This window comes from Polypterus senegalus, chromosome 12, assembly GCF_016835505.1.
Source record: "Polypterus senegalus isolate Bchr_013 chromosome 12, ASM1683550v1, whole genome shotgun sequence".
Lineage (NCBI taxonomy): Eukaryota > Metazoa > Chordata > Cladistia > Polypteriformes > Polypteridae > Polypterus > Polypterus senegalus.
In genome coordinates this window covers 27,018,122-27,162,300 of record NC_053165.1, presented here as the reverse complement: position 1 = coordinate 27,162,300, position 144,179 = coordinate 27,018,122, and positions in this window count along the sequence as shown.

Sequence of the window (144,179 nt, the reverse complement as noted above, 5' to 3'; positions counted from 1 at the left end):
TCAACTCCAGACATTTCAGGTCATCCAAGATTTGAATAATGACTTATGCATGCTCGAGTCCCTGGTATTTTAGACTTTACTGGTAGAACTTCATTTACAATTGGGGGCTTTATTTTTGATTTGGTATAAGATCGGTTATAATTCCTGGTTTATGAACATGGCTTGTTTCTTGATGCACGTTTATTCTTCTGGCCCTTGTACATTAGATCTGTTTTGCAGAACAGAGGCCAAGTAGAGCAGCCGTAATGTTTCACACAAGCTTTGTCAGGGCTTAGTCATGCTTATGGATTACAAGGTAAAGCCTAATCCAACCTCATGCATGTTCTCTCTCCCTGATGAACTCAATGTCTTCTGTGTCTTCTTTGGTTACAGTAACAAGCAGCCCAATGTTCAGTTCCCTGCAGCAACACAAAATTTATCCTTCCTTGTGTCTGAGTGTGGTGTTGGGTTATTGAGTATGTTAGGCATCTGGCCTGGATGGAAGTTTAAGGTGTGCAGTGACCAATTATCTGACATCTTCCATATCTCGCTGACAGAATCTGTACTGTGCCTGCTTGCTTCAAAAGGAGAACAACTACCCTCGTGCCAAAATAAAGAAGTGTGGATGGCCTGAATGACTACAGAAAGGTGGCACTCACTGCTTTGATGGAGAAATACATTGAGATATGGGAATTGGGACAAAATAAACAGGATTTTCCAGATAATTTGGATCATCTCTAGTTTTCCTATCGTCACAACTGGTCCATAAAGGATGCCATATCCCTTTCACTTCATACCATCTTGGCACATCTGGAAAATATGGACAACAGCTAAGTGTTGAAAAGTTTTGTACCCCCAAAACTCCTTAATTTAAAACTTGTAACCAGATTAAGGGCTTTCAAACCAAATGACCTTAGCATGTGTGGCTATGGTAGGATCACATCCTCCATGCTGACCCTCAACACAGCACGAGTCCTCTTCTTGAAATCCTTGCTTCCATCTGACTGTGTGGCCAGATACCCCTCCCACCCATTCAGTACATTTGTCAATGATACCACCACTCTAGGCCAATGATGGAACAGCTTACAGAGCACAAATCGGACTTTTGGCATGGCAGTGCCAGGACAACAGTCTTTCCTTTAATGTCACCAAAACCAAGGATTTGTTCATAGACTTCTGGTAGCTGGAAGCAGACCACACTGACCTCTTCATTGCAGTTTAGATGCACTCTGCTTTAGAGTGGCGTGCAATCCAGTGTTGATTCCTGCCTCGGTGCCATTTGTTTGCTAAATATGCTCTGGACCTGCACAGATCTTGAATATGTTTGGACCTCTGAAATGCAGTTCAGGTTTTGCAAAATAGAAAAAAAAAAACAAATGAAATCACTTGTTGGAATAGTTAAAACTGCATTTCTTCCTTTCATAGTTTATTTCAATCAGATGGATGAACCTTTCGGTTTCTTTCCCGCACAGTTTTGCCTTCCGGAGACTTCCTCACATTTCAAGGTAGCGGCTGTGTAGCCAGCAGCAGGCTGCAAGGACCTCTGAAATATTGATTGCACTTCCTCCATGAGGCTGACACACAATAATGGATCATTTCATCCCCGGTTTGTTTGTTGGTGTGCATTCAGGCAGATTTGTTACTCAGAGCTTTTGGGGCAGCTTAGTGCATCATTAGGAGGAAGAGCAGGCGATTGGCTCCCTGTCCAGTAACCCCTGGAGCCCCCAACTAGGAACGTGTCTCAGCTTATACAACTCGAGGGTGAGTTACTTCTCTATAGTTTATTGCAAAATGGCAATAATGGAATCCCATGTATCAATACTACATACATCTCAAAGAGATGCCCATTTTGATCAGTTCTTCCACTATCTTTTAGGTGCTTTTATTTAATATCAGTGGTCTCCAGTGGTACAAATGATTTCTTTTGCGGTGTTTTTCTCTGATTTTGTGGTCCAAGAATGTGTGATTTTTGGCATTTGGGCATTTTTTAGAGGTGACTGGACTGTAAATGTGCCCAAAGAATTTTAATGAAGTTTGAGTTTCAGCAGCCTTGGCATTTCACCACTTGAAGTGGACTTGTTGACTTGCTTTAAGAGATTCTGCAGTCCCCAGGGTTTGGGAGTCTCGGTGGGTTTTTGGGGGCTAAATTAGTATATGAAATATATGAATCAATCAGTCTTTAAGATTTTTTTCTATATACCTTGAGAACAGCTGGACTTGGCAAGTCAAACTATAGTTACAGATGTTAACGTCCCTACATGCAGATCTTCAACCAACAGTAAATAAAACGAAAGTGATCGATGAATAATAAACGGATTGTAAAATGAGTGAAATAAACATAAATCCTCACTCACAACCCTTTCTTGAGTCCATGACTATTACATACATATACATGGACAAAAAAATACCAAACCCCACGCCATCCCTTGTTTAACTGTAATATACAATCAACTATATAATAAAACGCTAAGGTCTGCATGTAAATCCAGTCCCTCAGAGCAATCCGATTGGTTGATGAAGTATGAGTGTGAGATGCATGAGGAGGAGTAAAGGCGCAACCAGAGAGAGTCGCCTTCAAAGACGGAAAGAACAAAACCAGACAGGATCAGAAAAAGGCAACTCAAAAATAATGACAAGAGTCAGAGAAGCAGGCTGTATGGGAAATCACACGAGAGGTTCAGACACACAACTACATATACGTATTTAAATGATTCTATTACCTGTCTTCTTTGGCAGATATTGTGGCTAGTTGATTATGAAGGAATATCAAATAACAAGTGTGAACACCAGGGGTCGCTGTTGCCCTGTTAGACCCAACAGACAGACGACACCAGGTAAAAGCACTAAGAAGTATTCTTTTACTTATTTATCTTTCTTTAAAGTGCCTTTTAAGCACTACAGCCACCATAAACAAATAAAGAAATAATAAATCAATACAATAACCACAATACTCCAATTCTCCTTCCAGCAGCTCTGTCACACTCCCTCCCTGCTCTGGCTCCCCGCTGAGTTCCCATCCGTCCTTTAATGATGTTTTATGTTCTATATAAATTTAAATTTCTGAGTCGTGTAATAGATTTGAATAAATTAGATTTGAGGCTTTGATTACAGTGAGATTTGAGTACATCGTGAGAGCATAGTGAACTTCTTGTGTCACAGTTGTAGGGGCTTGAGTGCCAGGAAGAATAGGCAATAAAACAATAAGCTCATATATTAAATAAATATAGTAAGAGTGGCAAGAGAATGACCAAATACACAGTGCAGAACAGAACTGTATAGACATACAGAGTTTATTAAACAGTAGAAGAAAATGATGGCTGTACTGAAGTAACTTACAGTAGAATTCCATATAAGCCAGGGCAAGTAAGAAGAGGTTGCCAAGAGTGTTCCAGTGGGTGGGAATTGTGTGAAGAGGCTAACCGTTTGGTCATCATCAGGTGGAATAGATAATGTCAAGCTGTGGAAGGTTACCCCCAATGGTTTCAGAAGCCGTTTGGTGTTGAAGACAAATAGCAGGCTCAGTAATGTTGTCTCACAGAAATAAGGATTTATCTGTAATTGTACATGCAGAAGTGTGGTACTCAGACAGAACGTGCTGTATGCCTAATGTCAGATTTAAATACAAATTACCAGAGTGTTTCTCTACCCGGGCCCACCATCGTGAGTTCACATCATACGATGACATGATAAAGTTCAGTTACACGTGGCCCTTTTTAGCGAAAGGCAAGCAAAATCAATTCTTGTTGAGTTGTCCCACCTCACATTATAAAGCATGAAACTTTACACAGCTGTCTGCCAGATAGCTCGAGCTTCTTATCTATTATCAGTTGTCAAAGGTCAATGCTTCTCCTGCTGTCTGCTAGAGCAATCGCTTTACAGAGATATGTAAATTAACAATTTAAGATTGACACTGAAATTAAGATCATGCTTTGAAATAATGGAACAGTGGACAGTTTTTTAGAGGAGTCTGCGATCCTGGCAAGTCAGTATAACCAGACTACATCGTGGTCCATCTGGTCAGGATGGAGTGCAGCAGCTGATGGTGTTTTGGTGAAAAGATGGGTGAGTGTTAATGTGACTGTACATAAATTATAAAGAAAGGTCTAGCTAAAGTTAAAAATGATCTGTTATTATAGATCTGTCTATCTAGGAGTGATTCCTGTAATGCCTCTTCTGGGTATACTTTGGATCCCATTGTCCTTGACCTGAATTAAGACGGTTTTAAAAAATGTTGCGTGAATGTTTTAACTTAATTTCTTTTCCCATCAGGCTCTGAATTCCCATGCAGCACCTTTCAATTGTTTTTCTCCTTTTAAAAAAATAAAAGGATCACTTAACACACTCCAACAGCTATGGTATCTCCACCCAGCAGTTTAAAAAACATCCTATTTGCTTTCTGTCTCCCTTTTTTCTGACATGCAGATCACCACAGCTGTCAGCAGCTTCACAACCTACTTCTGACATCTGGACCCGCGCAGACCGCTCTGGAGAGAACGAGTCTGTGTAACTCCAGAGCAAGCAGGTGTGACCGGCCTGACTTGCCCCTGCTTGACAGGTCCTCTGTGTCCCTCACATTCCAGTCCATCTATGATTCAGCAGTTTCTGCACAGCTTGAGGAGAAAAACAAAAGCCTGAACAAAGACAGCAGGTCAACAGATTTCAGATGTCAATTGGCGTGTGAGTGCCGATTCATTTAGGATCAAGTGCATCTGACTGTAAGTGACAGCGACTGCGAGAGTTAATAAGCTCCTAAACTATTGACTTCAGCACTAATAGCAAATTGGGATGTTTGTATAGTGCTCTCAGCAGTATGTCTGTACCTCAGGATTGTTCACTTTAGAAAATAAATAATATAATAAAATGCTCAAAATTAAGATAAAACAACTACTTTATAAAGAATCATATTGGCCAAATGTACATAATAAGAACAAAAAAATAAGTGAACGGATCTGATGAGAGGATGATCTATTCATCAATAGTGCCTTTCCTATATATAAATCTGTTATATAGTGCATTTCCTATGTATCTATTGTGGACCACCAGGGGGCACATCGCCAATCAAACCCGACACAGACAGATGTGGGACACAAGTTCAGGGTACACATTTTTATACTTTATTTTTCCCCTTGGGAAATGTTTTCCCCCGTTTCCCACCTGTACAAATCACTTGCCGAGGTGGGCTGGTGCCCTGCCCAGGGTTTGTTTCCTGCCTTGAGCCCTGTGTTGGCTGCAGCAGACCCCCGTGACCCTGTAGTTAGGATATAGCGGGTTGGATAATGGATGGGTGGATAGATAACTCACTTGCAGTGCAGCACAGCACAAAACACAAATCAAACTTCTCTTCTCTGTTTTCCTCCACTCCTCCTGGCAATCTTCATCTTCTCCCAGCTGACTCTAAGTGCCTGAATGGAGTGAGGTGGCTCCTTATATGATGGCACTGGGAGTGTTCCAGGTGGCTCGTTAATCGGACCTGGAACCACTCCCAGGTGTGGGGAGAGCCCAATGTAGGGCTCTGTAGCTCCCCCTGGTTGCCCCCAACAGAGCTGTGCCAAACTCCAACTCCCAGCATTCCCTGTGGGAATCCAAAATGCCACAGCAGCTCAAGAAAGCTGCCCTCTAGCGTCCTGGCAAAGGTATTGCACTACTGATGCTCTCTCCCTCAGTCCTTCCATTCAGTTGCCATCCCGGCCAGGTAATGGCTGTGGCAACCTATCTACCTATCTATCTATCTGTTATATAGTGCGTTTCACATTGATCTATCTATTATGCAATGCCTTTCACATCTATCCATCTGTTATATAGTGCCTTTCACATCTATCTATCTTTTACTTTTCTCTATAGTGTTTTTCAGATCGGTCTATCAAATCATCTGTTAGAGTTGAGGCACTGCTGCACTCCTGTTACATTTTTCTGTTACGTTTTTCTGTTTTCCCGCAGATCCCTGACTGTTTTTCTTTTGTTTTAATTTGTGCCTGATCTCTCACCCTTCAGTTTTCAGGCAGCACATTGTTAGGAGTCACAGCTCTTCTGTCTTAAGGATCATTAGCATATTTCTTTGTAAAGGACCAGGAGACAGCCATAAACCATAGATTCACAAGGACTGAAAAATCAGGAGTCAATGTGACCTTTTGTCAGAACCCGAGAGAATTTACAAGTTTAATCCATTCTCGGGTATAATATAAAGGACGCTCCAAAATGTATTCTTCGCTTCAATGGCATCACCCGTTGTGCAACCCAAAAAACACATCGCCAAGGCAACCATCAACGCCATTGTCAGAATAAAGAGAATGTCCATAGAAAACCAAACTGTCATTGTGGCATAATGGTAAAAATACATAACTTACTCAGGAAGACTTTGAACACAAAATAAATGTTAAAAATTAATTCCTCAGGAATTAAAACCCTATACAGTAAATGATGTATAAACTGGACCAAACTTTTCAAGGAGATGCTAGAAAATGAAATAAAGAAAGACTCTCAGGTGCTGCAGTCATTATGGCCGCAGTTACCCGAGACGCCTATGTAAGACCCCTAGTTACTAGTTAGCTTTGTTTTCTGTGCATTGGGACCCTTTATCTTTTGAGAAACCTAAAATGTCCCATCTCTTGTTCTCTGTGTGTTTTTTAAACTCTTTGTTAAATGTAGTTTTGAACTGCTCACCTTCTCTTTGAAATGCTCAATTATAGGTTTGACTTTGAGGTTTGTTTGCAGATGGGTTTGGCTCTCCCCTTTATCAAAGCATTGCAGTGGTTTTCAGATTTATCCATTATATATCCAGCTATTTCATAGCACCAGGTTTCAGATCAGAGGATGTCCTTTATGTATAAACCAACACCAGATTATTAAATGAGTGCTAATCATTTGTGGTGTGACCTGTAAAGGGGGTGTTGCAGCAGCCCAAACCCCAGACACAAGTCCCAGGTTGAATTAAAAGGTTTATTTATTTTATCAAAAACCGTACAAAAGGGTTCTCAACATGGCAAGCTTTGGGTGAGGCAGAGCGGCTCCTTTAATTGGAGACTCAGGAGTAATTCCAGTGCCAGGGCACAGCTTGTGGGAAGCACTTCTGGGTAATGTGGGAGCCCCACAAAGTAGGGATCATGGCAACAGATACAGAACCAAACAAGGCTGTCCCCATGGTACTGCAGTGCCCAGGATGCCTTGCGGGTGTCCATATAAGTAGCGTCACCCAGGGATGCTGCCACCGAGCATGTCAGGGGAGCACATAGCCCTGACAGTGTTCCTCCCCCAGGCCTCTTAGCTGTGTATCACTCCTCAGTCCAACCCTTCCTGTCCACTTGCAGGCTGTGTCCTTCCAGTCAAGTAAAAGAAGGGAGTCCATGCCATTTATTACATTGGTCACTCCATTTTCTAAATTTTAATGAACTGTTTATGAATTTTGTTTCATTGTGCTGTTGATGTCATCATCAAGACCATTTTGTGAAATCCACAATCTGGAAGGATTCCAACATGCTGCTCAGCATGTGACATCACAGTGGCCATTTTACTGTAGATCAGCATGCAGCTCGTTTTCTGTCTGCTAGCTACTTTTTCAAAAGAAAATACTTATTTCCAATCACAATTGGACTATGTATGTCTTCACGTAGTTTAAATTCTTATTGGACTCTACATGACTTGACTGTCCTATTGTTTTGTTTTTTTTTGCTCTTAAGTCAATGTGGCCCTGCCTGTCTGATCATCCCAAAGAAAAAAAAATCAAAGTTCCTTTTTTCCATTCTCTCTTTCACTCTCGGAGCATTACAAAGTGCCTGCAACGCTGATTTGATTAAATTAGCTATAAAGTGTAAAGCTAAGGTCTGAGGTGTACTTCTGTGTGCCAGATGGCCTTCTCTTATTTCTGTAAATCCGCTACAATAATGTCCGCCGAACTGAGCAATGTGATGATCCTGCAATGGATTAATGTGTTTACTTAAGTCAAACTATACAAAGTGTAATTCAAACTGGCAAGAAGAATTAGAAAAAAAATCTGCCGATATCGAATTCTTGTCAAACTGCAATTTAACCAAAAATGTTCTTCAACATCACACTTTTAAAGAAATTGAACATCATTTGATCAAATGTGAATTGGAGAATTGAATGATGAAACGCCCAGTTTCTGAGGTGTACTCCCTAACGCCCGCTGGTGCACTTTTACCAAGATAATCTATACAACCATCAATCAAGAGGCGATTCACCCAACAGAGTGTAATTGCAGACCGCATTACCTATGAGGTCAGTCATGTAATGCCCCCACATCATGAGATGCCCTCAACGTCAGTCACATAATACCCATTACATTAGACCATGGTTAACATTAGGGCCCCGTTACACTGTGGTTAAGATTAGGGTTGTGGGAGGGCGTTTTGTGACTGACATTGTGGACATTACCTGACCTAAACCACAGGTATTGCATGCTGCAGTTAGACCCTTCTCAATTCACCTGCTAAGCATATACAAATATAATTGACCCAAGCAGATTAATGTCAGTAAAATAGAATCAATCCAATGTATGAAAAAACAAAAAGCTAAGAAAATATCTTAAACTAATTGATTGGATATATCACATTAACAAATACAGCTATTCGGGCACAAAGCAATGGGCATCAATTCAGATTCATTTCATATCAGCAGACCTGAAAGAGCAGCAAATTGGTTCAGCCAATTATCAGTTGTAGAAGCTTTCCCTTACTAACAAAATGTCAGTCCTTCATTAGATTCGGTGAAAGACTTTATATTTCTATTAGGGATAGAGCTGCGTGACATCAACGTCAATATACTTCTACTTTACTACAATCTGACATGTCATATATCTCTCTATTATAATAAAAAACTATCAGCAAGGGAGACGAGACGTGACTTTCTCAGAGACACACTTTTACTTCCCGCGAGACGAGACTTTATGCCAAGAGATTTAACCACACCCGTGTCCGGAAATAAAAGACAAAGAGTACAATGATGACAAAGTAGAACGTCATAAAGAATTTAAAAATTGTGGCACGATACACATGCAGAGCAGGTTAGAGATAATGGAAGTATGAAAATTAGAAATTCTCCAAAAAATGATAGTAAAGATCGCATTAGTGCAAACAAACGGAAAATTTAATAGTGAAAGAGATCGAATATATTGTTCAGATTTAAACTTTAAGTTGGAGGCTTGTAGATCGTCTAATTCGTGTTGCCATCAGGGAAAAGTAGTGTTTCTTCCCAATGAAGAGGCGTATCCACGAGAATTAAAAGATTTGTTGTTTGGTGAATGCGAAATCCCGCGAGACAAAATTTCAAAGAAGAGACACCTGATTGAAAGAGTACTGCCGAGTTGTTCGGCCTTCCATTGCAGCTGAGATCTTCTAAAATTCTGCCAGAGGGCCCATCGGGTATTTGGTCACCTTCTTACTCAGTTTGCCAGAAGAGACAACTCTTAAGAAGAGTCCCTGTGGTTCCAAACTTAGACCATTTCACAATTATTGAGGCCACTCTGCTAGTAGGAAAATTCAGTTGTAGAAAGGGTCTGGTATCCTTCTGCAACAAAATGGTCTCCCATCTCTTGCCTGGTTAACCAGTTTGGCAGAACCCCCAACTCTCGGAAGAGTCCTGGTGGTTCCATGTCACATTTATTGAGGTATCTCTGCTCCTGGGAACACTTAAAGCTTTAGAGATGGTCTGATACCCCTGGGTATCAAAACAGTCTCCTATCAAAGCCTTTTAAAACTGTGATAGGAGGACCATTGGGTTTGTGGTCACGTCTCTGACCAAGGTCCTTACTCAGTTTGGCAGAACAGCCAGCTTTAGCAGGAGTTCTGGTAGTTCCAAACTTCTTCCGTTTCACCATTATTGAGGCCGCTCTGCTCCTAGAAATGCCCCGATTCCCTCAATTACCTTTCTATTCACTTGTTACTGATTATTCTTTATTGACAGATTACCTGTTTCTGCCTTATTTTTGTCACAGTGGAGTAAAAATTTAGTGCCTCATAAAGACAGCTCCATATAAAGGGGGCCATGTCTCTCCAAATGAGTCCCCTCATTTTATAGATGATTAATATAATCATCGTGTGAATTTCCCCTTGGGATTAATAAAGTATCTATCTATCTATCTATCTATCTAATCTTAATCGGGACCTAGTGAAAGAGGAAGAGTTCACTGCTCTTCCTGGACAATGCTATCCATAGGTTATCCAAGGAGACTGGCAGCTGCACACGTTTGCAAGGCAAATGAAGTTGGCAGCAGCGTGGCAGGGTTCCTCTGAAAAGAGAGCAACATTAGCATTTCTCCATATTCATACAGGCGGCTTTGTGTGCTCACGGCCATATGTTCAGCGCGTTCACTCTGGATGAGTGTCAGCCGACATAACCATGGATCCCAAATATCAAACGTTTCCCTCTGTCACAGGGAGCATGTCCTGCTCTTGTACTCTGAACCCGAGATGCCTTCCAACTGCTGTGTCTGCCCATATGGCCACGCTGGGCTTTTAGCTAGTGATTCAGAATTAAAATAAGTACGTGTTCAGTGTAGACGAGGAACAGACACTCTCAGGTGGGCAGATGTTGACCCATCAAGGAAATCAGGAAATGAACGGATGAAGCAATTGCATAGTATAATTTAACAGAACAAATGCAGGATATTACAACACAAGCTTGGCATGAAACTTTGAAATGCTTGGGTATTAGAACAAGGCATTGCATGCCACTGTGTGGCATAAAATACACAGTAAAATGTTTGTGTATTACAAAAGATCCATGCGTACTGTTGTGTACTAACCAAAATAAATCTGATATCCTTCTATCCATTGATCCATTACATAGCCACCGGGAACCCAAGCCTGTGCATGCCATTTTGTATGCAAAGCAAAAACTAACCCTGTTTGGGATGCCATTCTCCACCACACGGCATAATCACAAACCTACACATGAATAGCCAATGGAAATGTCAGCAATTTTTGTCTTTGAGATGTGGGTGGAAACCAGAGTACCTGGAGAGAACCCTAAAAAGCCCCTGTGAGAATGTGCCAACTCCATATGGTTAGGCAGCCACCCAGATTTCAGTTGTTGGCTGGATACCCACAAGAAACATGGTGACGTTATTGGCACAAGTACGCTTTGAAACCTGCCTTTTGTGATGGGGCCAGGCTGCTTGGGGAGAGGCCTGTTTCTGAGAAGTTCTGTTCTGGGTTTTGGGTCCTTAGGAAATCCGTTCATCCCCTTTCACCATATTGTGTGCCAGAAATCACAACACTATTGACGTATAAGAATGCATTCAAAAGGATTAGTTTGGCTGTTCCGGCCAAACAGGTGGCTCGTAGCTGTCATATGAATCCTGTGCATGTGTTTTTGCATTATGAAGTTTGCTCACATATACAATCTTACTTTATTGTCAGTTCCAAAGTGAATTTAAAGTTACATTTGGTTACAATCTTGAGTTTCATTATTTACATGACACTCCTAGTAGGGATTATGTGACCTCACCGTTGAGCATGTGACATTACATAGAAATATGCTGGCTTTGATTCATCAATTGGTGGAAAACAAATCTCTTTACTTCCTCTTCAAGTTGGCCCTACCATTAGGTTTTCATTTTATAATTTTGACCTCCTTTCAGAATTGTTTGAGTTTTGTTTTTACTTTTCTGATCCTGTTGCTGGAGGCACGGTGGTGTGGTGGGCAGCGCAGCTGCCTCACAGTTAGGAGACCCGGGTTCGCTTCCCAGGTCCTCCCTGCATGGAGTTTGCATGTTCTCCCTGTGTCTGCGTTTCCTCTGGGTACTCCTCCCACAGTCCAAAGGTCAGGTGCATTGGTGATTCTAAATTGTCCCTTTTGTGTGTGTCCGCGCCCTGCAGTGGATTGGTGCCCTGCCTGGGGTTTGTTTCCTGCCTTGCACCCTGTGTTGGCTGGGATTGGCTCCAGCAGACCCCCATGACGTTGTAGTTAGGATAAAGCAGGTTGGATAATGGATAGATAGATGGATGATCCTGTTGCTTGATCCATTTTGACTTCCTATTGGTTTGACCTTTCTTTGCATCTTGATTTTGATTTTTCATAATGGTTAATGATCTCCTGAGGCCTCATGTATAAACGGTGTGTACGCACAAAAATGTGTGTACGCCCGTTTCCACACTCACCTTGTGATGTATAAAACCTAAACTTGGTGCAAAGCCATGCACATTTTCATTACGGCTAAATGCTTGCTGTATGCAAGTTCTCCACTTGGTTTTGCAAACTGGTGGCACCCAGCGTCAAAGCAATGCTTTTCTTCCAGTGTGGTTTCACTTTCTTTTTTAGATCCACATCCCTGACGCGGCTTTATCATATACACTGAAATTAACCGCACATTATTTATTAGTTTAAGGCATCTGATTGTAATTAACCTGTAACAATATAATGGTCCACAGAATGCCCAAACGATTCCAAATACCAAAGCTGCTTTGGCATTGTTACTCTCACTGCACCTTCTTCTTCTTCTTTCAGCTGCTACCGTTAGGTGTTGCCACAGCGAATCATCTTTTTCCATATTACTGTCACTGGACCACTCGGAGTATTTATATCACTGTATCTGAGTGGGAAATCACAGCAGCAACTGATCAGAAAGAGAATTAATTTTTTGGTCTCGTCCGATGCGAGAGATGGACGTCTGAAGTGGAGCTCCGCTAGCAGTGGTGCTATTTTTCATATTATTTGCTTATTATTCTGAGATATCCTGTATTTATTCAACCCGAGAGGGACCGCTACAGTATATGTAAACACATATAAACATGGCCAACAAGAAGGGGGGTCCGAAAGAATCGAAGACTAAAGCTACATCCAAGCTGCGATCAGCAAGCCCTAGTTCGAGATACGGCCTCTCAGAGACAGACCTGGATCAGATGGGCGAAAGTACAGACTCCTCGGGACCACGGTCCGCTACATCGTCGCCTGCTGAGAGCGAAAAGGGGAGCGAAGGTGCGATCGTGAGTGCAGATGTGGATAGCTCGCCGATTGGAGAGGATTACCTGAAACTGGAAAAGGCTGGGAGGTCCGCGGCTTCAGTTACGCAATCACGCGGGACTGGAGCAGCGGGACACCGCTTCAGCAGAGTCTGCTGCTTCATCTACGGTACAAGAAGGCACATTTGAGCTATCTGAACTGAAAGTGTTGCTCGCTGACCTCAGGCAAGATATAAAGAAAAGCGAGAAGGCTAATGAGAAAGCAACGGCAAAGGCACATGAGAGACTGAAACAGGAGATGAAACAGGCCAATGAATGTCTGCGACAGGAAATCCAACAGGCAAATGAAAGGCTCGTCAAGAGGTACAGCTTGAACTTCGACAGGTGCTGGGTAAAATTGAAGAGCGCATTGAGAAAAACTCGCTAAACTGAGCACGCTTGCTGATCGATTGGAGCATCTTAGTGAGACATTCACGAATCGGATCGAAATAGCCGAACATCTAGCTGCCAGTGCCGAGGAAAGAGCAGTAAATGTCAGTTCGGAATGTAAAAAACTCGGAGAAAAACTTGGAGACAGACTGGCTGCTTTAGAAGATGGGAATAGAAGGTATAATGTCAGAATTGAAGGCTTGCCGGAGAATCGAAAGTTTAAACCCGTGAAATTCGCAACTGAACTTTTTCTAAAATAATCGGGGCGACTTTAAAGCAGAATCTGAGATAGCAGCGGCTTACAGCGACGCTGATCAAACACCGTCAGACCCGACCAAGATCTTTTATAGTCCGTTTTGAACGATTATCATTTAAGTTAGAGGTGATGGAACTCCTCAGGAAAAAAAGGAAGATATTATATATGAAGATTGCCAATTCGCTCTCCCTGACTTCTCTCCAGCAACAGCTATCAAAACGCCTTCTATAATATTAAACAGCTGCTACGGCAAGCCAATGTCAAATACGGCCTCCTGTATCCGCAAAACTGAAAGTGGAATGGCAGGGCATTTCTATGTTTTCGCTAGCAAGGAGGAGGCAGAAAACGAGTTAAGAAAGCTGATCCCGGGACTATTCTGATACATAATTGTGAGTCATGGCGGTAAATGATAAAGCTAGGATTAATAATCTACTGTCTGATCTATTTGTTTTAAAATACGGGTTTTTATCAGCATATATTCTCATATTCTTATATTATTATTACTTACTTATTACTTATCATTACTTAGTATTACTAGGGCTAAATGTTTGTGTTTTATTGTGCTTAATTACGTTTTCCTCCTCTTTTTTTTTTCTTTTCTAATTATTTCATGTGTACCCTAAATGAGACTGTTCAATATCATACCCTTGGTTTGCTGTTATTGCTATTACTGCATTAAGACTTGTTATGCTTGTTTTGGACACATCTTTAACACCATCACCTGGGGATATCATCTTAATGCACTAAAATTGATGAAGATTATATGTATGTATGTATGTATGTATATATATATATATATGTATATGTGTATGTATATATATATGTATATATATTAAGTGCAAAATTCTTTTTTTTTTTTTTTTCCTCTTTTAAAGACTATATTGGTAACAGATATCTCTATCTTTTAACCTTAAAGCGCCACTGCATGGGGGCTTGATGTGCTTTGGACGTGCTCTGTCTCTGGGTATGTCAGAGGACTGGGACTGCATGAAGTGGGTTTTAGCCTCACCTGGGGAGGCAAAAAGGGAGGGTGGGGGTTAAGGGGGGAAGAGAAAGAGAGCAGGCTTGATCTATATCTAATCTATCATCTCAATCTTTATAATTATAACTATCAACGTAATAATAAGCTGCATGGCAACAACTCTTGGGGGAATAGGAAATTAAGACCTAAACTATTTCACTTCCAGTTAAGACTATAATATGACACCAAAACTCAGAATCAGTGTCTCCATGATGGGACAGTTAACTTCGTAAGCTGGAATGTTAAAGGCCTGAATCACGAATTAAAGAGAAAGAAAGTACTTTCTCACCTAACAGGTCTAAATGCTAAAATAGTATTTTTACAGGAAACCCACTTACTAAGTAAGGATCAGTTCCGCTGCAAAAGACTGGACTGGCCAAATGTTCCATTCTAGTTTTACAAAGAAAACTAGAGGGGTGGGAATTCTCATACATAGAACAGTACCATTTGTAGCATCAGATGTAGTATTGGATCCTGAAGGGAGATATGTGATGGTCATGGGAGACTTATCTAACTGTAAAATGATTTTGATAAATGTTTATGCACCTAATGTTGATGATAAGGAATTTATACAAAATTTATTTGCATCCATTCCCAATCTGAACACTCATAAACTTATAATGGCTGGGGACTTTAATTGTGTTCTAAATCCACTTTTAGATAAGACTTCCTCCACAGGGGAACGCAACTAACACCGCAAAGATAATTACAAAGTTTATAACTGATCACAACTTATCAGATCCCTGGAGGTTTTAAACCCAAATTCAAGAACATATTCTTTCTACTCACCAGTACATCATTGCTACTCAAGGATTGATTACTTCTTTATAGATAATAACTTCTTGCCTAAGATTAAATCTTGTAAATACGATGCTATTGTTATTTCAGACCATGCTCCGATGATCTTGGAGCTGAAATTACTAAGCCCCATACACTCACCCCGCAGATGGCGTCTCAATCCGCTTCTATTAGCTGACGAGAATTGTACTGAATTTATATCCAAACAAATTGAATTCTTTCTAGAGACAAATACATCCCCTGAGATCTCTGCAGGAACACTCTGGGAAACTCTTAAGGCCTTCTTAAGAGGACAGATTATCTCATATCTTTCCCACAGAAATAAATCCGAGCGAAGAAAGTAGCAGAGATAAAAAGCGAAATTACTAAAATAGATGAAGAACATGCCAGACTACCAAGCGAGACTCTACATAAGAGGAGGCAGGCTCTACATTCAGAATTAAACCTCTTGACAACTAAAGAAACCGAACAACTAATTTACAAATCCAGACATCATTATTATGAACATGGAGAGAAAGCTAATAAGCTTTTAGCGCAACAAATTCACAAGCAAGAAGTGCAGCGCAATCTCGTAATTACTAACACGAATGGAGATAAAATCATCGAACACAAAAATATAATGTGCACTTTTAGAGACTACTATAAATCCCTATATACTACTGAGTTTAAAGAAGACAATATACAATCTAATGCATTTCTGGATAAATTACAGATACCACAAATTGACGCTATTAGTGTGGAGGAGCTCGATAAACCTCTGTCATTATCAGAATTACTGGATGCTATAAAGTCACTCCAAGGTGGAAAAGCAGCAGGCCCTGATGGCTACCCTGCAGAGTTTTACAAGAAATTCTCCGCTCAGCTAGCTCCCTCCTATTAGCAACATTTACAGAAGCCAGAGATAACCAATCTCTTCCACAAACCTTTCGCCAAGCACTAATCACTGTCTTTCCAAAACAAAATAAGGACTTATTACAATGTGCATCATACAGACCAATTTCACTTCTGAATAACGACGTTAAAATACTCTCTAAAATCATAGCTAGAAGGATGGAGAAAGTGCTCCCTCAATAATATCACAAGACCAAACTGGATTTATTAGGGGCCGACACTTATCTTCAAATCTTCGACGCCTGTTTAATGTAATATACTCACCAACTAAATCAAACACCCCAGAAATATTATTATCATTGGATGCAGAAAAGCATTCGACATGATTGAATGGAAATACCTTTTTACTATTTTGGAGAAGTTTGGGTTTGGCCCGAACATTTGTGCATGGATTAAATTACTGTATACTAACCCAGAAGCTTCAGTTTGCATCAATAACATTTGCTCAGACTACTTTAAACTAGAACGTGGCACAAGACAAGGATGCCCTTTGTCACCACTGCTGTTTGCAATTGCCATTGAACCACTGGCAATACATTGTCGAAATACTGATCAGATAAAGGGGATTAGCAGAGAAGGACTGGAACAGAAAATCTCATTATATGCAGATGACATGGTACTGTATATATCGGATCCAGAAAATTCTGTGCCTGCAGTCTTAGCAGCACTCACAGAATTTCAAAAGCTCTCTGGTCTCAGAATTAATCTGAATAAAAGTGTACTCTTTCCGTGAATTCGCAAGCATATAATATTAGATTAGACACCCTTCCTTTTATCATTGCAGAACAGTTTAAATACCTCGGGTAAACATCACAAGTAAACATAAAGCTCTTTATCAAAAAATTTCGTCGTCTGTATGGAAAAAATTAAACAAGACTTGCATAGATGGTCAACCCTTCATCTCACACTAGCTGGAAGAATTAACACTGTTAAGATGAATATTCTTCCTAAGCTCCTTTTTATTTCAAAACATACCAATATACATTAATAAATCGTTCTTTAAGCAATTAGATTCAACAATAACCTCATTTATTTGGAATTCTAAACATCCACGCATCAAAAGAGCGACCCTACAAAGACAAAAGGCAGAAGGCGGCATGGCTCTACCTAACTTCCAGTTTTATTACTGGGCGGCAAATATACAGTCGATAAGAACCTGGACACAAATAGAAGAACATACACAGGCATGGACCGCAATAGAAGTAAAATCCTGCAGTACTTCTTTGTATTCCTTGCTTTGTGCTCCAATAAACACACGTTATCGGCAATACACTAATAACCCAATTGTGCTCCACTCACTTAGAATCTGGAACCAATGTAGAAAGCATTTTAAGACGGAGAAGCTTCTTTCTGTGGCACCCTGCAAAAGAACCACCTCTTTCAACCCTCACAAACATATGCAGTTTTAATATCTGGAAAAATTTGGAATTAACTTGCTTAGAGACCTTTATATAGACAACGTCTTTGCATCCTATGAACAATTACGTTCCAAATTTAACATTCCAGCTACAAATTTCTTTCACTATCTTCAAATCAGGAACTTTGTTAAACAGAACCTTCCAGATTTTCCTCATCTTGCACCCTCATCCACGCTGGAAAAATTATTGCTCAATTTCAAGGAGTTAGACTCCATCTCTACAATATATAAAATCCTTTTACAATCCCTTCCTTTCAAAGATCCAAGAGGACACTGGGAAAATGACCTCTCAATTAATATATCAGAAAAGGAGTGGAAAGTAGCAATGCAGAGAATTCACTCAAGCTCCATATGCAAAGCATACAATTATACAACTCAAAATTATATATCGAGCACATCTGTCTCGACTAAAACTCTCCAAAATGTTTCCAGGGCATGATCCAACCTGCGAACGTTGCAACCAAGCCCCAGCCTCACTAGGTCACATGTTCTGGGCCTGCTCCAAATTAACATTATTCTGGACAAAAATTTTTAATTACCTCTCAGACAGTCTTGGACTCACAATCCCTCCTAACCCATTAACAGCTGTGTTTGGGGTTCTTCCAGAGGGTCTTAAAGTGGAGAAAGACAAACAAACTGTGATTGCATTCACTACACTGTTGGCACGCAGACTTATTCTGATAAACTGGAAGAACCCAAACTCTCCTCTTTTAAGTCAGTGGGAAACTGATGTGTTATATTATTTAAAATTGGAAAAATCAAATACTCAGTTAGAGGATCTGTGCAGACTTTTTCAAAACATGGCAGGATCTAATCAGTAATATTTTGAAATGATTTTATAAAGCACAGAGAATTTGTTGATTTAGGTATTTTTAAAAGCCTTAAATTTTACACCGTTTGGCTTGCTCTCTCTCTCAAGGGTGGGGATCGATCTGTTCTTAGCATAATTCTTTTTTTTTGTAAAACTTGATTGCTATGTATTGATTGTAATAAAATTAAATAAATAAATAAAAAAAAAAAAAAAGAAAGAGAATTATCGATATACAGCATCAAGCACATGCTGCCTCAGACATGCTGCCTATTGAACTGCTCTCATACGGCAAACGCTTCAGAGCCTTTCCTGTACGGACCTTGTGGTTCAGAAAGAGTTTCATCCCAAGAACTCTAAACACACTCAATCAGTCCATCAAGTGCTGTTTGTACTTATAAGTACAACTACCTCACTGTAAACTTATGACACAGTTCTAATATTGCACAGCCTGAACCACTTTATTAAGCGCGTATTTACATATGATGACAATATCATTTTAAGATGAAATACAGCAAAATATGTTTATTATATTATACAGATAAAAGGTTAACATCTTTTAAATAATCTATACTTTTAATAATTAAGCATGTGAGGACACGGTGTCACAGTGCTGGCTAGGAGCTGGCGTCTCATCGTTTCTGCCTCGCGCTGTATTCTTGCTGGTGGCTGGCACGACACTGAAAGGATAGATGGATAGAATAATTAAATATGTACTTTGAAGATATTTCAATGTTCCTTAAAGGTTTTGAAGAATCAGAATTCTCAGCTTACAGATGGCTTAACGTCTATTACAGAGCTGATTTTGTGGCGATTGGTTATTTGGAGAAAGAAAAGGAAGGACAGGAATTGAAGGTTAGTACGTTTGAAAGAGACAGTACTGCTGCAATAAATTATTTCATTGAAGGTCATGCACGGCGCAACAGGAATAATCTCTGGACGGGGCACCACCGTGTTCCCATGTTTAATAACATGCTTTAAGACCTATCATCATGAAAATGATATCACGTATACATCTCAGTATTTTAGTTATTCAGAGAGCTGTAATATCACGAATGTAATGGATTGTAGGGGAACTGTGCAAGGCCAAGGGCACTGGAAGAAATTCATTAATTACTAAGAAATATTTCCAATTCTGGATAATGAAAAGGACGATGTTTTAAAAACGTTGCTTCGCATCCACCTTCACATTTCACGACATCAAAAGGAAATTTCTAGTTGTCTGCATTAAAGGCGAGTGGTGGGGAGTCACTGTGTTTTTCCCCTTCTTCTCTCTGCCACGTGGCAATTGTTCTCGCACACAAGATGTGTCGGAATTGGAAATGAGAATTTCATGGCACTCTGAGCATGTGTGTGGTCTTCAGTTAAACATAAACTGGAATAGCCTTTTAAATGGTATGAAAAAGCGAGCTAGAAAAGCTGAGAACAGCCCTGCATGTACCTCTTCTGGTTCACATCAAGTGCAAAGGAAGATGTTGCCCTCTTTGAAAGAACAAGATTAGGTGACAGAGAAAGGGACATTAAAGAATGAGCAAACATGGTCTACTATTTTGTTCACAATTTTTTGCCATTCACCATTTTGCTGAATGTGATGATCAAATCCAAAATTTTGTTCTCCTTTCAAAACCTGGCAGGATCTAATCAGTAGCATTTTAGAATACACATTTAAATTGAGGAAGCAGGTTCTCTCCCCTCTTTTACTTCATTTATTAATTTATCTATTTACTTATTTTTACTAGCTTAAAGTTTTACTCTGCTGGCCCAGCTCTCTTTCTCAGGGGTGAGGGTGATTTGTTTCGAACCTTTTATGTTGTGTATGGAATGTTATTTGATTTTAATAAATTCAATAAAATTAAAAATCCTTTCTTCCGAGACCATTTCACACTTTCAGCACTGTAGGCTCCTCAGGCGACTTCTTTATTATGTAGGCCACTAACTAAATGCCCCAAATTTCATCCTCTTGCCACACTTTTAAGGATTGCAGTTCAGTGTTCCTCCCTTTTTTTAGGCTGCTAGGTAGGGTATCAGAAGTTACAAAAGTATTCATAAATTCAGATTTCTCAATATAACCAAAGTCTAGATATATTTTTTTTTTATTGTGCTATGTTTGCATTTTGTGTTTCTTCCACTTTTACCCCTAATGTGCTCAACACAAATGTTACTAACTTTTGGGCGTTTTGTTTGGGGTGAAGGTGGCACCCTGGGGAGCCTCCATTCATACCTTTTTAAACTGGCCATGATTAAAGATGGCTTTCTCAGCACTAAGCGCTCATCGTGGGATCTCCCATTCCACCATCGCTCCTTTTATGGCATCAGCTATTAATGAGCCTTGGTTTCAGGCTGCAGGCCAAGGCTGATGCTGAATTATACAATATGAAGCATAAATGAAAAATAGAACAAGATATGGAGAAAGGAATGAAGGGAATGAAAGGGCCATGTGTTACTTCCATCTAAATACATTCAGTTAATCACACAATAAAGCCAATGTTGACCTTTTTTATTAAAGGCAGCTTGGTAGTTTACTAGGGAAGTTATTAAGCAGCAGAGCTTTGTCCTCCGAGTAGTGCGACTCTGAATGTCCTTATTCACAGGTCCCTACCTTGATTGTATTTTGCTTGAATAAGCCTTGAAATCCGGCAGCAAAATTGAAAAGCCCACACAACACGGACGGAGAGAAATTCCAGCTCGTGTGGTGTCATCTCCTGTGCGCACAAATTCCAAGGACAGACGGCTCTCGCTGTTACTTAAAGCAGATTCATCGGCTGGGGGGTTTAAATATGGAGGATTCACCAGAACAGTTTGATTTCTCTGTTTTTTTAGTTGAGTTGATAATATCTTCAGCTGTCAGTGTACATGTAGCATTTACTCCTTGCAAGTGTTCATATTTTATCGTTATATACTATTGAATCGCAGTGGATTGCATTTGGCTTTTTTGATGTGGAAAAAGATTCTGTAGTGCCAAAGTGGAAAGATCACTGCATAGTGTGTCAAATAATTACAAATAGAAGACACAAGTTTGACACACGTAAATCAACAGTGGTGCAGTCAATTGGTTTTAGAAATAATATAATAATACAATCTAGCCTCTGTTTGTTGCTAATTATTACTTTCATTTTAAATTTCAGAAAAATAATGTTAACTGAAGAAAGAAAGAAAGAAAGAAAGAAAGAAAGAAAGAAAGAAAGAAAGAGCCTCAAGCCGTGTCTATTATTTACCTTTCATCCTGGTCTCATATCGGTAGCATCAGCACTAAAGTACTCAGGCATCCCTTGAGTATCCAGAATCCATGTTCTTTTTCCTGCCTCTCTATTCCTTCTATTTATTGCTCCACTGCAGGGTTGTAGGGAGCCTATCCATTAGAGGTCACGCAGGAGCCACCCCTGGGTGAGATTCCAGGCCATCACAGAGTACCATGACTTCCAGTTCAAAGCTGCCAATCAATCAACTCTGCACATCTTTAGGATTTCTGAGGGAAGTAGAGCTTTGGGCAAAATCATGTTGGCACAGTGAAAATGGGCAAGCTCCGGTAAGAAAGTGATCAGGATGGGAGAGAAAATCCAGGAATCTCGGGGTGTTAAACAGGGCTGCTAACCAATGAGCTACAGCAGACGGAGACAATCACACAAAGTGTTCTCATTCATTGCTTCTGGTCCTGAAAACTGTTTGGAAGCATATCCATCAAAAGTGCAGTTCTGGTGTTAGATCCAAAATGAAGAAAACTGGGAGACTGAAAGTGATAATATCATTTGTTATAAGATTGTGGCTTATCATCATATAATACATTTTTACTTTAATAAATCTAAATTTTTGGTTTTGAAACTTGCTGGGGAGGCTAGGGTTATAGTGCCAAAACGGCGTGCAGGGCAGGGTTCAAAGGGTTAATGTCACATTTTATTTTTTTATTTTTTATAATTTTGCAAAAATTCCTAAAAATCCAGTTTTTCATTTTGGGGTTGTCACATGCCATACTCGTAGGGGGCAGCTTAAAGGCTGTGGTGATGGTAATTCCCCATCACTCCAGGGAGTGGCGCTGTGCACTAATGCTTTTATGTCTTCCTCCCTCTGCAGACCAGAAGACTGATGGCTGAAACACCACTGATGTCACTTTCGGTGTCTGTCCACCTGGACCCGCCTCTTCCTGCCGGGAGGACTTAAAACCAGACGAGCTGCCATCTTGAGTCTGAGAAGACGTTCTCATGATGATCTTGAATTTGATATTTGTTTGTTATGAATGTTGTTTGATGAGGGAAAAAATTACTTGAAATGATTTTAGCACAATGCTGTGACAGAACAAAATGTGTTCAAAGTGAATGAGTGTGAAGACTTTCTGATGGCACAATATGGCCATTATTTTCACAATTGCAGACAACAGTTAAATTCTTCCTTGCTTGTGCTAACTGATGTCCAACTATAGTGGCAATTAAATGTTATAGTGTTACATGAATGTTTCAAAGTTCACATACAGTAACATTGTTCTTATATACACACCCTTAAGTGTAAATGCTGCATTGCCGATTTTGTCGTGTCAATAACTAGTCAGGAAGCAGCACTGGACAGGCTGGCAGACCATCCTCTGAACCCACCCACACAAAGTGGGCCAATTTGGGACCACTCATGAACTTAACACATCTTTGAGATGTGGGAGGAAATTGAGAGGACCCAGAAAATGTGCAATCGCCTCTCTGCAAGTCACTGAGCTTCAATCTGGCACCCAGTGGTCTGGAGGTGTTAGGCCCACCATTGAATATTATCATTACAGCCTAACTTCACATCTTCTCAGATAAGTAACGACTGAGAGAATAATAACAATGTATGTCTTTTTCTTTTGTCCTTATCTTGTTATGGTAAAATATGGTCTGGTATATTTGTATTCAGGGTCCGATGTGACCCCTTACGCTGGCCGTGATGTGACACAAATTCGGAGTGATGTGACTCGGAAATTGGTGTTATTAAGTGACTAGAGCCCAGAGTGAAGTGAAACACAAATCAGCTGACTGATTGTCACATGTCTCGGTGTCGCACAGAAGTGAAGAACTCCCCAAGCGCCTCAACGATTTGTCTGCTACAACACAGGATTTTTTTTCTATGGCTGCTGTATGTTTGCCTGCTGATCCCCTGGTAAACATGCCTGCCACTGTTTGTCAATATTCTGCAACGAAGGGAGGCTTTCCTCTCTCACTCTATTTTTGGACTTTCTCCCCCCATCGAGAATCAGAAGTGGGCCCGCTTTTACGTTCTTCCTCACCGGATTTACTATAATTACGGCTGCTTTGGGATTTCATTATTAGAATACAAGAAGAAGCTGAATTTATGTTAGGGAGAGATGGAGGGGAGAGGAGGGGGGGCTTTATGTGTGTTGGGAAAACCTGTCCATCTGCTGTAGTCAGAGTGGGGATTGGGAAAGGCACGACCTCAGAGGCAGTGTGGAATGCTGCGCCGTGGGCTTCACATCACATGGATACCACAGCTTTGAGGGAGAACAATGGGCACGCTGAGGTTGAACCAGCAGACCAGTGCTGGCAGCCATTCCAAATGTGACTAGCTCACTTTTTTGCAGTTATAAGCTGGTGGTACAGGCCCCCTACCTTGACAATTTTCACCTCAGTGTGCATGATGGCAAGAGTTAAGAATCGACTGATAGATTTGTACCTAAATGCGGGTGCCTCTTTGATAAAATTAGTGTGGCCACTGACTTAATTGAGCAGTTAATGTTCCATAATGCTATAGGCCATTAGAAATGTTGGACCTTACTCTTATCCTATATTAATTAATGTTGACTTATTTTATTTTCTTACTGTATCTTTTATTTTTCTATTCTTCATTATGTAAAGCACTTTGAGCTACATTTTGTGTATGAAAATGTGCTATATAAATAAATGTTGTTGTAATTGATATTAGCTCACAAAGTCTCTGGTTCCTAATTGTCCCTCATTTTATCCATTAACAATAATTTGACACAGTTGCAGGGGATACAGTGGGACTACCAGAGAAGATGGCTTCAATATACGCGCCCACTGTCCTAGTGTCATAATCAGGACCGAATTGTAGGGCCTGTCACACACATGTGCACTGGGGACAGATGAAGGGCTCTACTGACTGTAATTCTACCGCCACACCAGTGGTTGGCACTGTATCCTAATGCCTTTCTCTCTTCTTACTGTACAGACAGGATAATTGATGGCTATAACTGCTGATGTCACTTCCTGTGTCCATCCACTTGGACCCAAATCCTCCATCCAGGAGGACTGAAAATCGAAAGTTCTACCATCTCTGCCAGCAAGCTTCACGCATTTTCTTTTTGTTTTTGCAATTCAATTATATGGGGGTTACTAGGCTGGTACCTCAACTCTTTATCGTTGTTCTTTGTTTGTCTTACAGAATCCTATTGCTTTTTCCATATTAGACACCATTTTGTGTAACCATCAATAGGGTCACATTTCGTGTTTCTCGGGGCGTGGTATCCAGGGTCGTGACCTCAGCTACCTCAGCATAATGGGATAAAAGGTCAGCATTTGCACCAAGCGTTATCCCTCCTGTGGATTAACCTCTCTCTGCTAACTGATCTTCTTGTCTTGACTGGGTTTGAGCCTAATTGATCCTCATGCCTGATTCCTCCTTCTCATCTGAGTTTTGGTTGCCTCGTTTATATTTTGTTTGTTTTATTTTCACCTTTTGAGCACAACTACCCGTTTATGGGAGAAAAAAATGAGTTATCTGTTTCTTGCCAAGTCAGGACTCCTAGACCCCAGAGCTCAATCGAATTGAGTACTTAAGAGAAATTCTCCATCATCTCACCAAAACACTCATTGAAGAATGGAGTTCAAGACCCATAAAGAATCGCTCTAAAGGTGCTTTGAAGATATTTTGGCAGCTCCTGGTGGCCCGACACTCCATTAAGACAATTTGTATTAGTGTTTATTGTGTCAGTTACACTATTTTAATAATGTTTTTTTTTTTTCTCTCCTCAGCTCATCTGTCTGACAGCTGTGTCAGAATATCATGTCTAGCAGTGTGATGATGAGCCGACTGGTGTTGTGGATAACGAGACGCACGTGGTGTATAATTGTCTTTGTTCTGTCTGTGTGAGGAGCCAGACATGACAAGAGAAAGCAACGGGCTGAGTAAGGCTTGCTGCTACCGTACATTGGGGATTTGGAGGGAGAGCAAAGGAGGCAGCCGGATAATTGGCTTGCATGCAGTCGTACTAAGAGGTGATAGACAACAATGGATTAATACACGGCTTTTCACGTACACATAAAACCTGATGCAAGGAAGAATGCAATTGTGTATTAACAGTTTGAGTTGAAGCTGGAATTGAAATGAACTAAAATAAAAAAAAGAAACATACTGGGAACATGGCATCATTTAGACTGGGAAAAAGGAAATCTACAGAGAGAGAAAGGCAGAGAGAAAATGGCTTCTGGGCATCCTTAAGATTAAGGAAAAAATATGAGAATTGTGTGAACCAGGCTTATTTAGTCAAATGCCCAGGATGCAACTTTAACAGATCTTTTGATAATAAAATTAATATTTTTGTTCAGCATAGTAGCACAGTTGTTAGTGTTACAGCCTTGTCGCTCCAGGGGTCCGAATTTAAATTCGAGCCTGCGGTCACTGTCTGTTTGTCTCTATAGATTACCTCCATTTGTCCTAATCAAGCTGACCAATAAACTGTAATGATTTGCTAATTGTGATTGATTTCGGATTGACTTCTTTTTGCTGCTACTAGGATGCAATCATCTCGTTCCAAGGATGGCAGATTCCTGGAAATCATGACAAACTTTCATCATCACTGTGACAATATCAATATTGGGATAGTACACACACAAAACAGCAAAAAAGGGAGTAAGACTTCCAAAAAGACCACACAAAGCAGACCAGCACCTTCACTAAGTTGTCTAAAGATGACCTTACCCCAAGCAGCCTGACCCCAATAAAATTCAACAGGCAGTCTGTGGCCCAAACAGACCTCAAATGGAACCCTGGATTTGAAATTTCAAATGGGTGTCAATATTGATTTTCAAATTTTTATATATATATATAGTAATCCCTCGCTATATCGCGCTTCGACTTTCGCGGCTTCACTCTATTGCAGATTTTATATGAAAGCATAACTAAATATATAACGCGGATTTTTGCTGCTTCGCGGGTTCTGCGGACAATGTGTCTTTTTTACTTTCTGTAAATGCTTCCTCAGTTGGCTTGCCCAGTTGATTTCATACAAGGGACGCTATTGGAGGATGACTGAGAAGCTAACCAATCAGAGTACGCAGTTAAGTTCTCCTGACTGAGAAGCTAACCAATCAGAGCACGCAGTTAAGTTCCTGCCTGCTGAATGCAGTGTTAACCAGGAAGTCTCGTCTCACTCATTCAGCATCAACGTGTTTCGCTGTGTAAAGAGTTGTGCTCTTTTGTGTTTATCTTTTTGCATAGTCAAGCCCTTCATTATGGCTCCAAAACGATCTGCTACTGCTTTAGGGGCCGTGCCCAAGTGCAAACGGAAGATGTTAACAATTGCCGAAAAGGTAAACATTTTGGATTTGTTGAAGGCTAAGATTCTTTTTATTTAAAAAGTAGGAAAGGAATATAAGATCTACGGCCGCAGTGTCCTTTTAACCAATGTGCAAAACAAGTTGTAAGTGGATGTAATAAGGCAGTAGTCTGGATGGAATCTGCTTTAGGGATTTGGATTGAAGACTGCCAGAAGAAGAACAACGGCAGTGCTACTCAGTCGCCTGAAGTGGCTCCTTTAAGGGCTGTAACGCTCTCCTTTGTTGTGCAGTAAAATTAAACTCATTGTTATCGGACAAGTCATCGTGTCATTGTTGGTGAGTAACCATAATTAATTTTCTACTTACAGTACTTAGTACATGTACGTACGTTTAGTGTCACTGTATGCACATTTACTGTATACTATTTTTGTTGCATTGCACGTATTTATTGCTGGTGGCATGTCTATCGTAATGGTTGTAACATATGTGATATCGGAGACACTCAATATCTTTAAAATAATATTTAGGTTTTACTGTATATAAACAGTGTGTTTATATACATAATTTCAATGAATCTTACCTAATATCTAAGAGAATACAAAGGGATTATGCTGTATAACTCTGTGGGGAATATTTATAAACAGTGTGGGAGAGTTTACAAGGGCTTAAAATTTATAAAAATAACCATAGAAACATATGGTTTCTACTTCGCGGATTTTCACCTATCGCAGGGGAGTCTGGAACGCAACCCCCGCGATCGAGGAGGGATTACTGTGTATATATACATATAAATACATATATACATATATATATATATATTTATATATATATATATACACACACACATCTACATATATATATATATATATATATATATATATATCTACATATATATATCAGGGGTGGGACTCGATTAAAAAAATTAATCTAATTAATTAGAGGCTGTGTAATTATTAATCTTGATTAATCGTATGTAATCATACATGAAAATTTGACCCAAATTGCAAATGTTGTTTTTTAATTTAAAAGAGTTTTAGTGGGCGACAGAAACAAATAATAGACATGGACATTAATATTGTAAACTCAAGCTCTTTTAATTTCTGAAAAAAAAATGCTTTTAAACTGCATTTCAATTCAAAACAGAAACAAAAATATCATCCCTGGCTAAAATTGGGCAGACTTAAAAATAAAGTGGTATTTTAAGTACTTTAAGTACATTTTCAGAATGGTATTGTCTTTAAATAATAATAACAAAAATTTCAAAATAAAGTGCAGTTTTTCTTCTTAAAAAAATAAGTCAGAAACATAAAAGGTAATTTGACCAGCTTCACCTTTAAACTCTGAGTGTGACCATTGAACATTTTGTAATTAGATGTAATTAGAATTACTAACGGTCACGGAAGTCCAATGATCCCCAGTAAGAGCCACAAAGTCCGCTTTCTGTAATGCATCTAATTGTGCTTGCTTTTCAGTGTGCAGAATACCACGCTTTTATCAAGGCTTCCGTCGAGTAGTCGTTTGAAATGAAATTTTCCTCCGATCAGTCGTAGGAACGCGCTTTATTCCGACTCTAACATTTTTGTAGCTCTGATGTGTGCATCAATGTAATGGATGTACCAGGAAATCATGCATTGACAAAAGTTCCCCTTTGCTTGGAATTGAAAGTGTGATTAAATGCGTTATTTTTTTTAATGCGTTATGGAGTACATGCATCGAAGCTTCTCAGCTGTACTTGTGATAAGAAAAGGAAACATTTTAAAAATAACGTAACATGATTGTGAATGTAATAGTTTTATGACCGTTATGAGTGTTGCTGTCATATAGGATTTGATTATAATTTCTTTCAATCAGGTTCGTATTTGGACAGTTTGTACAAAACCACGCTTTTATCAAGGCTTCCGTCGGGTAGTCTTTTGAAATGAAATTTGCCTCCGATCAGTCTTAGGAACGCGCTTTGTATCCATTATTCATAAAGCTTCAATTGGTGATCTGTCTTTCTGTGTTAAGCATATTTTTTCATACGTCTCAAACCAAGGGGATGCGAGGGTAAATGAATCGGGAAGCGCTCGTACATACTCAGTGCACCCCCTCTCGGGAATTGAACTTCGGACATCGGCGCTAGAGGCGAAGTCTCGACCATTGCGCCACGGCGTGTGGTTTGTCTATTTGAGAGTATGTAGATCGGGGTATATATACATATATATACTGTATATACCCGCGCCTTGCAGCGGAGAAGTAGTGTGTTAAAGAAGTTATGAAAAAGAAAAGGGAACATTTTAAAAATAAGGTAACATGACTGTCAATATACAGTAATTGTTTTGTGAGTGTTACTGAGTGTTGCTGTCATCAAGGATTTGATTATCATTATTTCTTTCAATCAGGTTCGTATTTGTAGGATGTGTCGTGTTCAAGTTACATTCCGTGTTTGTCAACCGTTGTAAAGATATCAGGTTTCATTCATCGATTCGTTTCTTACTGCATCAATAAACAGCTTGTCTTCCTCTTTATCTGAGACGTGACACACTGCATGCACGGGTTTTTTTTTTACACTGTCTTCCTTTAGCTGAACATTGACTTTTTCCACCGTGTGCTTTGTTTCCGCAGTAGCTGCACTTATGAATATGCTTGTATGTATCACACGCTTCATATTTTTTGCTGCCTTCTCAATTGTGTAATTCGGTTTTTGTTCAGCACTCTTTGGAACTGTTGCTTTTTGTCTGTGCACTGTGTCATTTTGTGTGAGCCGTTCGGTGTACATGCATCGAAGGTTCCCAGCTGTGCTTGTGCCATCTTGTGCGATGTCCACGGCTGTATTTAATGTTAGCTAAGACCCGGCACTTAAATGTTTCTCTCGCAGTTTCGCTGAGTTTGTGCCAAACACCATCCTGACCATCTCATCTTCGTCTGCATAAGCACAGTCCTTCACCCGTGAATATTTAGCGGCAGTGTTTCTATTGGATTGCCGCTGATGGACGGCCTTATATGGGCAGGCACTAAATTACGTGGGAGGCGTAACTCCGCCTCCCATGGGCATCGAGCAGAAGTATATTATAGTATATGGACGAAAAAATAGGTTCCAGTTATGACCATTACGCGTAGAATTTCGAAATGAAACCAGCCCAACAAGTAAGCTGTAAGGAATGAGCCTGCCAAATTTCAGCCTTCTACCTACACGGGAAGTTGGAGAATTAGTGATGAGTGAGTGAGTGAGTGAGTGAGGGCTTTGCCTTTTATTAGTATAGATTCTGTCTCATCTACTGGTCCCTTGAAATTTTTGGTACTGGTTGTCTCCATCTAGCATAACCCCAGACTGATGTCACATTTCAGTACCATTACAGTTTTTTTTTCAGTCCAGCCCATATTGGCCTGGGCAGACCATTAAGCCCACTTTTTTTATTTTGAGAACTTTTTTGTAGGTGTCACAGGAGCACTAAGTTCTAGATTTCAGTTTAAAGCCATCCATCCATCTATCCATCCATCCATCCTCTTCCGCTTATCCAAGATCGGGTCACGGGGGCAGCAGCTTGAGCAGAGATACCCAGATTTCTCTCTCCCCGGCCCCTTCTTCTAGCTCTTCCAGAGGAATCCCAAGGCGTTCCCAGTCCAGTCAGGAGACATGGTCCCTCCAGCGTGTCCTGGGTCTTCCCCGGGGCCTCCTGCCGGTTAGACGTGCCCAGAACACCTCACAAGGGAGGCGTCCAGGAGGCATCCTGATCAGATGCCCGAGCCACCTCATCTGACTTCTCTCAATGCGGAGGAGCAGCGGCTCTACTCTGAGCCCCTCCCGGATGACTGAGCTTCTCACCCTATCTTTAAGGGAAAGCCCAGACACCCTGCGGAGGAAACTCATTTCAGCCGCTTGTATTCGCGATCTCGTTCTTTCGGTCACTACCCATAGCTCATGACCATAGGTGAGGGTAGGAACGTAGATCGACTGATAAATTGAGAGCTTTGCCTTACATCTCAGCTCCTTTTTCACCACAACAGACCGATGCAGAGCCCGCATCACTGAGGATGCCGCACCGATCTGCCTGTCGATCAGATTAAAGCCTATATTTAAATTTCATGTAAGCTAACAATAATAGCATTCAATCGCTGTTTCAGGTTTCCAGTAAAGTAACAGGGTGAGAGTGTGGCCTTTCTCCATCACCGGGGTTAAAACAAGCTTTCTTCTCTCACATTGGCTTTTAATTTTCACCACTTCCAAGGATGATATTATTGACACCAACTCAGAGCAATAGATAGAAGATAGAAAAAGGGCTTAGAAGTGGCCAGACAGCTGGCATGTCTTTTTGCTTCCTCTGAAGGGAATGGAACCACCAACGTGGAACGAAATCTCTACTAATTCCACCTCTCTCTCCATCCACTACCACTGCACTCACTTTTTTATCGCAAAGTACCATCCTCATCCTCCAGTCGGAGAGTATTTCACCACATTGCCTTTGCCATGTCCTCACTCCCTGACCTGTGCGTACACTTAAGTGCCCCCACTCATATGCGCAGCCTCAACTTACAGCCTGTCGGCTTCTCTCACAGTCTCTCCAGCAAGTAAATCTAACTCACTCTCCTGCCCTTTCTCTTTTAACTTTTATTCACATACATTGCTTCTCTTATGCAGATTCGCATTTTGAATATTGGCTTTTTAACTTGCACAATGGTATGTGCAGCACTGTAGTCAAGTCAAGTGAAGTTGGGGAGCAACACGGCGAAACAACTTGGGATCCCGGTTTGAAACACCCCAGCCAGACACGCGGTCCAGTCCCGCCCTCCAGACATGAGATATATATATATATATATTGTGAACGCTGGCCCTGGCACAGACAGACGGACATCATGTTGTCACCCACACACTGTTTATTTACAATACTATTTACAGTTTTGCTCACGTGCACCCCCAGTGCCTTCTTGCACCGATTTTCCCAATGTCCAGGCCCACAGTCTCTTGTGCCTTCCTGGCCGCCTCCAGTCCTTCCTCAAGCTCTGTCCGCTTCCTCCCGACATCCACCACCAACTGGAGGGAGGCGGCCCCTTAAATAACGCTCCCGGATGAGCCCCAGGTGTTCCCGGCATTCGCTCCTTAGCCACGCCCCAGCGTGGCGGAAGTGTCGGCCGTCTTCCTGGCAGCTCTCCGGGCGCCACATAAAGTCTTCCCCCCGGCACTTCCTGGAGTGGCGGAAGTGCCGGGCTCCCGGGATAATTAGGCACTGGGGCGCCGCCTGGCGGTGGCCACGGGCCCCTACAGGGCTGGGCTTCCAAGCCCTCCACCCGTGGTCCCCAACAGAACCAGGACGGACGCCCCCCTCGCGGTCTGTAGGAGGCACAAGCCCTCCTCTCGTCCTCCTGGGCGTCCCAGCCGGGCTCCAGCCCCGGCCGGGGACCACAATATATATATACATACATACATACACATACAAACATACATGTGTATATTAATGGTAGTATCTCCCAACTCACTATGTTAAAAGTGCTTTCGGTTCTGAGAAAAGCGCTACATAAATGTAAAGGTTAATTTTATTGTCCCCGGAAGTGAACACGGGGAATATCTCACAAGTTACTGTCAGGATTATTAAAAAAGGTGATACCTGCCCTAACCACTCTTCTGATTCCCATCATAGAACGGAGGAGTTCTCAAAAGAAGAACTCTGACTTCATTTCGGGAGGATTGTCCAGCGTCCTATCCGATTTAAAGACCATGCTGACTGGATGTCAGTGTTTAGTAGAGGACCAGCTACCAAGTAAGTTGGACCTCAACTCAGATATTAAAAAACTGGGGCTGCCAAACCCTTTTCAGCAATTGTGCTGCTTGCTTTCTTTCTTTTTTCCCCCCCCTCTTTAAACCTTGGAATTTAAACATGACATTCTACAGGACCCTAACTCTTTATGATCACTCATTGTTCACCTTAAAAAACTTACAGTAAAGTTATATGTAACAAGATATTAGGCATGAGCAATGGCAAAGGTAAGAAATGTACTACCATAAGAATATCACGCAATACGTGATCAATTAATTAAAGCTAAGCAGCAAATGAGAAACTCCCTTTGGCCTTTTAGAAACACCAGCCACCTTCCAGTGAAAACATGCATTAAAGATGACAGGTTCGCCTTACTGGTATTACAAAGCAAAGTCCTTTCACTTTAGCTGCTCACGGGTGTGAAAATCAATCCCTTTAAGTAGACAGACTAATTAATGGCGAGTCCTTCAGGGTTCAAAGGTCCCACAGATAAAAATGATTTTCTCATAAAGCACCTAACCAATGAACCTGTAAATGTAGATATCACAGTCGTGACACTTTGATTAAAACTTGTTCTTGCAATAAAATAATCTCTTAAAATTTATCTGGAGAATACCGACAATCAACATGTTTAACCGAAGGTTGTTTTATGAAGGTTAATTCCCTTTCCTGCCTCTCCAAGGAGGACTCGAGCTACACATGGTAAACACACAGATATGAGCCCAAGGTGATATACTGTAATGTGAAATCTGTTCAAGAGTCTCGAAAATTTTAATTGGAAAAACTCTCCATGGCCCAATGGAAATAAGGAAGGCTGGTTACTATACAAGCTTGACAGGTAGGAGGGTTAGGGAGATCTCGTACTTGGCAAGTTCTTTTTCTATTTTATTCTACATTTAATTTTGCAGTTTTACTAGGTTCCTGGGGGTTTGGGAATATGCCGAGTTTAATTATGTAGTTCTTCTTTAACTGTTCTTTTTATTTTTACCATGAGACAATGTGCAGCCTCATCAGTATCAGTGTGGTGGACCTTCACGTTGTCCAAAATTGTGGATTCAGAGCAACATTTTGAGTGTGGAATCTGAATTGAAAGTCTAGGGCTAAGAATAATTTTATACTGTTGTGATGTCCGCAACACCAAATTTTCAAAGAGGGTTACAAAACTATAACATAAAGTTGAAAAACTATGCAACATTTATGTTCAACGACAGACAGATATCCAGGCAGGTCTTATGTTATGGTGGTCTTGGGTTACACCAGTTCTGCAAATAGAAACGAGCACATACAATACAATTTATTTTTGTATAGCCCAAAGTCACACACGGTGTGCCGCAATGGGCTTTAACAGGCCTTGACTCTCTAGGAAGACAAGGAAGAACTCCCAAAAAAAAACCCTTGTAGGGAGAAAATGGGAGAAACCTTGGGAAAGGCAGTTCAAAGAGAGTCCCCTATCCAGGTAGGTGGGGTGTGCAGTGGGTGTCAGTATAACACAATACACAGAACAAAACATAAGTAATCCTCAATATGGTATAATGGTAAAATAAAAATATTAGAAGTAAAGGGCAGAATTCAACAGTAGATGATATCACATAATACGATTCAGATTTGCTCAGAGTCCTAGAAACCTCAGCCATCAAGCTGCCTCCCCCTATTGGCCATTCCACAGCTGAGATAGTGCCTGGCCAGCCAATCCAATGAAAGGACCCCTCTACCCGACAATTCCTTTGATCCTCCAACATACAAACAAACCACATTTTCTTTACAACTGAATTTCAATTTAATTTTCAGCTAGCTCCTTCCATCTTTTCCTTTTGAATGAAGCAATCTAGGTTTAACGTGGATAAATACGCAGCAGCCATTACTAACGTGGAGACGTAGTACTGCACACTATTGTCACCATCATTGTGTGCTTTAGTGTATTTGTGTCACCAAGTTGGATAAACGTTATTAATCCCATGGGGAAATTCAAAAAAAGTGAGAGTGTAGAAAGAAGACAAAGTCCTTTGAGATGCAAACCCAGGGCTCGTCAAGGCCAGGCATCAGTGGTAGCACAGAGTCACCACCCCACTAATGTAACTGACAGCACACACAGCCACACAATAGGCTTAGCTGCATGGAACTAAATATTTAACTCCGCAGTGCAAGATGCCTCTTATCATGCTCAGTGTCTCAAATTTGACCACAGCTGCCTGGAAGAGGAGGTGGCTCTCTTAGTGATCCCTCAGATAAAGACCAAGGCTCCCTACGCAATTTTTCCAATAACTTTTCAGTAGCATGTACACAATTTTATTAAGTTGGTGACAGTCTCCAAAGTGCTCCCTTGAACCCTGGTCACTAAAGCACTACTTAAACAGATAAACAGCTATGCGGTTTAATATAAGAAGTTAGAGGGAGATTATGAAAGAGTTGGGATCATTTTAACAGAAACAGAAATTAAAATAGTGAGCGTAAAGTTGAAAGAAAGTAATCTGACATCTATTGTTTTTTTGTTGCTGGCTCTTTATAACCCCTGGCTCTTTTGATTTTGAGTGTCTCATCTGGGAGCTACTTCTTTGTTAGAAATGGGTTCATTAGTGAACCACAACTCCCAGCATCCTCACTCTTTAAATGGATTAAATAAAAAAGTGGGACCTTCTGCCAAAAACCAGAAATAACGTCAAAGTTTATTATGGGACTTTTCCTCTGGTCTGTCTGTAGATGATAAACAAGGAGACATTAGCAGCCATGAATCCTCAAGCACCTGTGACGGAGATGTTACCTTTCCCAAGGCTATGCACATGTGTGCCAACAGAAAGACATAAATAATTTTTAATTCTGTGAAAAATATTCTGATATTCGGAGTATTGGCTCTGAAGCTAAGGATCTGTGCTGGTATCCAGAAGGTTGCCGGTTCAAATCCTCATCACTGCCAAAAGAGATCCTACTCTGCTGAGCCCTTGAGCAAGACCCTTAACCTGTAATTGCTCCAGGGGTGCTGTAAAACTGCTGACACTGCACTCTGACCCCTAGGGTAACTAACAAATTCCTAATACAAGAAATTGTATAATAATTGTATAAGGTATAATAATTGTATAAGGTGAAATAAAGAACAAAAAAAAATGTCACATGTGCATGTAAGGGGATCACCTTCCAGGATTTCTGGAAGTAAGCAATACCAGCCTGGTGCGAGACGGGGCATAATCGCTAACATCCTTATCTCTTTTGTAACCCCCTGCAGCGAGAAGACACCCTCTGAGAGCTGCAGGACTAGAAAAGAGTGAAAGCCCCAGAGAATGGCACCTCATATTGGACCTGAACTACAAGAAGCACGGAGATCCCAAAGACGACCTGCTCTATTAAGAGAATGTCACAAAGACTCCTTTATTTAATTTGAAATGTCTACAAACAGCATTCAGCGATCCTTTTTTTGAAAGCATTTTCGTTAAGATTAAAAGAAATGACTTGGCTGGCACCCCAACACTTCCTTGACATCTAGCATCCTTCCAATTATCTTCAAAACAAATGCTAAATTTGTGTTCTGCAATGGTCAAATAGATCCCAAAATAACGGTAAAAGATCACAGGGAATGTCTAAACAAATTTTCAGAACTGAAATCACTTCATAACCAGATGAAGGCTTAAGATGACACATCTCTGCTGAGGGATCAATCGTCACACTGACCCCATTCGGGATTAAAAATGAACATTTTGGGATGGGCATATATGTTTTAGAGAAGTGAGGTAGCAGTTCTAACTGGTGATCCACCAAGTTGTTCCAATTAGTGTAAAAATGTAATTATTATTATAGTTGTATGTAACAAAAACATAATTCTTTATTTATAATTAGAACAACAACAATGATATTACTATATTTATTATGTATAAATGTAATAATAATAATCTCTATGATACAGCTTTTTATCTGCATTATTATATTAAAATAAGAAAATTAATTATTTTTATATTAACTCATTAACCAGATAAGCACAATGTCAGAGGCTGGAGGAGATGGAGGTCTGGTAATGGGCCACTAGAGGGAGCAGGGAGACGTCAGGCCGTGAACAAGAGATTAAGGCTTGGTGAGAAAGACTTTAGTTATTGTATCGCGTGTGACATTCGGCCTCAAACATGCATGGCCAGTCCCTCGAGCCAGCAGGTGTCTGCATTGAGGTCCTGACCCAGACATGTGCCCATAGCCAGAAGCAAAATCCCTCACCTAGCTACCGATGCGCCACCCTGAGCTTCTGAGCAATAAGGCTGGCTGGCATTGGGAACGAACCCAAGAGAACAACGGATTTGGGCTCACATATGGAGTAGCTGATTGACAGATCACAGCCAAGAGCACTGAGGGGGAAAGAGATGAAAGCCTTGGCTACTTACACTAACAGAGACCTTCAAGTGGAAAATTGTCATCACATGTAATCATCAGTATCGCAGCTTGAAGAAACATGAAAGCTTAATCTTATGGCAAAGAGGGCGCAAAGACTTGGCTGGCTCTACAGAGGCTTCCTTTCTGGGCAGGAGGATAGACCATTGATGTATTAAATTGCTTTTGCTTTGGAGATAACAGAAGTGACACATTCCTGCATTTTTCGATTCGAATTACTTTCCTTCAGGTTTCTTCTGAGCTTCAGCAGACAATGGAGCATGAAGGACAGATCTCTGGGGCTCCACTGTAGCCGCTTGTTGAGGAGCCAAGGGCATGTCAGACTTGATCAAAGTAAGTCGTAGTTTTTTTTTACTTTGTCAAAATTGTGTACCCTACAGTTTAGTGTGTTTTGTTTTCCGTCAGTTCTGTTTGGACTGGAGTCACAGCAAGCTGTCACTAGAACATGGACACCTTTTTGACTATAAAGATGATTTAGCATGACTCAGTGGCCACTGTGGCTTGTCTGTCAGCTGGTGTCAATCCTCAGCTCTTGGGTTGGCAGCTCATGTGAGGGACTATTCACAGAAGAGGCCTAAATGGTGCTGCTATTGAGAAGCTCAAGTATCCTGAGAGGTGGAACGAGGCACTAAAATCTCCATTATGTGGAAAGGTGGCAGCATCAGGTCACTGTGACATCCCAGCAGAGGAACAACAGGGTCAAAAAGTAATTCTAGCAAACCAATACTCTCTCAACTGACTCAGCTCCTAGCTAGAAGAACGGGAATTTGAAGGCTCTTCTCTGCAATCCTAATGTTTCCCATGTATTTAATTGGGTTTGAATTGACCTGTACCTATTGCACCTTGTTATCTTGCACTCTTCATGTATTAGTATGTCGTTTGTCAAGCTGCTTACTGTGACAGGAACAATAAAGGCACAGACAGCGTAAAAATAAAGATTAATTGACTAATGCACAGAGGCAAGCAAAGTACTGCAGCGGCCTCAATGTGAATACTGGCTGCTTCATCTGTACACATGGCAAGTATCCGGAACTACTTGGTCTATCGATCCATCTATTTTATAGTGCCTTTCATACTGTATCTATGTAACATTGTACCCATTATTTGATATCTTTCATATCTACCTGCACTATATACCAATTGCATAGTGCCTTTCCTATCTGTCCTTGGGATTAATAAAGTATCTATCTATCTATCTATCTATCTATCTATCTATCTATCTATCTATCTATCTATCTATCTATCTATCATCTATCTATCTATCTATCTATCTTTTGTATCTCTGTATTTCATAGAGTCTTTTATTCAATCTCAAATATTACATTTCTATTTATCTATCATATAGTGACTTCTATATCTTATTATATAGTGCCTTTCATGTCTGTCTATCTTAGTACCTTTTTATGTCTATATATAAAGAAAATAAAGTAATTCTCTATTTAACATCTGTTAAATAGTGACTTCCATTTCTTTATGCTATATAGTGTCTTTATGTCTATAAATGAGCTTATCAGTTACATAGTGTGTTTCATATCTATCTACACTCTATAACAATTATATAGTGACTTTCATGGCTGCCTATCTATGTACCTGTTTTATAGTAACTTTCATGTCTGCCTATCATATTGCCTTTTTACATCTCTATTTATCTATCATATAGTGACATCCATATCTTTCTATTATATAGCATCTTTCATGTTTCTCCATCATTGTATCAGTTATATAGTGTCTTTTATATTATATCTACCCTTTATTTTAATCATATAGTGCCCTTCAACTATTTATTATATTGTGCCTTTCATATCTGTTTATGTCTTTGAATGTCTCTCATACAGTAAATTTCTGTTTATCTATCATATAGTGACTTTCTGTTATATAGTGTCTATCTTCACTATACGTCAATTGTACAATGCCTATCATATCTATCCATGACATAGTGCCTACCTCATATAGTAACTTTCCATTGTATAGTGAGTTCCATATATTTCTATTATATAGTGCCTTCCATGTCTATCCATCATTTATATTGTGTTTTTCATATTTATCTACAGCATATGAATATAGTGCCTTTTATATCTATTATATACAGTGTATGTATTCTATGATTATAAAGTGCCTTTCACACCTATCACTCTGTCTCTCTCTTCCCTGTGCTATCACTGAGCCGATGTTTGAGTTGTAATTTTACTTTGGCCCTGAACAGAGTTATATGGCTCACTGCAGAGGTCCTGAGACAGAAAGACACTGGCTTATGGCGTCAGACCCGAGCAGGGGGTGAAGGAGATGATTCTAAAATCATCCGTGTGTACAGACAAGATAAGCTGCTTAGACTCAGTATCAGGTGCGCTGCCCACAACGGTGCCCGCCTGCCAGAATGAGCACAGAGCTGAGACTCTAGCGGATGGAAAACATGTGAAGTGTGAAGTGAGAGATGCAAAGTGCCGGCCAACATGACTCCCCTGTGCGACAGGTCTGGAATGACAATGCCATTTGCCCAAATGTTGAACCTGTCTAATGGGACCTGAGCACATTTTTTAAAATAAATGTCAATCTTTGCAATGTTTTTGAGCAGCTTGCATGTTTTTATGAGAATAAGCAATTAGAAGGTTGCCAGTTAGAATCCCGCAAGCACCAGAAGTGACTCTGCTCCGTTGGGCCCTCGAGCACAACCCTTAACCTGCAATCGCCCCATCCTGGGTATCTAGCCCTGCAAGTAGGTCCTCCAACCTGCAGGGAAAACTTGGTTTTTGGTGGCAGGATTGGCACTCCAGCCACTGTAAAAACTTGCACTGTCCCAGTGTGGTGCTGAGGTGTCACCCGCTGCACTCGGGTCCCAATTCAGGTGGTTCGTTGTGTGGTGGGTGCGGCCACACGCTACCAGCGCATGTCTCCAAAACTTGCATGTTTCAAGAGCTGGCATATTTCACTTTTTTAATGTTTGCTAAACCACTTGACAGCACAAAATCATGTTGAATAAGTCATAAACATTAGTGGGGCACACTGTAATCACAGTACACTGTAAACAAGATAGTTTTTATTACATAAATGGACCCCTTAACCTTGTAGTGAATAAGAGAAATTCAGAAAATGGACGGATGGATCCAGAACTTGATAGGTGTCAAGTAACATGATGGCTGATTGATTTTGGAAGGCCCTTACCGCAAATGGCCTATATTAAATAAAGACTCATTTCTAATGAAATTTTGAATGCAGATTGCCAAATAAAGAGCCCATAAAAAATCTAATTACTTTGGGTTAGAGGCAGTGTTGGGGTGACAGAGAAGATCCCAGTTATGGTAGGTCTGCACCAGGGATCTTCTTCAAGTCCTCACCTCTTTGATCTTGTTATGGTTGTGTTGAGTCAGGGGGTAAAAAACCAATCCCCCCAGTGCAGGCTTTCTGCTGATGACATTGAGTTGTGTAGCACCAGAGAGGAAGCTGGAAGAATGGAGAAGGGCTTTGGAAGATAGACAGGTGAAGACAAATAGGAAGACGACAGAATATCTAAGGGTTAGTGTTGATCAGGATTCAGACATCAGCCTTCAGGGAGAGACATTGTAAAGATAGAACAAGTTTAAATATAATAGCCCAAGATGGAGAATTAGTTGAGGAGATAACCCACAGAGTGCAGTGTGGATGAAGAACGTGAAGAAGTATTGTGTGATTGAAGGTTAAAGGTGAGGTTTTTCAGACAGTGGAAAGACCACCAATGATGTATGGAGCTGAGACACGAGCAGTAAAGGGAGTGCAGGAGAAGAGGTTGGACATGGCAGAAATGAGAATGTTGAGATGGATGTGTGGAGTTACAGAAAAGGACAGAACAAGAAATGAAAGAATCAGAGGTGCAACAAAGGCAGGCAAAAAAGAGAAGAATTGGAAGTAGAGGGGAAGAAAAAGCGAGGGAGGCCAAAGTGGAGGTGAATGCATAAAGTAAAAGAAGATTAGAAGGAAAAGGGCTTTACTGGTGAGGAGGTGACTGGAGAAGGTGGATCATCCCCACATTAAAGTGGAAAAAGATGATGAAGAAAAAGAAGAATGAATACAAAAGACATAATCTTCAATTTTTCAAGCATCGAAACCTCTCATCTGTGCTCTTCAGCCATTTTAGTACTGAGTATTCTTTCAGTGCCTCATTGTGGCTCAGCAGCCCTCATTGTAAACTACAGTTTTAAATTACGTCTATTCATATGATTTATAAAATGATTTATGAAAGCGCCTACTGTGAAAATCCCTATGCAATAAAAAAAATTCCATTGCCGACCCTACAAAGCTGTTGTAATTAAGGATTTATTTTGCTTCATGCATTATTATAATAGCAATTACCGTAAAAGGCATTACAATAGGTAAGCCCCCCCCCCACCATTCATCTAATGAGGTAAATTCTTAAATAAATGGGCAATATGATAGAGTTGATGGAAAAATGGAAGCAGCATAGGCATGAAAAGAATTTAATGGCAGGTTTTTCAGTCTGCCAAAGGAGCGATGCATGGGAGAAGATCGACATTTTCTATTGTGCCAGATCATGAGTACAAACCCAATCAACATTGGAGTAGTTCTGAAATAAAAATGTCTACTTTTTCCTAGCAGCAGTCAAAGTTTAAACTTCAATGCTGAGGTTTGAACCTTGGCATCTGTGTCCAACAAAGTCTTAGCCGCACAATCCATTGAGAATTGGTGTACCTAGACTCGGTACATTAGGACCTGGTGGTCTCGGTCCCGTTGTTGTTTTTCTTGTCATTTTCCTTGCTGACTTGGCAGTGTGGTTTCTTCCCTGCTTGTTCTTTGCTAGTTTTATTTAACATTTTTTCTCCATACATCAGTTTTTTTTTTCTTCTTGTTGCTAGGATCAGATTGGTAGGATCAGGTGATAATGGGGGTACCATTGGGTTACACTATTCTCTTCTTAATAGACTTGCCTTCATGTTTCTTATGTTTGTTTAAAAAAAATGTTTTAATAAAAAGTCTTGGAAGGACGTGCACTTCAAGAGGTTCAAAAAAACTTTTTCTTCTCATAAGCCTCCTTCCGGTAAGACAGCTGGTTTAAAACTGACAGCAATAAGAAACTAAGCGAAAGAATTCATTTTCATGCCAGGCCTACTGGAGCATCAGAAAACCGTGACGAGAACAGGCCATTCAGCCCAATAAAGTCCTATCCACTTAACTCTTCCAAAATAACATCAAGTCAAGCTTTAAAGGTTCTCTAATGTCCAACTATCCACCACACTACTTGGTCCATTATTCCATGTGTCTCTGGGTCTCTGTGTAAAGAAAGACTTCCAAATGTTTGTGTGAAATTTACCCTTAAGTTCCCAACTGTGTCCCCATGTTCTTGATGAACTCATTTTGAAGTGACAGTCTCGATCCGCTGCACTAACTCCCTTAAACACTTCAGTCCTGTCTCCTCTTAATCTCCTTTTTCTTAAACTGTAAAGGCTCAGCTCTTTTAATCTTTCCTCATAATTCACCCCCTGTAGCCCTGGAATCAGCCTAGTCGTTCTTCTCTGGACTTTTTCTAGTGCTGCTATGGACTTTTTGTAGCCTGGAGACCAAAACTGCCCAAAGGACTCCAGATGAGGCCTCATCAGTGTGTTATAAAGCTTCAGCAGAACCTCCTTTACTAAAATGGTAGTCTAATCATGTTACCTATATTTCCCAAAAAGTACCACATTTTCTGATTGCATTTTAATTCTGAAAACAGCAAATATTTTGGAAATTAACCAAAGACCTGCTCAGCCACACTAAACAGTGGTGTGGTGGCAATAAACTTGAATAGAACAGAACGTATTGTGTCCGTCTGTGAGATGTGGCAGGGGCATTGTAAAGCCCGAAAGGCATTGTGATGAATTTCCACAATATCTTGCTTGGACAGACAACAGGTGCCAACTCCACCTGCCAGACATTACCACAGAGATCAACAGCTGTGACTCACTCCCAACATCCTGAAGTGTGCCAGTACAGTTTGAAGTGTGATGGATGTGCAGTTGTGATGTACAATCACCAGACAGATGATGTGTCGTGTTTTTCCATGGCTGGTTAACTTTCTGGTTTCCGTTTTGTCTACTTTTGTTTATTTAATAATTCTGGCACTTTTTTTGTTAATTTTTTAATGAAACTCAGTTTATTATCTTCTTAACTTCTGTAATTGTTTTTTGTTAAGTCTTCTACTTCCTGTTTTTCCATTATATTTTCAAAATCAGTACTGACTTTGTTTTTCTCCTTTTTCTTTTTATGTTGGGCCCCGGGGGTGAGGGGTCTTTGCCACTACAAGGGCTCAGCTAACGGCGCAGGCCGCAGTCAGGGTGCTGAGACATCAGCTATTCGTACTCTTGTTGTTTGGCCGCTCATTTGTATTTCCCTTTCCACTGTAAGTTCATTCTTCTTACCCTTTTCGTTCAGAACTTTGGTTTTTGGTATTTGACTCTTGTTTTCTTGTTTGGTGTACTAGTTTTCATTTGGAATTTCACTTAGCATTTATTTCTGTTATTTTTGACTGATTCAGCTTTAGAGATTAACATGGCCAGTAGAAAATAACAAAACCCTGTATGGGAGTGTTTTGAATAAAACATTGAACGTGGCAATTGTAAATGCACTGTCATGGAGTTATTGTGTGCTCTAATGGTTCAAGGTAAAAATCCCTACACCTCTCTCTGTCACTCACATACAGAGTCATCACTAACTGGCTGTCAAACTGGGATGACAACTTCAGGGTTTGTCGACTTTATTTCAAGTCAAGGGCTGGCACTGCCTTGTAGATAGATAGATAGATAGATAGATAGATAGATAGATAGATAGATAGATAGATAGTGTGGAGGATGGCCGGCCGTTTATCCCGGCCAATACCCCCAAGCCGCCAGGTGGAGCCCTCCTTGCACCATGGAGGTCCCCAGAAGACCAGCAGGGCATCATGGACAATGGAGTTTTTATGCACAGCCCTGCTGGATGCCATGGAGGCCACAAGAGGGAGCTGCAGGGAGGACCGAAGACTTCTTTGTGCCCTATGACCCGGAAGTTCGTCATAGGAAGAGCGACGGGCTTCCGGGATGAAGAAAAGAACTTTTACCTGACCCGGAAGTGATTGAGAGTCACATGGACTGGAGATTGGGAACACGTCCGGGTCAGGAGATATAAAAGGACTGTGAGAGCTCCCTGACGGCGAGCTGAGCTGGGTGGAAGGGTGGCAACGCGCCTGGGAGCTGGAGGATTGTATTATTGTGAAGTATTGTGATTTATATGAGTATTGTGGTGGAGAGTGTGCTTTGTGCACTGTGGAAGAGTAATAAAGTCAAAGTTTGGACTTTTACCTGGTGTCTGGAGTCGTGGACAGGGGTTCAAGGGAGTGAGAGTGCCCTCTATCTACCACGATAGATAGATAGATAGATAGATAGATAGATAGATAGATAGATAGATAGATAGATAGATAGATACTTTATTAATCCCAAGGGGAAATTCACATAATCCAGCAGCAGTATACTGATACTAAAACAACACTTTTTAAATTAAAGAGTAATAAAAATGCATGTAAAAACAGACAATAACTTTGAATAATGTTAGCGTTTACCCCAAGGGGTGGAATTGAAGAATCAGATAGTGTAAAGCCTCCCCTCTCCTTCCATCTGCTAGTGTGGAAACCAACCATCTTAAACACAAGTCCACTTCAATTGGACGATGAGCCCCATCTTAGTGAGGACATCTGGAAAGCATTCGAGAACAAGGCCTTATTTTAGGAGTGTGTTGCAGACCGCCTGCCTAATGCAGACAGCAATTTCAATGTACATCTTTTTAGTAATATTAAAAAGGCAGGTTTACAAGGTTTACATTATAGTCATGGGAGGGTTTTAACTCCCTGAATTTTAACAGGGCTAACCATGAAATCAGGCAGGTTAGAAAAGGATATGAATTATGAGAAAGATTTAGAAGTCATAATGGACTTGGCACTATCAACTGCCAGACAGTGTTCAGAAGCCATTAAGAATTCTAACAGAATGTCAGGTTATATAGCTCCCTGATGTGTGGAGTACAAGTCCATGGAGGTTCTGCTCAACCTTTATAATGCACTGGTGAGGTCTCATCTTGAGTCCTGTGTGCAGTTTTGGTTTCCAGGCTACAAAAAGGACATAGCAGAACTAGAAAAGGACCAGAGAAGAACGACTAGGCTGATTCCAGGGCTACAGGGGTTGACTGATGAGGAAAGATTAAAAGAGCTGAGCCTTTACAGTTTAAACAAAAGAAGATTAAGAGGTGACATGATTGAAGTGTTTAAAATTATGAAGGGAATTAGTACAGTGGATCTAGACTGTTATTTAAAACGAGTTCATCAAGAACATGGGGACACAGTTGGAAATATGTGAAGGGTAAATTTTGCACAGACATTAGGACGTTTTTCCACACACAAAGAACGATAGACACTTGGAATAATGGAGGCAAGTAGTGTGGCAGACAGTAGGATTTTAGAGACTTTCAAAAGTAGACCTGATGTTATTTTAGAAGAATTAAGTGGATAGGACTGGCAAGCTTTGTTGAGCCAAATGGCCTGGCCTTATCTACAGGGTGGTCCAGATCTAATTATGCAGATCCAGATCGTCTGGATGACTTTGATTCATGCGGGGACAATTCCAATTCTCGATGGTCTGGGATTTTTCGGGTAATTTTCTATGTAATAGACTTAATAAGTTATAGCGTAATGAAAATTGCATAATTGAATCTGGACCACCCTCTCTCACCAGTACTTGACATCATTTCCAGTTCTGGGGCTCCTGGACCCACTCATTCTGCCCCACTGACTTCATAACTGGCACCACCTCCATATTTCTCCAGTCTAGTCATAGACTGATGTCTAAGTGGGCGTCCTTTTTTCATAAGTTAAATTTGCTTTATTATCTTGGCTATGAATTATACAGGAAACACCTCTGGTGCCCCAATCCTTTAGAATCTCTCTGTGTCTTTTGTTACATAGTCCATGGCAATTAGAAATTGTGAAATGATTGTGGACCTGTGTGTAGGTAGATCCTCTGATGAGCTAGTGAACTTTCAAGGGTTCGTTCCTACCGTAGACCCAATTCTGTGACTCTTCATTGACTGACTTGGATGAACAGGTTGGGAAAATGCAGCAGTGGATAATCTGCTATACAATAAAACAAAAAAGTCTGTGTGTCCAGTCCTTCAGAGAAATCTGATCGGTCAGTTTGGTTTTGGCGATGCGATCGGAAGAAGAAGTGCGAGTATGAGACGCATATGAGAGAGTCGCTTTCAAAAATGACAAGTATAAAAGCGGACAGGAAGCGAGAAAGTTGTCTCACAATGACGAAGTCTGAGAAGAGTGCTTTATGGGAAAGCGCTCCAGAGAGGGAGCACTGGTGAAAAGATGTTAGTCATGGCATAACAGGTATGCAGAGACAGTCATCTTCAAAGATGGAAGGTACAGTATATAACCACTCAGAAGACAAGAAGGGTGCTTTGATTCAGAGAAGCAGGCTTTTCAAGATAGAGGGATCTCCAGTGAAGAGATGTTCAGAGACAAGCAAATATGGAGGAAAGGTGTTAAAGGTACACGTAGGCAAGAGAAAGCAAATATTTCTTAATGATTCTAATAACTGGCACCTCATCTAGTATAATATAATAAACTGTTGTACACCTGAGCATGGGCAGTATCTCACCAGTAAAGGTTCAGATTGTCTCACCAGGCAGGGAAGGAATGCACCAGAACCAACTGAGCTGTCCATTCCAACCTGAATGGAAGCAAAGTCAACTGGTGCCACTTCCAGTATAATCGACACAAGCCCCGCCTCCTTCAGGTCTCTGGGATACCTAACCAGCTGCACTACCAGAAATTGCCATTCACTCATGGGCCTGCTCTAAAAACAGATGCACCTCTCAGGGAAAATGTTCCTTCTTTATGACTTCACAATGCGAAGATCACCATGATAAATCCTTTACTTTTTTCTTTATCATCAGGACATTAAGTGGTGCATCCTGATGGAGCCCCAACTCTTTTTCATTGTCCCCTTAAACTTGCTGAGTCTAATTTGGTGGCATAGAGGACAGAGGCTGTCCAGGCAGCAGAAGCTACCTCAGATATTTTCAGCCATTCCAGTTTCTTCACAGTTCTCAATCAGGTTAACCTATCATTATTAAGTGTCCCAGTGTGTGACAATGTTGGTCCCAAGGCTGTTCTCTGGCAGGTAATGGAAAAAGCAGGTTTGGATGAAAGATGGATGGGTATTTATAATTACGAGGACACGCAGGCAGAAACAAATGTGACATTGTACCTGGGATGATTTTGCTATTATGTTAGCGAGGTATAGAGTGAGGAGGGTGACAGGTGAGAGATTTTGAATGAACATATATAATCAAACTGGAATTGGCTGCTTTTCCTCCAGTCATCTTCCATTTCAAGATTGACTACATGTAGTTATCATTAAATGGCTGAGCGGCTGTGGTTATTCCACTCTCCACTCACAAGAAAAAAAGCCGCTTCCACAGCACATGTTCCACTCTGCGCCCCGGTTAATAACCACCACTATCCCTGATGATTAAATCCTGACTATTAAACAACCATTTGGATGTGTCTGCCTTGCAGGAAAATCAACAAACTCCCATCCTGCCCATCTGCTCTGAATGGAGTGGAGTGAAGCAGTTGGAAACGCAGACATCGCTAAGGCTTGAGATTTTATACACTTACATTTAACTGCAAGTTTTTTTCTTTTTTAATCGTTTCTTTACAGTTCTCCAACTCTGTTCACAATTGTAGGTTGCTGCTCAGGTGTTCAGAAATTAGATGGTTCAGATGGACTGGGGGGGCACCTGGACAAGGTATATGCAAAAAAAAAAAAAAACACAGCTGTTCAGTGCCGTCAAAAATTATACCACCATAATTAAGGAACATTATGCATCAAATTCAGAATTTGTTATCCTGAAGCACAATGTGTACACCTGCACACATCCAAAATGTCCAACTGAGGATCTAATGGTTGCATTTTGTGACTTATTATGTTCAGGCGAGCTGTCAGTCATTCATCAAAGGCACTGAAATGTGCTAGCAGCTGCAAAGTGGGATGCTTTTTCCCAATTAAATGTGCATGCGTTTGTCTGTGTGTTTTAAGTTTGCATCTGCCTGGGGGTTTATGCGTGGTAAAGTCGTAACTGACCACTTTGAGATTAGTGGCACTAGGCGGATTACATGCACAGAGAGAGAGGATGAGCAGAAGAAAAATGAAAGAGCCCCCACAGAGCCTTCAGTTTGCAAGTCCAAACCCTGCCTCGTTTCAGAAGGGAAGACACCTCAACTAACTGCTCATCAAAACCTTCATAGAACATCGACACCTTCAGAGTTCAAGTGTACCCTCATGGCGTAAAATGAAATTCTTAAACGGTGACAGTAATACAACACCAACAAAACACACACACACAGCATACACCTATATACACGATACATATACAAAATATACAGTATAAAATTACCTCTGGGGGGCACGCCAGAGCCCCAAACACTAGACACAACTCAACCAAATACAATTTCAGGTGAAATAAAAGGCAGGTTTAAGAAATAATAATTTCTTTACAGGCTTCAGGCATTCCAGCACAGTAAATGACTCACAATTAGTCCACTTTTGTCTCTTTCCACCACTTCTCCATGAATGTTGTCCACCGCCTTTCAATATATATATATATAGATATATATATATATATATATATATATATATATATATATCCTTCTATATAAAAGCGGCCGGGATTGTCCTTCCGTCCCGTGAGTGCTACGCAGGCGCGGAGTTTCACACACGCCCGTCCATTTTGCAATGCACAATGGGATTTGTAGTTTTGTTTTTCCAGGTAAAAGATGATTTTCTACTCCAGACTGTGCAATATCTTCTCCTTCTTTCTTACTATATAAAAGCGGTCGGGATTGTCCTTCCATCCCGTGAGTGGAAAGTGTAGCGGTATTCCGCTTATCACAGACTTACTACTTGCAGCTTGCGGTACGAAGCGACATGATGGGAGCAGAGTTCTGGTGCTCCCATCGTTCCCTTGCTTTTGTGCGCGATGCGCTGGAAAAATAGACAAAATTATGTCTCTGGAAATAATTAATGTTGATGGAGTACAAATGCCTCACCGCGTATTAAATATCAGGGGGGTTCAAAAGGGCGACCTCAATATAGAAAAAAAATTTAAATTTCATCACAAAAATAACAGAAACTACGAGTATTAAAGTAATACTGCTCAAATGGAATATAACAAAATTAATGAGTTTGTATAAAATATCAAATTGATCTACATATTGAATTACCTTAAGAAGTGGTCAACTTAAAAGTCGGTCGCCTTAAAAGGCGGGTCAGCCTAGTATGTATATATATATATTGTGAGGATGTGAGGAGATAATAGATGGTAGAGGATAAATTGTTGGGGTCCCCAGGGAGATCTTTGCTTATTATGTAAACTTAGGTCAAAACATTCAATTATCATAATCCTGCAGGCAGTCTAGATCCAACAGTCGTGGTCCTTGGCATGAACTCAGACTCCAAGTACTGTGACTTCTTTTGAAGCCAGGCAACCAAAAGGGGTGGAGTTTCTATGGGCAAATCAGAAATGATCTCACTCATCTTTGGAGGACTGCTCCTCAACTCCTGGACCCAAAGTAGAAGAGAGGTTAGTAGCTCTGTCTCACTCCCATCTGTTCCACTGTTTACTTCAAGAGGTGAGCCATGCATATGCTCTTGTAGCATACGTCCAAAATGATTGATTGGATAGATAAATAGATATGAATGGCGCTATATAATAGAGAGATGGATACTCTAGATAAATTAAAACATGTATCATTTGTTAGTATGACTGCCTCTTCTTTAATCTTATGGATGGAAACTCTCTCACAGTCTACTGCTGTGAGTGTGAATGATCTTTGTACAGCTTGCCGTAAGGGTGTAGTAGAAAAAGTGCGCATGCCAAACTGCTGCGATCTTTAATCATCCTGTTTGCCTTTGTTTTATATACTGTATGTCCAGAGTACTCTACACATCGTGTTACATCACCCAACATCTTATTAGCTTACATGATCACATCTTTACACTGTCCATAGGAGATTGTAATGCAAATCACAGATGAATGCAACATTAAAGTTACTATATAATAAATAGATAGACAGCCAGACAGATAGATAAAGAAAGGCACTATATAATAAATCGATAGATAGATAGATAATAAAGGCACTATATAATACATAGATAGATAATAAAGGCAAACTATAATAGATAGATAGATAATAAAGGCAAACTATAATAGATAGATAGATAGATAATAAAGGCACTATATAATAGATAGATAGATAATAAAGGCAAACTATAATAGATAGATAGATAGATAGATAGATAGATAGATAGATAGATAGATAGATAGATAGATAGATAGATAGATAGATAGATAACAAAGGCACTCTATAATAGATAGATAGATAGATAGATAGATAGATAGATAGATAGATAGATAGATAGATAGATAGATAGATAGATAGATAGATAGATATAATAGGCACTATATAATTGATAGGCAGAGGGAGAGAGAAAGGATCTATCTATATATCATATTTTTCTTTTATCTATCTGTTTATCTGATAACTACCTCAAAAACAAAAGGCAATCAAATACAATCATTAAGGCCACACAGGTTTGTCCCCACTCTACCCAAACTCTTATTTGCATAGTTAATGCTGAAGATAGGTATTTGCTAAAAAGTAATGATTTTCTTATGTATAGAGGTTGGATGCAACAAGCCTGGGCAACATCAAGCGTGTGTCTTTAATCGTGCGTATTCTTTGCTGCCGATGGCTCTCGGCTGACGCTATCTGTTTTCCCCATCATGGAAGATGAGTTTCATTCATTGAGCTGGCCACTTTATCTGATTTATAAGCCACTGAGCTCACTATCATACATGGGCACCATCTATGGTGAGGTGGGTTACTCTTTACAAAGTTTCATCAGTTTTCCTTTTCTTTTTGGTGAAAAAAAGATCCCATTATTAAAGACTGTAAAAACGATAAATCAGAAAGTACATCCTTTCAGAAAAGTTGGAAACCTGCCAAATGATGAAGAATGAAGTACAATATGCTGCATGAAAGAAACGACAGTAACAGCGAAACATGTGTTTCCTATGGTCTTCTTTCAGCTGAAGAGGGTAAATTGTCAGCATTAAAAAAGGCTAAGTGCATCTTTACATTTAATTGAGGAGTAAGTGCCGTTTTCGGAAGCTTTTAGCTTTACCACTACAGTTACAAGGAGTGAACTCCCAGGGAACAAATACCCTGTGTACGGTTACCATAAATTGTATATACCACACACAGTGTGTACACATATATATACATATATACACATATATAAATACACACGCACACACATTTTATATATTTTATATATATATATATATATATATACTATATATATATATATATATATATATATATATATATATATATATATATATATATATATATATATATATAAATAAAGAGAGAGATTGTTTAAATTGTTTGCTTAAGACCCACTGTTTTACATTATGAAGAAAACACTGAAGGATCAGATTTTTTTGTTTGTTTTTTTTTTTGTTACCATGGAAACCCTAACCTTCCTGTCCTGCATATTCGCTGGTGAAACTAAAGAGTGGGTGCCGAGTTCCAGGGTTCAGTCTGTGTTTATGAAAATGAATGAAAATAAGCAATTTCTGCAATGTGCAAGAGCAAATTAGCATTCTGGGAAAACCCTTAAACACACTAAAGATCAGGCAGTCAGAAAAGCCTGTGGTGCAAGTGTCTAAGTGAGAGACTTGCCTTTGCTGTTATTTTGTTGATCACTTAAGAGAAGCCCATAACAGGCTGCTTGCTGCCTCCATGAAGCATTTTCTGTAAACTCTGATACCTGAAAAGAAACTGAAGCAATGACAAGATTCCAAGGAGGGCAATGATAAACTGTCCATTAAAGGCTGTGAAGTCATGATCAGTTATTAAGGATGTCGCAGGCAAGAGGGATTCTTCTATGATTTGTTCAAGATTAGGACATATTCTTTGTGTGGGTGTAGCAGACATGGTGTACACCAGAATGCTTTACTAACATCAAAGCCAGTCCTGCCAAAAGCTGGCAAACTTGGCTTTGTTTGAATATTTTACATAGAAGTCCAAACAAGACTGAAGGGATCAGAAGGCTGGACATGGACTTTGTGGGTTCATGATGTCCACTGCTGCAGATTTTGTTTGATGTTCCAGAAAGATGGTGCACACTTTGGCTTTTGTTCCCCAAATATCATACAGACTTCAAACCTTTTATCTTTTCCTCCACATGCACTTTATTCTGTTTTATTCTGTGACACTAAGTTATGAACTGCATTTGAATTATAGCATTCTGAAAGGATAGGAAAAAGATTTAAACACAAGATCTTCATTAACTGTTGCCAAAGCATACTCCTTCTTTAAAATTTCTTTAACTTTTCTTGTGAAACACAAATAACACTAGGAAACAATTACACTCATTTTTGAAGCTTCATACTTCACAGCTCAGTTTTGGTTTCCAATGACCGTGGTGGTCCCAGTTCATTTCTACATGGTGACCACCTACATGGACCTCTGCATTTAGTACTCTACTAGATCTTCTTTGGAATAGCCACACTAACCTTTAGATGGATATTGTTTGGGAAGGAAAGACTGTAAGGATTAAAAGGGGTTTGATTTTGCACTTATTTACTAATTAATATCACCATGTTTTAACATTTTTGTCCTGCCATTTTTGTTTTAGGTTTTCTATATACTCTGCCATACTGAGTATATTGTTGATGACAATGACACCCTGTAGTTAACACATTTCAACCAGAAGTTGCAACTTGTGACATTTTTGGTTTGCCTGCAATGGAAAATTGGCCAATGAAACCTTGATAGTAAGAGCTGACCAGGGAAATGAAGTTGTGGTTAAAAACAAAAGCAAGTCAAAAGCAAAAAGCTTTACACCAAGGTGGACCTGAGGCTAAACCAAGAAGCCCGAGAAGTTAAAATAATATTGTATATCTACTCTCTCTATATATAAAATCCTAAGCCTAAAAGTGCAACGATTTTATGTCACTTTTTTGTCACACTTTAAATTGGGCTTATTTTAAAACCTACATACATATGTTTGGTATCATTCTTTCAGAATTTATCAAGCTTTAATGTGATGTTGTTAGATTTTCAGATTCTTAATCTGTTTTTAAATTATAAACTAAAAAAATATGAAGAACTCAGTCCCACGAGACAAGACTCTGTGCCAAGAGACATAACGAAGCCCGGGGCCGGAAATAAAAGACAAAGAGTAGGACAGCTGCTGTACAGGCTTTATAAAGTGCCTCAGGAGATGCAGATCACGCAGCATGACGGCAGCAGCAGCAAGACAGAAGCTGACCAAGCAAAGAGGAGGTAAAAAAAGAACAAAAAAAAACTGCATTTGATTCTTATTGTATCACCTTTTAAGAGAGGGTTTCGGAGGAGCGACTGCATCTCCTTGGGGTGCGTTCAGCCCCACTCTTCACAACGTGAGCGGCAAAGATGCAAAGTGTCTGGCGCATAATGCAGGCTGGGGGGTTTGGAGAGCTGAAGTGAGCAGGGGGCGAACCCCCTAGTATACCTGTATATATTTTAGAGTGAAAGATCAGAACACGCTAACAAAATTATTTTGGGAGATTTATCCACGACCTTGGACAAAGAGACTATTGATGGCAGTGCCGTACTGTAGATACAACTTCCAAGGATGTGGCCTAATAAAAACTGGGACTGTGTGTTAACAAAAATAGTCACAAGATGGTGGTGCCCAAGAATATACAAAATGGCTAAGCGTTACATATACAGTATATAGAGGGGACTGGGTGGTCTCATGGTCTGGAATCCCTGCAGATTTTATTTATTTTTCTAGCCATCTGGATTTTTTTTGTTTGTTTTTCTGTCCTCCCTGGCCATCGGACCTTACTATTATTTTATGTTAATTAATGTTGACTTATTTTATTTTCTTATTGTGTCTTTTATTTTTCTATTCTTCATTATGTAAAGCACTTTGAGCTACATTTTTTGTATGAAAATGGCTATATACAGTAAATAAATGTTGTTGTTGTTGATATATATATGTATATACAGTATATATATATATATATATTTAGATATATATATATAAATTTGATGATTCAAATTAACAACAGATTAATAATTACTTTCAACTCTCCATATTTCAAGACCCCATTTGTTAGAATAAATGTATTCAACCCTAAAAAATAAATAAATAAAAATTACAAAGGGAACATCATCTGCGCTATCATCTGCGTCCAATTCTAAAAGACCTTGTGCGTTCAAACTATTTATTCTCAGAGGTCAGAATTTTCCACAAGTTCCTTCAAGTTTGATAGTTTCAGTTTTGATGCCGGTCTGTATCTTGTTCCTGGTCTTTCAACTTCATCTCCTGGTCTTGATTCCCCAGGCGTTGGCAAGTTTTTTCCAACTGAGCAGAACAAAGATGCCTACCTTCAATGAAACACTCATCAGTGTCCAGTAGAGGGCGCTAATTCCCTGGAGATTTTTATTTTAACTGAAGCTTTGATGGAGCCAAACTGTTTTCCCAATCCCATTATAGCAAAGGAAGGAAATTAAGCACTGAAGAATCAATCAATTATTATCATTGTGTAACACATCAAAATTACTTTTGTAACAACCCCAAAGGAGCATTTAAAATCAGAAAGGCAAATAGTTCAAATGGATAACAATACAATGAAGAAATGCCAAATAAGAGCTAAGAAAACAGAATAATAATACAGAATATGTTAAAAATTTTATCAAGATACCATATACAGTGTTCAAGTAACCAGAATGGATTGTTACTGCGTATTGCGTATACAGATTATTATTGCACATCTCAGTACACAGTGTATTACGCATTACTAACATAGCATATTATACATATTCAATGAAACATTATCTTAGAATGAGGAGATTTCAGGGTCCAACAGGTTTATGGGAATTGGGGAAAAAAAATACTAATTCTGTTTGCGCATGTACGAATTGATCTGAAGCCCACGTTTGATGGATGGAGCTTAAACAAGTTATGTCCAGGATGAGTGATGCTCTTGCTGAAGGTTTTAGCCCTTCTCAAACAGCGAGTCTTGTGTAGATGTTCAAGTGATGGCAGTTCAGTGCCAACAATGTCCTGTGCTTTTTTAGGTGACATTGGTTCTACCAGGCTGTCAAGAAACTCACTACAGTGCATCTGTAAAAGTTGACCAACAGCTTCTGATGGAGGTCAGCTCTCCTGAGCACTTCTCAGAAAGTTAGAGGTGTTGTGGTGCTTTGCCTGCTACCACTGAAGTGTTGTCCTCTGTGATGGTGACTCTCAGGACTCTGTCTCCTTATTTAGATGGTGCAGCTATCTGTCTGCTTTAATGCTGGCTTACATTTCCAAAAATACAAAGAGCCAAAGAAAGCTCAACAATGACTTCAAAACTGTGCCCCCTTGACAGCTGCATCTGCTTCAGGGCAGCAGGAGTCTTCGGTGTGTCCACAAACAGAACCCAGGTTCCAGGATTAAGTCTTTGAACTTGAATTTCTGAAAATGTTTCAGCTCAGCATCTCTCTCTCTCTCTCTCTCTGTCCTTTCAGGAACAAAAATTTAAGAAATATGTCACACAATTTAGGATCTACGAGGGGGAGTCAAGCTAAAGTTAGAAAATGGAACGATTTCTCAATGTAGTCTCCACCCTTCTCAGTGCACTTGTGCCACCTGCCTGGAAGTGCCTGGATTCCAGCAGAATAAAATGTTTTTTTTGACCTCGCAATCACTCGTGCGCCCGAGTTATTTTAGAACGCTACATGCCAAGGGGTACTACAGTCACAAGTGCAAGTTCCTGTGACTTGCTGGAGACCAATGTGAAGCCTGCTATTCGATCCAAGTGGCCGGGACTACTGTCTTAAAGAGTCCTTTTGCTGCAAGACAACGCCTGTCTACCCACACACTGCTAAGAACACCAAGGCTTGTCTGGAAAAGCTGAAGTTTGAGGTATTACCACATCCTCCTTATTTGCCAGATTTGGCAACATGGTGTGATTTCCACCTTTTTGGACTGCTAAAACAACATCTGGGTAGTCATCGATTCAAGATAGATGATGATATGAAGAAAGCGGTGCACAAGTGGTGGCGAGGACGAGACAAAACCTTTTATTCTGCTGGAATCTGGGCACTGCCAGGCATGTGGAGCAAGTCTATTGAGAAATGACATTATCAGTTTTGTGAAGGTTCGTTCCATTTTCTATCTTTAGCTTGACTCCCCCTTGTATTATTTGTTGGAAGACATGAAAGTTTCACACCTGGAAACGAATCCCCCTATCTATCCTGTAGGAGGTCCTTCCTTCATGTGCAATTAGAAAATCCAAGGTGCTGTGGGAACCTTTGGGAAGGGTTTTAGAAAGCTAGGATGACTTGGAGTCACCACCAAGCTACCAGGAGCCTCAATGGTCGCCACTTTAAGAGGTGCGCGGCAAAGAGAAAAAATGCACACAAGTTTGTCAAAAGGCAATGGTAGATGATTGTGAAGTCATCTAGAAGAGGGTTCTAAGGTTAGAGGAAGCCAGAAATTCACATTTATCAGATGAAGCATCATAATTAAGCAATGCACATTGTCAAAAACACACTATCCCTCACTGTGAAGCATGGTACTGGAAACATCAGGCTGTGGGGATGTTTATCTGCAGCAGCCCCTGGTAGGCTTCTGAGGGTAACGTAAATCCTGGAGGAAAACCTGACGCAATCTGCAAGAAATCTACACCTTGGGAGAAATGCTTGTTTTCCTGCAAGATGACGAGCCCAAGCATAAAGCCAAAGCTACACAGGAATGTCTTGAAAACAACAACGTCAGTGTCCTGAAGTGACTAAGCGTGTGTCCAGACCAATTAAGAATCTGTGGCTGGATTGGAAAAAGTCTGTTCACTCATAATCTTCATGACACCTGTCAGAGCTTGAGAGGTTTGCTAAGGAAGAATGGGGAGAAAAATGGACCATATATGTAAAGCTGACAGAGAAAGAGACCTGAGCATTGCCGACCCAGGGATGCAAACAAGAAGGTGAATACTTTCACCAGAGAAGGAGGTTGCGTTAATACTGCGTCCAAAATTCGCAAGTGTAACACCCTGCATTTTCAACCGTGAGACTGATTTCAGAATTGGCTGATAAATTGGCACATGTCGTGTAGGATTAACATATACATTCAAAGCTGGTTATCAGTGAAATATTGGTGATAATTTTTCACATCAGTGGATACCTGCAATCTGTTCACAGACCATTTAGAAGTCTGTTAACCTCACGTTAAGAACCCTGGAGCTATTGCAGTAGCATGGGACCACTCCTTTCAGTTCAGTAAATTCCAGGCACCCTCATGAACCCCCTCACACTTTCTCACACCAGGCCTGTTTAATGTTATCAGTTGTACAGTAAGTGTCATGGTGGATGGATTGGTATCCTGATCCTGACTGGGATGAAGTGTGAATCCTTGTTCAGGTGGGAGGCCATAATGGAAGAACAACAAGAGAAGGGGCTGGGATTGTTATGGATTCCTAGCTCAGACTGGATAAAAGAATAATGAATGGACCTCTGGACATTTCATCCCCCAGTATGAGAGGGGGCAGTGCTCCTCTGGTTTGGCCCCAGTATGAACACCCACAGGAATTCCTGGGACTTACAGTTATGAAGGATGGTCCTTGTATCCCCAACAATATGCCCCATTGGCACCCATCTCCCTGGTTTGCTTTGGGAGGCTTCTGTATGATTCTGAACTACTTCCATTATGCGATGCCATGATTTCGCAAGTAATCCTGGTTCTAGCATAAAAGGAAGCCCAAGTCAGGAAGCAGAGGGCAAAACTCAACAGGAGCAGCAAAAGGAGGTATTGTGCTCATTGGAGGCTGTGGTGTGGACTTTGAAAAAGAAATGTACTGTGAACAAAAGAAACAAAACATTTACACCCAGGACAGTATGGATGTGATGGTGTCTGTGGTTTGGTGTCAGTGACGCCCCCTGGAAGTTACACAGTACACAGAGTGCATTAAATCCTATCCCTTCAAGTCCTCTTCAGTTTCTTCTTTATCAGCTTCTGAGAGTTCCACATCCGGTGGTTTTGCACAATTTTCAGGAACCAGGAGATCTCAGAATGATTGGTACATACTACAACATGTGGGAAATCCCAGCGGTGCCTGAAAAAAAGGGGGCGTAAAAATTGTGAACTCATTTAAGACTATAAAATTCTGTAAATCCGATCCTGGCAGACCACAGTGCCTCCAGGTTTTCTTTACAGTAGCTTTATTTATTTAAATACTAATTACTGTTTCTAATTATAGAGAAAAGCCAAGGAAAACGACACCTTTTATTGGCTAACTAAAAAGATTACAATATGCAAATCTTTCGAGGCAACTCAGGCACTATTTCTAATTGAAAACTTATTTTCCTAATAATTTTATGTGATTAGCTTGTTAAGTTTCAAAGCATAATTTGCTTAATTTTTCTTAACCAACAGCTAAGCAATAATGAAATGCAAAGTGAGAAAACACACGACTCGCTAACTCTGTCCCATTTACCTCATGTGCCCATCATACTAAAAAAAGTGATTTGCTCTTGGCCGAAAAATATTTGATGGTGTCCCCCGTAAAAGTAAGAAAATCAACAGTGTCGCAGAACGAGATCATTATTAAGTCATTCAATTAAACCGTGTTGGTTTCTTTTCAGTTAAGAACTTGGCTAGGAGTGGAGTCAGAGTTCATTTCAACAAAAGATTTTGATTTCGTTTTAGTCTTAGTCTTGTGAGTAAATTGCATTTTAGTTTCAGTCACATTTCAGCCACTTAATTATTTTTAGCTTTATTCAACAAAAGTATATTAATTGGAGCCGACAAAAAGTAAATTGGTTTTAGTCGTCAGAACATAACTTGGTCCAAATCAGATGGCTGCCTTGTTTAATTTATGTATAGGCCCCAAATGTACTTACCTGTGCACTAACTAACATGTATGCTAATTAGCCAAACTACAATGTAGCAATTAGTAGACATAAAACAGTAAGGATAGAATGCATTCAGTCAGAAAAAGGCAGCTCTGCTCCACTATCACAATGTTTAGATTAGATTTATTGGAAAAATTCAAATGTATAGAGCAGCAGAAACATAAAAAACAAGGATACAGACTCACAGGACAGATAATGCAGACAATCAATAAATTATTAAATAAATAAATAAAAATAAACTTTTTGTTTCTGGCCCTCAATATCTCTTACTTATGCTGCTGTCAGATTTTACCAAAAACAGCTGGACCGGGCTAACACAAAATTTATCTTTTTCACATAAAAAAAACACGTAATCTGTTAACAATTTTGATTTCACCATTTTTAATATAGAAATCACATCATTTATACAGCAAGCAGGCTATGGCAGTAAGTGTTTGTTCTGTTTCATGCAGCAGTGAGAGCACAATAACAGTTCAACCTCAATATAAAGGCTGAGGGCCGTCCCACAGTGGTGATGTCACAGGAGCTCCACCTCCTGGGGATACACCCACAAAGCACAAAGAACACAGCTTAAATGCAGTAATACAAAAACATTCAACACTATTAACATATATTACATAGATGCTAAAAAAATGACAATAACACTTCAAAACCAATAAATATGACAAAAAAGTAAAATTAAAATAAGCCAAGGAACAAACCCAGACTGAAACATAACACACACAAGGCATGGCTGAGCAGCTCCCATATCTAGCCTCAAACAAAACTGTTATTATTTTCCCAATAAATGATCCTCCTCAGGGTCTCTCCAACTCATGCAATTCTAAAAGGGAGCACACCAGGTCCGGAATAGTGGCACAGTGAGAGTTAAATTTTTTTTTTGTTAGAAATGCAATCAAAAAATACATCCAGATTGTCCCAGTACAAATCGTGACTTATTACAGCGAGTGTGTCTAGCACAGTAGCTGAATATGAAAGGTAATGAAATTCATAAATCCCTTTTACAAGCACAGCTTCCACCAAACAGGCTTCTAATAAACATTCCCCTAAAGAGCAAGAAAAGGAAAAAAAAAAAAGAAGTCAGAGAGCGCAGCTTTTGTGGCTGCAGAGGAGGCAGAAGAGAGTCCAGAGAGTTCAGATTTTACACACACATACACACTTGCCGAAAAATATTATGTTATCCTTTTTATATATAGATATTTATTTTTTGTGTTTCCTGGCCCCCAAAACAACCCATAATGTTTTTTCTTCAAAATAAAAACAAGGGTAACACCAGTTGAATTAGTTTAATAATAACTATAACAATCAACACAAACCCTAGCTGTTTAACACAATAGACAAATTTGTCACTGATTATTTTACTTATTTTACAAATTTGCTTATTTTTTATTATTAAATAAAACTCATAATAAAACTTTATATCCTCTAAAAAAATCTATTCAAGTTTACCCAGAAATGGCAGATAGAAAGGAAAACTTGCGATGCGCTCCATGAATAACTCGGCTAGGCCTAGCAAGTTAGATCTTGCACAATTCGCCACAACTGAACATTTCTATTTGATTACCGGTGAGACGCTGATCTTTGAGAGATATTCAGATGGTTGTGCTCCTAAATTATTTCTGTGAAAAATAAATGTATTCAGAATAACGAAAAACTAACTGAAAGTGAAATAGTCGGTCCATTTGAGTTTCAGATCCTCACCATCCTCTACTTGCACGTGCTGGTGCTACAGCCCTGAAGATAGTTTACGAGATAACTCCTGGATGGCATGCACATATAGATTCCCCTACTATGGGCTGACATGTATTTATCAGTCAACTCATTAATAAAGCTGGTTATCTTTGCATTATCACCTCAAGTTTCTAAAGGAATGGTCTCCCAGTCTTTCTAGGGTCATTCCAGATCTTTGCAGAGCCATGATTTTCAGGATAATGTAAGAAAGAACTTCTTCTTCTTCTTTATTCCATAGCTGGCGCTTGGAAAGGGGGACGACCTCTTAGCCAATACGCTGCTGTTGGTGCCGCTGGATTCCGTGCTCTATTCACAACACTCTTCCATTGTAGTCGATCGGTTGAGATGGTTTTTGCTTCAATTGTTGTCAGTCGCTGGTTCTTTAGGTCGTTCTCTACGTGTTTCAACCATGTCATCTTCGGTGCTTGCTGTTGTATCCTCCAATCAGGAGGTCGTTTTCTCCATAGGAGTTTGTGCGGTTGTCGATTTTCATCCGTCCTACAGACGTGGCCGAACCATCTTAATTGTTTTTGAATTTCCTCCGCGATCTGTGCCTGTTGATCGCACCATTCTCTGATTGTCTCGTTTTGGAGGCGGTCGTGGAGTGAGACACGGAGAATCTGTCTCAAGAAAAGAATTTGTCTCAGCAAGAAAGCTGAGAAACAAGCTGACAGAAATCTAGCCCATGAATGGCCACAACAGCAGTCAGCGAACACAGCATCCACTCTCAGTTTGAATGGGATTGTGTGCCATCAGCACCCGGCCCCAAATATCCCACCATTTCTCCTTTTTGCAGGCTGCAACGAGGTCTACCTAGAAGGATTGTAAAGATGATGGGAATGTTGAACAGCTGAAAACCTTCCCCGACTTGTCTTCATATATTAGGTATATATATTAGGCTATATTAGTACCTAGTTCAAGCTCCAAATATGATAAAATGGTCATTTCTGGACTTTAAAGGCTTGGGGGTTGATGAACGACGTGCCTCAAATCAAGGGGCTTGAGCTATTAGAGACCAGTGTGCATGCAAGTGTGGGAGGAGAACGACCATTCCAGATGAGACCAGGTTGAAGATACATTACCCGGGCAGAAGGTCAGAGCAACTCAGAGAGCACATTGACCAGCGCATCAGAAAAATAATTTTGTGTCCAGCCGACAGGAAACAAAGAACAGACCAGCAGAAGCTAAGATTCGGAAGAGGTTCCATCCCCCTTATGCCAGGTGGCAGTGGTCCTCACATGGCAATCCAGTTGGGACATTCACAGGGGTGCATTGGAATTGGAGTCCAGAAGTATAGCCCTGTCGGGGTCCCTCGGTCTAATCAGAGGGCACTGTCGAAGGGGGTCCTCTCTGCTTTCTTTATGGCCCAGAAGTGCTTCCCAGAACACATGGATCTGATGTGTTCCCGGGTCTGACATAAAAGGCGTTGACTCCCTCAGTTCCAGTGAGTCGGAGGGCAATACTCAGCAGGGTTGAAGAAAGAGGACAAATTGTTGGTTTGTTGTGCTTTACTATGTTATTGTGGCTGGTTATTGGAGTGAGGTCTGTGAAGAAGTACCTGAAGAGAAGAAAAAGCCATTATTTTATTTGTATACAGTAGTGTGTGCTGTAGTATGGGGTCTGTGGTTTGGGGCTCTCTGATGCCCCCTTGGGGTCACATAAGCAGTGTGAATACTGACTGCCTAGCACAGCGAAATTCACTTTTAGTAAAACAAATAGAGTGGTACCATAGCAAGTCCAACTGCTTTAATCACTTCACTCATTTAGAAGCCTCAGTTTACCAGATACATGCTAGTCTTTACGGCCCTCTCTCTGTGTGCGTCTTGTTGCCCTTATTCATCGGACATTCTAGCCCTGATGTCCCTCTTTTTTGTGTGTCTTGATGTCTTTGTTCAATGAACATTCTAACCCTTATGCCTTATACTCCCCTATCATTTTGTGTCTTGTTGCCTTTATTCATCGGACATTCTAGCCCTTGTGTCCCATATTCACATCTTCCCTTCCTTTAAATACAGACAACTGGGAAGACGCTAGTTGTATATTGAATGCTTACAGGATCAATTGTTAAATAATAAAATATTAAGAAATGCTCAAAAAATTACAAATGAATGATAAATTTGATGAGTAAAGCAATTCCAGTGGCAGCATCTGGCCTGCACATCTGCTGTGAGCCGTGTGTCATATACCTGCATCTGCCAGCCTCTTGTCTGTATTAGGACGATTACAGTTTTAATATCGCTTTTTACATTTTTCAGGAAGAATGTTTTCTGCTGCTGTTAGTGATGCACCTGCCTATTTACCATATCCGTGTGACTTCAGGCTATTCACTTCAATTATATTATATATATAGTTCCCTCCTCAAAAATTGCTCATATGTCCAGCACATCTTTCCCTTCATAAAGCTGTGATTTTACCAGTAAAATACCACAGACCAATATGTGCAAAATCAAAAAGCCAAATTATTATCTCTGTTGAGCAAAATCTGCTAGAGTGGGTTAGCTGAAACTCAACAGGCTTCTGCCATTTGATAGCACTAATAAGTGATTCATTTGGAGCGGTCATGTCCACAGACTCGTATCTTGATGCAGTCAGGAGAGACAGACATACGCCACTCCAAAAGTAGGCAAATGGCGTTCATGTGTAAAAGCCTTTTGAAATGTTGCCACTGAGAAGGTTTATGGATGTGGTGGGAGAGGACATGCAGGTGATGGGTGTAACAGAGCAAGATGCAGAGGACAGAAAGCTATGGAAGAAGATGATCCACTGCGGCAACCCCTAATGGGAGCAGCCGGAAGAAGAAGGAGATTTTGGAGTTATCAGATCCACAATCAGACACAATTGACTAGAGGCCATCATTTTGAAAGAGGTCAAACTGTATTCCAAGAGGATCAAAATGTCCCACTCCATTGAGAAACTGAAGTTGAAATTCTGACCCTGTCATACGATGTATATTGTATCTTCTCTCTTTCTCGCACACAGATACACCGAGCAGCCATAATATTTAAACCGCTGAATCACATTGGTCTTCTCATTACAATGACACCTGCCAAGAGGTGGGATATATTACACAGAGAGAGAACAGTCACTTCTTGAAGGTGATGTTTTGAAAGTGGGAAAAATGGTCAAGCCTAAGGATCTGAATGACTTTGACAAGAACCAAATTGAAATAGCTAGATGACTGAGTCAGAGCATCTTCTGAAATGTCAGGTCTTGTGAGATATTCCCAGTATGCAGTGGTTACTACCTATCAAAAGTGTCCCAAGGATTGACAACCAGAGATAGGGTCATGGATGGCCATGGTTCATTGATGCTCATGGGGACCAAAGGCTGGCCCAAATCACACATGCTACTACGGCACAAACTGCTGGAAAACCTAATGCTGGCCATGAGAGAAAGATGTCAGAACACACAATGCATCACAGCTTGCTACATTACAGGTTGGTCAGAGAGCCGGTGCTGATCTCTGTCCAAAACCAAAAGTGCCTACAATGGACACGTGACTTTCACAACAAGTGGACCAAGGAGCAATGGAGGAAGGTGGTCTAGTCTGATGAATCATGTTTTCTTTTAGATCTTGTAGACGGCAGGGTGCATATGCATTATTTACCTGGGGAAGAGATGGCAGCAGGGTGCACTATGTGAAAAAGGCAAGTGTGATGTGCTGGACAATGTTCTGCTGGGAAACCTTGAATCCGGTCATTTATGAAGAATACTTTGAGACATGTCACCTACCTATAAAATGTTGGAAACCGTGTACACCCCCTCATGGCAACAGCAGTCCCTGATGGCAGTGACCTTTTTCAGAAGAATAATACAGTCGACCACACTGCAAAAAACTGTTTAGGAATGGTGTGAAGAAGATGACAAAGAATTCAAGGTGTTCACTTGACCTCTAAAATTCCCATTTCTCCATCGGATTGAGCATTTGTGGGATGTGGTAGAAAAACAAGTCCACTCTGCAAAGGGCCCACCTTGCAACTTTCAGGACATAAAGGATCTGCTGCTGACATTTTGGTTATTTTAACAAACCAATGTGTTTATTTAAACCCTGGGACTTGTGTTTGTGAGGTTGCATTTGAGCTTGGGAGTCTGAGATTCCCTCCCTCCGTGATTACAACTAGTGTAGTCGGCAAGATTTCATATTTGGGGAGTTGCATTTCTAAATCCATTGTGACCAAGACAACCACACATGAATTTCCTCTACATTTGGGGAATAAAATCACCCAAGAGGTTAGGAAAACACTAAGAGAGTAAGATGGCTGAGGGTATCCAGCACCTAATTAAATCCCTGGGATAATATAGAGAAGAGGTGCCTTCCAACATGGGGAAGAGAGTGGAATCACCTTACCAAGATTTCTAATAAACACAAGGAAGTAGAGGACCCAGCAGATACTACCTCTGATGGAATGAACATGGAGGTGCATGCAATATAAATATAAATCAGGGGACTGTCACACTAATAATCGGTGTCCACACCTCATGAGCGGCATAGCCACAGCTACCCAGGCTTGTGTCTGTGAGATTTTTCCTGTGGTTTTAGAGTCTGAGATTGCCCTAGTGATCACAAAAATATAGATATTTTATACAAACATATAAATATATACATATACACGGTATATATATATATATATATATAGTGTATTTTATATATATATATATATATATATATATATATATATATATATATATATATATAGTCACATGCATGTTTAGGAGGCAACTAAAGGGCTTGAGTACATGTAATTCCACGCCGGACCAGGGGATGGCGAAGTGCACTAATTCTCTCTCTCGATCTCTTGCAGACCATTCTAGGGAAATCCCGCCCGGCTCTGGGGCAGCCAATGACATCATTTCTGGTTCCAGTCCTGATGACATCACTTCTCCTAATGGCCTTTAAAGCCACCATCTTGTTGATTCTAAAGCAGTTCTGTCGTGTGAACATGTCTGTCATTTTGAATCAGTTTTGCAGCTGGGAAAAATTATACGGGTGGCTGCTTCAAACCTTCGCAATGTCTTATGGTCATTGCTGTTTATACCATATATTGTAACATATATATATGGTTTTATAGTTTTTTTTATATATATAAATAAACAGTACTTAGGGAAACAAACTTGTATTTATAAACTCTAGCAGAAAGACAGCTTTCTCTAAGATGAGACCTGAACTTACATATGTTATTACAATCAAACTAGTTTTGATGAAAAATGCCATCAACATAACTAGTAAACCATGTGCATCACAAACATATCATGCATCACAACCGCGTAAATGCAAAGGTCAAGTCAAAAGCAATTATGTAATATTCTAGAAATCCAGCTTCTTTTTAAAGGAAAACTTTGCTCAAAATGTATCTTTTGATATGTTGGATACCCACTGTTGTTGTAGAGATGGCTCTGAAAAACTTTTAATCTGATGTTTCCATGGTGAAAAGAGAAATTCACGATATGGTGGCTTCAGCTAGAACAACAAACAAAATCAAAGCAAAGTCTTAAATTACTCGTGTCACAAAAACTACATGTCAAGATATTCAAACTCATCCTCAAAATGGCTGAAACACATGAGGTTTGGCTCCCATATTGTTAAACAACCAGCTTTTGTGGAGGAGAGAGAAATGTATTTCAATTGAAGACACACCACACTTGGGATGGACAGATGGCAAGACGGGACACAGAAGAGGCAGACATCAAGCTGTCAAGGTAAAGAGTAACCAATAGGATAACTGATTTGTGATCTAAACATTTTAACCAATAATAAGTCGTGTAAACAAGTATGAAGTAGCAGTCAGAGCCAATTTAATAATAATACAGTAATAATAATAATAATACATTTTATATAATAATAATAATAATAATAATAATACATTTTATTTACATCGGAATCCATGGTGTAGCAGAGAGCTGCTGGGAATTTCAGTACAGTTTACTTGCAGCCTCCAAGGTGCTGAGATGTCCAACCAACATCCAGGACTGAAAGGGATGGTTGGAAAGAGTCTGTATTTTTGGGTGATCCTGAGTATCTGTGCTTCCCTAGGTTGCTACATATATTTTTTGGAAAATATCCTTAAAAACCTAAATGCCTTACTAAATGCAGCTGAATTAATTAAAACATTTCTCTTGTCAATATCTTATAATGTTTTTGCAAGCTACCTAATAATAATCAAATAATTAGTGCAATATGAGCCTGCTTAATTGTATATATGAGGGGCGTTCAAATATAAACAGGAATTTATGAGTTATGCTTTATTTATTGAATGCAATGAAACGACTTACACACTATTTTTCCATGTAGTCTCCTGCCACTGCAATACACTTATTCCAGTGCTCAGGAAGCTTCTTAATCCCCAAAAAGTACAAGTCGTTTGACTGCATGTTGACCCATTCTTGCACCTCCTCATTTGGCTTGAATTTCCCCTAAAAATTCCTTAAGTGGACCGAAGAGATGATAGTCCCTTTCTGTAATGATTTGCACCAATCATACACTCTAGACTGAGAGAGAGACCCTCATCCCCAAACTGTTTTTTAAGTCTTGAATAAATCTAAGATGGAGTGACTCCTTCATTTATCAAAAATTGAATAATAATCGGCTGTGCAACATTACTGTATACCTCCTGCTCCGACATGTTGTTTACAACTGACACTAGCACTACTAACGACAATTTCACATATGCATGTGTTTGTCCAATGAGTCAGGTCTACCTTGCACTATTTATAAGAACAGAGCATGAAAATCCCTGTTTTTAATCAAATCGTACATTATAATAAAGTGGACATACATGGATTCTTGTCTTGCACTGTCCTGATTTGTTTGGGAATGCATGCAGCATTAAATGTCGCCAGGAGTGTTGACACAAAGGTGCACACAGATAGCGCATGATGTTGACAGAGACAGGGACCTGTTAAAGCTAAGCCCTGAGTAGCCGGCTGCAGGTGTTTCTTGCTATTTCACGGTCTACTTTATACACTGGTTCTCAATTTGCCCATCCCTTAAGAAGGGGCCTGAGTTTCCTCGAAAGCTTACATATTGTAATCTTTTTAGTTAGCCAATAAAATTGTCATTTTGCTTGACTTCTCATTAAATCTATAATGGCTAACATGGCACCACATCCTCTTACTATTTCAGTAGTTGATATTATATTATGATAGCTATGATTTCTGGTAGTTTTTCTTGGGTCATTGTATACACTGATGAGTTCAGGGGACTGCCTACAATATGCTAGTCATTAGTTAACTCTTTTTTACTTTGAAAAGATGAACAGTCTCACTTTCTTCTGCACATTAATTTCTTTTGATGAAGCTGGACTCTGTGTGGCACCCATGCCCAATTCTGCTACAGGCTGCCTTCCACTGCTAAATTCTGCAGTAAGATTGCTCTTGAAGTTAAAGAATACTAGAGCTTTTGTCGTGAGCCATGCTCTACAGAATACAGATTCGGCTGAAGAAAGTACAAGATGGACCCAGGCTGGGTTGATGCAAGCCCTCCAACATAAAGAAAGTAGTAATATTTCCATTGATTATCTGGGTGTGCATATGAGGTGTGATAAAAAAATACGGTGAATGTTTTTTATAAAAAGAAACATTTATAGCAGTAAAAGATGACCCTCAAAATACTCTCCTCCACTTCGAATGCACTTATCCCAATGCTCCTGCCACTTTGTGAAGCAGTTCTGGAAGTTTTCTTTTGAGAGTGTCTTTAGTTGGCCTGTCGTGATTGCCTGGATGTCCTCAATGGCTTGAAATTGTTTGCCTTTCACGGTCATTTTCAATTTAGGGAACAGCCAGAAGTCACACGGTACCAGATCCAGCGAATAAGGTGGATGCGGACACAGCGTAATGTTTTTATTCAATGGAAATTGTCATAACAGAAGGGATGTGTGACAAGGAACGTTGTCATGATGAAGAATGAAACCGTTTCAACATTTTCCTCGGTTATTGATGTTGAAGGACGTCCTGATCTTTTCTCTTCTTCAACCGAGTCAGATCAAACCACTTGTAAACTGTCTCAATTGTTGGTGCAATGTCACCATAAACCGATTTTAACATCTGATGGGTTTCCTGAGCTTTTTGCAATTTGAAACAAAATTTCATGTTAATGCGTTGCTCGATATCTATTATTAACGACAAACTTGAAAAACCACACTTGAACTCAACAGTGGCTCACAAACCACTGATAGTATCAAACAAGTTGAAACTTTCACAGAATCGGCTCTAGGATGGACATGTCAGACCCTGCATTGAATTGTTTTGCGTTGCTCCTGGATGGTTACTCTGCATCAACATTCACCGTACTCTTTTTGATCATACCTCATATGTCTATGTTTTGGTTGATAACTGGTCCATCAAGGTTGTCACATGTGTATTATTGTCACCGTCCTATCTGATGCGGTGGGCTGGCACCCTGCCCGGGGTTTGTTTCCTGCCTTGTGCCCTGTGTTGGCTGGGATTGGCTCCAGCAGACCCCCGTGACCCTCTAGTTAGGATATAGTGGGTTGGATAATGGATGGATGGATGTCCTATCTGATCATGAGACCTCGTCAGCTCAGCCTTTGGAATATGCTGACAAGACATGCACTACCATATAGTGCAGGCTTTATGATGATGACTTTGTGTTGTGTATCACCAGAAAAGATGAAGTTGGAAGAACGCAGAAGGAGATTTGGAAGACTGAGGTTTGAAGATAAATATAAAGACCATGGAATATGTGAGGTTTAATGATAACCAGGGCTCAGAAGTGGTCCTACATGGGGAGCTATTGGAAAGACAGGATACATTTAAATATGGTGGATCAGTGGTAGCCCAAGATGAATAATTAGATGGGGAGATAAGCCACAAAGTTCAATGTGCATGGAACAATTAGAACAGGTATCAGGAGTACTGCGTGATCGAAGGTTAAAGGTGAGGCTTTTTATACCAGTGGTAAGACCACCAATGATGTATGGAGTTGAGACATGGGCAGTAAAGGAAGCGCAGGAGAAGAAATTAGATGTGGTAAAATTGAGAATGTTGAGATGGATGCGTGGAGTTACAATAAAGGACAGAATAAGAAAAGAGAGAATCAGAGGTACAACAGAAGTGGTAGATATAAGTACAGGAAAGCAGAGTGAAGTGGTATGGACTTGTGATGAGGAGAGACAAGGAATATGTGGGCAAAGAGTGGTGGGAATGGAAGAGCAGGGGAAGAGAAATCGAGAGTGGCCAAAGTGGAGATGGATAGATAAAGTGAACGAAGATCTGAAAGAAAGGGGCTTGACTGGCGAGGAGGACTGAGATGTGTGGAGAAGGTGCATCAAGTACATATCAACCTCACATACAAGAGGAGAAGAAGAACCAGAAAGTGCATGCAGTGCTTTCAGGATCAGCTAAAATGACCCGTTTGTTCCACGACGCACATTTGTGAGACCAAGACTTCAGTGTATAAGAATCAACCTGGTTGCCCAATTGAGGCTCTATTGGTCCCATGAACGCAAATTGTTTCTCATTAACTTAAAGCAATCCACGATTATTCGTGTACTTGTGATATTTAAACACTCACAAGAACATCTGTCATGACTCAAAAAGCAGAAAAGGGAGAGCAACATGTACCAGGTTTAAAGAATATTCAGAGATTCTTGTCCTTAAGTGTGGCACCTTACGGTGCTCTTAACAAATCTATAAATGCGCTGTACCATTTGAGTGAAATTGCTCATTCAAATCGCTTCATTTTCCGAGATTCAGATTATAAATTCAAATTTGCACGCTATAAATGTTATTTTTACCCCCCTATTCACATCATTTCAAATGCTATTACTTTTCAGCACTCCAGTCTACAGTATGTGCCAGGTATTTATAAGATCCAACACTTGAAGTGAAACATTTAAACGTGTTGGATTAATATCTGAAAAGTATCTCAAAATGCCATTTTCATTAGACTTTACTTGTGCTGATGAACACTGGTCCGTTTCTTAGATAGATTTTTTTTTTTTTTTAAGAAACATCAATACCAGTAATTTAACTGACATCAAATAGCAGGCAATTTAAAAGAGTCTGCTGCAGTGGTTGAAAACTGAGAATCAAGTAAATACATTTTTGAAGACAAATGTTTCTAAAGAGAGTTTTAGACATGTGAAGGTAGAAGCAGTTGTTTTGATGATTAATAGAGTTTCTGTTTAGATGTTGTTAGTCTCTTCTCCAACTGAGGTTAAGAATACTATATTAATGTCACTTACCCCCGCATATTCTACACTATAAATGCTGTATTAATTCTTTTTTAAATAGTATTTCATTCACCTCTTCAAGGTTCCACTAAATGCATACATTAAACTGTAGCGCAGTAGGGCACATACTGTATTGCTACATCTCCTTCAGATCACCTCCAACCATACAGAGACAGCAGAGAAAGAAAGAAATGTAATGTACGGGCTCTGAAATATGTAAAAGGTTACCAACGGTTCAGCTTATTCAATTAACTGAGGACCACATCAACAAATATCTGTGGATTCTAGTCAAAAACCTGTTTTTGCTTCCCACAAAATGACTTACTTTATTAATTTATTATTTTTAATCCACTTTCATAAAAGGACAAGTGTCTGTGTTTCTTTGTATTCATCTGATTGCTATGTCTCGGTCATTCCAGCTGATGGCACAACACACATAATAACACTGCTTTTACAAATCTCCATATCAAATGGCATATAACAGAGATGTGCATTGCATTTGCCATTCCAACAGATGGTGTATCACAAACACTTATTGTAATAAAAATCATTTGCAATCTTACACCTTAACACCAGCAAGACCAAGGAGCTGGTGGTGGATTTTAGGAGGCCCAGGCCCCTCATGGACCCTGTGATCATCAGAGGTGACTGTGTGCAGAGGGTGCAGACCTATAAATATCTGGGAGTGCAGCTGGATGACAAATTGGACTGGACTGCCAATACTGATGCTCTATGTAAGAAAGGTCAGAGCTGACTATACTTTCTGAGAAGTAAGATGCTGCCGATGTTCTACCAGACGGTTGTGGCGAGTGCCCTCTTCTACGCGGTGGTGTGCTGGGGTGGCAGCATAAAGATGAAAGACGCCTCACGCCTGGACAAACTTGTTAAGAAGGCAGGCTCCATTGTAGGATTAAAGTTGGACAGTTTAACATCTGTGGCAGAGCGACGGGCACTAAGCAAACTCCTGTCAATCATGAAGAATCCACTGCATCCACTGAACAGTGTCATCTCCAGGCAGAGGAGTAGCTTCAGTGACAGACTTTTGTCACCGTCCTGTTCCACTGACAGACTGAGGAGATCGTTCCTCCCCCCACTATGCGACTTTTCAATTCCACCCGGGGGAGTAAATGCTAACATTAATTTTATTTTAATTTTTTTCATTTTTATTACTATTTAATTTAATATTGTTTCTTTGTATCAGTATACTGCTGCTGGATTATGTGAATTTCCCCTTGGGATTAATAAAGTATCTATCTATCTATCTATCTATCTATCTATCTATCTATCTATCTATCTATCTATCTATCTATCTATCTATCTATCTATCTATCGTCATTCCCACAGATCTCAAGCATTAACACTTCTTTTATGAGTCCCATATCAAATGGCATATAACAGAGACATAGGCATTGCATTTGTCATTCCAACAGGTGGTGTATCACAAACAATTGTAGTAATGCATTTTGTTACTGCAAATGTTTGTGAAGTGCCACCTTTAGGAATAACAAATGCAATGCATTTTACTAGTACATGCAAAACCAAATACATACCAGCAAATGGCACGTCACAAACATCTGTAGTAATACAACACATTCCATTTCACATTCCAACAGATGGCACATTACACACTTTAACACTGCTTTTACAAATCCCATATCAAATGGCATATAACAGAGAAAATGTGTTGCATTTGTCATTCCAACAGATGGTGCATCACAGACAATTATTGTAGTAATGCATTTTATTACTACAAATTTATGTGACATGCCATCCTTTGGAATGGCAAATGCAATGCATTTTATTACTACATACAATACCAAACACATTCCAACAGATGGTGCACTGCAGACATAAAAAAACCCTAATTGCAGTTTGTTGTGGTTGGGGTTATTCCTGTTGAGAAAAATCAAATATTGTGCTTGCATTGTAGTGTGCACTACCACAATATATTGTTAATTAGGCCATGTGAAAAGATCAGACTCGACATACTTTAAAAGGTTTGGGGGAAGCCACCTGTGTATTATCACTGGCTGCCATGGGTTTTGAAAGGAGACAGAAGTGTCTTCGAAAGAGTCCAACAGTGAAATGAACTGAGTTTGCAAAGATGATGGTTTTAAATGTAAAGACCAGAAGTGACGTAGGGGACCATCTGACATCACAACCGGAAGTGACATCATCCTAGGTACTGCAGCCAGAAGTGATGTCTTCAGGGATGTGTCAGACTGTTTTTCCCATGGCTGGTCTGCAGAGAAAACAGAAGAAGGTTTAGTGCACCCTGCTACCCCGTGGCCTGGCATTGAATTACCCTCACTTGGTCCATACAATGTTCTTCTATACTCGCATGTGCATGACAGCAGTAACTTCCCACTCAAATATTAGAGGCTTAGGGATTATTGTGATTTTAAGACTGCCTGGAAAAAATTCCAGCAAAGTCTGAGTAATCGACTCTCCTGAAGCATGTGGCCCAGTGAAACTTGTCCTTGGTGACATAGTTTGGATGGTCTGAGTCAAGAGAGATTTGTGTAATTTTATAATGAGTTATATTGTACTTTGATTTTACAAATGTTATGAAGTCTGTATTCTTTCTTTTTTTTTATCATTCTCCTTCAAGGGTTTTTGTGATTTCTCTCTCCTTTTTTATCCTAATAATTGAGTAATCCAAATTTTGGGTACCAGCATGACAGGCAAATCAAAATAATCAATTGGGTCCTTGAAAGGTATTTTGGTCATTCTGTGAGTTCTGACTTAGACAGCTGGGCAATGTTTTTTGTCCCCATCAGAATCTTTCAGAAATATTGTGGTTCATTCCACTCTAAAGATGTCACCTTTTGAACGCTTATGTGGCTGTCGCCCTTGCTTATCTGGTCCACCTTCAAGTTCAAGTTGGAGGCAGAGTGGTGGCTCTGAGGCTCGGGATCTGCACTGGCAACGGGAAGGTTGCCAGTTTCAATCCCGTAAATGCCAAAAGGGACTCTGATCTGTAGGGCCCTTAAGCAAGGCCCTCAACCTGCAATCACTGAGTGCTTTGAGTAGTGAGGAAAGCGCTATATAAATGCATAGAATTATTATTATTAATTATTATTCTTCCTTCACCTTGTAGTGTAGCAAAACTAGTTATTTAAGTCAGCTTCATGGAAACTGGAAGATGGCACGTCAGAATCTCAGAAACCCTGGGCTAATGGCTAAACGCTATGCTGGCAGGAAAAGCAGGGCTGGCCTCTGTTCTTCAATTTGAAGAAAAGGTCTGGTTGGCAACACGGGAATATTCATTTATGGGTATGTGCCAGACCTTATGTTCTTAGAAGGAGGTTGGTCCTGTTTCACATTGTCTGCCCACTTTAAGATGTATTCTGTTTTTCATGTATCCCAACTACGTCCTGTCTGCTTGCAGTTCTTTTTAGACAACTTCCTCACCTCTTCCTGCCATTTCAGTAGATGACCCTGAGGAATATGAAATCCATTCTGTACTAAATTGAAGACATCATGGTGCACGTGTAGAGTATCTCATGCCCTGGAGGTCATTCATAGGTATGGTTTGATGTCCTTCTTATTCCAGTTCCATGCACAGTCTCCGCAGAAGCCAGAGAGGCTCGTTTGGAGACCACAGGGGCCTATGTTATGATGTCTGTGTTATCCGATTTAACTATTCTGTGTGGGGTTTTCCATGTCCAGAAATTACTCACATTAGGTTTGCCTCTGTTCTTAATAGTTCAGAATTTATTTGGATTGTTTTCACCATCATTTTATCCACTCATCGTTAGGATGCATGAGGGTTTGTTCCTCAGAGGTCTGAAATTTTTCTTGGGAGATGCAATGGCATAAAAGGATAATGATGGATGTGTTTCCCTATCCAAGTTCTTAGAGTTCTTCATTCTTGCTATTTCAAATGTAATTTCTCAAACAAAAAGCTCTTCCTGGTTTCAGATCCTCACTAGGTGTTTGACTTAAATTTTTGACTTTGTATTTCAGTTTTGACCCCTTATTAGTGTTTTGACTACTTCTCTTCTCCTCGTCTCACTCTTCCACTCCCCTAGTAAATTATCCTTTAGTGTAACAAGCATCCTCAATGCTGTTTCAGATTCTCTTGAGAACCAAGCTTTTGAAAGCCATCTCTTTTGTTTGAAGATACTACCTGTTTTTACTTTGAATGTTGGATCCCACTCTTCATTTTGTTCTGGTCTTATACCGGTGTGGATATAAGTAGATGTCCCAGACCCCAAGCTCAGGCCACAACAGCACAACACAAGTCCTGCAGTCTTTTTTTTTACCTCTTTTTTCACAAAATACGTCAATGCAATATGCTACAATAGCTCCATCCAGTCCACTCCAGACCAATGTTGTTCAGCTCCTTTCTTGACCCTGACTCTCCTAAGCAAGGGGCTTCTTTCAAAGCTGGGCACTGAAAACACTTCCAAGATCTTACAGGCATATCAGAAGAGGGCAGGGAAGCCCGTCTACAAGAGCTTCCATCAGCAGCCCTGGAAGAGTCCCAGCATGACTGCATTCTTCAGCTACAATTCTGCAGATGTCACTCAGTGTACTGGTGGAGCATCAAACCCCAGCAGGTAAGTCCAACACAACACATCTATTATATTATCATTGCATCTTGCATGCTACTAACCATCTTGCCCTGGTCACCAGTTCATCCTTGACCTCCTTTATAACTGTTATTTACTGTACATTTTCTGGTATTTGATTATTCTTGTTACGATGGTGACATCTTTACAGCTGTTACCATTGTTTTTGTGGCATGAACACAGCCATACCACGTGATCAGCAGCATGGCAACATGTGGTGTCGTTGTGCAAACCTTTTTTCCCCCTGATGTTAGTACTCGGTACTGACTCGGTATTCTCACTTGGGACCTTGTCACGTGTGTGCACATGGGAAACAGCTTGAGGGTTAGGGTGACGGTAACTCTCTGCCAAGACAGGAGGTGGCACTGCGCGCGAACGACCACTTCTCTTCTTCCCTTTCTGCACAAAGGATGACCAACACCATTCCACCTGACGTCACCTACCTGGACCTGCCTCTTCTTCCCAGAACACCTTAAATAAGAAAGAGCTGCTGTCCTAATTAGTCTACCTGAGACGCAAGCGGGATCAACTCAATTTGGTGTTATAACACGCGTGTTCTTTATTTTAATTGTGAACAGTCACAAAGTCCACATTCTAGCAGTGCTACTTAGGGTTACAAAACCGAGGCAAGTGGAAAGACATTCTGTCTTTGAAACACTCTTTGGATTTGTTGACTTTGATTTTATTTTCATGTATTCATTATAGGGAAAAAAGATAATTTTGATTCTCGAGCTCTTGGGCTGCAAATTTTTCTAACCACATTGTGTCCCTGCTCCTCATCTTCCAATGAAGCAATGAATGTATGTAGTATGTCCATTTCAAAATGTCGAAATATGAGGTGAGACATAAAAATAACTTGATTGGTAAAAAATATGAATGTTTATTGATGAATTACCGCATTCTAAACATTGTCACCTTCTATATACTCCCCCTCCCGATCTCTACACCGCTCCATATGTATCTTCCATTGACTGAAACACTGATGAAATACTTCTTGCTTGAAGCTCTTCAACATGCTGGCTGTTTCTGTCTTCACTTCATCCATTGAAGAAAAATGTGTTCTCTTGAGGTCACTTTTGATTTTCGGGAACAAATAAAAATCACAGGGAGCTGAATCAGGAATAGTTTTTGTCAGTCCAAAACTGCTTTACAGAAAAAGCATTGTGCCCGGCAGCGTTGTCTTGCCGAAGCACCCATTCCTCTCTCGACCTTGGTGTTGAATGTCCTCCACATTGTCTTGTCCTTCCTTGAAACGTTTGTGCCACTCAAAAACTTTTGTGCAAGACAAACCATTATCACCGTACACTGTTTTTATCATTTCATAAGTTCCTGTGGCTGTTTTGTTCAATTTTACAAGAAATTTGATGTTGATTCGCTGTTTTTCACCAGACATTATAGCGGCAGCTCGTGTAGCGATTGTTGTGCAAAAACTGACTGAGCTATTCACAGGATATACCTAGCTGGTTGGCGGTTTGAGAGGGCGTGTAGGAGGGGATCTAGTTCTATGATTCATATCCGGCCGACCTCCTGATGGTTTTCCAGGAAAGCCAGTCTGGTTATTTTTCTGTCTCACCTCGTACAGGGTGGGGCATAAAGATCTCCCACATTTCGAGGGAGAACTGTGCGGGCTGTAGTGGGCGTAGAGAGGTGGGGTAAGTCTCATTCAGTAGGTTGGGCTCTACCATTTTCAGCACCCATCATGAGTTGGACAGGTGAACATTGGGACTTTGTTGTTCAACCGTATTATGAGAACAACCGTTCTGTGATATCGACGTAGAGAGTGTTCTGTACATGCTTTGCGCTCGGTCGAAATGCATCTGTACCAGATCTGGAAAACGATATTGCTATGGATTTCTAGCATTCGGGCAACTGAGTTCACACTGAAAAGAAATCACTTGACAGGCGTGGGACAGAACGTGTATGGTTTTAACAGGACGGGGCCACAGCTCACACAGCACAACGTTCGCTTGGAGTGTTGAGGGAAATGTTCCCTGGGCATTTGACTTCTTTAAGGGGAGACGTGGGGTGGCCCATGTGACTTTTTCCTTTGAGGATACCTAAAGGAAAAGGTTTTCAAACATTGTCCTCGATCTTTTGAGGATTTGAAGGAAGGGAGCAGACAGGAAATTAACGCCATTCCGTCTGAGATGATGGAAAACTTTCGGGAACATCTTCAGCAATGTATTGTCATCAACTGCTGCCATTTGTCTAATATGATTTTTAGAACCCATTAAAACAAAACTGTTTTTTATGTCAAGTCAAGTTGGGGAGCATGCACTGGTACAGTGCGTTGCTGCACCTACCACACAAAGAAACAACTCAAGATCCCGGTTGGCAACCCCCCAGGCAGACACATAGTCCAGTGCCAGCCTCCGGAAATGACCCTCAATCTACCGCAGCCTGGTGTTACGTGGGTGACCCCTTGGCCTGGTCCAGCCACTCAGGTCCCCAGCAATAAGGATTTTACGAGCCGGATCACCCTCAGGGAAACGCGCCACATGGCGGTAGTGCCGTAACTGACGCCCCCTCACAACCCAGGTAATGTGCGTCATCCGGGACTCCACAAGCAACCGCTCATTCAACACAATATATACCATTTTTTTTTAGATAGCTTTGTGCATTTTTTATACCCCTTCAAAATGTGGGAGATCAAATATATATATATATATATATAACATTACATTTAAAGGTTTTCATATCTTCATTTATCTACAGGACACCACAAAGATTCAAGATAATAAGAAAGTAACAGCCAATCAGAACCATTGCTTATTATTAAAAAGCAATAAAAGAACTGCTAGTGCAGTTACACTTTACTAATGGAACATTTTCTTCAGCTTTTATTGAAAGGCTGAAACTGGTGGGACATCTTTGATTGCAGTGTACGCTCTGAATTGTAGGCATTAACAAGACCTGTATGGTATTGGAGGTGCCATAGACATTACATTCTCTTTGTCCCCAAAAGCACTTGGCACTAACACTGAGGAGAAACCAAGGTAGCAATTTGGCTTATAAGATCGTGCTTGACAGTTTTATTTCTGTTTAAGATCCTTAATGTGGAGTTTTGAATTAACCGTGGAGTGGCAATCAGACAATTTCAACAACCTAACAATAAGCTATTAATGCCTTCAGTCTTGCTTGAAAGAGCCGCTTATCCTTACCCTGCATATTAAGAAACCATGCTAATATTATTCTTCCATTTTGAAGCAGGACAAAGTGTATTTTAGATATGGTGATGAGGTGACAGCTAAAGGTTAGATCAATGCTTACATTTTGTGCGGATTCAGCTAAAGATATCAGGGTTATTACGTTGTCGACAATATCTAGTTCTTTGGAGAATTTCTATTGTGGGAAATCAAATAGTCAAGTAATATTTATTCATTCTGTGCTGAACCTTACTTAAAGATTTAATTACAAAGCAGATTCTCAAACCTATTTAATCCAATTCAGTGCTGCTGGGGTTAGGCCGTATTCAGGTGCATGGCAAGGACAGAGTGCCAGTCCATTGCACAGCATTTAATTAAAAGAATATTCCACTCAAAAGTGATATTTTTAATATGCTACATAACCCAAGTAGTTTATAATGATAGCCCAGAATGTTTCATGTACATTAGACTTCTATAGAAACTAATGCTGAACAACACCAAAAAAATCATCAATGAAAGTTCTCAGTTTACTCGTGTCCCGCCATCCACACATTCAGTAATCCAGTCATATGCTCACACCAATCCAAACACATGCTTTGTTACTAAAGTACTGTTAAATAAACCACCAATGAAAATGGTGCATTTGAATTGTAGTCCCACCCAAAACACGAAGGTGCCCAAGTTCCCAATGAACAATCTGATTGGTCAGTTTGGCTTTGGTGAGGTGATGAAAGAGGAAGTGTGAGTGAGAGACGCACGAGGAGGAATTAAAGTCATTTGAGGCAAGTGGAGCAGACAGTAAGTATAAAAGCGGAGAGCAGGTGAGAAAGTCGCCTCGAGAGTCTGAGAAGCAGGCTTTACAGGAGTGCGCTCAAGAGTTAGTAAAGTTAATACAGGCATAAGACGTATACTGAGAGTAGCCCTTATAGACTGCAAGTATAACACCAATAGGGGCCTAATGATGAGCGTCCTGGAGGCAGGAATTATGGCAATGTGCTCAACAGCGGGTGCGCTGGTAAAGAACATTAACAGACACGTGAATACAGAGGAAAGCACTGAAAGTACACGCAGGCCAAAAGTTATTAAGTTAAAAGTTACTTGTTCGACAGATACTGTGGGCTAGTTCCAAAAAAAAAAAAATATATTACTTGCGCAGCATGATGACACGTGTCTTTAGAGGACTTCTGAAGAATATCTCTGGCTCTCACGCTTACACACTTTGTCATGTTGTCTTACTTAGCAAAGCTTTTCTTGTCGGCTAATTTAAATTTGAATTAAACTGATCACATTCATAATAGGTTTTGCTTAGTCTTGACACTATTTTGCCCTTATTCGTTGGCTTTCTACAAATCCTTTAAGCTCTTTTGTTAAACAGTCTTGCAATGTTATTATTCCTGACTAAGGTTTTAGTTTTGTGTTTAAAGAAAAAAAAATCTGAATTTACCTGATAATACATTACCCATGGCTGTCCCACATTTGCACTCGGTCGACTTGTTTAATTGAATTATCTTCATGCTTGTTTGTATGCTGCCTTGTGATAGTACACTTCCATCCATCCATTTTCCAACCCGCTGAATCCGAATACAGGGTCACGGGGGTCCGCCGGAGCCAATCCCAGCCAACACAGGGCACAAGGCAGGAACCAATCCTGGGCAGGGTGCCAACCCACCGCAGGACACACACAAACACACCCACACACCAAGCACACACTAGGGCCAATTTAGAATCGCCAATCCACCTAACCTGCATGTCTTTGGATTAGCAGGATAGTACATTTAAAAAAAAAAACTCCGTTCAGAATTCAAGGTTAACTATTTGTCACTCGAAACTATAACAGCAGTGCACAGTAGACTTATATGGTGTCACCTGGTCCGATTATTGGCAAGAATAGACAACAAGAATAAACCACTGGAACAACATGAAAAAACAACAGAGAATCACCAACATGTTGCATAGATAAGTTAAGTTACAGTAAGCAGGGCAAATTCCATTAGAACCAAGTGCTTGGGATTGAAAAAATTTGTTACAAAGGGGATTTTGTTATAAGGGAATTTGCACATAGCGTGGTCTTTCATCACTTACAGTTGACAAAGCTGACTGCGTAATCTCTCTATTATAATAAAAAAATCCTACAATGCGACAAGACAAGACTTTTTGGAAGATTTTTTCAAGTCCCGAATGTCGAGACTTTGGCCTCTTCCTCCTCTCAACCATATTCAACCACACACACGGTCCTCTCACCTCTCATTCGTGTGAATGCTTTTGACAGACACATTTTCTGCTCTCTCAGCTCTTATAAATTTTTACGTTTTCCTCACTTTAAGTTCTCAATTAAAGAAGACGTTTTATGTCCAAATCCTATTGAAGAATTTCATCACGAAGGGTTATCAACAGAAAACATGAGTACATGGGCAATCCTAGCACCGAGAAACGAAATCCAACAAATGAACACCAAATTTGTCAATCGGTTACACAGCGAATTGGTTAAATGTGTATCAATAGACTATGCTGAAACAGTTGGTGGTGATGGTGTGGAAGATGAAAACATCAGCTTACAATATCCCATAGAATATCTACACCTGTTAACACCATCCAGTCTTCCACCAGCCGAATTACTGCAGAAAGAAGGATGTATCCAAGAAAGGTAATGTAGTACATCTCCCGTGGATAACATTACAAAACAAAGGGGATCTTCATATGCTATTCGTATTGAAACGTTAACAGTTTCCCATTAGAATAGCTTTTGCAAAGACAATTAACAAATCTCAGAAATGAACATTTGAAAAAGTTGTTTATTTAATAGAGAGAAAGAAATGAAATTCAATCACGGGCTGTTATACGTTGCGTTGTCACAATGAAAGTCCAAACACAGAATCAAAATTCAATGCTATATTGATGAAAATGGAATTCAAAAATTGTTTTTACTAAAGTTTTACAGTAAAAGTGTAAGTTTAAAAAGTATTTGTGTGTTCATTTCAAAGTCAAACAGAACAAAATCTAACTAACGCAACATGAAACATAATTTACTTTCAAATTATTATGTTTAACTCTTTTTTACTATGGTTAATTATTTGCTGCAATGTAAAATAGATTTTTATTTTCATGGGAACTGTTACATATGCATAATAGAACTGTTTAAATTGTACAACCGCTTCCCCGTACACGAGCGACAGAATTGCAAAGAGGCTAGCGCATAGCACAGGCAGGGGTGTTGGTGATTGAAGCCTTCTAGTAATAATAATAATAATAATAATAATAATTCTTTACATTTATATAGCACTTTTCTCACTATTCAAAGTACAGTGCGGAGCCACTTCAACCACCACACTAATGTGTAGCACCCACCTGGATGATGCAATGGCAGCCATTGTTGCGCCAGTATACTCGCCACACATTAGCTGTTAGGTGGTGAAGGGGTGACAGATAGTTAGTCAATTAGAGACAGGGGATGATTAGGGGACCAGAATGGACAAGGCCATGGTGGGCAATTCAGTCAAGACCCCGCGATACACCGTACTCCTCTTGAAGGATTCTCAGGGATAAGTTATGACCACAGAGAGTACAAGATTTTGATTATAAGTCTCATCTGAATGGTGGTGCCCCTCTCATTGGGGTTCACATTCAGACCACAGGGTAAATGCCCCCTGCTGGCCTCACTAACACGTTTTCCAGCAGCAACCCAAGCTTTTCCTGGTTGGTCTTCCATCCAAGTCATGGCCAGGCCCGAATGTCCTTAGCTTCTGAGGTCCATATGGTATGGCTGCTTGTGAAGCTCAATGGCAGCAAGAAGTTCCAACTTTTTCTGTGAAGTAAATTCACACAGAGCCCTAGGGTTTGTTTGCCACATTGTCCACACTGTGCAGCAGTCAGTATTATTAGACTTCAGGTTTTTTGGGGAGATGATGAGTTGGGGGTCCCCTTCAGTGTCCGAAGCATGCGCCCTTTTAGTTCCAAAAACAAAAAAAAGGTCTTTCCTCGGGGTACAAAACACAGACTGTCCAGAGGGATCACTGGTGTCTGGAATATATGCCTCACAGCTTTCAGAAGCGACACCTAATGCAGCGTTCCTCAACCTGTGGTGCTCAGTTGGCCAGCACCAAACCTGCTGTGATGCGGCACTGAAGGTGGGCCACAGATGATCGCCTCCTCACTCTGTCGATCACGCTCAACTAACCCAAGGGCAGCAATGCACCGGTGATCATGTTTGATTCATCACAGAAGCCTTGACAGAGTCTAGCTATGGACCTCCAGAGCTTCACAAGTAGAACTGAAGTCTAATTTGATTGACGGTTATCCCACCCCCTAGATCCTCCCACAATGTCTGTATTCTGCTGCAAATACCCTTCTCGAGCGCCACACTGTGCCGCAAGCGTGTGACGAATGTTGACTAAAGTAAGTGACATGATCGTGCAATCTAATTGGCTCTTCAGCTGAGCTCCTGTGTTGCGACTTTTGGGCCATGGGCAAAAGAAATTCTGTGTTTTACTGCTTTTAATGAAAAATGACAAAGTTGCTATGAATTTTGCAGATAAAACAGACCTCACTCTAATGAATTATTTTAACATTAGTTTTATAGGAAATTGGATAGGACACATATTGCATACACCAAAATGATTAAAACAGCATTTGTGCTACCAGCATGTGACCTGTACGTTGCACTGTCTTAACAGACTAGCACTGTATCATCAGGCTGAATGAACAAGTCTGGTGACTTGTAGGCTATAATCTTCATGAAATTTGACATTTCTGCACCGCATGCAACTTGGCAGAGTGCAGAAGGGCAAACAGTCCATTGTGAGGGGTGCGTGTGGTCTCTGACAATGTTGGTGGCCCTCTTTTGGCAGTGTTTGCTGTAGAGGTTGTGTAATGGAGGCGGAGATGCCCAGACGATTTTCTCAGCCGCTATAACTACCATTCTGAGGCTGTACAGTCCCCGTACCAGACAGAGATGCAGGTGGTCAATACACCTGCATACAGAGGTAAGGATGGGTGAGGAGGGGACTTTAGCTCATGTCATGTGTGGCAGGAAGTGCAGTCGCTTCTGTCCTTTCTTGATGAGGGAAGCGATGTGTTGGGTCCAGCAGAGATCATTTGTTATCTCCTCTCCCAGGATGACAGGAGAGCAGATGATAGAGAGGGAAAGGTGGGTGGCATGGTTCTTCCTGAAGTTGACTGTGATCTTCTTTGTTTTATCGACATTCAGAGTTAGGTTATTGTCCTTAGACCAGTCCACGAGGTGTTTGACCTCCACTATGGAAGGCATCTTATTATCACCAGAGGTGAGGCCTATCACTATTGTGCTAACTGCGACCTTGATGTGGTTCAGGCTGCACCTAGCACAGCAGTCATTAGTCATCAGGGTGAAGAGAAAAGGACAAAAGACACAGCTTTGGGGGACACCAGCACTCAGACATGTGGCATTCAATGTATTGTTTACAACTTGGATTGGCTGTGGTGTGTCTGTCAGGAAGTCTAACATCCAATGGTATTCCAGGACCAGTAGAGCGAGCTTGTCCATGAGGTGCTAAGGGATAACTGTGTTGAACGTAGAGCTGAAGTCTAAGAACAGCATCCCCATATATGTGTCTCTACCTTCAAGGTGTGCCAGCCTCAGGGAAGTTCAGTGACTAGGGCATCTTTAGGGGAGTGCAGTAAGCCAACTGGAAGGGGTCTTTATGTTACGTTGGCCTTGACCAGACTCTCTAAGCACTTCATTGTAACAGACACAAGTGCAATGCAGTGGTAGTCATTGAGGCCTGTAACATTTTACTTCTTTAGTACTGGGTACAACGACGTTCCATCATGGTTTAAAGTCATCTCTCTGTAGGCTTCTCCCATCTTGCAAAGTCAATGTGTTACCAAAAAAACCCTTTTGTACAGTAAATTTTATGTAATGTCAATACGTAATCACCATTAATATGAATTGGTAAAATTTTGAACCAGACTCTAAGCAGTGACCCACTCGTATGCTCAAATATCACCAAATTACATGAAAAGAGACACAGTTATTCATCACCTCAAACCCTCATACGACATTTCCTTTTCATTACTTAAGTAAATCCATATTTTTTACTTAAACATGAAAAGAAAATACAAACACTTTTACTGTTCTTTTACTTTTACACATTAGGAGGAGATGACGCAGTTAGAGAAATTCGCCGCCAGCACATCTGCATTTCTACGCTTAATCACAGCAGGTTTCACAGTCGGTGTACTGGATTTTCAGTCAGTCTTAGGCTTTTCCATCATCTTTTTCCCTTTCAGAGTTATTAAACTTCAGATATTGCAAAACAAAATCACTAGTACCCGGTGTTAGCTGTGAGAATGATTGGTGCTGACAGCACACTTTCCAAAATCAGCCCAGACTTGCTCTACGTAACTGCAAAAAATCAAACCTTGTTATGGTTTGTAAGACACAAAATGGTATTAAATGACTTTCTTCGTGTGCCAGCGTTTTAGTAAAGAGGTTCCGCATAATTTGTGGAAATATTTATATCGTCTGACTGATTGGTTGATTGTTTCCAATTTGTAAAACATGTGCTCCATTGTGTGACGATGCGGGTTCGCTCCACGCTCCCAACGTCCTTATGGGAGCCCTGAACCCAACACCGTCGATAATGTCACCGAGATGAGCTGAGAAGTGAGGACAAATCTTACATGAAGCCAGGGGATATTTCCATAAAATGCTTAAGTGCCTTTATTAAAACCAATCAAACAGCATCCAAAGTGCATTGTATCAGGTTCAATAAAAAAATCTGTAAAATAAGTGTCCAGTGGGGATAAAAACCATCAATAAATAAATTCTTTAAAATCCGAGGTTAAAATAAAATGCAGAAGTTAATGCAGTCTCTCTCATTTCTCCCCGGCTCACCCATTGCTCTCGCAGCCGGCGGAGACCCCAACAGCTACGAACTCCTTTCTCCCGCCTCCATCTTGGCCTCCTTACGGATGTCACTGCCAGACCGCTGAGGTTGGCTCTCCTGCCTTCCTCCTTTGCGCACCCGTAGTTGCTCCTCGGATCCCTGGGGAGGACACCTGGACTCATAAATGGAAGAATACACATTATGAGGGTGTTAAACCCAAAATAGTAAACCAAAGATCCATCAAGAGCGGAGCGATTTTAGAGGATAATCAGAAAACAAACCGGACAAAGGTTATTATTGGAATATGCAAAACTTGGATAACTAGGGGTCCAATGCACTGGTCTTCATAATGTCGCTCAAGTTCTGAGACTGCAATTCATGGCAAACACAAACCAAAATGGCATCAACCAAAAGTTACTCTTGTGATGCCACCCTAACCCGGACACTCACAGGTTCAAACTGAACACCCAGTTTATTTGTTTATCTGCCGCTCCCCCTGGAAGCCCCCATGGAACCCAGCAGGGCTTCACCAAACTCCAGCTCCCAACATGCCCAGCCGAAATCTGTGGTGCCACAGCCACCCAGGAGGGCTGCCTTGTAGTATCCCAGAGGAGGTATTGCCTCACCAATGCCCTCTCCCCTGGTCCTTCCACTCTGTTGGCGTCCAGGCCAGGTAGTGGCCGTAGCCGCCCATCACACTCTCAAGACTAATTGGGTTACGATTTAGGGTCTAACGCATTTTCAAAAAACCATACTTGAAATATGAATACTAAAGTCAGGAACTGAGAAATCTGAGATGATATTCAGAAAACAAAGAGCACAAACGTTTTTATTGGAATCTGTAAAACGTATTGATAAATACGGGTCCAATTGCGCTGATCTTTCCACCGTTGCTCGACTTTTGGGAACACGCTATATGACACCCATGGCATACTTCAACTGGAAGTAACCAAAGTTATGACAAGCACTCTCAAGACTAATTAAACCCAAAATTGTAACCCAAAGAATTGTAGTCAAAATCCTAATCCTAAAGTCAAGAAACAAGAGATCTTAGAGGTTAATAAGAAAACAAGCAGCACGTACATTTTTATTGGAATCTACAAAACTTGGATAAAAATGGGCCCAATGTGCCAATTTTATACTGATGTGCAACTTCAGGGGGCCAAACTTGGCAGCAGCCAAAGATGCGACATGGCCTCCTTGATCCAGAATGGCAGCAACCGGAAGTAACAAAATTACAACAAGCTAACAACACAATTTATTTCTTTACAATGTTTCCATATAAAACATGAAGCTCAAAGTGTTACAAGATGGTAAAAAAAAATATTAGAAATAAAGTAATAAAATAATAAAAGGTGTTTCAAAGTAAATAATAATAATAATAATAATAATAATAATAATAATAATAATAATAATGTAAAAATGCATAAAAATAATAAAGAAAGGAAACATCTGATTCACGACACTTGGGGCATAATGCTGGAATGGTCTGTCACGGGGCACATCGACCCACACTAAGGTGCTCAGGGCCAGCACTGCTACTCTTGCAAATCTCTGCGAAGCTGTAAACATTGCACCCTAACCTTATATATATTCATGCTTACATAAGACATACGTTTTTCAGGCATATATGCAAATGAAGAATAAGAGGGGCTTCCTAGGCATTTCAATCATGATTATGTATATTTGACCAAAGCGTGGGGATGGGAGAATCTTATTAGTGTTTCATGCACAGTTATATGAATATTCAAATTTTCCCATTGGTGTTTCTAACATAGAGTTGTATGTACATTCAGTCAAAACACACTGGGGTTTCTATTGGTGTTTCAAGCTCAGATTTATATGTATATTCGATTGAACTTGGGGGTTCCTTTTGGTGTTTCAAATACAGGGTTATATGTATGTTTGATAGAATGGCCCCCAGCACTTTGTCTAGTTCTACCACTTCTATATGGCGGATCCATCCCTGAAGGTGCGGCCAATTTAGTGTTGAAAATTAACCCAACAGGTACTTCTTTAGGATGTGGGAGAGAAAACCATAAAGACCATTCTAATTGAATTTTCTGTGGTACAGAGGAGCAGATGACAATAATAGGACCCTCAGACAATGGACTCACTCTTTGCCTATTATATTATTCAATTATTATGAACAACAGATAGAAACAACTACCATTGACTTAATGTTGAGCGATTATGAATTAGTCCATCCTTATGTAGGATAGCTGATATTGTACTTCTGCTATACTTTCCTAGGAGCCCTATAAACATTAATAAACCAAACCATTAGGCATCCATAAACATTTAGGATTTTAGCCTGCAGTGAAAAACAATACCCCCCCCCCAAAAAAAAATAGCTAGTGTCAGGGATGCCAGGGGCAACGACCCGGCCGGGACGCCGTGAGGGACCGGAAGAGGGTCAGAGCCCACCCTGGATCACGTGGGGGCCGCCTTCCTGGTTGCTCTGGGGGCCACGGGTACAGGGCATGGAAGCTCCACCCTGTAGGGGCCCATGGTCACCGCCAGGAGGCGCCCCAATGCCTTGGGGACTTGTTACCCCAGCACTTCCGCCACACCAGGAAGTGCTGGGGGGAAGACTTAGGACGGCACCCGGAGAGCTGCCGGGAGGACAAAGTATATACATATATATACACACACACATATATACATACATATATATGTGTACATATTGTCATGCATGCGCGAGTAGGGGGCTGCGGACAGACCATAATACGATCGGGAAGACATATGCCAGGAGGGAGTGGCGGGGTACTAACCTTTCTCTCTTTGTTTCCTACAGAAGAAAGGATGCACCACCGCCATGACTCTGCCTCCTATAGTTTCCCTCACTACGTTACTTCCGCCCTTCCTCTGGCCTCCACCTATGATGTCATCGATCTCATCATCCACCACGGCTCCTTCCCAGCATTCCTCCACTTCCGCCCCCTCCTTCATAAATACTCCTCCGACGCCATCTTACTTTGTCAACTGTTTTGAATGTATTTCTCGACTTTAACCTTGAATTTTTGTGACTAAATTGTGGATTATTTTTCAGTATACGGGGCCGGAAACCCCAAATCTTTATGTTTATTTGTCCTTTCTTTACAGTGGCGTAGACAGCAGGATAAACAGTCCATAGAAATGTCGGAAGGACAGGACCTGAATTCCGTGCTGCAAGGGATGTCAGCACAAATCCAATCTCTGCAAAGAGCACAAGCTGCGACGAAGCGAGAGCTTGAAGAGACGAAGTCCAGGTTGGCCACCGCCAAGACGGTAAGACCGGATCCACCTCGACCGGCACCTCTTCCATTAGTTCCCTTATCTGATGCCGATGATATCGAATCCTATTTGGGCATCTTCGAACGGACGGCCACCCGGAACCAGTGGCAGCGGTCCGAGTGGGCGTCCATTTTGGCACCCTACTTGAAGGGACCCACGCAGCGAGCTTATTACGACCTCCCCGAGGAGGAGGCCGCGAATTATGACCTCCTGAAACCAGAGATCCTGGCACGCTATGGCATCATGCCGGGTCAGCAGGCGAGCGAATGGCGAAATTGGCTATTCGATCCCAACAAACCGACCTGAGCGCAGGCCTTTGAACTCTGGGGCAAGATGGGGCGTTGGCTACGGCCCGAAGGTCCCCAAGCCCGAAAAATACAGTAGTAGAGCAAGTGGCCTGTGAAGGGCTGGTTAACGCCATGCCAACTTACCTCGCCCAGGAGGTCCGGCGGCTTCCTTTTAAGGATATGCAGGGTCTGCTGGAAGTCTTGGAGCGTCAGCTCGTGGTTCACCGAGCTGGGGGGTCGGAAAGGCAAGCTCGCGGGAACCGACAGGGATGGGCGGCCACCCCTGAGCCCTCTCGACACACTGCAGAAGCGCCGCAAAAACCCAAAGAGAAGCCGGCCTCCCCACGCTGTTTCAAGTGTGGTGAGGTCGGCCATCTATTACCTACGTGCCCGCTGAACGCGGAACCCATGGACTGCACTTGGGCAACCACAGAAAGGTACTGTGCTCTGTCGCACCCCCTGGCGAGTCCTAATACGGGAGTGGTTTTAATAAATGGGCACTCGGTGGTGGCTTTGTTTGACTCCGGCAGCAACATAACCATTGTGGCTCGCCGTTATGTTTTACCGCGACAGTGGCTAAGCCAACACCTACAGGTCACTTGTGTGCATGGAATGACCAGATCATATCGGTCCGCGGAGTGTTATATCGCCTGGAAAGGGGAATTGACTCGTTTGCCGGTGGCTGTGTTGCCTGAACCCCCCTTTCCGGTGATTTTGGGACAGGACTGGTCACACAATATCTGCGGTAAAACACACACTGCTCCTTGTGCCACGTTAGGTCTAGTTATGAAAGGGCGGGGCTCCCTTCCTGCATCCCCACACCGTGCTCTCGGGCAGACACCAATGACGCAGGTTCCCGGGAGGGTGCTTCTCCAGCGACGGACCTTGACCCGGAAGTATCCGCCAGGGAAGGTACAAGCTGGGGAACCCTTCCGGTTAGCGACACACAAGACCCTCTGAGTAGCCTGGATCACCAATTTCGATCCACACCTGCTTCATTTAAAAGAGAACAGTGGAATGATGATTCCCTGAAATTCGCCTGCAATGCTATCGTTGTCCCCGGCGGCCGACAGGCTGACAATTCCATGCCACGGGAGCCCTTTTTGTCCTGGAAAATGATCTGTTATATCGAGTTGCAACTCACGAGGGTGAGGTGCGAAAGTTGCTACTAGTTCCGCGTACCTTCCGGAGGGAGATATGCGAACTAGCTCATGCTCACCTCTTAGGCGCCCACCTCGGGGCTGAGAAAACATTGGAGAGGATAGAGCTCCGCTTTTACTGGCCCGGGATCAATGAGGAGGTCTGCCGTTTCTGCCAGTCCTGCCCAGAGTGTCAGATTCACCAGATACCTAGGAGGGACCGTGCTTCTCTCGTCCCCATACCTCTGATTGATGTTCCCTTTGAGAGAATGGGGTGGATTTGGTAGGACCCCTAGAACCCTCAAACCGTGGCCATAAATACATATTGGTCATGGTTGATTACGCAACCCGATATCCAGAGGCGGTTCCCCTGCGCTCCGCTAATACAAAAAATATCGCACGGGAATTGGTCCATTTGTTCTCTAGAGTGGGTATACCCAAGGAAGTCCTCACAGACCAGGGTACACCCTTTACCTTGGATACGTTCAGGGAGGTTGCCAGGTTACTCTGAATAAAGCACCTGAAAGCGTCTGTCTATCTCCCGCAAACTGACGGGCTGGTAGACCGTTTTAACCAGACATTTAAACAGATGCTCCGCAAGGTAGTCAGCGCGGACAGTAGAAACTGGGACCAGCTCTTGCCACTAGTACTTTTTGCTTACCAGGAAGTACCCCAGGCCTCTATGGGTTTCACCCCTTTTGAATTGTTATATGGACGCCAACCCCGAGGACTATTGGATATAATAAAAGAAGGTTGGGAGGCAGAGGCCCTACCCTCCTCCAATATACTAGAGTATGTCGCGCAACTGCGCGACAGGCTGAATAAGATTAGACCCCTACTAAAGGATCATGTGACTCGTGCGCAGACAGCGCAAGCTCGCTGCTACAACCGTAACTTGGTTCTCTGGGAGTTCCACCCAGGGGACCGAGTGATATTGCTCGGTCCTACCTCCCATTCCAAGTTATTAGCTCACTGGCAAGGACCCTAAAAGGTTAAGGAGAGAAAGGGGCTCGTCGATTAACCGAATTGTCGGCCGAGCGAGAGGATCTACCACGTGAATTTATTAAAACCTTGGAAAGACAGGGAGGAGTCTCCAGACAATCGTAGACCCCTCTCCCTATTCGCTTGCACACCTGCCCTTAACCTCGGTGATGAGCTGACACCTCTTCAGCGGCAGGAGTTAACCCAGGCAATCCTAGCCGTCCCCGAAGTAGTGAACGAGGCACTGGGCCGGACTTCGCTGATTGCACATGATATTGTCACAGCACCCGGAGTTGTAGTCCGGGAGAGACCCTACAGACTCCCGGAGGCAAAACGTGCCGAGGTGGAACTTGAGGTTCAACGAATGTTGGACATGGACATTATTGAAGAGAGCCATAGTCCCTGGTCCAGTCCTATCATCCTCGTTTCTAAGCCAGACGGCTCCTGGAGATTCTGCAATGACTTTAGACGTCTTAACCAGGTCTCTAAATTCGATGCCTACCCGATGCCACGGATAGATGACCTTATTGAACGCTTGGCTACGGCTCGATATCTGACTACCCTTGACATGACAAAAGGGTATTGGCAAATTCCCTTAATGGCATCTGCCAAAGAAAAGATCACCTTCAGCACCCCTAGTGGACATTGGCAATATAAGGTCCTTTTAATTTGGGCTGCACGGAGCTCCAGCGACTTTTCAGCGTCTGGTGGACAGAGTGCTAATGCCCCATTAGTCCTATAGTGCCGCCTACCTGGATGACGTAGTCATCTGTTCCGGCACCTGGAAGGAGCATATATTGCAGGTTTCCGCTGTCCTCACGACACTAGCAAAGGCCAGCCTCCGTATAAACCCCTGTAAGTGTTCCTTTAGTCTAAAGGAGGCCAAATATTTAGGCTACCTAGTGGGACGAGGGCAGGTGAAAACGCAGTTTTCAAAAATAAAAGACATCCTGGAATGGCCCCATCCGAATACCAAAAGACAGGTGCAGGCTTTCTTGGGGCTAGCGGGGTACTACCGCCGGTTCATGTCCAGCTTCTCTGAAAGAGCAGCACCCTTGACCGATTTAACAAGAAAGGGTGCTCCCTTATATGTGGCATGGAACGACAAGGCAGAACGGGCATTCAGTGACTTAAAGAAGGCCCTGACATCGGCACCAATATTGAGGACCCCTGACTTTACTCTTCCTTTTATTCTCCAGACCGATGCTTCGGACACAGGCCTGGGTGTCGTGTTGAGCCAAAGTATCGAAGGTGTCGAACACCCCGTAATGTACCTGAGCCGGAAACTGCTGGACCGGGAGACCAGGTATGCGGAAGTGGAGAGGGAAGCCTTGGCCATTAAGTGGGCGGTGACACATTTGCGTTACTACCTGTTGGGTTGGGAATTCACTCTAGTGACTGATCACGCTGCTCTTCAGTGGATGGCACTGCATAAAGAGTCGAATCCCTGAGTCACCAGGTGGTTCCTCGAATTGCAACCATACAAGTTCGCCGTCACTTATCGTCGTGGCAACCTTCAGGCCAATGCTGATGCCCTCTCCCATATCCACGACCTCTCGCACGCGCGAGTAGGGGGCTGCGGACGGACCTTAATACGATCGGGAAGACATATATCCTAGGAGGGAGTGGCGGGGTACTAACCTTTCTCTCTTTGTTTCCTACAGAAGAAAAGACGCACCGCTGCCATGACTCTGCCTCCTATAGTTTCCCTCACTACGTTACTTCCGCCCTTCCTCTGGCCTCCACCTATGATGTTATTGATCCCATCATCCACCACGGCTCCTTCCAAGCATTCCTCCACTTCCGGCCCCTCCTCCATAAATACTCCTCCGATGCCATCTTACTTTGTCAACTGTTTTGAATGTATTTCTCGACTTTGACCTTGAATTTTTGTGACTAAATTGTGGATTATTTTTCAGTATACTGGACCGGAAACCCCAAATCTTTATGTTTATTTGTCCTTTCTTTACAATATATACATATACATACATATATACATACATAGCCACAAGCCCTCCTCCGGTCCTCCTGGGCGTCCGGCCGGAGACCACAATGTATACATATATACATTACTGTATATATATATATATATATATATATATATATATATATATATATATATATATATATATATATATATATATATACATACATATACACACACACACACACACATTGTATCAGCTAATGCAGAGTGATCCCAAGACAGACAGGAAAGTGACATTATTTTTCCTCCTCAGAAGAGAAGATAACAGGAACTGACCCTGGAAACTAAATTGAGCATTTAAAAGCTTTGTGAATTTGGCGGGCCTGCTGCGCACATTGGCAGGTAGCTCTCTGTAACACCTACACTAATGAAAGCTATCAAGATCAGCAAGTTAACTCTTTTAGCTGCTGCTAGGCTCTATTAGAGTAGGAGGAGGAAAACAGTACCGCCATGCTTGAGACCATGTGGTGCCATGTAAATACGGCCCACGAGTTGACTATATTTACCATTGAAACGGTGAGGTGGATTTCTTCTAATAGTGTGAAGCACCCTGATGGTTTGAGTCCCTTTTTTTAGTGAATTCACTAGCAGGCCATTTTCGAACTTTGGTGGCAACTGTTGAGCTAATTTTTCTACATTATATAGTGTGACCAATAGGAGACACACTCAAACAGAATTTGAACCTGGGATGATCCTACTGAGGCCCAGGTAATTTATTAACTAAAAACATAAATATACAAATGCATAGGTAATGCTGAATAAATTAGTGCAGACAATAAAAGTGAAGAAAGCCGAAGCCTTAAGGGTCTTAAACCCATAGGAGTGGCTTAACCACTTACCCACATGATCAGGCACACACACACATTTCAAACCCAGCTGGCCTCAGCTGCACACCCTGCTCCAAACCTGCCTGGCCTGTGGTGAGGAGGTCCTTTTATATTCGACTTCCTGGTTAACATGAGAAGCACTACCAGGGCTTGGCTCAGTCTTATAAATTTCCTTGGCTGTTTTTCCCCAGGGCTTTTCCTGGTGGGCTCAGATGTTTCTGCAAACCTTTAGGCTCCTTAATCCTGAAAGGGTCATACAACCCTGCAGGAGCCCAGTTATATCTTGCTGCCACTAGCCATCAACTTTAGGGATAAACGTCACGTGTTTTGCCATGGAATCACACCACGATCTGTCACATTTTGGACATTTGCACTTTGGTAACTGCTGGTGGCCAGCTATGAACCTGTAATCTTTAGATTATATAGGCCCTCAGAAACCGTTCTCTTTGCTATGCCATGAGCAAAATGGGGCACTGGCTCCAAGATTGCAAGAGGAGCACGTCAGATGAGAACTCTCAGACACAGTACCGAGATGGCATTCCACCCATTCACAGTGCAGATCCTGCTGATTACGCCAAGTCTTTAACTGATAATCACACCATAATGCATTTATTGATACTAGTAGATGTGATGACACAAGCTTACTCCTTGAACAGATGAAGGTACATCTCTTCACTACAAGCCATCTTTTCACTCTGAATGTTCTCTGTTCCCAAATGTTTTCACACATTCATTCACTAGTGATGAGCGAACACCAAAGTGTTCGGGTGTTTGGTCCGAACACATCTCGATGTTCGTGTGCTATACCGAGCACCAGAGTATAATGTAAGTCAATGGGAGACAACCAGGCACCCCCTGCTCTGAAGAGGGGAGGGTGCCTGGTCCATTGGAAAAGGTCAGAAAGTGACAGAAACACCACCCAAATGGACCGGGAACCGCATGGGGATGATGTCTGGATGCATCTTGGACTCCCAAGTCGCTACTGGGAACCAGTTTGTCTGAGTTGCATGCCACTTTTACAAACTGACAAAAACACGCCCATAACTTCCAAAAAAATCAATTTTACAGGAAAAATGATGCTCTAAAACATTATATGCCAGTGCCTGTAGGTGAGCTGACGCTCTAAAACATTATATGACAGTGCCTGCATATATAGCACCTGATGACATTTTCCGGCCAGCCAATCACTGTAATGCCAGCACCTAACATGGCTACTGGCATTACAGTGAGGGCTACTTACCTGCCCCTTGATTGGCTGTCTCCAACCCTCGAAACGTGCGGGGCGGAGACTGAGACTCGAGCATGGTGCACGAGCACATGTGGTGCTCATTCGAGTAGCGCCATGCTCCGAGCATAGCGATGCTCGAGCCGAACACATGTTCAGCCGAGCATGCTCACTCATCACTATCATTCACCAATTGGATTCACTCACGCTTATTCTTAATAGTCTAATCATTTGACTCATAGAGAGACACAAAATTACATTGGAAAAAAATATTAAAATAGACTGGTAAATTAAGAATGACCTTACCAATGGGTAGCAGGGCTACATAATAATAGTATGTTCTATGTTTGTGCTGACTGCATTTTGTTCTCATCGTCCCGTTTACTGTCTGTTATATGTGCGACAGTGAATGTTGTCCCTGTAAGTGCAGAGGGGAAGGATGATGGAGAGAGACTGCAGCCCCAAGAGGGAAATCACCTGTTGGATCCACTTGTTACAGCCGAGACATTTTGTATTTAAAAAAGAGGAGCAAAGGCGAAAGAGGAGGTGAGGAGAGTGAGAGAGAGACAAATTGAGGAGCGAAAAGAAGACAATTTAACCATTCATTTATCAACTCATCACTGCTGATCATTGCTTTAGTCCACTGCTTGCTTTTTTGAACATCTGATTCTGATTCCAGAGATGAGTAACCCCGGGGTTTTGATTCATACCAGCCATTGCCAGGACTTTTCACAGTGAGGTCGTTTTGTTGTCGGGAAGGAGCACAATAACACTACAGTCAGTTTCAATACTGCCGGACCTTATTCTGGACTAATTTTTCACCTCATTTTCAATTGCTGTGTTTATTTAATCTGTGTTTGTATTTGTGTTACATGTTTTTGTTTATTGTTTAGGTGCAAGGGAGGGTATATAGTAATTAGTCACTGGTGTATTTGGGATAGTGATTTTTGCATGCACACACACACACACACACATTATATATATATATATATATACAGTGCATCCGGAAAGTATTCACAGCGCATCACTTTTTCCACATTTTGTTATGTTACAGCCTTATTCTCAAGTTTACTTCTGGATTTTGCAAATTTATTAAAAATACAAAAACTGAGAAATCATATGTACATACAGTAAGTATTCACAGCCTTTGGTCAATACTTTGTCGATGCACCTTTGGCAGCAATTACAGCCTCAAGTCTTTTTGAATATGATGCCACAAGCTTGGCACACCTATCCTTGGCCAGTTTTGCCCATTTCTCTTTGCAGCACCTCTCAAGCTCCATCAGGTTGGATGGGAAGCGTCTGTGCTCAGCCATTTTAAGATCTCTCCAGAGATGTTCAATCAGATTCAAGTCTGGGCTCTGGCTGGGCCACTCAAGGACATTCACAGAGTTGTTGTGAAGCCACTCCTTTGATATCTTGGCTGTGTGCTTAGGGCCGTTGTCCTTCTGAAAGATGAACCGTCGCCCCAGTCTGAGGTCAAGAGCGCTCTGGAGCAGATTTTCATCCAGGATGTCTCTGTACATTGCTGCATTCATCTTTCCCTTTATCCTGACTAGTCTCCCAGTTCCTGCCGCTGAAAAACATCCCCACAGCATGATGCTGCCACCACCATGCTTCACTGTAGGGATGGTATTGGCCTGCTGATGAGCAGTGCCTGGTTTCCTCCAAACGTGACGCCTGGCATTCACACCAAAGAGTTCAATCTTTGTCTCATCAGACCAGAGAATTTTATTTCTCATGGTCTGAGAGTCCTTCAGGTGCCTTTTGGCAAACTCCAGGCGGGCTGCCATGTGCCTTTTACTAAGGAGTGGCTTCCGTCTGGCCACTCTACCACACAGGCCTGATTGGTGGATTGCTGCAGAGATGGTTTTCCTTCTGGAAGGTTCTAATCTCTCCACAGAGGACATCTGGAGCTCTGACAGAGTGACCATTGGATTCTTGGTCACCTCCCTGACTAAGACCCTTCTCCCCCGATCGCTCAGTTTAGATTGCCGGCCAGCTCTAGGAAGAGTCCTGGTGGTTTCGAAATTCTTCCACTAATGGATGATGGAGGCCACTGTGCTCATTGGGACCTTCAAAGCAGCAGAAATTTTTCTATAACCTTTCCCAGATTTGTGCCTTGAGACAATCCTGTCTCGGAGGTCTACAGACAATTCCTTTGACTTCATGCTTGGTTTGTGCTCTGACATGAACTGTCAACTGTTGGACCTTATATAGACAGGTGTGTGCCTTTCCAAATCATGTCCAATCGACTGAATTTACCACAGGTGGACTCCAATGAAGCTGCAGAAACATCTCGAGGATGATCAGGGGAAACAGGATGAACCTGAGCTCAATTTGGAGCTTCATGGCAAAGGATGTGAATACTTATGTATATGTGCTTTCTCAATTTTTTTATTTTTAATAAATTTGCAAAAACCTCAAGTAAACTTTTTTCACGTTGTCATTATGTGTGTATATATATATATATATATATATATATATATATATATATATATATATTATTGAATATTTTCAATTTACAATATATCCGTATTTAAATTTTACATATCTGTTTACTGGTTTTTGATTATTTTGTCGTATCTGGAAAAATAAGACAACTTGTAAGGAGTACAGCTTGTTATTAGTGCAAGAAGCCTCAGATAATCCAAGGAATAAGTCTTGGTAGTGTAGTGGCCGGTCTGGGTAAGGGGTCGGCCGTTACAAGTGTGATAATTTGGAGTTATCTAAATTACAGTTACTATGACATAATTCAGATGACTTATCTCAAATTTAGTTTATAGTGATTGTAGGGAATGTTTCATGAATCAGTGTCAAGGGAAACAAAGGGGGAAGATTTTTGAGGGGGCACAAGCACCAACCCCTCTGTTCAATTTCCGATCTTAGAATGGAGGAACACCCACAGGAAGAAGCTCCGACATCATTTTTGGGAAATCAAATATTGCACCGACCCTACCACCTGTATCATTATTTAAAGGACACAATGACTGGAAGTCAGCCTTCACTTTGGGACCAGCGACCAGCGAGATCAGACCTCTAGACGGCAGCTATCTTTGTAACTGGCTTGTTGTTGTAGGGTCTGACTGAAGTATCAAAAGTGGAGCTGGATGCTTTTTATGTCTCCATTACATCAGCACCCCAGTTTGAGCATCAGGATAGAGACCGGTGGTTTCTTATACAGTAGACTATAAGATACTGTAATTAAGAGTAAAGTAGTCCACAGCCATGTCAGCTCTATAATGGAAGTTCTGTGTTCTCTCTCCACTAAGCAGCTGCACATCTGAACAAATTCTGTGACATTTTTTTTTTCTCTGAGTGGTGTTGCAAGGGGCATAAAGTAGCAGCAAAAAACTGGAATGTGAAGGATAAATAAAGAGCCGTTGAAAGGATTTTGAACTGCATCTTGCCTGCTCCTTAGTGAAGAAGTTGTTTCTTCATTCCATCGGAGGCTGTCACGCTACATTAGGTTAGTCTCTGGCCTACACCCACACAAAATTCTCACTTTTCTTTAAAGATTTATTAATACGCTCACTTAAAAGAGATTACATGAAATGTAATTCATATTTTGGGTATGCTTTTCTTCCAAGGTTATGCTAATAGTTGATAATGTGTAAGTGAAAGGAAGGCGAATTTGTTGTTTCTTAGACTATGTGATGAACTCATTGGGCTCTAATTAGCATGCCGACAATGCAGATCCCATGCTAATTAAAACTTATTTTGCACTCATATGCATCATCAAATTTCATTACATTTGTGTCTGCTACGCTGGTCTCATGGTAAAATATAATGAATTTCTGCAGGGTGTTTACACAGGCCAGTATGATTTGTTGTGACTGGCATTAGAACATGTGGGGACCACATCGAAACTGAGGGACATGCCTTGCTTTCAGTCTGAAGGCCAGCTTTTGCATTTCCCACGTTTAGCACAGATTAATCCTACTTGCATCCGGGACTAGCAGAAGGAGGAGTGCCAATACACTTATAAGTCATGGAATCTGGGAATCATGACGAGGGTGGTATGCTAGCAAAAAAAAACATGACACGAGGTGTCTCTCTCTCTCATGTCATCAAACTAATGCAGGCCGATCCTTGCACAGGAGCCTTTATTCCTAACCCTGCCTTGATCTCCCTGTCAACCTCTTCATCTATGCAAGCTTCTTGTCTGCTGCTCATTTCACAGAGGAGAGCCATGTTAATCACCAGGCTCTTTGAGCTGAACAGGAGCCACTGTGTCACTGTGTTTGTAAATATGTCACCGATGACACCTTTGTATCTGGTCCTTCCGGTAAATTCAATATTAAACAAATCTTGTAGGAAGCATCCAGCCATCTCTATAGGTGAAACGAGCAGCACATTCAAACTATGAAGATGAAAGACCTTCCAAGGTCTATTGTAGATCATGTCACCTCCCTTGACATCTCCATTTGAGTTCATTCACAGGGCCTCAAAGACGCTGTTCAAGGAAAAATAGAAGACACTGAGCTCATTGTGGGATCACATATTTCTCCAGGTCTTAATGACAACCTTTCTTTTCTAATGGCAGCTTTTCTCACCTTTAATCTCCTTTCAGCTGGCCTGGCCTTATTTTCTCTTCCCTTCCTGTATATGTTACCTGCTTTTTGCAAAACTGATAAAGGCTATTTAACCAAAACAGTGTTCCTTTACATTCTTTCCTTTTCACCGTAGAAATAGCCTTTTTATTCCCTAACTTGTTATGTCTGTCGAATTTCAACTGTACATTTATACACAGGCCGTAGTAGACGTTAATTATGGTGTACTTAATATGGGAAAGCTTCATTGGGTTCACCAAGAGAGGATGAAGACCAATAATAATCATGGATGGGGTTAAGTTTGCTTTCCAAACCTGGGGTTCCACTTCTTAAAACTGGAATGATGGACGCACCAAATAATGAGCTCCACGATAATAAAAGGAGTACAGTGACTGGAGAGGGAGCGGGAAATAATTCCTTCAAGTATTCTTTGGACGCCAGGTGGGACCCAAACCTGAGCACAGTTCCAGACAATGACAACCTAGGAACTGGTACACAAATCTAATGTAGAGTTGCCAGTTCATCTGATGTGTACTTCTGTTATGTATGAGATGAAAGGAGAACGTTCCAACTCCACACAATGATGAGACCAAGATTAACATTAGATCAGTGCTTCTCAAGGTCCTCTATGCCAAAACAAAGATCCTTTCTGCGCTCTAATTGGAAAAATTAAAGAAATGTCACCAATTGTACCTCAAATGACTTAAGCTGCTTTGAATAAAGGTGTCACGTAAATGTGCAAAAATGCCAACACTCCCCTTCCCCTCCCAATAATTTAAATGGAAAGGGTACCTCCTGGTGTCCCATCCGAACAGGACTTTAAAAACATTGATTCACTTTTGTACTGAGACTAAGCTCTGATTTTAGCAAACTGAAAAACTGAAGTGGACTTTCCTCCATGAAAAAGTGATGGAACCAGAGAGGGGAAAAGAGGAGCACTACTAGGAAAGAAGATTAAAAGGTAGCTTGTTGTAGTCTTGTTGCAACTTGAGGCCCTCCAAGATGATCAAATTGTCTTTTCGTATGACCATTTGGGGTTAAGGATTGTGTTATTCAATGGAATAGGATCTCTTCTGGCCGTAACAGCATTTGAAGGTTGCCGGGTCAAATCCTCTGTCCATCTTCACTCAAAATTGCTGTTGCCCTGTGCAAGTGGTACAAATGATGAGTGTGTTTAGGTGTAGGATGTGGGAAATGGCATGGATAAAAGGGAAAACCTTCAGGATGAGTCATTATAGAATTCTGTCTAGTATTTGGGTAGGAAATATGGTCACTAACATTAATTGTGGGCTGTCGGTGGGTGAGGACGTCCAATCAGATGTCTTTCAGACTGAAGAATAAAATACGAATTTGAAGGGACTGTTGATTTGACTTAAACCTGTTATGTACAGTTTAGGTCCGTAAATATTTGGACAGAGACAACTTTTTTCTAACTTTGGTTCTGTACTCCGATGCAGTTGAAATGCAGACTTTCAGCTTTAATTCAGTGGGGTGAACAAAACGATTGTATAAAAATGTGAGGCAACTAAAGTATTTTTTAACACAATCCCTTCATTTCAGGGGCTCAAAAGTAATTGGACAATTGACTCAAAGGCTATTTCATGGGCAGGTGTGTTCAAGTCCGTCGTTATGTCTTATCAATTAAGCAGATAAAAGGCCTGGAGTTGATTTGAGGTGTGGTGCTTGCATGTGGAAGATTTTGCTGTGAACAGACAACATCCGGTCAAAGGAGCTCTCCATGCAGGTGAAAGAAGCCATCCTTAAGCTGAGAAAACAGAAAAAACCCATCTGAGAAATTGCTACAATATTACGAGTGGCAAAATCTACAGTTTGGTACATCCTGAGAAAGAAAGCAAGCACTGATGAACTCAACAACACAAAAAGACCTGGACGTCCACGAAAGACAACAGTGGTGGATGATGGCAGAATCATTTCCATGGTGAAGAGAAACCCCTTCACAACAGCCAACCAAGTGAACAACACTCTCCAGGGGGTCGCGTATCGATATCCAAGTCTACCATAAAGAGAAGACTGCATGAAAGTAAATACAGAGGGTGCACTGCAAGGTGCAAGCCACTCATAAGCCTCAAGAATAGAAAGGCTAGATTGGACTTTGCTAAAGAACATCTAAAAAAGCCAGCACAGTTCTGGAAAAACATTCTTTGGACAGATGAAACCAAGATCAACCTCTACCAGAATGATGGCAAGAAAAAAGTATGGAGAAGGCGTGGAACAGCTCATTATCCAAAGCATACCACATCATCTGTAAAACACGGTGGAGTCAGGCAGTGTGATGGCTGCCAGTGGCACTGGGACACTAGTGTTTATTGATGATGTGACACAGGACAGAAGCAGCCGAATGAATTCTGAGGTGTTCAGAGACATACTGTCTGCTCAAATCCAGCTAAATGCAGTCAAATTGATTGGGCGTTTCATGATACAGATGGACAATGACCCAAAACATACAGCCAAAGCAACCCAGGAGTTTATTAAAGCAAAGAAGTGGAAAATTCTTGAATGGCCAAGTCAGTCACCTGATCTTAACCCAACTGAGCATGCATTTCACTTGTTGAAGACTAAACTTCAGACAGAAAGGCCCACAAACAAACAGCAACTGAAAGCCGCTGCAGTAAAGGCCTGGCAGAGCATTAAAAAGGAGGAAACCCAGCATCTGGTGACGTCCATGAGTTCAAGACTTCAGGCTGTCATTGCCAGCAAAGGGTTTTCAACCAAGTATTAGAAATGAACATTTTATTTCCAGTTATTTAATTTGTCCAATTACTTTTGAGCCCCAGAAATGAAGGGATTGTGTTAAAAAATACTTTAGTTGCCTCACATTTTTATACAATCGTTTTGTTCAACCCACTGAATTAAAGCTGAAAGTCTGCACTTCAACTGCATCGGAGTTGTTTCATTTAAAATTCATTGTGGTAATGTACAGACCCAAAATTAGAAAAAAGTTGTCTCTGTCCAAATATTTATGGACCTAACTGTATGTTCAATTCAGGGATTATCTTCATCTTGTTAAATTAATTACTATGCTTCTTTGTTGACTGGATCATCAAAAACTGAGTAATTATACTGTATTGTGGATAGCCATGGCCCTTACATGGTTGGGATGCCTCTATAGTGGAAGGACCAGGAGAGAGTGGGCTCAGGACATCTCCACAGGAGCGATAGATGGCAGTCTTCTTGGGTTGCAGATATCCCCCCGATTCCCACAGGGCTTGGGAGTTGGAGTTCGGCACAGCCATGTTGGGCTCTGTGGGTGCCTCCAGGATGGGCTGCAGAGCCTCACCACATCAGGCTCCCACCTCACCTGAAAATAGTTCCAGATCTTGCTAATGGGCCACCAGAAGTGCTCCTGGGTGTGGCATAAAAGGAGCCCACCAGAAGTCCTTGGAGAACCAGAGTCGGGAGGTGAAGGACAAAGCTTGATGGAGGAGGATTGGAGGTGGATGAAAGAGAGAAGGAAGAAGAAGAAGAAAAAGCATTGTTGTGTGATGTTTATTGTGTGGTAACTGTGCTGAGAAGGTGGGAAATGAGGGAAGCGTTTCTCATATGGAAAATAATAAAAAAAAAAAAACAAATGTGTTATGCTGAACTTGCATCCTGCACAACCAACAAAAGGGAAACAGCAAATAGAGATAAATAAGGTTTGTGCTTCGATGCGTAATATGGTCATCTTTATAACGATATTCTTGTCCAATTCCATTCAACCGTGAAAATCTTTCCCCAGGCATACAGTAGATGTAACTTGATTACTCGATTAGTTTGTCAGAAATATTTAAGAGCAATTACATTTTTACAAAGACAGCCTTTTTTGGACTGGCCGCTTTAGCAACAATTATGTGATTGGGTAGATGTATGTTGCTGTGCGAATCTCCCACTTTTTTATGCAACAGATTCAAAAAATATTTGATGCAAGCGAGAAAAAGGATGTCACTTTTCAGTCCTTAAAGTAGCACAATTCTAATAAAAGGGAATGTTGCCTAACCTTCAAGACACTTGCAGCAAAACTGGGGAGAAATGAAAAACCATTAACGATGGTTTTCAGAAAAGAGCTTCCTGACGCATAAAAAGATGAGCTTACATGCTAGAATTCTGTAAATGATTTGGAAGAGTTAATTGAGAAAGAGATCCAATTAGGAAATAGATTAAAAGAAAGAAAAATGGAGTGCCAGGAAAGGGAGACTGGTCTTTACATCTGCTCATTTGCTTCTTGAATTTAAACCTATGCAAATCGATCACATCAGGCTCTCAATTAAAAAAAATAAATAAATAAATAAAAAGACAGCAATGATTAGCAGCTAGGTCTCTGAACGTATCAGAAAACAAGGTCGTCTAACGGCAAGCTGTTTCGACTGACTGCTCATTAAATTTGGTAGAGGTATGTTTCATGTGCAGTTTTTAGGAAGTCGTAATGAAACCGAGATTGCTGGCTACTCTTACTGAAGCAGAAAATAAAATTATTAATAGCAGGAATTTTCTTGGTTTAAGGGGCAACAGTAAACTATACAGAGAAATCTTTTATGTTATGTTTAGCGTTAGTCAAAAAATGAATGAGATATCTTAGAAAGACTGTGCTGGATGGTTTTAATGGAATATTAAGCCTCAGACGAAGAAGGAAAACTCATCCTGAGTCAATTAATAGTCAATCTTGGTAATCTTCTTTTAACTCTAAACATATCCAAAGGGAAGATTTTCTGGAAAAACAAAATATTACTTCTATTCATAATGTCCGAACAACCTTCGTCAGTCTTTCCTTCTTCTTTGCTCATCAATAAAACTGTTCAATAATCATCTCCTGTGGAGCCTAATGGTGGAAATGTCCTTTTAAATCAAGCCTTATTTACCAAAAAGAACCCAATGCTATGGAATATTATTCATCATAAAAAAAACTTCGAGGTCAGTTCTGTTAGATGGTCTTCATTACCAGTCAGTGCTGGATTTTTCTTTGTAGGAAAGAATGAAGACTTCTAATGACCATGGATTAATTTCAAGACTCAAAATAAGATCCCATCATGTTAGTGTAAAGTAAAGTTCAGAGTTAATCGTTTCCATGATACTCACAGGGAAATTTTTTAATAATAGATCAGTTAATCGTGTATGTCTTTAAAGATTGGAGGAGATTAAGAAAGCTAAGAAGAATCAAAGTTAGTAACCAGACAGGACCAGGACACTTAAAAGGAAAATTGATTACCAAATTGAAATTGTTAGTAAAATCGTAATTCTAAAAATTGTTTGAAGAGAAGGATCCGAATTAAATTATTTTAGGAAAGTCCTTCCCTTTAAATGTAGTTTAGACAAGCTCTAAAGATGTGCTAAAGAGTTCTCCCTTTCATAAAACGGTTGTGATGAAATCTCCAGCAATGATCTCTCATAATCATTGGTGATAACAAGAACTTTAATGTTGCCATATTTGTATAAAAATATTGTTGCAACATCTATCCTAATCCAATTAAAAGAATCTGCACATGAAATTCTAGTAATCTTTGATGGATTATCGACTGTCCAAACATGTACCTCAGATATTTGTGAATTACATTTTAAGAAGACTTCCCAGGCTTAACATTCAGGATGTTAGGTTACTTTATGGAGAATTCCAAATTGATATCCGTTTGGTTATTTGTCAGGTTTCTAACTTATCTCTAGATGGTTTAGATATTACCAAATCCGAGTGTTCCAACTATTGCTTTTCATGCTTCGCTAAATTGTGCTGATGTTAAGCAGGCTTTTCAGCTCCTGTCCCATTAAGTAGAAACTCGAAAAATGACCGGCCGCTAACTCTGCTCCTATCTTCTGACTTCTTGAACTATATTAGGCATGATGTTTAAATCATTTTGGGAGTTTATTCTCTATGAGCAAAGACATGTTATTTCACACCTGATTCACTCCTAGTAGACCTTGGTCCTGAACTGCAGTTTTTTTTTTTACCAATAATTTACATTCTTCCAAGAAATTAAGGCCCTCTTACACTCAACGGCATCCGGCGGGGGGAAATTTCAGCCTCACTCCGAGTGCCGGTGCCCACTTCCAATTTTAAACTGCTCCTAGTCACGGAGAGTTTTGGGGGGGAAGTGGGGCTGTGTGTTGGCATCAGCTGGTGTAGGCCACATGGTGCTGGCACTGCCCGTGCCCCCCCAACCACAAAATGCACCTTATCAACACACACCAACACTACATTAGAGCAGGCGGAGGGAGACTAGAGGTCTTATTACACCTCTGTTCTCAGTTAGCTGCCCGGGGCTGGAGGCTAGGAGTGGGACCTGGCCGTCTGCCTGTGGTCTGGAGTGGTGGGTTGCTTTGCTCTGCGTTGGACGGGGGTGCCTGCTCACTATTACCCCTGCGGAACGGGGCTAGCTCTGGCGTCCAGAAATGGCTGTACCTCAGGTACGGCAGCACCGGGACCAGAGTTAGGTAGGGTGTGTGTGGGGAGTGTGAATGGGTGTCTGGCGTACATCCTTGTAAGTCTTGGGTTGTATGTGTATGTGAGAGCATGAGGGAGGGAGTGTATGACTGTGTTTGTGTGTGACTGTATATGTCAGGTGGGGTTTTGGACTCCTCCCCTCTCCTGGGACATCTGGCAATACTACAACATCTTTGCCTACCCTCCCCCTGCCTGGTGAGATCTGGTTCCCTGGGCTCTGTTGGGTCCTCGGCGGGGTGGGTTGCCCTTGGGTCCCGGGCTGCTGGGTTCTGGGCCTGGCCGACTCGGGGTTGAGCGGCTGCGGGCGGGCCTGAGGGCTTGCCGTTGATATCTCCCGGGACTCTGCCGGCTGCTGGTTGTGGCCCCCCGGGGTGATCCTCTGCGCCTCTTGGGTGGGGGTTGGGGCTTCTGGGGTGACCTCTGATCTCTGGGCTTGGAACTCCCTCCATCTTCCGCACATTTTTGGGGGCAGGTCTGTGGCCCTTCACACTCACTATTGGATGCTCCTATAGAGAAACCTTACACATACAAGCGTGCGTACGCACACAGGTGCTCACATGGTGATTTCATAAGTATGACTTGGACATCTTCAGCACATGATCTAAGGTTGTGGTGGCCCTAAATGCCTTAGTAATAATTACTGTATGATTGTCAGCAAACATTTTTACTTTTATATATCTTCATGTAGCTGATACAGCAATGTTTTTGTCTTGTGGTCCCCCTCTTTCTGCAGGTCTAGAAGCGGATTCTGGTTCATTTATTGTTTATTCTATACGAAACCCCCCCTTCCCCCTTTACCTCCATCTCTTCCTTCTCTCTCTTCTTTTTCTTTCACTTTTGTCTCCGTGTCCGGTTCGAATCTTAAAAACATCTGAAAATATTTTTAATAAAGTTTTGGTATCAGGCGTGACGTCAGCAGAAGCTGTAACGCTCCACCTGAGAGAAAAACTGTAAGGCTAGTCGCCAGCATTCAGACATCAATTGTGATTGCTTCACAGCCGAACAGGACACGGTAAAAAAAAAATAAAAAAATAAAAATTAAGGCCCTCTCTCTGGTCATTCTCCAGTTTCATCAGTTACCTCTTTGAAAAAATTCTCGCCCTTCAAGAATTCTGTAGCTATTTTGTCTTTTTCTGTCTCATTAGGAATTCTGTGTGCAGTCTCCACCATTCATTAGATGTTCCTGGGTGGCATTGTGTGGTAAGAAGTTAGTCTTTCCTTCAGGATATCACATTCAAGTACTAATGGCAAGACGAAACTTGTTAACTGGAACCTGCTACAATATTTCTGCTGTTATTTTTCCTCCTTCCAGAATGACTGGAATGAATGATCACTTAAGGCTGGATTTTCAAAGAATATTTCAAATAGTTCTTCTGTAATGTTTTCGGTAACAGTCCTCTTGTTAATTTAAATAATAACTTTAATTTTAATAATTTAATCATTTTAATTCGGAGACAGGTGATTTCTCGCAATGTCAACAGTCTGCAGTCCTCCTCGGCCCAAGCTGTAGTCTGGTACAAAGCTGATCAGTTGCGGCAATGGTTTTCAAGTTCACTCCGGGGGCATCCCGGTAGTTACAACAACTCGTTACACACCCAACTCATCGTTTTCCCTCTAATCGAACTCTTGTTGAATTAGCTGAACTTCTTCTTGTCTCATTCTGCATGCAGAACTAGTATGATAGTAACATTCAGAAATAGTTTACAAAGGTTATGTAAAAAAGTTTGTCTTTCCTCTTTTTCCAGTTAATTCACTTTTTTATGTGAGTTTGTTCTTTTAATTGTATTCTAATAATAACAATTCGAGAGAAGTGGACTACAGTCGTGGCCAGAAGTTTTTAGAATGACACCGGTATTGATTTTCACAAAGTTTGCTGCTTCAGTGTTTTTTGATCTTTTGGTCAGATGTTTCTATGGTATACTGAAGTAGAATTACAAGCATTTCTTGAGTTTCAAAGGTTTTTATTGACAATTGCTTTACGTTTATGCAAAGAGTATATATTTTAAGTGTTCGCCCTTCTTTCTTTTTCAAGACCTCTGCAGTTCTTCCTGGCATTCTGTCAATCAACTTCTGGGCCAAAGCCTGACTGATGACAGCCCATTCTTGCATAACCAATGCTTGGAGTTAACCAAAATTTGTGGGTTTCTGTCCACCCGCCTCTTGGGGATTGACCACAAGTTCTCAACGGGATTAAGGTCTGGGGAGTTTCCTGGCCATGGACACAAAATTTCAATATTTTGTTCCCCGTGCCACTTAGTTATCACTTTTGCCTTATGGCACGGTGCTCCATCATGCTGGAAAAGGCATTGTTCGTCACCAAACTGTTTTAAGATGGTTGGGAGAAGTTGCTCTCGGAGGATGTTTTGGTCCCATTCTTTATTCATGGCTGTGTTCTTAGGCAAAATTGTGAGTGAGCCCACTGCCTTGGCTGAGAAGCAACCCCATACATGAATGGTCTCAGGATGCTTTACTGTTGGCATGACATTGGACTGATGGTAGCGCTAACCTTTTCTTCTCCAGACAATTTTTTTTCCAGATTCATCAGAGAAAATGACTTTACCCCAGCAGTCCAATCCCAGAATATCAGTCTGTCCCTGATGTTTTTCTTTCTTGACACCAGGCCATCCTCTAAAAGTCTTCGCCTCACTGTGTGTGCAGATGCACTCCCACCTGCCTGCTGCCATTCCTGAGTAACCTCTGCACAGGTGGTGCCCGCAGCTGAATCGACTTTAGGAGACAGTCCTGCTGCTTGCTGGACATTCTTGGGCGCCCTGAAGCCTTCTTCACAACAATTGAACCTCCCTATCCTAACTCAATTCGCATGACAAAGTGATCTCCAGCCTTGTCTTCGTCGACATTTTCATCTGTGTTAACGAGACGATCACTGAAATGATGTCCGCACGTCCTTTTGTGGCAGAGCTGACATGCAGTGGAAATGGGCTTTTTGGGATTAAGAGGGACTCTGATCACTCTTCATAACATTGTGGAGTACATGAAAATTATCATCATAAAAACCAAGGCAGCAAAGTTTGTGAAAATTAATATTTGCATCATTCACAAAAATTTTGGCCATGACTGTAGACACCAGGGTGGAAAACACCGAAGGCGGAAGCTACTTGTCACACCAATCAGTTAAATGTTAGATTGAAAACTAAGAATGGGAAAAAAAAATGATTGGTACATTACAATTAAACATTTTTAATTTCAGGAGTAACACCAAGATGTAGAAAATGTTGAAGTAACAGCTTAGTTCAAGGAATACTCCACCCAAATATTACATTGTTTTTTTATTTCATGTTGCTTGTAGTGATGGCTGAGAAAACTTTTATGTTATATTTCCATCTGGAATAACGGGAATAAAGTTTCTGATGGAATTGGTGTCTGTGGCGGCCTACTTGGACCTGGACAACACAAACGATATAAAAGAGTCCAAGAGAAAATCTCATATTACTTGTGTGGTGTAATCCACATATCGAGTCATCTGGCTGTACGCTCACAATGTCTCATATGTGTGTTTTTACTAAAATATTGTGAAATAAACCTCTTTTGGAAAATGTTCTAGTGAACTAAAACATTACCCATGCAGACTCAACCAAGCATTCAGTTTGTAGACGAACAGCTCCATCTCATCCTGGCACTTGTTAATGATGAACTTTGGAGAACCCGAATAGCTGTACTGATGTATCCAGCAGGGGGCATAAACCAAAAATATTAATTATATCAATCTAAGATTAGTCACTGTATTACTGTTGAAGGATATTTGTATGTGTGTATGTGCATTGTCACACATGTGCGATTAGGAGGCAGTCAAAGAGCCTAAAGGTGAGTGAAACATCGCGAGATAGAGGGTTGTCACGTGGTACTTACCTAAATCTCTTTTGCTCAACAGAAAATCTGAAGAAAAATAAGTTCCTCCACTTCCGGCTTCCAAAATGGCCGCAATGACATCACTTCCGGCCAACCATGATGACGTCACTTCCGGCTCCATCAAACCACCTCACTTCTGTCTCATCATTATGATGTTAATTCCGGTTCCTGTTTTCATGCCAACCATTTCCTGTCCCATAATCCTTTTCCCTATAAATTTGCCATTTTGTTGGAACTAAACTGTTCATTGTTTTGATTTAAGACTTTGAATCATTTATTCTTTATTGTCTGGACGACAATATATGGGGACGGTCCCCAAACCTTTGTTTGTGTATTATGGAAAATTATTTGGACCAGAACATTTCACCACAGCATATATATCCTACTCCAGTGACGATGGCAAATCTTAGATAGAAAAATAAATAAATAACACTAAAGAAAGGATACACATAGATTCTTTTAGTTTCGGCTTACACTTCCAATAAATAATCATTTGAAGGAAGCTCCTGGTAAAGCATGATGCAGTTGTGAGGTTCGTGGCACTCAGGTCTGACCACTTTGAGTGTGCTGGAGGAGTTGGTCCCAGGCCCGAGCAGCAGTCTCCTATCTGTCCATGGGGTGAGGTCTTTGTGATCAGGCTCTTCAAGGCCCCAGTATAGCACCTCTTTCCTTATCTGCTCACAGTGCACTTGTTCTGATCACTCATGGTCTCTGCCTGAAAGTGATGGGTCAGGCCTGATTTAAAGTTCCCTGCCCTTGCTTCACAAAGCACAATATCTGATCTCAATTCTGGTTATGACGGATTTCTAGTTTAGCAGTCGTCTTTCCAGCCAGACTTTGAACAGCTATCACTTTTAGAAATAACCTTAGGCCCTTCGTTTTAAATAGGTTTTCTTTTCCTAAAAGTCAAACAGGCAAAACAAAATACCACATCATAATACAGATGAAAAGGTCAGAAAAGCCAGAGAGTCAGCCTCAAGAAATTGTTCAATATACATTATACTTTTTGGTGGGCAATACATTGAAACAAATTTAACTGGAACTATGGTTGCAATATATCAATGGGTCTCAAATATCTCCTATCAAGTAAAAACAAAAGTCCCATCTGGTTTATACATGTTTATACAGTGTGGTCTCCGGAAGCACATTTGGGTGAGGTGGGAGTCTGACAAAATAGGACTCTCCAGTCCCTGCAGCACCCCCAGAACCCAACTGAGTTGAGCCAACAAACTCCAATTACCTGTGGTGTGCCCTGTAGGAATCTGTGGCATTGTAGCAACCCAGGGGGGCTGCCACCTGGTGATTCGTGTAGAGATAATGCCCTGTGTGCGTTCTCTCCCCTGGTCCTTCTATTATGACGATGTCCTGGCTGGGTAAGGGCCCCCGGCTGTCCATCACAATGTATTTGTGCATGCATCTGCAAAATTTCTGGATACTGATGATAAAGAAAACACTGTAAAGGTTACAAGGCATCAGTAAAGTGTTTGTTCATTGCTGCAATGTGACCTAATGTCACGTTAGAGTGGTCCGAGGTGGCTTAATTGAGACGTGTGTCTTAATATTACACGTTTAGTGTACATCTTGTGAATCCTTCCTATTAACAATTCATTTTACTGTCATGTCAATGTGCCACACTGCCCAGTGATGAAGAACCGATCTACGGAAGTTTAATAAGTGTCATGAAGAGCATAAGAACCCTTGTTACATAACAGTTGCATTTTTACAGTTACCAAAATGTATAATGAATGCAGCTCCACTTCTCCTCCTTTGAGATTTATACATTTTGTTCAAATTTATTGTGCAGGCCATAAAGCCTTCTTCTTGCGTTTTTCAGTGTCAATCCCGTGAAACCTTCATGTGAGTTTTGTGGACCCTTGCATTGTTTAAGTGCTAGTACTCTATGAAGAGCGAGGAGTGAAAGGTTCAGAGTGGCTGTCGTAAAATAATATTTGATTAACGGAGGAAGGGGGCAAGATTTATTATGAGGGATGCAAGCAGGTACGCTAGAAAAAACACTGCCAGTACAAAAAAGGGAGACGTGCCAGCCCACTTCAAGGTCATGATATGAATGAATTAGTGGATACCAAGATACGGATGGCATTATTGTTGTGTAATTGTAAGCACCTAAAAACTGGATACGAATCGAGTCATTCCTCCTTTTCAAATAGACATTAATAAAGGTTGTAATATGTTGGTGGTCCCCATATTTCTACTCTCAGGGAAAAATAATGTCACTTCTGGGCCATGTATGTATCGGTGGCAAGAGCAACATTTCTGGACAACAAGAACAACGTTATTATTATTATTTCTATAGCTCACCTCAAAGCGCTTTACAAGATGTCAAAGAAAAAATAAAAAGAAAACAAATAGATGAAAATAAGAAAGCATTGCAAAAATAATAGATATGAATAAAGCAGTATTCATTTGTATAACATAGATAATACAAGTAATAGAAAAAAATAGAATCCTTATACAGTATGTACGTAGATCAGCTTTTAAAAGAGGAGTTCGATCATAAGGTCAGATGGCAGGGAGGACAGAAAAAAACACAACTTTAGGGGCGAGGAAAAGGCATTGTACCTCACATAAATACACTGAACTCACTCCTTATTGTTTTTTAAGCTTTTTCCTAGTAGGTTTTAAGCAGAGGGTCTTGACAGTTGGGGTATCCTCTTTCATTCAAGCAACACAGGCGTCTTCACAGTTCTGCAAGGATTAACAATCATTATGTATCTCTGTTTTTCTATTTTCTGCAGAGAGATTAATAATGATTCCAAATCTATGTAGAATATGTTAATTCTATGCATATATTATGTTTTAAAAGTAGAATTAAAAATAAACTCTTTCTGGTTCTGGAGCTTCTAAAGGACAACCACCTGGAAGGAGGTGTTTGTTATTAATAATGGAGACGATCTTACAGAAGGAACTCTGACCCATCGGTAGAGGTGGATTAGCTAGAATTAGCTCCACCACTAAATGGTGGTGGCCCCTTTGTTGTTTTTCTCACCCCATCATTCATTTTGATGGGCACCGTCAGTAAAATGGGAGGGCTGTGTTGGCACAAATATTCCTGGTTTGTCGACCTTCCTTCACTCAGGCGACCACATTACAATTTGTCAGTCAGTCATTGTTCAACCCGCTATATCCTAACACAGGGTCACGGGGGTGTGCTGGAGCCAAACCCAGCCAACACAGGGCACAAGGCAGAAAACAAAACCCGGGCAGGTTGCCAGCCTACCTCAGGGTGCACACACACACACACACCAAGCACAATTTAGGATCACCAATGCACCTAACCTGTATGTCTTTGGACTGTGGGAGGAAACTGGAGCACCCAGCGGAAACTCACACAGACATGGGGAGAAGATACAAACTCACCAGGGAAGCGAACCCAGGTCTCCTTACTATGAGGCAGCAGCGTTACCCGCTGCACCACTGTGCCGCCCACACATTACAATTATTAGTAGTCAATTCTAAAAGACGCAGGTAACCAGTGTAACAATGCTAAAACTGGTGTGATGTGCTCAGATTTTCGTTTTCTCGTTAAGATTATTGCTGCTGCATTCTAAACTAACTGCAACTGATTGACGTCTTTTTTAGGTGGTCCCATTAGGAGCACATTACAGTAATCTAGTCGACTAAAAACAACAGCATGAACTAATTTCTTGCAGTGTTATAAGAGGTCTGACTTTTGCAGTGTTCGTTAAATAGAAAAAAATGCGGTCCTAGAGATATGGATAACGTGCAGTTTAAAGTTAAGGTCAGCATACATGATTACACCTAAATTCTTCACTTCCACTTTGACTTTAATGCTAAGGGATCAAGTTTATTTCTAATCATTTCACTGTTTCCATGTTTCCCAACAACTAATGTTTGTGTTTTTTTTTTCCTTATTAAGCTTTAGGAAATGACTACTCATCCATTCAGAAATACAAGGCAGACATTGGATCAGGTAGCCCAGCACTATGGCGTAAGGTGCTATGGATAATTAAAGCTGCATGTCATCTACATAGCTGTGGTAGATCACTTTGTGCTTTGAGACAATTTGGCCTAACAGGAGCATATACAGTAGGTCAGGGGTCTCCAACTCCAGTCCTGGATAGCTTTCATTCGAACCCTTTTCTTAATTAGTGATCAGATTTTGATGCTAATTAACACTTTGCCTTCATTTTAATTGATGCACAACTTAAGACTCAGGACCCTTATTTATTTCTTTTTTCCTTAATTAGCAACCAAACAATATTAAGACACAAAATGAACCAACACATAAATAACAACCTGCGTCCATCACACAATAACTGACAATAAAGAAAGATGAAGGCCTCCTCAGTAATGTTGATCTGCTCAAGTCCACAAAACATTTTGACAGCCATCCATCCTCTTCCGCTTATCCGAGGTCGGGTCGCGGAAGGACATTTTGACAGCCAGCGCTCTTAAAAAAAATCAACAGTTTTGGAAATGTCTGCCATGGCAGAATGAGCGCCATGGAATTAAATAATTAGCAACGAGAACTGGCTTCAAATTAAGAAACTGAATCAAGTGAAGTTGGCTGGAGTTTGAGGTCCTGGCTTAGTTGCTCATCTGTTGGCTCACTTCACATCAAAGTTATGTTTAGGTCTCGCTTAAAGAAAAAAGAATCAGTCCAGCGGTCAGAGTCTCACGAAAATTCAATTAAAATAAAGGGAAATAGTTAATTAGCAGCAAAAACTGGTTACTAATTAAGAAAAAGGTTAGAATGAAAGCTCTCCAGGACTGGAGTTGGAGACCCCCCAATAGGTGAATGCCAAGAAATGATCAGCGATAATGTTGGCAGTTTATAACAGAAAGCACCAAAAAAACAATAACAGATAAGTAAATCCTAATTATCTATATGATGCGTTTCCATGCATGTTGCTGAACTGTAAGTCAACGAATGCCAGTTTATGGATTTTATGGGTGACTGCAGGGTTAGGTTGGCCTTCAGGGAGGCAATGGCCAGATGACTTGGGCTGTTTGAACTACTGGGAAAGGCCAGGCAGCTTCACAGCAGTGCTGGTTTTCTGATCTTTAAAATGAATCAGGGGGGTGCAGCACCCCACTGGCCCGTACTTTTTGGGGCCTTATTTGACTTTGGAAATGCCTGGAGTCTAAGCATGTAAAATCCTCCAACCTGGTTGAAGGTTATGGGATTGTATGTTAACTTCACATGTAGTTTACTCAATTGAGTAGCTGCAGTTTGGGATGAAAAGACTTAAATAGAAAAATTAGAGATCCAAAAAGAAATAAACAAGGTCTAAACACAAACATTGACATATTCATAAAGCAAATGGCGAGCCAAACATTAAGATGCTGAACTTGGGAGCACTGAGCTGGACGTCTGTAGTGCATAATGTGGCATTTCCAGCACAGGCTCCTCCATTTATTGCTGTGACCACAAATGCTTACTGTATGGACCAATAGGGAGCGGCTAGAGGAGGAGCCTGAGCTGGACGTCTGTAGTGCATAATGTGACATTTCCAGCTCAGGCTCCTCCTTTTATTGCTGTGAGCACAAATGCTTAGTGTATGGACCAATAGGGAGCGGCTAGAGGAGGAGCCTGAGCCCCATACTCAACCTGCAAGTCTTTGAGACATGGAAACGCAACCACAGTGCCCTGAGAAGTACATGGGGACAACATACAGATGCCAGGCAGGCAGTGCCCACCCCAGAATTCAAACCCAGGATTTTGGCAGAACTAACCATTCTAATCATTTCCACCACATTGTTTAAACTGTTATTACTGTGTTAAGCTTATTTAATTTTATTCTGTAAAAGGTGTCTCTAAGTAATCCTATCAAGCATGTCACTCCTACTCCTTGTAAAATGATCAAATATAAATCTTCATGCCAAGACTTTCATCTTAATTTTCTGTGCTTTGTGTAATGATCTGTCAGCATATATTGCGGCTCTTTTCTGTACAACAGGATTCTCTTTTAATGGAGGAGTTACTGGAAGGCAAGTCTTCTACTGAAGCATTTTGCAGCGCACTCTATAAATCCTTCCTTGCCCCACTCTCAGAAGAGCAACTGATTGCCATAGATGGGTATTGATTGCCTTTTATTTTTGCTAACAACGCAGCAGTTGTATGAGGAAGACATCTCACCCTAGTTAAATGGCAGTAAATAACTTTTTAAAATCTCGAGAGCTGACAATGAATAATTTGTAGCACTTTCAACAGAGTAGCAGAAAGGGGAATATGGAGGAAACCAGCAGGTGATTGCATCCCATGTCCTGTTGAATTTTTGCTTCTCATTTTGTCTTCACACAAGGGGGAAAAATTAATCGATTAATCAGTCGATTAGTTAGTCAGTCAATCAGCCAGGAAGTCAATCACTTTTTTGTTTTCATATTGTCGTATTCTTTTCACCCCTATAACGGGTTCAGAAATTAGGAATGGCTCTATGTCTCCCCAAAGCACCAAGGAGGGTTCTGTACAGACTAATTTATAGCTTTACTGGAACTGCAGGCTATCCCACCACCATCAAGCAAAAGACAGGAAAGTTATTTAAACATTGTGACAGAGAGGGGGTGCCCTGGACACAACCAACACACATACAGTCATGGGTTCAAAGCAGAGGTTTCTACTGTCAAAACAACTCACAAAAGGTTGCACAATTCTTCTTCCTTTCTTTCTTCTCTTTCTGTTTACCTCCCTCCAGTGAGTGTTGCCTTCCTTCCTTCCTCCCAACTGATGCAACTGGGGGAGGCTGAATGGCTTTTCTTTTTTGTCTGGCACGGTGCCAGGGCAAAGCCCGATGGAAGCACATCTGGGACAAAATGAAGGCACCCCCCCGGGCAGACACCTGTCTGGCAGACTCAAGGTACTACAACTCCCATCATGCCCTACATGGTCAAAAGAGGTCCTGGGATGCTGCCATCTGGTGGAAAGGGTACAAACATATTCTAAAATAGATGCATTTTTCCCACTATTTAGTTATTTTGTCTTCCTATCTGGAATGGGAATGGGACCCCATCACCATCCTTCCATTCCTGCTTCTCTTCTTTGCAAGGGTCCAGTGGGATGCCGGATAACCCTGCCTGGCACTTACAACAAAACCAAAGTAGACTTCTGAGGAATGTTCAGGCTAAGCACAGAATGTAATCAGGTTTGATTTTGGGGAGCTACAAGGCGGTAAACTCTAACAACTGCACCACTGTCTGGCCCAGAATGTCATAAATTAAAAGTGATGCATTTACAGTGGCCGCCAGACTGCCCAGTGCGTCCAATGAAAAGTCCTTCCATTGAAAAGATGGCGTTGTTTCATTTTACAGATAGCAGAGGTTTGATCGCTCATAACCACGGGAGAGGAGAGAGTCAGCCGTCACGGCAAATGCGGATAGAAGTCAAAACAACAAAATCAATGTTGTCTTGCTACAATATCTAACCTAACGGTTTGTACTAATGCTTTTTTTTCTGATTTTGACAGACTTTAATCAATCGAGGTCTCTGCCTGAAAGAACTTTTTTTACTTCATCAAGTCATGCAGCAGTCACATTGCTGAAATGCTTCAGTTAAATGGGATTAATCGAGTGACAGTTTGTGAACGATTGCAATTAAAATGTTTTAGTCATTTGGAAGGCATAGTCTTCACATAATACCCACTTACTGTACGTATCTATGGAATTTCAGTCTAAAATTGTTGTTGCTGGTAAAACAAATTTTTCAAAATTAGGTTTGTAGGATAAATTTAAACCAGACAATGAGGTTGTGATGTACTTTGTCTCTCAGATAGGTCTTGAAGTTCCTCCCTGTGGTGTGATTTGTGGCCCAACATAGACTTGAGTTTGGATCAGCGAGCTCTCCAGACAACATGAGCACCTACTGGGTACCACACTGCTCTGACTTGCTGACGAAATGTGTTCAAATTGTTCCATTGTTGTGTTATATAAAATTAAAATAAATAAAATGACAGAATGGCAGGGTTTTGGGTTACGGCTGCATGAAGGATGACTCACTTTGAAGCTAGACGCAGATTATCAATAAGTCTGAAACCTGTTTCAAAAGTCCAAAAAATAAGGCAGGATTATTTGGTTCTTTCCCTTCTGAACATCCATTCTTTAAAAGCGTAACAAACGTGTTTTTGCTTACACTATAGAAACTGTGAGTGGGTTGCAATCAAGGGTGAAGGGTGACTGGTAAGTTCACTAAAATTGCTCAGTTGGTTTTTATGAACAACTCCCATCACATCCTTGATCCAAGCCTTCTGTCATTTGATCGTTCATTATCCCAATACATGTGTCCACTGCAAGCAGGAGTTCATCGAAGTAGTACAGTCAGGAGCCAACCACAAACTGCCACCATGGGACGCCAGTCCGTTGCAGGTCATGATTTGCATTTCTCTTAAAATTTTCTTTGGTTTAGTCTGGAATGTGAATAAAAAACCTTATTTACTTGTTTTTGTGAATATAGGTTTGTTTTAAGATTTCTAAAAATATTTACCATCTTACTGTGATGCCACTTTCTTTTTCATGGGTGCTGTCATTCTGGGCTACTTCTGTACCTAGGTACACTGCCATGCAGGACAACTTGAAGCAGGGTTACATGATTGTAGATATTTAATGTGTGTATTGTGCCGAGTCGCGTCTTTTCGCGTCTGGCATTGTCCTGTTTAAATCCATTGTGTGTTTATGTAAAGGTTGTCTCTTGGGAAAAAAAACGGGGAAGGATGAAGCAGGAAGGCAGCAACCCCAATACTGGTACTGAATTTCCTGTTGACATACCAATTTCATCAGGGGAATTTATATCTAAACAAGAGGAGAGGAATATAAAGGGAGGAGAAAAGGAGACTGAGAGGAGAGAGGAGCCTTTTCACATTATATTCGACAAATCATCGTTTACTTTTCATTGTGCAACCTTATCGTCTGCTTTTTTCATTGTCTGGATTATCAGTACGTCAGCCAGTGCAGAGAAACCCCGAGGTTTGGATTTATTTCAACCACTGCCAAGGACTCACACGGTGAGATCATTTTGAATTATTTCGGGAAGGAGCAAACCTAACATATCGAACAGTATTTCATTTAATTCTGGCCATTAATAACTTTGGACTCATTCTATTTCATGCATTCATTGCAGTCTGTTTTTGATCTGTGTTTCGTGTTCTGTGTTTATTCATTTATTATTTAGGGACAAGGGAGGGCCTTGTATTGTTATGATTACATTTCTGTTAGTGTGCTTATTATAAATAAGATATATATAGCATCTTTCACTTGTGTCGTTGGGCTGGTGGGGGGAATTGTGTGTGTGTGCTTATATATATATATATATATATATAGTCACAGACGGCTGGGGTTCTTACGCCTGGCGTCCCTAGAAGGACTGGAAGGTGGCATTAAAAGCTTCCGGGTCAGGAGGACACAACCTCCCAGGAGCAGGAGAGGACCATGGGAGAGGAGGAGAGACTTTCCCACTCGTTGGGACCCGTGGCCACCGCCAGGGGGCGCCTTAAGCCTCCTAGAACCCGAGAGAACATTACTTCCATCACACTTGGCAAGATGGCGGAGGAACCTGCCAGGGATGCCCGGAGTGCTTACAGGGCAAAGAGCAGTACTTCCGCCACACCAGGAAGTGCTGCCAGAAGATCGTCACCAGCCACCTGGAGCATATCCGGGCGGGAATAAAAGGCGCCGCCTCCTAACAGTCGGGGAACTAGAGTCGGGAGCGGGAGCAGGACAAAGCTCCCAGGAGGAGATTGGCGGCTAAAAGACAGATGAAAAGAAGGTTTATTGGGGAGATTAATTGCTGTGTATACTGTATATACTGTCTGTATATATATATATATATATATATATATATATATATATATATATACATACATACACAGTATAAGAAGAAAATTAAACCTTTTAAAACTGAAAGAAAATATACCAAAAATTATTTGTTAAGGATCTCTTTGTATACCACATTGTGAGTTCGGCCCTCCGGTTGTAACATGACCAAGCTGTGCACTGAGCTTACTCTTAAGCATGCAACGTACAGTTGGCCATGTGAACAGTAATCTTGCTTCAAATCTCACAGCTTGGATTGCTGCTGTCATAATCGGTTTGAGTTTCATGGTTTGTTTCAATTACGACAGTATTTGCAGGACTTGTTGTGTTGAAGTGACATTCGGCATCTGTCAAGCGTTGTAAGCACACAACCGGTTTCAGCAATAAAATCGCATCCAGCTTTTGAGAGTTTAAACATTCATAAACATCAAAGTGTCCACTACTGAAATTGTCACCTGTCAATCTAAGATGTTTAAGAGGCATTGGCGGTTGTCCAAAGGTGTAAAATATTTGGCCATTTTGGTACACTTGAAAGCGACAACCGAACAATTCAGCGGCAGCCATCAATTCACATGCAGACCCATAGGTGAAGGGCTTAAGCATTTCACTCTTCTAGTGCTCCTGTGTAGTATAATTATCTCCTGTACCGTCATCAGTCCACACCTTGAGCCTGTCCCAGTCATTCAATACATAAGACACAATGTTCCTCCGGATATCAACAGTGAGCCTGATATGGGTTGGGATGACGCCGCCTCACACGGTGACCGAGCTACAGGCTATGGATGTATATATGTACGTAAGTAGGATTCAGTTAACGTTGGGAACCCGTGTACCAAATTTCTTGAAGATGAGCCCATAAGTAACAAAGACCATTGGAAAGTTCAATATGGCGACCAACAGTGGCATCATACCACCGAAATAAGTACGTACATAGGTTTTGGTTAGTGCAGGGAAGATGGGGCCATAAATAAGAAAGTTCAACTTCGCAGACGTTGTTGACCGTTATGACCATTACGCATAGAATTTCGAAATGAACACCTGCTTAACTTTTGTAAGTAAGCTGTAAGGAATGAGCCTACCAAATTTCAGCCTTCTACCTACACGGGAAGTTGGAGAATTAGTGGTGAGTGAGTGAATCAGTCAGTGAGGGCTTTGCCTTTTATTAGTATATATATATATATATATATATATATATATATATATATATATATATATATATATATATATATATATTGTAACAAAGGCGCTATATAGACACCTGAGCCGACACAGATGGACACGGAGGCACATATAAAAAGTACAAATACTTTTATTTGTCTTCGGCTGTGGGACACATCTTCCCCGTGCCACACAGCCCAAACACAGTCCCCAGAACACATGCACAAAACAGTTCTCTTCCTTCCTTTACCACCCCTCCTCCTCAAGCTTTGTCACCTTCCTCCCAACTCTGGCTCCTCAAGTTGTGGTGGCTGGGTCCTTTTATAGCTCACCCGGAAGTGTTCCAGGTGATTAACCACCTGGTCCTAATTGCATTTCCGGGTGGGGCTGAAGATTCATCCAGCCGGGCTGTGGGAAGCAGACAGCCCCCCCTAGCGGCCACCCTGGGCCCCAACCAAGCTGTGGAGGACTCCATCTCCCATGGAGCCTTGCGGGTGGTTGGGGAATCACCGTCAGCCAGGGACACTGCCACCAAGCGTCCCGGGGGAGGTATTGAACTGCCCATGGTGGCTCCCCCAGAACATAAGCAGCAGAGGCGTCCCTGCCAGGCATGGGACCCGGCTGTCCTTCACAATATATATATATACATATATATATATATACTGTATATACACATATATATACTGTATATATATATATATATATATATATATATACAGTGGAACCTCGGTTTACGAGCATAATTCGTTCCGGAAACGTGCTTGCAGTCCATAGCACTCGTATATCAAAGTGAATTTCCCCATAAGAAATAATGGAAACTCAGATGATTTGTTACACAAACCAAAACTATTCATATAAAATGATTAATACAAAATATAAAGTAAAAATACATAAAACAAATTAACCTGCACTTAAAAAGAATCATGGCTAGTGTGAGTGAGTTTCTAAACTCTTGTGGGATTCCACCCAACGGGACGACACGCGGAAGAGCGTCCCAAAGCATTGGCAGTCTCACAGTGCTGCAGCAGTTCGTATCCAAAAAGATCGCGGACATGCTATAAGCTCCTGCTGTCAATGGGTGATACAAGGAACATTATAAAGATCCTGTTACAATTAATAACCACGCTGTTGCTATTTCAAGCTGAATAAAGCTGTTGTTGTTAAAGTACTGAGATTAGGCTTCGTGTTTTGGGGCGCAAGACGGGGACTCGCACTTCACAGCACACACACTGTCACAATGCTGTAGTAAACAGTATAAGCTCATACGGATGTTGAATATATTAGTGAGGCATGCAGACTCAGATGGAGAATAGGAGACGATTGCCTGAGAGAGAGAGAGAGACGCGGGCGTGAGCGAGCAAGAGAGATAAGGAGAGAGAGAGAGAGAGAGAGGGATAAGGAGAGAGAAGAACCAACAGCTCAGTTGTGATCACATGACGCTCAGCAGACAAAGTGTATTCATACTACTCGTATTGCACAGACATCGCTCATTTATCAAGTCAAAATGTATTAAAAAATTTAGCTCGTCTTGCAAAACACTTGTAAACCAAGTTACTCGCAAACCAAGGTTCCACTGTATATACAGTATATAGATATATATATATGTATAGTCACGCACGAATGCTTAGGGAGCAGCTTAAAGACCTGAAGAGCAGCGTAAAATCACACATCAGGGAATGACGGCAATGTACTAACCACTCTGTTCCGACAGGAAAGATGAGAAAATAACACCTTGAATTCACCAGAAAACCCTAGCCAGCAGACCAAGCCTTCCCTCTGGTCTCCCAATGATGATGTCACCACTTCTATCTACCCTAGCAACTCCTTTCCCAGCATTCCCTTTCCATTTCCATCCCCACAGCATAAAATGTCTGCCAATCATTGTACCAGTTGTCTGTACTTAACCTTTCATGTCTGACCCATATTTTCGCAAGTATTGGTTTCTACAGTATATGGGGACGGATTCCTCATTTCTTAAACATATTGTTTGTGCTTTCTTTTACAATATACTGTATATTATTGATTGCCTGTGTGTGTGCATATGTATATACTGTATATATATACAAACACACACGCACACACACACACACACACACACAAAGTTATCACTTTCAATATATCTGCACTTCATTTTACACTCTGACTTGTATTGCGTGTTTAATCATCGATTGGGAGAAAAGGACTGCTTGTAAGGGGTATGGCTTGGTATTGTCTTTAGATTCCTCAGTTTAGCCAGACCACAGGCACATGATTGTGTAACTTGCTGGCCTGGGAAAGGAGTCAGCGGTTACTAACTGGAAGATGGTACAAAGGTCAGCATCACGTACTTTGTGGTTGTCCAAGATTCAGGAACATAACATAAAAACACTTGGGATGTCTGTAGTGGTGCTTGTAGTAATCCTTTGTAGCTCTTCCTGTGATGCCACTTTGCTTTTCATGGGTTCTGCCATTCTGGGCTACCTCTGTACCTAGTTACACTGCCATTGAGGATAACTGGAAGTTTTAACCTGAGACGTCACCATGGGGGCAGTATACGAGAGGTCAGCATCACTTACTTTGTGGTTGTCCAAGATTCAGGAACGTAACATAAACCACTTGTGATGGCTGTACTGGCGTTTCTAGTAATTCCTTTGACTTAGTTTTTTCATATTGGGTTTTATTTACTAGATATTTTCAATTTTCAACTTTTGACCTTTTGCCTGAACATTTCCATGATTTTTTTTTTTTTTTGTTTAATCTATTGTTGGGTCCTACAATATTTATGTCTTGTTCTGCCATATTCCATCAACCAGAACAAATAGTCACACTAACTCACACTAAGCAAGCGGAGAATAAGCTATATTGGCTTGTCTTTACTCCAGTGTCCTTACATATTCTAACCAGAGAAAACCTACACAGGCAGAGCCAGGGGCTGACATCGTGACCATTTGATCAAACGATGAATAGTTGGGATAAATTTGAAATCGAAAATTTAAGTATAAAAGGAAAAGATTAGTCAGACCTAAGTAGGAGTCGAGAAACTAAAAAAATCTCTGTTTGGCAAACTTGCTTTAAGGGCAGAATTAGACTTGAATTGAATGAGGATTGTTAGCTCAAAACTTTAGGAATTTAGTAGTTTTGAAACAAGTTTCCTTACTTTTTTTAACAAAGTTTGGACAGCCTTTAACGAGATGGCTCGATCTCATACAAGAGGTGAGCACACACAGGTTCTTGAAAATTAGTGTGAGAACTGAGGACCCAGAAGACCCACTCAAATCATACAGGCAAGGATTGCAGTGAGGGAGAAAGGCAGAAATTACTGAACACCAGAAGAGAGGAGAAAGCCAAAAGAACAGTCGTGAGAGACCATAAAGCGAAATGGACTTCACTACTGTCATTCTTCTTCGAATGAGCCACAAATGGGCCACCAAAACTCTTTTGTTTATCCACAGAGGGTAAGCTCTGTGGTCTGCTGTGTTTACACTGCCGTTGGCACCACAGCCGTCTTAACAGCATTACAGGCCGCCGGACCCCTACCCATACAATCACTCAGCAAGTCACAACATACATAGATTAGCAGAGGCCCCCAGGCAGCTGCCCAGCATGCCCATGCGTTAAGACAGCCCCGTTGGTACTACTTGAAGAAGTGTGCACTCCAGACAACAAGGGGGGGAAAAAATTAGATTGTCGAAGTCTAATAATACCCCCTATGGACAACAAAGGGTGACATCTGCCCACCCCAACTAGGCCTCTAAATATGCTTCAACTTAAACATTACATACCGTAGGTAAACACATTCTTATAATAAGAGTACCGCGGCCCTCCCTCATGTTTTATGTAAAACATCTTAGCCAATCAGTACTCCAGAATTCATCCATTGCACACACGTAGTGCACAACAATATGTGCGACTCAACAAAGAGATCTCTTCTATACAACTACTGTGGTGAGGGGCACAGCGTCGCTTCACTCCAACATGTTGCCGCGTGGATGCCCATAAATTCAAAACCAGCTCGACTTAAAAAAATAAAAGCGATTAAAACCACAAAGGATGTCCTCCCCCCCGCCCCCTTCTAATTGCCAGCCCTCACTATCCGTGTCCTCGGCTCACTGTTTAATGCCTGTAAATGATCTTTCTCTAATTACTTGAGTTGCTTTCAGATTGCTGCTTTGCCACAAGCCTGCAGTGCACCAGACGTTATATCTTTAGATGTCACTGACTGGAGAAGCAAAACGTCTAAATAAATAAGTGCCCTTCAATCACAGGAATCTCACCGCCCTTTAAAATGCTTCATTAATGTCCTAATGAATCACACCATAAAGCCTCTGCCATTTGCTTTGTAAGGCTCTCGACGTAGATGTCACATTTATTGATTTGGCACCAGCGTTTTGATATACAGTTCTAATCTAATTGTACTCAGAGAGGTTTTTACAGTTCTTGCTGGGAAAAGCATTTATTAGCGAGTGCTTTGGCTTGGATCATGTGATTTCCAGCTATAGAGCAGAAGATAAAACAGCTGGCCCCAGTCATTAAAAATAATAGCCAAGGCAAATCCTTCTGAATCAAGTCAGTTTGTGCTCCTGCTCTCTCAAATTTTCCTAGCTACTGTATGTGAGGACCGCCTCGTATCGGGATAATTAAAGAAGACTGCCACCGCCACAAAGCCGCCGCTCACCTGACAGTAATTTATGTGGAGGATTTAAAGCTTAGGTGTTGTGGTAGAGGATGATTGGGCCTCGAAGGAATGTTAACCTTTTCATGTCTGAAAGCTCCTCCCCGGCCATCTAAATGATGTCAGATGTGAACAATCCATTAGTCCGAACAAGTGTGAATTGATCAGACATCAGAATGGACTTCTGGGGCTCATTAGGAAGTGATAATATAATAAGGTGGGTAATAGAACAGATGTTTAAATAAGGGGGTGGAAAGGAAGGAGCAATCTGGATGACCAAAAAGAGAGTCATAAACGTGATTCCCATCAACCAGCTTGCACGTCACGCCCTCCGTCTCTGCTGGGAACCCCTCCTTTACAGCCTCTCGAGAGACTACGGCTACAGAAAATGATTGATTTAAGCCGGTTTCCTCCGAGGGGCTTCTGAATTGCTTCCAATTTGTTCCGGCTGGTCTATAAGAGTCCTGTATTTGTACGTCGCTCGAGTCCCTGCATGTCAAATTTATACGAGCCTTAGGCAAATACTACCCAAATACCATTCTGTCCAGTTGGCGAGCCTGCTGTCTGTTTCATTTAGTGTAATAATCGGGTTTTTAGAGTGGCGTTCTGCCTTACCTGCTACATACATCTGCGCTTGTTAAGGCTTAGGAATGAAAGAGAAAATCTTGTCAAATTGGTTTTGTCCTCTCAAATCCCCCTCAAGTGACCCACATGGCCAATTCATAGATATATTAGTCCAAGTTGCACAGTAATACTCATGCAAAACAAAAGTGAACTTTTTTTTTTTTCGTAACAAATACATTTTTGTTTTGGGATTATATGGTACTAAAGTTTGGATGATAGAATCTATTTTAAAGTTTTTGATATTTTTTGCCCTGTGTGGTCCTACTACACCTCTCCCTTTGTATTCTTGTGTGTCCGAACCTCTCTCAAGCACGTTACTGTAAAGCCTGCTTCTCAGACTCTGTGATTTTGAGACAGTGGTAGATGGATCCTCATTACCGGTTGTGATAGCATCATTCTTATTCTTCCCATCTTGGAAGCCAACTCTCAGCATGCCTCCTATGCCTCGACTTCTCCTCGTGTGTCTTGACCTCACCTTCGCCCAGTGCTTCCTCCCTCACTTGTGTTCCTATACAGCCTGTTCCACAGGCTCATTTTGGAGGAGCCTTGCTCAGCTGCTGTCTGCTTTTTGACTGCCACCAGTAATAGATGCCCAAACCACTGTGAAAACATCTTTCCTATTCTTGCAAACACGTCTCATCTTTGAAGTCAACTCACCATGTGCCTTGTATGCCTGAACTTCTCCTTGTGTGCCTCAGTCTGTATTGCCAGAGCTTTCTTGGTTGATCGTGTCACCATAGCCAAGCTAACCAATCAGACCAAAGTCAAGCTGAACAAAGCCAAGCTGAACAAAGCCAAGCTAACCAATCAGACCAAAGCCAAGCTAACCAATCAGATCAAAGCCAAGCTAACCAATCAGACCAAAGCCAAGCTAAACAAAGCCAGGCACACCAATCAGGCCAAAGTCAAGCTGAACAAAGCCAAGCTAACCAATCAGATCAAAGAAAAGCACACCAATCAGACCAAAGCCAAGCTAACCAATCAGACCAAAGAAAAGCACACCAATCAGACCAAAGCCAAGTGCACCAATCAAACTAAAGCCAAGCTGACCAATCACATTGTTCAGTGGGACTGGACACACACACAGGCAGTAAACGTTTTGTGTTTAGATTTTGGGGGTGTGCATGTAGAGATGGAGCCTCGTTGAATGATCCTACGACTTCTTTCAAAAAGTCCTCTGTAATAAATGAGTTCATTGTGACCTGTTTATCTCTATTATGTTGTGTTTTTCTGGTCTCATTATGTCTTGAAGCTTCCTGAAAGCAAGGGTGGTAAGGATTTTTTTTTTATTTAAAATGTATTTCATTTAGTTCAAATATTTCCGTGTCTTGCATTTTTAGCCATTTTATAGTTTACAGTTGTCACAGTGTCGCTATGACTGAGAAGTTCATGACCTGTGACATCACCCCTGAAATGAGATAAAAAGGTCAGCAGTGGGCATTTCCTAGCCATCCAAGACTGGTGAACTACTTCACACTTCTTGCTGTTTCATTCGTTTCCCAATCACTTGGTAGCAGACTTTTTGGCTCCAACCTTTGACTGTGATTTAGGGTTTTGTTTCTGTGTTTTACTCTCCCAGTTTTGACCTTTACATGTATCTTTTGATTTCTTTTTTTTTTTTTTGGAGCAGGGATGTGTGTTTTTTTTTAAAAAGCAGATGGACCACCCAGGTCAACTGTGAAGGCTTTTTGCCATTTTTGTGAATTTCATTTCTTTGTTCTGCCAGAAAAAAAAGGCAGAACAATGTCACTGCATGCTTCACAGCATTCATGATTAAGGATTGTTGAAGAAACGTGTTACTGCTCCGATTTTTGAAGGGGATCTAGCATGAATTTACGACTTTGAGTTTGCTTAGCACTTTGGTTTTGTTACTGACTCCTGATTTATCTGTTAAAACTTTGGTGGTCCTTTTGGACTACTCATTTCTCTAGTGTCTTGGCTGGGTCACTGGCTCTTTGATCTCATGGTACTGATAACGTGCCATACATTAGGTCTTCACTCCATCTGCCGAACCCTTTAATGCAATAAATCTGCCTTTGCTGTGAAAGCCAATGCAATGCATTTTTTTAAATGTCTATTGAATGACAGAGCAATAGCAACCAGACACACAGACCTTTTATTAAGGTCATTGAGGAAGGCCTTTTTAATTGATGGATGGAGCCTCCTGGGGGTCATGTGCTCCCTCAATGGCATAGATGGTGAATCTCCACTTTCAGTCCAAATGGACGGCCCTCTGAGAAGGAGCAACCCGCCTGACCCGGAAGTGCTTCCGGGTTGCATTGTGGTAGCACCAGAAGTATAAAAGACGCAGCGCTGCTTCACACAGGAAGTTGAAGTCGGGTGTTGATGACAGAAAGAGTTCGCCTGGCAGGAAAAAGGACAAGAGAAGAAAGGAAAAATGATTTGGATTGGCATTGTGAAATTGTGAATCCTATAACGGTATTGTGATTAATAAAAATGTCCCTTTCGAACCCGGGCCTTGGTATTTGTAATTGTGTCTGGGATTTGGGGCTTAGTAGCACCCTGCACCGGCCACAATAGATTATATTGTAAGGAATGGCATCTAGGAGGCCAATGTAATTAAGGAACAGGGGGAGACACTGTTGTAGCGGTCAAGAGCTGCTAAGATTCACACCATCAATGTGACAGTGATTTATTTATTTTAGTGGAGGATTACCAGGGACAACCCCAACCTTGGCACGACACACACACACACACACACACACACACACACACACTACAGAGACCAAATAAAGCACACTGGGAACCTTAAACAATTAAGAATATAATGAAATTAAATGAAAACAATAATACCACCCCTGACCCTTTCGGCAATATTACATTTAACATATAAACACAATGAACACACAGCAAAGTCCATGAAAAAAACAAACCAGATTAAACCCCTCTGGCCACCTTTGACCCCAAAAGCCCATGCAAGGACTGCTGGGAGATGCAGTTCTAACTACTAGTAGCATTGCTGCACTGTATTTGGAGAAAATAAGGTAGGTATCAGCACACCCATACCAGGATTCCCACACAGATACCTGTAAGGCATAATGGGAATTGGGTTCCACGGGGGCCACAAGAGGGAGCTATTGAGATTAGTAAGACTTCCAATTGACCCGGAAGTTCTTCCAGTCCTTGGTCATAGCCTGATGGAAGTACCCCCAGGTACAAGATAAAAGGAGCCACTCTGCCAAGTCCAGGAGAGAACAAAAAGAGAGAAATAAGAGAAAGAGTCATCATTTGTTGGTGCGATATTGTTTAAGGAACATTTTATGAAGAATTTGTTAATAATAAAACATTTAGCTAAGAACTTGTGTCTCTGTGGTTGTGTTAGGGGTTTGGGGCTCTCTGGTGTCCCCTGTGGTTCACAATATATAGTTATTACATACAGTGGACTCCTACCTCTTCACTTTCTGCACACAGTGTGTTGGAGATTTCATTTTAAACACCACATTTGCCATTTGTGCCCAGAAATCTACATACAATAACCTATAATGACAAAGTGAAAAGGAAGGTCTGCAAATTTATGAAAAATCTAAAATTGAAATCTCACATTCAAATACAGTGATTGTTAGGTAATGGGAAACTAACTAGGACTTTATATTATTGAAGTGTAATACATGGTGTACAGGGTATACATACTGCCTGTTTATTTGTACATTTTATTTTATACTTATCTTTCCTTCCGGACTCGCCTAAGGTACAACCCCAGGGTGGGGTGGGAGGCACGGTCTCTACTAGTCTTGTCTTCTTTTTCCCCAATCAAAGCCTCAACAAACCGCCTATTGAGGGCACAGAAGCTCCGCTCCCATCCCGTCCTCTTAGTGCGAAAGGGAGACACACCCCGAAGGTGGCATCCCAAGAGAAAGGGCATCTCATTTAAAAAGAGCTCTGTTCCTAGGGAATTGTCCCAGCCAGGGAACGCCATTGAACACGTTTGATGTAAGATTTTTTTTTTAGTTGTTGTTGGAATTAAATGGGGTTTTGCCCATTTGGCATCCCAAGCTTTTGGCTTCTTCCCTGCCTCATCATTTGCCCCGCTACAATCTGTATATGTAATTCTGTGTTAGGTGTCCTTTGCACAAAATATAATCATATTTTTTTCATTTAAGTCTTAATCCTTTTCATCAAATGCCGGACGAAAATGAAATCCCTTGCGTGGTGTCTTTAAACCATTCTGATAAAAATAGTCAGGAATTAGAATCTACTCATCCGATTCTGAGTATAAAGCAACACTGGCTGAAGCTGAAATACCGATAAGCTCACTCTGAATAGACACATATCCGTCTTTTGTATTTTAATCTGTAATTTGTTATAGCATTGCTGGTGAAGAAACTTCTGCTTTAATGACATTCAGGATGGGACAGTGGCTGTACAGTGCCCACTAGCAGTGGATTGTAGTAAAAGTCCTGCCAGCAAAGTCACACTTTTGCCATAAGGGAGAACGACACATTCAGCAGCGAGTTAGAATTAATAGAAAACGTGTCCCTTGGTATGATAGGGGCATGGGAAGTTCCCCTTGCATTACATATTTTACCCTTCAACCTAACTGCACCATTAAAGAAGACCAGGGATCTAGAGTTGTTGGGACAATGGGGGGCACTAGCTGGAGTGTTAGGAGAACAGATATGCCATCTTGAGGTTATTTCAGGAAGCTGTCTGAGAAAAAGCTTTTTTAGTCACGGCTTCAAAACCCCTTCTGACCATAGCCCAATAGGACCTGGAGTTTAAATGGATGGTGGACAAAGGTCCAACTAGCAGGAGGAGGAGAGGAGGCCAGAGCTATGTGAAATAAGGTATTGTGTTTTCAATGTGGTACCTCACAAGACAGACAAGGGAAGAAAGTCTCAGTGTGCAAGAAGGATTTTGCTTAATCTCTATCTGTCTATCTGCCCACTCTTTCTAATGATATAATTCTTCTTTAATAAAAGGTCTTTCTATACCTTTGGCTTCCATGGTGTTCAGCAGCGCCCTCTAAGTTCACAGTGTGTATTAATAATGATGGGCTGTAGAGTATATGCTTACTCTGATGAAGTCCTAATGGATCTCCTTCCATTAAAGTCTCCACTGTCATGGTGGAGCTGTCATTACATACCCACTGACACACCATAAATTCCCTTGCCAAAGGCTGATTCTGCTCCTATCTATCAATGCCATGATGTCACACTTTTGGCAATGACATATCACCTCCTAAACCTTAAGTCAGCCCTGGACCATAGTGTATGAAGCTCAAACTGAAAGTAGGCCAGACAAACGTTTATGGATTGTGCAATGCAAGCAGACAGAAGTCGGAGTCTTTTTATTGCACTATGAGCTTGATGATGACCCTGAATTGGATATGTGGGGATGCAAAAATAAATAATGGATGCATGCAAAAAGGCTCAGATGCACTTTCTGTGTTAAATGGTGTTAAGAGAAATGAGAAAATGCAAATTATAATAGTGAGGACCAATCATAGTATTAGTTTCCTGTCTGCTTTGTACATGAAAGGTAACATCTCTGCTCCCTCACCACTTCACTTGAGCTGGCTCCTTCCTGGCACTTGGTGCCTGCTACCTGGCAGCTGGATTCTTCCAAGACGGAGGTTACAGAGACACTTCCCCATCTTCCATATCCTTCCCAGGTGTTCCTGTCAAATCCCACCTGGTGTCTAATCACCTTCATGACTGAATGATGCCTGCCAGGATAGACTCTGAGAGGCATTCCCCAAGGAGTTCTTCATCCCATCATACTTGTACTTTAGATCACCCCTAGATCCTGCTGTCATAAGCTGATGGAAATCTTTTCAAAGACCTCCTGTGATGTTTGAACGAGGATTGTCTAGCACTTCTTCAGAAGCCTGACTAAGTTCTGGTCCTATTCCACATGGTGTATTGCTTTGTCCTGGACTGAGAGGAAACATTAAATTATGAGTGGATAGCTTACCTCAAGAGATGGAATATCTTTGTGGGTGTTTCAAGATGGTCCATCATTGGACAATTGAATTATGAAAGTAGTGGAGAAGAAATGGATAAATACACATGACGATTACGAAAACTATACACATTACACATATAAAAATATTGATATCCAGTAGGTACAGAACCTTCACATGGGACATTAGGCATGAAGGGGATTACACACTGGCAAGAATTTGAAAGGAACACCTGGGAAGGATATGGGAATATAGGCAAGAGTCTGTGTCACCCCCATCTTTGAAGATTAGAGCCTGATGGATGAACCTTCGTCCCACCACATGTCTCACCCCTTCCATAAACTCAGACTCAGGCAAGAAGTAGTTGGCATTTGTGGACGAACACCTGGAGAATGCAGAAGGCCAATGCTAACAGCAGCTGCACACCATCATAGCTGGTCTTGCAATGGCTATTAAATGGACGTATTTGTTCTATCTCAGCCCTTGTGTTTAGCTCTTCACATACTTATATTAATATGTAAAAAGAATCTGCATGCTGCTTTAACAGTTCTTGATTCATTTTGTGTGTCACTTAATGCAGCAAAGACTAATTGGTTTGAAAAGTGCAAATTGGACTAAAACGAATTAATCAACAGCAGAAGAATGAAGAAGAAAGAAAAAAATAAAAGGCTAGTTATAGCCCGGCTTTTCCCACTCTACTCATCTGTCACTGCTTTCTCTCTTTCTAGCAAATCGAAGAGGTTCATTGATTTTAGTTATTTCCTGCATGGTAAAGGAGTTCTGGGAAGACAAGCTGAGGAAAAGCAAAAAATGTCGCACAGTCACGTTTCCTGAAGCCGCTACTGTGGACGTGCTTAATAAGGAGGCAGGGTCGCCAACCTGTGTGTCACAAACTTGAACTTCACATTGGAGAGGCTGTGTGGTGAAAACTGAAGCCCCCCAGTGGTAAAGCGTTTTTGCCAGTGCTGCTCCTCCACAACCATTGAGATAATGACTTGACCAGTCAGTTTTACAAGCTGGGTTTATATAAAGGAGAAGTGGACAGTAGAGTACGAGAGTTGAATGAAATGAGAGGCTCAAGCTGGTTATCGGTCCTCTTTGGTGGGGACATTATAATTAGAATCCCGTCTGATGCCTTCAACAATTCTCTTTTCTTCCGTATGCCCGTTAGCTGAATACCTTTACATTTATAGGTCAGTCTAATTGTTGCCCTGATGTATTGCGTCATATTCCTTTTGCCCTCAGTACGCCCCCTTGTATGTTTCAGCACTTTTTTCCCCTCATTTCTCAACACGTAGTGCTCTCCCCCAACCTCGATGCCCTTAAACTCTCATTCTTAACCGCCAATGAGATTGACCTGATGTTTTGCTACTATTCTACAAACTAATGAGCCAACAAGTTAATTTTTTCAAGACCCCCTTACAAAAAGACATGTGATACATTCAACATCTCCCCCTAGATACCTGTGAATTCGTTATGAATCTATTAATTAGCCATGCATTAACCAATCATGACACCATAATACTGAACTTTGGAAGTCGATTATTCAAATGCTAGTTTTTTTAGAAAAGTTTAGTATGTTTGCAAGTCCCTTCCGATCGTCTTCATTCAGACAGATGGGAACAGAGCTTCACGTTAAGGTGGTTAAACCAGAAAAATCACATCAAGGACAAGATGCGAAATACGGGTGTTACGAATACCTAAACACTGTTAATATTATTTTTGTGAGAATTAGCCATTTAAGTTATTAGTGCTGGAAATTGTCATGTTGCGTTATGTTTTTGTTGTGGGCACTGCCATTTTGTGTTCCCATTGCAACAACACACTACCTGGATGCCAGGGGCATGGCTCATGGGGTTGCAGCAAGTGACATCATTAACAGAACCATTTATATAGCCGAAGCAAGTACCATCTGTGATTTGAACTTTCCGAAATGTTTCAGGTTCTTTGATTCAAGGCTTATAAAACTCCGACTGGGTTCAAGTGACAACGATTTTTATTCTGCATGCTGATCTTGACAAAACATTGGACTTTTTCTCTGGGTTGGACTTGTTTAGTTTCACGTTTCATTTCTAATCGGTCTTTATGCCATTCTTTCATGCCTTACTTCATTCTTATGGCATATAGGGAGTCTTGGGCCCTCTAATTAACCCTGCAGTCTCCCTAAAAGCCTGGAGATCATCAAACTGTTGAGAGTTCCTCAAATTAAATTTTAAAAACTTGTTATAATGTTATAAATCATTCAATTGTCCTTTTTGAAGTTTGTGAGAAAATTTTGTAATGGAGTGCAGAATGCTCTTCACAAGCTGGTTAGGACTAGATGTCAGCGTGGCAGGAGTCCACCAGCAAGAAAGGACAACTCCTCCTTGAAATCAGAAGGATCCAAGGAAACAAACTGGAAAAGGAAATGGTGAAGAGTTTGTAAAATGGAGCCTAAAGAACTCTCAGACTGTGTGAAACAAGATTCTGTGGTCTGATGAAACCTTGATTGGCATCATGTCTGGGGGACACAAAGTGATGCTCATCACCCACGCAATACAGGATGGTCCAGATCTAATTATGCAAAACCAGGTCGTCTTTATGACTTTAATTTATGCAGGGACAATTCCAGTTCAGCGCAAAGACGATTCTTCATGTTGTTAGTTTTCACACTTCTTGATGGTCCAGGATTTTTTGGGTGATTTTCTATGTAATAAACTTAATAAGTTATAGCATAATGAAAATTGCATAATTAGATCTGGATCACCCTACACAGATCCAATGGTGAAGGATGGTGGAGCAGTATCATTCTGTTGGAGCGTTTTACAGTGACAAGGACTGGGAGACTAAATAGGGGTAAGAGGAACAGAGGCTGAACAGAGCAAAGCATAGAGATATTTAATGAAAACCTGCTCTGGTCCGCTCTTGAGCTCAGACTGGGCCGAACTGTTCACCATTCAGAAGGACAATAACCCTAACCACAAAGGAAAGACAACTCAAGAGTGGTGTGGGACATTTCAGAGAATGTCTTTAAATGGCTCAGTCAGAGCCGGACTCGAAAACAGTAAAACATCTCTGCAGAGACCTGGAAAACAGCTGACCACTGATGTTCTCCATCCAGCCTGACAGAGTTTGAGAGAATCTGCAAGGAAGAATAGCAGAAAATCCACAAATTCAGGTATGTGAAGCTTGTTGCATCACATTCAAGACAATTCCAGGCTGTGTGGCATATACTTGGTAAATATATATATATATTATATATATATATATATATATATATATATATATATATATATATATATATATATATATATATATATATATATATATATATATATATTATATATATATATATATATATATATATATATATATATATATATATATATATATATATATATATATATATATATATATATATATATATATATATATATATATATATATATATATATATATATATATATATATATACATATATATATATATATACATACATTATATATATATATATATATATACATTATATATATATATATATATATATATATATATATATATATATATATACATATATATACACACATATCATATACACATATTATATACATATATTATACAGTGGTGTGAAAAACTATTTGCCCCCTTCCTGATTTCTTATTCTTTTGCATGTTTGTCACAAAAAATGTTTCTGATCATCAAACACATTTAACCATTAGTCAAATATAACACAAGTAAACACAAAATGCAGTTTTTAAATGATGGTTTTATTATTTAGGGAGAAAAAATCCAAACCTACATGGCCCTGTGTGAAAAAGTAATTGCCCCCTGAACCTAATAACTGGTTGGGCCACCCTTAGCAGCAATAACTGCAATCAAGCGTTTGCAATAACTTGCAATGAGTCTTTTACAGTGCTCTGGAGGAATTTTGGCCCACTGAGTATATATACACACACACACATACATATACATATTCATATATATATATATATATATACATATACTAGCAAAATACCCGCGCTTCACAGCGGCAAAGTACTGCCTTAAAATTTTTATTAAGAAGAAAATTAAACCTTTTTAAACTGAGGGAAAATATGCCAAAAATTATTTGTTAAGGATCTCTTTGTATACCACATTGTGAGTTCGGCCCTCCGGTTGTAATATGACCAAGCTGTGTGCTGAGCTTACTCTTAAGCATGCAACGTACAGTTGGCCATGTGAACAGTAATCTTGTTTCAAATCTCACAGCCTGGATTGCTGCTGTCATAATCGGTTTGAGTTTCATGGTTTGTTTCAATTACGACAGTATTTGCAGGACTTGTTGTGTTGAAGTGACATTCGGCATCTGTCAAGCGTTGTAAGCATACAACCAGTTTCATTGATAACTTCACATCCAGCTTTTGAGAGTTTAAACATTCATAAACATCAAAGTGTCCACAACTGAAATTGTCACCTGTGAATCTAAGATGTTTAAGAGGCATTGGCGGTTGTTGAAAGGTGTAAAATATTTGGCCATTTTGGTACACTTGAAAGCGACAATCGAACAATTCAGCAGCAGCCATCAACTCACATGCAGATCCATAGGTGAAGGGCTTAAGCATTTCACTCTTCTAGTGCTCCTGTGTAGTATAATTATCTCCTGTACTATCATCAGCCCACATCTTGAACCTTTCCCAGTCATTCAATACATAAGACACAATGTTCCTCCGGATATCAAGAGTGAGCCTGCAATATGTAATAAAGAGAATGGAAAAGGCAGGTGCCATCTCTGGGCATGGAAACCACTCGGTAAGTGACAGTTCTTTGATCGATGGTGATCACCTCGATAGACATGTTAATGGGGGTACGGTTGGAATAATAAAGGAAATGGGTACCTGAACAATGTAAAGTAAGCCTAAAATACCTGCACAATAACTATAATCATAATAAACGAACAATAAAACAGCGGAGAAGCCGTGGATTAAATAAAAAGGCTGTAGTTATCAGCAGGGAGACGTGAATCCCGTGGCGAAATAAGGAAGTGAATGTAGAGACAGGAGCGACGGATGGCCTTATATAGGCAGGCAGCCAACAACGTGGGAGGTTTTGGGATGGGGGACCGAGCTGCAGGCTACGGACGTATATATGTACGTAAGTAGGATTCAGTTAGCGTTGGGAACCCGTGTACCAAATTTCTTGAAGATGGGCCCATAAGTAACAAAGACCGTTGAAAAGTTCAATATGGCGGCCAACAGTGGCATCATACCACCAAAATAAGTACATACATTGGTCTCGGTTAGTGCAGGGAAGCCGCCTACCAAATTTCGTGAAGATGGGGCTATAAATAAGAAAGTTCATCATGGCAAACGTTGTCAACCGTTATGACCGTTACGCATAGAATTTCGAAATGAAACCTGCTTAACTTTTGTAAGTAAGCTGTAAGGAATGAGCCTGCCAAATTTCAGCCTTCTACCTACACGGGAAGTTGGAGAATTAGTGACGTTGGAAAGTTCAATATGGTGGCTGACAGTGGCGTCATACCACCGAAATAAGTACGGACATTGGTTTCGGTTAGCGCAGGGAAGCCGCCTACCAAATTTCGTGAAGATGGGGCCATAAATAAGAAAGTTCAACATGGCGGACATTGTTGACCATTACGCGTAGAATTTCGAAATGAAATCTGGCCAACTTTTGTAAGTAACCTGTAAGGAATAAGCCTGCCAAATTTCAGCCTTCTACCTTCAGCCTTCTACCTACACAGGAAGTTGGAGAATTAGTGATGAGTCAGTCAGTGTAGGTAGAAGGCTGAAATTTGGCCTGTGGACGCACGTCTTCCCCGTGTCCCACAGGCCCAACACAGTCCCAAAACACTTACAATAGAGCACTAACAACTCTTCCTGGCACCTCCACTCCTCCCAGGCAACCTCGTCCTCTACCTCCTGATTCTGGCCTCGAATGAAGGAGGGTTTGCCCTTTTATGGTCCACCCGGCAGTGCTCCAGGTGCTAGACCAGCTGGTCTTAAGTGAGCCTCCGGGTGGGGCTGGTAACTCGTCCATTGCAGCGGCTGGCTCTCAGCAGCGCCCCCTAGCGGCCACCCCATCTCCCAACCGGGCTGTGGTGGACTCCATGTCCCGTGAATCCACGGGGAAGACTGGGGAAGGACCCACGGCCAGGGAGGCTGCCCCCAGGTGCCCACGGGGAGGCATTGCACTGTCCATGGTGGCTCCCCCGGGACGTATGTAGCAGAGGCGTCCCGGCCAGGCATGGGACACGGCTATCCGTCACAATAAAAAAATATATATATATATATATATATATATACACATACATACATACACACACACACATATATACATACATACATACACACACACACATATATACACATATACACATATATACATACATACATACATACATACATACATATATATATATATATATATATAAACATCTATGCATGGAAGTGTGCCTGTCTGTCTGTCCCAAAAGTGAGAGGCTGCAGCTTGAAGCTCAAAGGGACAGCAAGGCGGCTCCACATTAACAAGTCAGAAGAAGAGAGAAGTGCGAGGATACACTATGAAGCTGAAAGAAGGCGACTCCGTGGCCAAAGTGAAGTAGCTGACGAAAGACAAATGAGAAAGAAACTCACTTAGCCACGGATAGACAAAGGAGGTGAGCACGTCCACAAATCGAAACCGCCGACTCTGCAGTTCAATTTTTTTCTGATGCTTTTAATAGTTTCTAGGAGCCAGGGCTTTTTACAGCACAGGCTTACACAGCTAGTGTGTATATATATATATATATATATATATATATATATATATATATATATATATATATATATATATATATATATATATATATATATATATATATATATATAAATAAATGCACACTCTGCTAATACCTCCCAATGATTTGTCATTTTCAGGATCAGTTTTTTTTTCCAGTGTAGGGTTGTCAGGGATCAGAAGCCTATACTAACTGCAGGAGGACTCAAGATGAGCGTTGGACCATCACAGTGCACACTCATCCACGCTGAGCAAATTTAAAGTTACCAGTCAAAGCAATTTGTATGTCTTTTAGATGTGGAGGGGAAAAGGAAAAAAAAACAAAAGACCCTCTAAGTCATGCAGAGATTTGCAGACAGCGACCATCAGGATTTGAACCCAGGAGTCTGGTGCTGTGAGGCAGCAGCACTAACCACCGTATAATCTTCACACATACATTATTTATGATCTACGCTCTATAATTCCTATTTAATTTCTGCAAACATTTATTAGCTTTATTGTTTTTTTGGCTTTAGAGAAATCAATTCCTTGAGAAAACAGAAATTGTTTTAGTTCAAGCATTACATTTCTATTTTAAAAGGTCACATTTGAGAAGATGCTGATTGCAAATTTGTACTGAAACAATATGTTTAATATTTCTAAGGCTTTCCTTAGCAACTGGCCTCGAACCAGTTATTTTTTTCATGAAAAATAAAAATCTTTACATTAAAAAAAAAAAAAAAAGATATTCAGGACACATATGTATGTATAAGCGTCTGTTCTTTTATTTATAGCCATGTAACAAGAAGCAGGCCTTCCTGGCATCACTCCACATCCTCAACACTGCCATATTTGCAACATACTGCCTGTTAATTAGAAAGGGAAAAAGAAGCTTGGAAAGAATAAGACAAGCAGAGAAGAAGAAAGGCTGTAACAGTATTAATATATTAAAAATCCATATTTTGAAACCACTTATTCCATTACAAGGATGTTGGGAGACCAGAAACCTAGCCATGCACAATTAAAGAGCGAGGCTTGGATGGGACGCCAGTCCATCTCTCGGCACATCCACTTACACCAAGCCAATTAGCCTGTTTTTACACATATAAGAACATAAGAAATCTGACAAAAGAGAGAAGATCTTTTAGCCCATCAAGCTAGTTTGTTTAGCGAATGGTTAAGCTGTCTCAGTATCTCATCCAGATACTCCTAAAAGCTTGAACTACACGACTCAGTTGTTTGTTCCAACCTCCCACGGCGCTTTGAAGAAAGAAGTACATCCTGGCTTCTGTCCTAAATACACTTCCCCTTAATTTCCACTGGAATATATGATTCATCATCTAGTTGAAATCTAATTTATTGGCACCTTTGAGAATTTTGAAAGCCTGGATTAGGTCTCCACGCAGTCTTCTCTGCTTTAGATTAAACAGGTTTAGTTCTCCAAGCCTGGCAGAGTAGGACATGTCCTTAAATCCTGAGGTGCACTTGGTGGTTCTCTTCTGCACAGCTTTAAGTGCTGATGATTCTTTTGGACATGGGATGGAAAAAAACATTGGAAGACCCACCAAATATAAGAACATAAGAAGTCTGACAAATGAGAGAAGACCACTTAGTCTATCAAGCTCTTCAGGTAGTGTCGAACATCCAGAACTAAGAACTCTGAAAGTGTGAGGTAGCAGGCCCATTATCTGTAGCAGAATATTGTTGGTAAACTCCCCTTTCTTGATTTGCTATTGTTACCCATATGTATCTGTGGATCACCCTCCTGAATCATTTTGGGTAAGCATTCCCACTCCAGAACGAGAGGTGGTGCTGTCGCTAAAAATGTCATCTGTTTCTGTCCCCACAGAAAGGAAAAGATGCCCAGTGAAGGCAACTGACTCCACCTCTTCCGGTCAGAGTATAAAGGCAGGGCACTCTCAGAAGGGGGTGTCTTATTCTGGACTGACCCTCGAAGCTCTGAACCAGTCCTGATCACTTTAACACTAGAATTACCAAAGCCTATGAAAAAAACTCACAATCCTGGCCCACCTTAAATCTCTTCGCACCTCTCCAGTCAGCATCTTTTGTTTTGTAAATACTTGGATAAGCACAAGCAGCCTGCTATCCCACCCCCCACTGCCACAGAAAGTGCAAAAAGCTCTCCCAGCTCAAGCCTCGTATATCAGGGAGTCAGGTACCTGGAGCTGTATAGGGTAAATAAAATATTGTTATTTGGAACACATGCATTTCATATGTGTTCTGTGTCTACAAAGATCTATGTAAGTGTAGGATGACAGGAAATGCAAGAAATGTTGAACACATACCTAAAAGACAAAGTTTATCATGTTTTAGTACAAACAACGAAATTTTGATATGAAGTGTATAATGTGTGAAGATTAAAGTCCAAATATCAAATAAGTACTTTCACAAAAGTGCACACAAGTGCACTTTTAGTCAAGAATATAACTGAAGAAAAAGAAATCCGATTAGTGTACTTCGTTAATATGACTTCTCTGGCAGCACAGCAGGAAGAACTACTGACTGATAATCAACAGGTCGTTGGTTCGAGCATTGCAGCATCCCAAAATAAATGTTTTGAGTAGTGAGCTGCTCTTATTGTTACTATTAATGAATAAAAACATGCATTTGATTTGAGTTTGTAACTACTGGTGTAAATTATGGTACTTGTAAAGGTTAGCGTTTTTATTCAGTTTTATTCTCTCAGTCGCATCCACGCTTGCCCCGATCTGACACTGTTGTTTTCAAATAAAGACGTGCTATAACAGAGGTGAACTCAGATGAGAATGAGGGTCTACATCGGAGAAAGAGAACAGAAGCCCTACCCGCAAGAAACGTCCACTCACATACAAGAACAATGCAGCTGCACCAGGCATAAAGGCGAAAGATGGCAACATTTGGATGCAGCAACAGGTTGGGCGTCATCCTGCCAGTCAGTCTGCCCCTCATCTGTCCTTCAATGAAACAGCAGGGTTTACAGAGCTTGCCAAGGTATCGTGCAAAGTCCTGTTTGTGATTATGTTTTGTGTTGGTCTTTATATGAAAGCCATGTATATGTTACTCATATAAAAGCCAGATCAAATGTTATTTACCTATATTTATTTACTTATCTTCCGACAGTGTAAAGTCAAAAGTAAACTGCAGAGCTTCCTCTGTTTGGTCGACACGGGTATGCTCATGAAATACATGTATACTGAAGTGACTTTAGCTGTAATTTTAATGTTAAGCTCTCAACTATGGGTAGATTTTGTTTACTATTAAATGGGGGTGACCCAGCCGGCTCCCCAACAATTTTTGGGATCAGTTATTATACCTAACATGACCACTCTATACATCATTTCAGATCTGAAAGGAAAGCAAAATACTGAGAGATAACACAGAGAACACGGGAAAGCCAAGCATACTCTACTCTACTTCACTTCCCTTTCATGAAGAAGCATGGTTGACCACTTTGCCTTCATGTCTCTCCTGTATGGAAAATTGAAGAAGAAAAAAAAAAAACTCAGAACCTTAGCTGCTTATGGTTGCTATTTGTCCAATAATGAACATTAGAACAAGAACGGGCCATTATAGTCCAGCAAGCTTGTCTTTCCTAGGCACCTAGAAAGTTCCAAAAAATAACACCACGTCAAGATTTGAAGGCCCCTAAAGTTCTCTTCTCTCCATCACACTGCTTGATTTATTCTACGGGTCTTTGGTTATTTGCATGAAGAAAAATGTTGTAACCTTTCTGTGAAATACGCAGTCTCTGCATGTTCTTCTCGAGTTGGCTTCAAACCTGCTTACCCAGGTCCATATAGCGTCTCTAAAGCATCAATGTCCTGCTGGAGCAACGAGGCAACTTGTGTCAAATCTTCAGGCCTCATCTGATAAGTGCACGAAGGGGATACACTGCCTGCCAGTGGGCGATTGGCTAACCTCCTGGTCACCATAAATTATCATTTGAACTAACGAGCTTTTTTATTTTCATTATTTATTTATTTTTTTTAAACTCAGTAAAGTCACAGTCTAGAAGAGCACAAAACAACTGGAATAAACATTATTTACACATTTTGGGGAATTCCCTACTAATTAGAAACAAATTTGGCGTGCACTCTAGTGTGCTTTGGGTATTAGCACAAACCACAGCAGGACTGAAGCTCTGTCCCTGTGCTATCTCCATGCTGTCACCGAAAAGAGGAATGCGCTCTTACATATTAATAAGTCGCTGCAGCTTGGTTCTAATGAGATGCTGGGAAAGCTTTGATGGATGCGCTAATTAGAAGAGTGCAATCCGGAGCTCCGGCAGATGGCACCGAAAATCACGTCTTGATAAACTGAGCTCATTTGTGTTGGTTAGCAGGGTCCTCACGAGCAACGCTGAGGTTTTACCCACCCAGATTAGGTAACAGTGGCCGGCCAGTGGTGCTGTTTGTTTTTTTTTTTTTATTTAGTCTCCCTCTGTTTGCACAGCTGAAAGATGTTGTTTTATGAAAATAATCCAATTAGCCTCGCACATGTGACGGCAGAGTCTTGGGGATTTGCTTTCAAGAATGCTACAGAAATCTATAAAAGAAAGCCAGAAGTTCTCAGAGAGTGACATTAGAAACATAAAAAGAAACACAATGTTTTTTCTAATTTACTGGAGATGCTGGAAGATTCCTCTGTGCTGGCAGGACAACCCTATCTGAAGCCTAAGAAGAAAATCAGCACCCGCTTCTGAATGAAATGGTAAGGGCATGGTGCTAAAGTCCCATAAATCCAACAAGTAAAAGCATGAGTGGGGATGGGATGGGGTCTCGACAGGATATTTAGAGGGGCTAAATGACTACTAAAAGATGGTATGCGTCATAATGAGTTTCTGAGCAGCAGGCAACAACGGTGATGAAATTAAGTTGTTGGAAGATGGAATATATTACTGCCCTCCACACGAGATTACACCAGCCACTTAATGCGAGTACCAGGTTGTTGGACCCCCCTTTTTTGTCTTCAGAACTGCCACAGTTCTTCATGGCAAAGATTCAACAAGATGTTGGAAACATTCCTCAGGGATTGTGGTCCATAATTAATATGATAGCATTGCACAGTTGCTGCAGATTTGTCGGCTGCACATCTCCCCTGTTCCACCAC